Source organism: Cupressus sempervirens, chromosome 6, assembly GCF_028749045.1.
Source record: "Cupressus sempervirens isolate cs-2001-9-10 chromosome 6, ASM2874904v1, whole genome shotgun sequence".
Lineage (NCBI taxonomy): Eukaryota > Viridiplantae > Streptophyta > Pinopsida > Cupressales > Cupressaceae > Cupressus > Cupressus sempervirens.
Genome location: NC_143123.1, coordinates 461,500,769 through 461,644,947, shown reverse-complemented (window position 1 = coordinate 461,644,947; position 144,179 = coordinate 461,500,769). Strand labels below are relative to the sequence as shown.

General features: G+C 32.4%; 1 protein-coding gene across 3 annotated transcripts; it reads left to right on the top strand.

Annotated features, from left to right (window-relative positions):
* The first annotated feature begins 30,761 nt into the window (after positions 1–30,761).
* Positions 30,762–138,702, top strand: LOC149553059 (wax ester synthase/diacylglycerol acyltransferase 11-like). 3 transcript variants are annotated; one of them, XM_089788558.1, is made up of 7 exons: positions 30,762–31,003; positions 133,542–134,138; positions 134,305–134,377; positions 137,631–137,755; positions 137,861–138,070; positions 138,178–138,315; positions 138,433–138,702. In XM_089788558.1, the coding sequence occupies exons 1-7, from the start codon at positions 30,827–30,829 to the stop codon at positions 138,577–138,579; spliced, it is 1,467 nt and encodes a 488-aa protein (XP_089644684.1). In that variant the 5' UTR covers positions 30,762–30,826; the 3' UTR covers positions 138,580–138,702. The 3 variants fall into 3 exon arrangements, with proteins under 3 accessions (XP_089644684.1, XP_089644686.1, XP_089644685.1); XM_089788560.1 differs by having other exon boundaries at positions 30,782–31,003; positions 134,106–134,138; positions 138,433–138,679; XM_089788559.1 differs by having other exon boundaries at positions 30,782–31,003; positions 138,416–138,548.
* Positions 138,703–144,179: the final 5,477 nt, after the last annotated feature.

Here is a 144,179-nt window from a genome sequence, read left to right as displayed (position 1 = left end):
AAGTTCTGCCCATTAAACCTATCAATCCTTAGCTTACCCTCATCTACCATTGCTCCCACTCAATCGTGAGACTCTCACTCAACCATGAGACTTTCCTACATAGGATAACTAAAAAACAACTAGGCTCTGATACCACTTGTTAGGATTAAACAATGGACATAAATAACAATTACATGCAAATATAACCAATAACAAAAAATAATAGATCACACAGAAAAGAACACAAGACACCAAGATTTAATGTGGTTTACCCAATCCCTAAGCTACGTCCACCAAACAACAAGTTTGATATAATTACGATCTAGTAATTACAACCTGATTACAATCTATAATCTCTTATAGCTCAATACTATCGCAAGAACCAACACTATAAAACAATAATAAAGGAACTCCCTCTACGGGTGGGGTTGAGAAATCTGCCTCAAGAATATTGGCAAGAAGACTATTACAAAGCTATTGGAAATAAGCTAGGAACATTTATTAAGGCTGTTGAAATAGTGGATAAAGAAACTCTTCAAATGTTTCCAAGAATTTGCATAATGCAAAATGATTGCCACCCAATTCTTGAAATGGTAGAGATTTTCACTGAAGGGGTAGTTTGGAGACAACCAATGTCTTTGGAAGAAGGTTTGATGGTGTGTGAGTTCTGTCTATGTGAGGAACATGATTCACAAATTTGTAAGCAAGAAGGACATCATAAAGGTAAAGAAGATGAAAGGTTACTCTATAAGGTGATAGAGATGGCCTGAATAAGGGAATAGGAGAAAGAAGTGGCTGAAAACTTCTTAAAAAGGGATAATGCAGAGGTAGAAAATGCAATGATGTTAAAAACTAAAGCAAATAAATGTTGAGAAAAAGGGAAAGGGTTATTTGATAGTTGAAAATGGCATAGGAGAAGGACCTTGATGATGATAAGGGTAGTGTCTCACAAAAGGCACTACAACAAGAAAAGGCTAGGGGCGAGGCTCAGCAGGGGAGGGTTATACATGAAAGTGATGGAATGGGGGAAGAACAATGGCAAGGGCTAGTGTGGGATGGTGATATTGTTAGTAGGTCTTTAGGAGAGGGAGAACATAGGGGATGTAAGGACCAAGAAGAACATCAAATGCCCCAAGAAGATGGGGTAAGGGAAGTAGAAGTGTTTAAAAGGATAGAGGCAATACATAAGGGCTAGGAGGAAGATGAAGGGTATACAAAAGGTTTGGAAGGAGAAGAAGAAAGAGGGATGGGAGAGATTTTTAAGGACATTGAATTCTCTCCAATTCAAAACTTGAAAGGAGGCTCAAGGGAGTCAAGCTTAGAGGAAATCTTGAATGAGGAAGATTTAGATAAGGAGGCTAAAGGGGGAGAAGATTTTTTGGGTCTGGAGGAGACTATGGCCCTCAAAGAAAAAAGAACCATTGAAAAAACAAAAAGCAAAAAGCAAAAAGCCCAAATTGGGGAGAGCCAAAAAAGGGGGAGAAGAACACTAAATGTATTGATCCAAATTTCAAGAAGTGCAAGGGCTAGAGTAAATAGAAATGGGAAGGGAGAAGAACCCCTCTTGGAAAGGATGAAGATCCTTTCATGGAATGTCAAGGGATGTAATGCCCCTAACAAAATGCACTTGATTAGGAGAGGTCTTGATCAAGCAAAACCATATGTGGTTCTAGTGCAAGAAACAAAGATAAAGTTTGGAGGTTTGGATGGTGTGATGCAAAAGTTTGGAAGATGGCAGAGTGAGTGGGTGGTAGCAGAAGAAGCTTCAGGAGGGATTTTTGACTTATGGAATCATGATACATTGGCTAGAATAGAAATGCAAATGGGTAAGAATTGGAAATGGATGAAGGTTTCCTCAAAACAATTAGGATATGAATTTAATGTTCTTAATATATATGGCCTAGCTCAAAGTAGAGAGAAAAGAGAATTACAAAAAACTTTAACAGATGTTTTAGAAATTCTACAAGATTAAATTATGATTTTATGGGGTATTTCAATGCTATCCTCAACCCAGAGGAGAAAAACAGAAGAAAGGGATGGAGGATGACCAAACAAGAGGATTTCTCAACCTTTTTAATAGAAATGGTCTCATTAATATTCCCTTTAAACATGGTGATTTTACTTGAAATAATAAGAGGCCAGGGTTTGTTAATATAGCTGAAAAACTTGACAAGTTCCTTTTAGGGGGGAGGACTGGACAAGGATGGACTAGATGGTTGAAGCTGAAATTTTATCCATCTAAGGTTTGGACCACTTTCCTATAAGCCTGAGAATTTAGGAAGAATGTGCTCTTGATTGTTGCCCTTTCAAATTTGAGACAATGTGGCTAAGGGTGGATGCGTTTAAGGAGATGGTGGAACAATGGTGGAAAGAAGCCCTTGACTGGGAAGGTAATAAGACTTTCAAAATTTTCAAGAAGATACAACATATATAAGGTAAGCTAAAGGTCTAGAATAAAGAGTCTTTCCAAAATATTTTTCAAAGAAAAGGTAAATTGGAAGAAGCTCTTAAAACTTTGAATGAAGGAATAATTAAAAAAGGGATGAATGAGGAGGTTTTCCAAGAAGAAAAAAGGTTGAAAAAGGAATATGATGAAATCCTTCTGAGAGAAGAAGTGTTCTGGAGATAGAAATCTAGAGAAACTTGGTTAAAGGAGGGGCATAGGAACTTATAAAGTTTTTCCATAACTTAGTTAGAATCAAAAGAACTCATAATAAGATTTTCTCTATTAATAATGTAGAAGGGGTTGTGATAAGCGATCCAAAGTTGATTAAGAAAGAAGCGATAGACTTTTTCAAAGGAAGAGGGAGGGTGGAGCATGAGGGGTGGGGAAGACTTTAGCAGAGGAGGTTTTGGAGTGCATTCTAGTGTGTGTTACAGATAGGTAGAATTTAATGCTAAGTGTTGAAGTCTCAAGAGAGGAGGTTGAAAAGGCTTTATGGGGTTTAGGAAAGGACAAGAGTCCAAGGTTGGATGAATTTACATGTAGTTTTTCAAACTACAATGGGATTGCATAGAGGAGGAAATTTGGGGGATAGTTGAAGAGTCCAAAAGAAGGGGGTTTGTTCTAAAAGTTTTGAATAATACTTTTATTTCTTTAGTTCCAAAAAAAGAAGAGTGCAAAAATTTTGAAGATTTTAGACCTATTTCTTTGTGCAATATCTTGTACAAAATCATTTTGAAGGTAATTGCCAATAGGCTAAAGTTGGTCCTTAATGATGTCATATCAGAGGAACAAAGTGGATTTGTTCTAGGGAGATCTATTTTTGATGGGTAGATAATTGCTCATGAAATGATCCATTCAATAAGAACAAACAAAATAAGTAAAATGATGGTGAAAATGGATATAAGGCCAGCCTATGATGAGGTAAATAGAGAGTTTTTGTTCAAAGTTTTAAAATTTTTGGTTTCAATGAGGAATGCATAAGGTGGGTGAAGGGTTGCCTAAGCTCTAATAGAATCTCTATTTTGGTAAATGGAAGCCCCCGAGGTTTCTTTGAATTAGAAAAAAGGATTAGGCAAGGGGACCCTTTATCTCCTTTCCTCTTTATAATTATGGTAGAAGTTTTAGGGAGACTAATTAGAGTAAAAAGAGTGAGGTTTATGGAAAGGGGTTAAAGTGGCTAGGGGAGTGGACCCAATTTCACATCTATAGTTTGTCGATGACACTTTTTTGACTGGTGAAGTTTTAGAGAAGGAATCAAGATTGATGAGAAAGACTTTATAAATCTATGGAAAAGTTTTAGGACAAAAGATAAATTGGGCAAAGTCTCAAATTTTTTTCTTTAACACTCTTTTTAATAATAGAATAGAAATTGGTAGGGTTTAGAATATTAAACAGGGATGTTTTCCAAGTAGGTATTTGGGGATCCCTTTATTTCAAGGGAGAAATAGAAGTGAAGTGTGGGTGAACCCACAATAATGGGTTCCACTTTAATGGGACGAACAAAAATAAAAAAAATTGCAAAATGGTAAATTGAGTTTACCATATGTTCGCGCAAACATACTTATTACGTTCGTACGAATTTTTTTTTTAATAATGTTTGTGCGAACATATGTGATAAATATGTTCTCACAAACATGATAAGTTACATTTTTTTGGGCTCTTTTTTCTTTTAATTTTTTTTTTTTCTCTTTCGACACCCATAATTGTAGATAAATTATCTCCTACTATAAAATTAAAAATGCCAAAATTTGTTGCTCGAAGCAAGCTTTCTAACGACTATAATTGTAATACATATTTTAATCATTAAGGCTTTCAAATATGAGTTTAACTCATCATAGGTTCATTACCAATTGAACATCAAACGACTTTGACACCTCGGGCAAATTAGTAAATTAGGTCAAATTTTTTTTTAAAAAAATGTAGGAACTAGCTTATTGAGATACCTTTCTATTCAAAAAAAAAAAAAGGTTTTTGTTAAATTGACTTCAAATTATCTGTGTCAAACGAAACGTATGTCTGAATTACGATTCGTGTCACTTCAAAACTTCATAAACTATACAATGTTCAACCAAAATGAATCAAACCAAATGCATCCTCTGGATATTGATGTTATGAATCTAACACTGAAAGAATTACTTCATTATCATTTTTAGAAAAAAAGTTGTGTGTCAAACGGACTGTCATGCTTTTAAAATATTGAATTTTATTATGTACCACTTTTCGAAGGAGATGAAAAAATTGACATAAATAATTTTTTTTTTAGATTAAAAAATATGATTAAAAAGTAGGAACAGAGTACTCAAAATCATTAGTTCATGTCATCTTGAAATTATTTATAGTTTTTGAGATATAATGACTTAAACGTGACGTTTGTTGCAAAAATATTGATTTCAATGTCAAAATTGGTCAAAAAGTGGAACCCATTATTGTGGGATCACCTATGTGGAAGGGTCTGGCCAAAAAATGCTTTAGGAAAAATGGATGGATGGAAGGGTAAATGGTTGTCTTCTGCAAGAAGAATTTTGATGCTAAAATTGGTAGTCTTAGTAGTGCCTATTTTTGCAATGCTGTGTTTAAAAATCCCAAAGAAGGTGATTACTATAGTGGAAATGTAGATGAGGAAATTATTTTGGAGTGGTGCAGAAGAGGAGAAAAAATGGCGACTACTTAAGTGGGAGAAAATTTGCAGATCAAAAAAGTTTGGAAGAGTTAGAATTAGAGATTGGAACACTATGAACATTTCTCTAGGTGCTAAGTTGGTTTGGAAAATGTCAAATGATGGAGAAAAAATGCGGATTAGGATCCTAAAGGCCAAATATTTAGACTCAAATGAGAATATAAGAATTCTAAAAATTTAAAACCTGATTAGAGGTTCATCAATCTAGAACTTAATTTTATCTTGTAGGCATGTAAAATAGAGCATATTTCATGGGTCATAGGGGATGGTAACCGTGCAAAGTTTTGGGAGGACTCTTGGAATGGTAATAAATCTTTAGATGAAGAGTGAGTGGATAGAGAGCAAAAACAAAAACTCTGAGATTTATGTGGAAAGAATGTTAAAAACTATGTTGTGGAAAAAGAAGGAATCCTAGATAAAAGGTGGGAGTGGAAAGAATGGAGAGTTGATAGTCTCTCTAAAGGACATCAACAATCTTTGAGGGAGATTTTGACTAGAAGAAAAGTGTGTATCATTAATCAATAAGATAGGTTAATTTGGTGTGTGGCAACATCTGGTAAGTTTTCAGTTAAACTTGGTTATGAAATAATTGAAAATAATGAGGAAGTGTGCTTTGAAGCTAGGGATTTATGTTGGAGTAAAGAAACACTCCCAAAAGTGGGAACTTTCTTATGGCTAGCAATACAAGGCAGAATCCTAACAGGGGATAGAAGAAGGAAAATTGACTTCTAGGGTCCTACAAAATGTGTTATGTCTGGAAAGGAGGAGGAAAGTTCTAATCATTTGCTTCTAAATTGTGACTTTGCAACTAAAGTTTGGAGTCATCTTTAGGGAAAATTAGGGTGGTTTGGACCATGGAGCCCTCCTCTTAATGCTTTCTTTATCTCATGGCCAAGAATGAGGAGGATAAACTTGTTTGAATGTATATGGTGGGTGAGCCCCTCAATTGTAATTTGGGAAGTGTGGAAGGAAAGGAATAGGAGGATTTTTCAGGAAGTGATAGAGAAAATTGACCAACTATTGAATTGGATCAATCATTCAATTGAAGAAGTTGTTAATGTTGTAGTGTTTAGGAAAAATATATAAAAATGTGTGTTTATGAGTTATTATAGAGCTATTCAGAAAGAGTGGCATGGGATACAAATTGGGGTAGTAGGAGAGAAGGGGAAGTCTTCTTCTAAGGCAAATAAGAGGGAATGTGCAAAGTGGGAAGCTCCAGCATAAGGTTGGATCAAAGTTAATTTTGATGGGGCATTGAAGGGAAACCCTAGAAAATCAAGTGCAAGATGCATTATTAGGGATCATTTAGGGGAGACTTTGGCTATTGGACAATTAAGATTACCTAGTGGAACAAAAATGAAGTAGAGTTTCAGGCTGCACTTTTGGAAATAAAATTTGAAAAAAAGGTATGAGGAGATAAAATGATTTTAGAGGGTGACTCAATGGTTATAGTGCAAGTTGTAAGAAACAAATCTATTTCAAAATGATAGTTAGGAAATTTGTTTTAGATTACGATAAAAGCAGGTTTTGAAGGGACCTCAAAACCCTTTAACAAAAAGCAGAAAGATAAAGCATTATAGCCCAACAGGAAAAAGAAACCTGGAACAAACTATAGAATAGTTTTAAAATTAGGTTTTACAGGGACCTAAAACCACTAGAAAAGTCTAAAAACAAACTAAACCAGGTTTTACAGGGACCTGGAACCACTAATAGTCTAAACGAGAAAAACCAAAAACTAGGACTAGAGACCCCAACAAGAAACCAACACCAGACAGGAACAAAACCAGAGAACCCGACCCAGAGCCACTATTGCAGTTCTAAGATCATTTTAGCAGATTCCTTACCAATTGTTGCAGTCTCTTGAATGATATCAGCAGCGGAAGCAACAATGACTTTCATTGCAGTCTTCCTCGAGCTCTGCCTTGTTCTTTTGCTCGGACCCTTAGCCAAAGTGATTTCTTCATTAGCCCTTTTTCCCAGGCTTGTAGAAGCCACACATATACTCAAGGTGATCTGCTCCATCTTGGTGCCACTCTCCTTGATTAACATTCTAAGGTTCTGCTCATAATTGTTTAGTTTGTTAGGGATGTCTCCCATCTACCCTTCCAGTTGACTAAGTTTGGCATAAATAGTGTCCTGGTTTTGTTGCAAAATTTCCATGTTTTTCTTCAAACCCATCATTTCATTATAGATCCAAGAATCAACTTTGAGCATGTTGTCAACTTTAACCTTTGCAGAATGTAGGAAGGTGAGCATGGTATCCCTCTGCGTTGAATCACTATCATCTTCAGCAGTCTTGTGTGGGGGGAGCAGACATTGTCATTTTTATCCTCCATTTCCATTTGATCCTTTTTTTGAGCCTCGACAGAGTCATCTATGCGAGCAGAGTCCTTCCTTTTTTCTTCCTCTATCCCCTTGATAGGAGAAGCAGTTTTAGCCATATGGTCCTCCTTACTCTTCTAAATAGGGTTCCCGACAGTGTTATCTTTCGCTTTATCCCCCCACTAGATATAGCCTAGTTACCCTCATTAAAAAATTTACTCTGTTCAGAATTATCTTCACTATTGGCTTCCTCTTTCCTTTTTTCATTATTACCTTCAGTCTCTGAGTACTCATCCAAATTAGAGCTTAAATCCCTGGCATCAGTATCATCCTCATCCTCAGGGTTAATATTCTCACAGCTTTTTTAATTCTCTATCTCAGACTCCTCATCCTCATGTTTTTGAGAATATGAGGGTTTCAAATTCAAGGCTTTATCTTTACCTTTAACAGAGTCATAGGGTTTCAAAGTTAGGAAATTTGTTGGTGTGTATATATGAAGAGTTAAATGCTATGGAGGATTTTCAAAATTTTCATGTCTATAGAGAAGCGGACACCCTTTCAAAATAGGTGATAGGTTTTGTGGAGGAAGGAATGTCAAGTTTCAAATAGTGTAGCCATTGGGATGGATTAGATGAAAACAAATAATGCTTTTATAAGTTATTGTGGTTTTTGAAGATGTATGAATGTAAGTTGACTGATGTTATAGAGGACTATTAGTAAAAGCAATATGAATAGATTTGGGAGATCTATAATGAATGAATTCATAATGAAAGGACATGAAAATAGAAAAAAGCATGATTAATTTGAGTGGCAATGGGATGTTTTACAAGAAAGGAAACCATTGTCAGACTTTTAAAAGAAGAGTTAAAAAGGCCTTTTCAACATTTTGAATAGTAAATCAAAATAGAGTTGAAAGTGATTGAAAAGATAGGAAGCATAGAAGCTACCTTTACCTTTAAAATGAATAGGCAACAGAAAGCTCTATTTGGTCTGGTTCAAAATATGAGGTTGAAACTATTGCTAAAATGCTCAACGCAAGGAGTTGAAGGAGATGGTGGAGGAGTTGTTTCAAAACTCTTCCCACCATTGGAAAATCAATGTTGATATAGCGGTAATGGTGATGGCTTGGGGCCTAGAGTTGGCTTTCCTTGTGGAGGAGGTTGAGTGGGTAATAAATATGTTATTCCCAATGGACTTGATTGTAGGAATTGACTCCTTGTTGGAGAGGACACGACCAGGGAAGGGTTTTGACTATAGTGAATGCTTTGAAAATATAGAGGAGGATAGGAAATGTGGGAAATATGGGTTTGTATGGTGGCCAATAGGGGTTGAAAAAGACACCTATAAAGCTAAGATTAAAGTGCCTTGGGCCAAGCTGGTGGAGGAAATTTGAAAATTTAATGAAAGGAAGGGACGAAAGGTGTTGTGTTTCCTTATTGCTCATCTGAAGTAGCAGAGAAGTGGGGGAATAGGAAGAGACAAAGGGTGGTGTGCATCAAATTTTTTGGAAGGGTGGAGCATTGAAGGGATGGGGTGATAGTTAGCAGTGATGAAATTTTTCTAGGTCTATTTTTGGTTTTCACTAGCTCGTAAATGACAATAAGGAAATCAATAAAGGGAAAGGGATAAAAAAAAATTCCTACATGGTGGAAATTTTTGTTTCTCAGAGGTTGAAGGTATGAAGAAATGATGAAAATGTAGACCAGCCTCATGGAAGACAAGGAGATTCATTCGAGTTGCAGGTGGCAGAAACGGGGAATGAATATTTGGACAGTAGACATAAAGGTTTAAAGACTGGTGTTTTTGTAAAATCTAAGATGAAATAGTGAACTATGTAATTGAAGTTGTGGATAAAGTGGTAGTTGTTGTATAAAGCTTTCGAAGGCTTAGATAGGAGATGTTTTAGTTATGTGTATAAGAGAATGAAAGACTAACCATGGGAGCCTATTTTGAAATGATGTAAAAACTCTTATATTAATAAAATAAAAAAACTATTATTGACCCAAAAAAAATTGTATTCACCTACTAAAAATATAAATCCATCTATCTTAATAAATTAACCATTAACCTAACATTAATCTTTATTAAATCATACTTAGAAATTGAATCCTTTCCCTAAAAAAAAAGAGTTTTCAATACTTTCCAAAGTCTTCTTAAATAAATTAAACTTTGAACCTAACTCTAATACTTACACATAACCAAATTGAATAATAATTTATTTGAAACATAAACAAGTTAACCCTAATCCTCTACTATGTAATTAATTTAAAGAAATGTTTGTGTACCATAGCCTTAATCCTAAGTGATATTAAACATGTAAGATATATTTGAATCATAACCCTAAATCTAATCTTGTCCAACTTGAAACATAACCTCAAACTTAACTCTAACCCTAATTAAATATTATGTTAAATTGAAAACCTAATCTAATTATAATTCTAAACTTAACCATAATAGTTCTTTGTTTCCTTTCATTCAATTACACAAATAATTCCTATTGACTAATTGTTGCACGTACATAAATGAGCAACTACTAGTTTTAAATTCTTTGAAATTCAAAAAATTAAAATCTTAACTTTTCAAAGGATAAAGAAATATTAGTATCTTAACTAAAGAAGGGTAAGATCTTAACTAAATTAGATTTTAATGGTTAAGGGCATTGGTCGTTAAAAAGTTAAAAAGTTAAAAAGTCAACATTCCAACAAATTCTCAAACCATTAACTTTTGAAAAAAGGTTAATGGTTAAATGTTAGAATTTTATATTTTTCTCTAATCCTAACCAAATTTCAAGATTACCAAACCAAACCCAAACCCCTAACTCCAACTTGGAGTAACTATCCTATCAACTTTCAAAATCATTTACGGAATACATATTTATGGAAAGGGATCTACAAATGTTTGAATAAAAGAAAATTGCTACAACATAATATGGTTGGGATGATGAACACATTTCGAAGATGGATTCTTTAAAGGGCAATCCTGTCGATTTTTGTTACTCAAAATATGGAAACATAGATGATGTGTATGCTCCAAGGATTACATTTTTTTTCTTTACCTCAATAGGGAATGACATGATTCAAGTCATATACATGCATGAAGAGATCTAGTTAAAAAGCTTTAGAGATTACATAAATGAGTGCTGAAAAATGTCTAAACAAGATGCAAAAATGCAAGTAAAATGTGGAATCCCAACCAAAGCCCTTACAATATTGACAGAAAAATTTAGAGAAATGTTAGTGTATGGATTTCCAAGAAGGAATATTTGAGCCTTAAGAAAGGTAGTGAAATTGGAAACATGGTACAAATTGTGGTGACACGGATAAAATAGAACAATCAAGTTGTGTATGTTTTGGGTAAGAATGATCACCCAAAAGGACACATGTGAAAGGGTAGACAAAGCTTGTAGATGATGTTCAATAGAATGATCCAAAGAAACATCATTGGGGAGAACATGGTAGTCACATTAGCTTGAAACAATTAGATTTGGAATAGAGACATATCTTATTAAGTATAATTATTGTATGAATCATCCTGGGCTCCACTAATGAATGTGGGGTCTATTCTAGTTGCTGCTTAAATCAGATTGAGTGAATTATATCATTAGAAGATTAAAATTTTGTCTTCTTTTAGTATGTTAAATTTTTTACTACTTGTCAAGCATTGAATCTAGTTAGAAAAGAAAGAACAAAAATGTACCAAGGGAGATAAATTAGAACAAGAATAAGTACAATAAACTCTTTCTTATTGATTTCTATGTGAATGCAATCACAATATATAGACTTCATCACAGCAAAAAGTGAAGGAAAATTGAAATAAATCTGAAAATAAAATAAATCCTTAGCTTAAAAATTTAACAATTATAAGTTTATCCATAAATCAAGGATAAAACAAGTTGTAAAAAATAACTTTCTTCAAAGAAGGGATAAGAAATCAAAGATGTTGATTTTATTGTGCTAACACCCTCCCTTAAGCGTAACTAGGGAAACAAAATCATAAATAAGGAATATACAGAAGAGGGAAAACCTAGTAGGAACAAAACTTCCCCTCAAAATATGCATTAGAAAAGCATTTTCAGAGACACAAGAAAAGTGTGAACGATCATCAAATGATAAATTCTATAGTGTTGAATAAAGAACCTCATTCAAAACCAGGATGAAAATCAAGATCAATTTGCATGAGTGCCTCCAATGGTACTACTCAAAAAATGAGCAAATGAAAAACAAGGAAAAAACATTTGTCAATCAAAGATACAAACATTAATAATTTTCATGGGAGCCCCTAAAAAAATGAATTACTAACAAGGGAAAACATCTACCGATAAAGGATTACTAATAAAGGTAAAACATCTACCATAAAGGATATACATGACACATAAATCTGTACGAGTGACTCTAACAACACTACTCAACCATGCAAGAACAAATTTCTAGTTAAAAGTACACATGTTAATTTTTTATGAATGTGATCAACTATGGAACTAAGGAAGCATAAACACAAATAGTGGAAAACCTCTCTAGAAAGGAAAGACATGACATGTCCGTTGAAATGATGTGTCACTAAGAACAAGATGAAGGAAAGACCCATACGAAAAGAGCATGATCTTGGCTTGCCTATGATGGACCAATATAATTTGGATCAATATTTTTGGCTATTACTATTCAATGTAAGTCTCTACTTTTGAGGTGAAGTAAAACCTTTTGTCTCCATTTGAAATCGTAATATAGCATCAAACTTGTAAATGTTAGAAATTTCATTCTTTAGAAGCTCTAAGTTTCTCTAGTGCCTATAAAAGAAATCAATTATTTTTTTTAGAATCTTAAGTTTTGATATCATGTAAAATTTTGTGCTCTTTTAGCACATTTAAGTTTTAGCTAACTATCAAACATTGAATCTAGGTAGAAAAGAAAGAACAAATATGTAGTAAAAGAGTTCAACAAATAGAAAAAGAATAAGAGTTCAATAAACTCTTTCTCACTGATTTACATATGAGTACAATTAGATATATAAACATCTTCAAAGTAAAAAGTGGAAGAACATGGAATAAAACTAAAAAATGTAGAAATGTTCTTTAGTTAGCTAAAAATTAAGCAATTTCAAATTTGTCCATCTATCAACAATAAAAAGAGTTGCAAAAAAAAACTTTATTAAAAGTAGAGATGTGATATCTATTGCTGATCATTATGATCTTTATGACACTATCACAGTGAATATTATGTGTCATAATATTCATGGATATATCATGATGTATTATGGTAGACATCATGAGATTTGATGTTAGTGCACATACCATAGCCGAGATATAAAAATGTCATGTGACTTGATATTTTGTATACTCCTTGAAATCATGAATTAGACGATATCTAAATTGGTTCATACTTCTACTATCTTCCCTAGCTAAGAGGGAGTATTGAGATATGATAGCGTTGACTATATATCAAGATTATGGCAACTATGCATGTGCATTTATCTTTCCATTAATGTCACAAGTGATCATTTTTCTAATTATCTTAAACTATTATATCAAATTGTGTATGCAAATCTGTAATTGAGATTGTAAATCTCTTGGAGATCATCACCAAAGAAGAGAATTCTTAGTTGTCACCCCATTACAATACCTCATTGCAAAATATTGATCATGTACTAGATTGGGTTTATGATCCATAATCCTACGTAAATTAGAGGTCACAATATGACTCGTTTATTCAGTAAACATGCCCAATTAGGAATGGGTCTATTGAAATGTTAATTATGTGATTTCATGCCTCTTCACCAAGAGACACATGATGAACAATCACATGTCCACTTTTTATATAGCTCTTCATAGGAATAATTATATAGATTGGATCCAAGAGAGAAAGCATAAAATAATAAATTATCTACCTTATTAGGAATTCTCAAATTATACTTTGATATTCAATATTTATTAATATTGAATCCACTTTACATACATTTAGACAATCAAATTTTAACAAACATTCCTTACTATTCTTGTTTCCTTTAAGTTGTGCATTTAAATTGGAAGTCATTTTATTTTCTCATTTTATCTCTTTGTTGACCTCATTTTTATTTGAATTTCTTGATCTCTTCTCATAGTTCTCTGATGAACTCATTTTCTTATTTGATATTTTTTTGAAAATATTTATTTTCAATTTTAACATTTTCTAGATCTTCAAGAGTGGTATCCATTTCTTTAGCATATATATTAAGAAGATGACCTCTTTTTGGATGCCATTAGCTCAAACTACAAGATCACCCATAAAAGGTTAAGCTAAAGTAAGGGACCAAGCTCTGATACCATTATTGAAAGACAATATATGTAACTAAGTGGGGGTTAGATAAGTAATCCTTGAAAACCACAACTTCATTTATTAATATAGATCCACATTAAGTTTTCTTGTATGTATCAGAAGGAGAGATGCCATCCATAGAAAATAAAAAATATTTACAACAATATACATAATGAAACATTAGTTTTTTGCATGGGAACCTGTGAGGGAAAAAATAAGGAGTATGTTAAAACTAAGCATATTATAAGTAGTTATATAGTATATTACAAAATATTTTCATTATTAAAGGGCTCATTAGCTGATAAAGCTCAACACTGCAGGGTTCACTACCTAGTAGAAATAAGTATGCATAAGTTTGAATTGTTACATTTTCATTTCAAATATACATAAATTTAATTCTATTGAATATTAGTAGGTATAATTCACACACTTTAATAATTTCAAATTAATTACATTTCACTTCACATCTAATGTCACTAACAATATATAGCTCCATATCTCTATTGATCTCTATCTATTTTGCCATAATTTACCTAAAAATTGTAACACACACACACACACACACACCCCAATGTAAAGATGCTTTAAGTCCAATCCACACACTTCTCTCAAAATCATGTTATCTCCTAATTCCTTCTCATGTTTGATTTCTAGATAGGTCAAAATATGTATAGTGAAGATAGACTCTAACTGGAAAAGACTTTCTATAATCAATCCTTAGCCTTACACTATATTTTTTAGACATAATATAGTCCTCTAAAAAATTGTGTAGATCTTGAAGAAATTTATTTGTGATGAAGGAAATAAAGAAACTAAATTTTTTTTCCAACCTTATAAATTTTATTTCACAAAATCTTATCACATGAAAATTTCTAGTACAATACTTCTATTCATTTGTAAACACTATGTCCAAACTACAAGGCCATATCTATAACAATGGAGGAATGCATACCAAAAATTGTTGGATATAATTGTTCAATTGTGTGTTGTCTTTGATGTTACAAAAATTTCATATTAATTATCAGATAGAGTCTACTGGGCTCAGTTGGTCAGCAAAGTAAATTCTAGAGTCTACCAAGCATTCCTAAAAGATACTCTACAAAAATAGTTTCTATCGAGCTCACTCAAGTGTTGAAGGATTTTGTGGTAGAAGTCAATGGTAATTGAGCTCACAAGGTTAAAAAAAGAAAGTTAGTGTTTACTGAGTTCACTTGATCTCTAAAGGATTTTATAGAGCTCGCAGTGTTCAACAAGCTTCAGTTGGTTAACACTGGAAATCATTTATGGAGTAGTGTTTATCGAGCAAGGTTGGCCAATGAAGGATTTCATTGTTTTGGAAAATAAAGTTTAATTGTTTCATGTACTAATTGTATCCGACTAATGTAATGATTATTGATAATTGTAACTTGTAAATGAGTCGACTTGACAATTTGTAAGGTATAAATAAGAGGTCAAGTTGTGAATTCTTAAGTATGGATGAGTGTATTGAGCAAGCATGCAAGTATACTGATTGTGTGAAGAAGAAAGTGTGAGCAAATTTTGAAGAAGGATCAAATATCCTTGAGGAGCAACAAAGATTTTTTTGATCAGTGAGGATCTAGTGAAGTAGAACTGAGATCTATATCAGCAATTTAGTTGCATCTCATTCAAGTCAGTTCATTGTTACTTTCTCACCATTGTAGCAGTGATTTCTAAATCTCTTAATAGAGTTGGTTTAACAACCATTTTGTAAATCCTCTAACAAGGTGACAGTTCTATTGAATTGTTCCAAAGTCCTCTAGCAAGGCCACTCCTAGCAGGGTGATTAAATCCTTTAACAAGGTCACACCTAATAGCGTGTCTTGTAACTTTTAACAGGGTTGGCTCCTAACAGGGCTCATTTCAGAATAGTGAAAAGTGGTAGCTAGTTACTTGGTGCTTTTTCCCATGTTGGGTTTCCACATTAAATTTGGTGTCTCATGTGTTCATGTTATTTCTTTTATGCATGCATGTTAATCATTGTGAATGTTTAAGATCCGTTAAAGATAACATACACTACATTTATCGAGTTGCAGCATTTTTCTATATAGCTACTGAGCGACAATAGTAACTAGTTTTATAAGACATCTAAGGGATATGTGGATTTGTTTTTGTGGTAACTAATTCACCCCCCCTCTTAGTTACTCCATCTATATTTTCAACAATTGGTATCAGAGCTTTTGGTGCTTGCAGGAAGGATTTCAAGGATCTAAGCTAAAGATCAAGATGTCTTACAATCTAGGGAAATTCCAAGGCTTAATAGGGATAACTTTTTAGCATGGAAAGGTCTCATGAGAATCCATCTGGCCTCCATTGGAGATACAGGATTGAAATACCTTGATCAAGAATATGTAACTCCTTCTGGTACATTATCTATCAATGACATTGCTGAGAAAAAGACTCATACCACCATGATGATAGACATTGCATCTGCCTTAAGCTATGAAGAATTTTATGATATCAAGGACTGTAAAACTACCTTTGAAATGTGGAACAAACTGAAATATATCTATGGAGGTGATGACAATGTGAGGAGAGACAAAGCAGAAAGTCTAAGAGGACAATTTGATTAGATGAGGATGAGAGAGGATGAGAACATTGTTAAATATCTTGAAAGATTCAAAGCAAGTATCAGTGCAATCAAAGCTTTTTGGGGAGATATCAAAGAGGAAACAATCGTAAGTAAATTTTTTAGAACATTGCTTCCCATTTATGCAATTAGAGTTTCTGCAATTCAAGAAAGAAGATGTGAACCAAATCATAAGATAAATTTAGAGGCCATAATAGGAAGATTGACTACATTTGAGCTAGATAACTATGAAAACTATGTTCTAGCTTCCAAAAACATTGAGTCAACATTTGAAGCCAAGCTTGCACTCAAAGAAAAAGGCGAAAAGATAAAGGATTCTCAGTCAGAAAGTGAAGAAGAATTAGAACAGATTTCTGACAGTGATCTTGAGGTGGTTGAAGCTCTACTAGCAAGGAAATATTCTAGAGGAAAAGGGAAATACAAAGGTAAGGTTCCTCTAATCTATTTTTCATGTGAAGAAATTGGTCATATTGCTGCTAGGTGCCCAAATGAGCAAAACAAGGATGAGAAGAAAGGTCACAAGTGCAATGGCAAGAAAGACTTCAAATCATTCAGGGACGAAGGTAAGAAAACATATTTCATGGCTAAAGATTCTAAAGATTTTGATAATAGTGAAGATGAAATTGTTCACATTGCTGTGAAAGATGAATCTAATAATGATGAAGAAGATAAGATGGCACTTATCTCTCATATAAGAAAAAATGATACATGGATCATAGACAATGGTTCTTCACATCATATGACTGGTGAAAAAAAAAAGTTTGAACAATTTGAAGACTATGATGGTGGCAGTGTGAGGTTTGGTAATAATGAACCTTGTTGCATAAAAGGAAGAAGAAGAATCTCACTAACCAAAGAGCTTGTATGTGATAATGCCTATTAGGTTGAAGGACTAAAACACAATCTGTTGAGTGTGGCACAACTAATCAATATTGGATTCAAGGTGGAATTCGTACAAGGAAAAGCAAGACTGTTGGATGACAAAGGAAAGTTGATTGGATCAGGCATACAAATAGAAGGTAACTTGTTCTATCTTGAACTTGGTGAATGTTCATGTTTTATTGCTCAAGTTAAAGAAAGTTGGTTATGGAACAAAAGGTTATGTCATGTGAATTTTGATAACTTGGTGAAAATAAGCAAATTCAAGAAAGTAAGAGGCATTCCTAGTATAAAAAAAACTGAGGTTGGTCTATGCAAGAATTTTCAGATTGGAAAGATGGGAAATACTAGTTTTAAAAGTAAAAACTATCAATTTGAAGAAATTTTGAAAATTGTGCATATTGATTTGTGTGGACCTATTGGAATTGAGAGCTATACTAGAGAAAAGTTCTTCATTCTTTTTATTGATGACTACCCAAGAATGATGACTGTCATGTATTTGAGAGAGAAATTAGAAGCATTTGAGAAGTTTAAATGGTATTTGGCCAGAGTAGAAAAGGAAATAGGGAAAAGACTGAAATGCTTGATATCAGACAAAGGTGGTGAATTCATCTCCCATGAATTCAATAACTTTTGCATTGAAAGAGGAATATCAAAAGATAGGTATCAACTCCTAGAACTCCCGAGCAGAATGGAATAGCTGAAAGGAGGAATAGATCTATCATAGATTGTGCAAGGACTCTAATGATTGAAAAGAACATTGCTATCAAATATTGGAAGGAAGCTATCAGCACTGCAGTTCATACCTTGAACGAAGTATAGTTGAAAGACTCATTCAAGACTCCCTATGAGTTATTGTATAGCTATAAACCCAATGTAAGTTACCTAAAAGTATTTGGAAGTAAATGTTATATTTTGAAAGAATGTAGAAAAGTTAAATTTGATGTGAAGGGTGATGAAGTAATATTTTTGGGATATTCTTGCAAGAGTGAGACATATAAATGTTTGAATTTATCTACTCACAAAATCATAGAAAGTGCACATGTGAAAGTTGATGAGTTTGTAGAAAAGACTGAAGAAGAAAGCAAAAATGAACTAGAAGATTATAGGAGATTTATTTTCATTGAACCTGATATAGTGCCAAATACATCTGTTAATTAGGAAACTTCTACTCCTGAATCTTTAGTCACTGAATTGCAAGAAGTTCAAACCGAGTTGAAGAAACCCAAGTCATATTTAGATGCTACTGAGCCAATGCCTACCGAGTCTAAAGGACCCGAGTAGCAGTCAGATCAACCAAAGCTAGAAATTCAAAATGAAGACAGTGGAACTCAGTCAAAGGGCAAGGACCCTATGCTGGCAAAGTATGTCAGGAGACATCATGCACCAGATAAAATTATTGGAGACAAATCTGAAAGTACTATGACAAGAAGTAAGTTAAAAGTACTTGTTTAGTTGCTAATTTTGAACCTAGATATGTCAAAGATGCATTAGAAAATGAAAGTTGGATTGAGGCTATGAATGAAGAGATAGAGCAAATAGAAAAGAACAAGACATGGACTCTTGTACCTAGGCCTAAAGACAAAAATGTGATTGGAACTAAGTGGGTATTCAGAAATAAGTTGAATGATGATGGTAAGGTATCAAGAAACAAAGGTAGATTGGTGTATAAAGGATAATCTCAAGAAGAAGGAACTGATTATGGAGAGACTTTTGCTCCTGTTGCAAGACTGGAAGGTGTCAGGACCTTGTATATGTTGCATACAAAGGATATAAGGTATATCAAATGGATGTCAAATCTGCATTTCTCAATGGTATTCTTGATGAAGAAGTCCACATTGAGTAGCCTGAAGGTTTTGTTGATCCATACAAGAAGGATATGGTTTGAAAATTACACAAAGCATTGTATGGTCTGAAACAAGCCCCTAGAGCATGGTATGAAAGATTGCATAACTATCTTATTTAGACTGGTTTTCAAAGAACTAATGACAACAGTAGCTTGTATATCAAGGAAGGACCAAATAAAACGATTGTTTTGGTAGAAATATTTGTGGATGATACTTTTTTTTACAGTAAATGATGATCAATGCAAAGAATTTTCAGAGCAAATGAACAAGGAATTTGAAATGTCAATGTTTGGAGAGATCAAATTCTTTGTTGGTCTTCAAATTCAGTAGAGCAAGAATGGTATCTACATTACTCAGTCAAAATACATCAAGGAGATACTCAAGAAGTTTGGTATGGAAGATTCTAAACCAGTTGGGACTCCCATGTGTACTGTGTTGGCATTTGAAAATTCTGGAGGGTTTTCAATTATCCCATTGAGAAACTGACATATCTAGGGGCAACTAACTCCCATTTTCAACATGCCATTTTTGACAACATGCCAACTATAAGGCATGACCCTTCTTCTACTTTAGACTCTGCTAAACCTAGGCGGGTTGACCTCAGATTCAAATGATATCGTACCAATGCAAAAACATATCCCTGAATCTATTAAGCAGATTTTACCCTTATTTCTCCTAGTGACTCATGAAATGACACAGATCTATAGTAGCTAAATGCAAAGCTATGAATCTCATAAGTTCAGTGAGGGTTAAACTATTCTAGCTCTTCAACATAAAATTGTAAAGATGATTTAAATTTGATTTGATTTTATGTGGGTGGGGAAAGTGGATGAAAACCATGTATAGACAACAACTTAATGACCCTGTAGCTGATCAGTGCTTGATCCATTGGGCAAATTCATGAATCTCCCTCATGTATTTTGTATATCTGATACTTATTTATATATTCAGATATATGATCTATCCATTCACCTTGTAAATAGACATCAACATTCGATCTAAATCTTATTCTTACCTGATATCCCCCTCAATAAAACTACAACCTTATTAAATCTCTGAAGCATTTACATAATTCCTTGAATTACAAGCAACAATGAAGCAACATATAGCCTTAAGGGATTGCACTTATGATCTAGGCTCTTTGTTCAAAGACCATAAAACATCACATCTCAATTGAGAGAGGAGACAAGATTTAGACTAAAACTAAACACCTGCTGCTCACTGTATTAATTTCCTTGAAATAACACATGAAAATACATGAAACAACTCACAAATCACCCAATAAACTAGACTGTACAATAACATATGTTGTCATACAAGAGAGAAAATGGTAAGGATGAGAAACTAATCGGATGGGAAGGGGGTATCACAGCCAAAGCAAAGCTTCATGGTCTGGAACCAACACATCCCAAGTCTTCCATTCAGAATACATCAATTCCAGGGCTAGTCCTGCTAACTATCTTCATACCAGAGAAACTTTCCAAATTTTCCAACCACCACAATAGATGAAAGAAAGAAAGATATAGAAGATAGATGAATTCCCAGATCTATTATGCAACTGACACCTGTCCACTTGAAATTCAATCTTCTACAACTGAATCACCTCTCTCTTCTCTCTACTATTGATCTAATTTTGTTTCATTATTACACTGTAATTGATTTGCAAAAATCTCTTTCTGAATGATGAAATCCCTTTTGTTTGCCAAAATATCTGATATGCCTTATGAAAATGCTATGAAAACCCCATTTAATTGACTTAGAAATGACCCCAACTTCATTTTAACTGTCGGTTACTAATCTTATAACTGCATTGTTAGTTTTTAACTCATTCCACTAAGAAAGCCCCAAATTTCACATTTTTGGTTATAACTTGAACCCATGAATTCGTATGCAGAATTCAAAAACATTTCCGGTGATATATAATACTGCTATGTTTGCCTTTCAAAAACCCCTTGAAAACCAGTTTGAAAACATCCCCCCTGATTAGAAAACTCAGATTTACATATTTAATATTTTCAAAGAATTTAAATATTCTAAAGTATATACTTGAGAATAGAAACTTCTCAGATTTAAAATCCTGAGCGTGCACCCACTCTGGAGAAAATTTATTAAAAACAATTTTAAAACATTTTTGAAATTTTTGCCTACCCTTTGACTTCAGGTCAACCCTCTGTTGACTAATTGCCATGTGGCAATGTTTGATTGGCCGACCTCTCGAATGCAATGCCACATCATCACTAGATGGGCCCATGCCACATGGCGCATCCCCACTTCTCCGCATTCTTTAAATTCTGAGCATTTTGGTTTTGCGGGTTTGCTTTGACTGTTAGATCATGACACGTGTTGCAATCTGATGCCTTCATCTGAAACTACATGTCTCCACCATGTCACCATGTGCTAGGACCCGATGACACGTGGTAAATTTCATCATCACTGGATGGGCCAATGCCACATGGCGCATCCCCACTTCTCCGCATTCTTTAAATTCTGAGCATTTTGATTTTGCAGGTTTGCTTTGACCGTTAAATCACGACATGTGTTGCAATCTGATGCCTTCATCTGAAACTAGATGTCTCCACCATGTCACCATGTGCGTCACCATGTGCTAGGACCCAATGACACATGGTAAATTTTTGCATGCTTGCATTGTTTAAATCTCAAACATTTTGTTCTTGCGGATGTCTGCCCTCCGTTTGATCGAGCCACGTGTCAATATCTGGGTGGTGCATCTCATTATTTGATGCGCCCTCCGTTTGATCGAGCCACGTGTCAATATCTGGGTGGTGCATCTCATTATTTGATGCCATGTCATGACTACCTGCATTCTTTGCTAAAATTCTTTGCCACTGGTCGTCGAGGCGAGTCCCTCCACATGTTGAACGCCTTACAAAAAAACCACTATCTTTGGACACCTTAATCGTTGAGTGTAATTGTATCTAAATGCCTAAAAAGACTTTCCCACAAACAATGTGGGATTAATGCATTTTCAAAGTTTTCCCTCTTTGACTACGTATGGTGTTATCTCGCACAGGCTCTTTTCAACGTTGGTCTGCCCTGAAACATGGCAGCTTCCTCTGGATTTTTTCCTTTTCTGGGCATGAGGTTCTCCTTTGTTTGGCATGGCGTCTTCTTCTTTTTTAATGGACGACTTTCTTTGTTTCATTGGCGGCTCCCTTTTCAAACACATAAGCTCCTTTGCTCACGGTTTGATCTCCTAGCCGGCTCTATGAATCTGCTCACACCTTACTCTTTTAATGTTAAGTAGCCATTCCCTAAGGAGCCAATGGGAGGGATTTTCTTCTTCTCAAATGAGTGAAGGAAAGAGAGAATGGGAAAGTCTGAAGGGTTTATAACTGATCCCGTATCAGGCATTGCTCTTGTACGTATTAGCATTTCCACTCCTCCTCCTGCTGGCAACTTGTGTTTCTCTATCTTTGGAATGCAAGGCTCAAGGAATTGCATCTGCCCCGAACTCTCTATGGCCTACATTCCTAGACATGTATTTTCTATCTTCAGCCACCGCAATCCTGAGCAGTACCATAAACATTCTAACTTCACCACTTTCTTGCAGTTTTTCACACTAAATTCATCGAGAGAATCTAAGTTTTCAAAACATGAAAGTTCACTCAACTGTTTGCAGTCCTTTAATGATATATAATCCAATGATATGCACTGTTGGAGACCATCTATGCTCTCAATTTTGTGAAGACCTTCTAGCGCAATTTTTTTATAGAGAAACTAACCTTCCAAGATTTGGAAGTGCATTCAGCTGTGGATAGTCCTTTATTGTCATCTGCGCCAATGGTGTGCAGACTTGTAAATTGTCTATCTTCTTAATTTTTAAAAGATTGTGCAGATAAATTATTTTCAGAGAAGCTTGATTTGAAGAAATTAAAAATGCAATCAATTCTGGGCATGTCTCCATATCTATTTTCTCCACTATTTTTTGGAAGAATCTCAACCTCCCTTAAGCAACCACACCAATGAACTTCGACAATTTTAAGGCATGGACAACAATCTCCAGAGATTGAAATCTTGTACACTTCTGTTCTACTGGAGGTTGGAATGAAGAAGTATATTCTCCCCTCACAAAATCGAATTCCCTGATTCAGGATCCTCCTATTTGCTAGGGTCTGAAGATTAATTAGCTACTTAAATGACTGTGGCAATGACTCCACTTTCAAACATGTTAAGTCCAGATGCTCTAAATGCTTGAGACCCCCGAGAGCCTCTGCTAATGCTTGCAAAGCAACCTTGATCACTTTCAAGTTGCTGAGTTTACCAATGTCCATTGGCAGTCTCCTTAAACAGATGTACTCTGCATATAGCTCTATCAAGCCAATCTGATTTATGATGTGAGTAGGCAGATCTTTCAATTCGTGGCAACCATTCAAATTCAAATACTCCAACCTTGATATGTTCTCCATGAAATCTGGCTGCAAGCCAAGCCTAAAGCACCCAGCTAAATTAAGATGTTACAGTGACTTCAGCTGCTTAAATGAATTAGGCAATCATCAAATATATCAAGCAGCTCAGATCCTGATGACGAAGTTTTATCAATTCACCAAAACTGCTAGGCAGTGATTTTAGATTATAACACTCGTTTAACTGCAGATGCTCCAATGACAGAAGACAGCCAAATTCCTCTGGAAGACCCTTCAACTCTCTACTGTATCTCATGGAAATCTATTTTAAATTCTTGAGAAGCCCTATGGATTTTTAAATTCTTTATAATTTAGGGCATCCATCAATAGTCAACATCCTTAGTTGCTCCGGAGCTCCCGGACCATCCCTCCACAAACGTACTAACTTCTTGCAATGATTTAAATCTAATACTCTTAGATTTTCCATTGTTAGTGTCATATTTCTATCAGCAATTTCTATACAGCTAAGCCACGCCAGCTCTGTTGAAGACACAACAATGGGTAATTGGTGCTTATGGTTCCCTTTAAACACAAAAACTTGTGGTGCAAACGAGAAAAATCTTCTTGCACTCGAGGAAAACCATAGCTAAAGGCTGCTAAACCTACTGTTGCCACAATTAGTGCAACAACTACTAGATTTATTGGCTTGTGTAGAAGTGACATCAATTCAATATTGCCCAAGATCATCTGAAAGTAGAAACCATAATTATAGCTCCCTATAATTCCTTCATTATGACATTTCGATCTCATTAACATTTTCAATCCTTTTCATCCCACACATCAATCCAATGAAACATTTATTGTTGATATATAATCTAATGAATATAAACTTTGGACCCCATCCTGACCATTTTCCCCATCAATCTATCAGGATTAGTCAGACCCCAAAGTGGGTCCGGCTAAAAAAATTTCATTTTCGAACACTTGAACCGTCGAATTGATCCACTGATCTTCTCAGAATGATTATAATGAAACTCGACCACTGGAAACAACTCTTAAAACTCATTTTGTCACTAATATGCAAACTGTCAATTTTGTGTCAGGAAGTCCGTTGACTGGCCTTAAAAACTGACCCAAACACCTGATTGGGCTCTGAAATTTGATCTATTGATTTTCTATTTTGCACACTTGTACCATGTTGAATGTCTTCTCATGAAAAATTAGGAGTCAAAAGATATTGACCGTCAAATTTACCCTTTCAGAACTGCTTGCAAGAAAACATCAGAAAATAATAAATTGGGTTCAGATTTGGCTTTGAAAACTGGGTAAACGGACACTTGGAAAGATGAAAATTGGGGCGTTGGTTCTCTGTCATGAGGAGAGTATGAATCTACAATTTGGGCTCATGACGAATAACAGGACACAAATGGCAGGTGGTCAAAGTAGGCTACTTGGAATTAGCAGATTAAAAGCACTGACAAAACAGTTTTTGCAAATTGAATTGACCTAGAAAAATGTGCAGATGGATTCGTCAAGACTTAAAAATTGACACACTTGAAATATTTTCAGAGGAAAACATAGTGGTACAATCCATTCGATCTCACCAATCACGAATCTTAAGTTATAACATCTCAAACAGGGGTATCAAATAATCTGCAAATGCTGACACCAGTAAAAAATAGAAATTGCATTTGGAATCACGCTTGAAAACTAATCAAACAGATTTGTCATAAGTTGAAACTTGAAACATAACAAGTCTCTAACGTCTACAATGCAACACAAAAGGAATTTTAGCATTTCGATCAACTGGTCAAAAGTTATAACTTGTCAAACAGGGCTTCGCAAAAATGTGTGCAATTTGCAAATGTGTGAGAACAATAAACTACCAACTTTGAGGGATTCAAAACCTAGTCAAATGAACTTGAAACGACTTGAAATATGAAACATAGGTTCTTAGGTATGGATAATAGACACTCTAAAAGTGGTGAGTCCTAAAACATTTCTGGGTGCAAGTTATTCGATTGCAAACATAGCCTCATGTCACTATTTGACACTTAGTGAAAATGGAAAATTGACATTTGCTCAAAACGGGACTTTACAAAATGGTTTAAAATGATAATTTAACTTCATGGAATAGTTAGATGGGCTAAATGGAAGGTGCTAGAAGCATTGAACACCTCTTAGGCCTCAACTTGATAGCCGGGTACATAGGCATCAAAAGCATTTATAGGGCTCAAATTTTCTCAACAATGCTCAAAATTAGGGCTACAATTTTGAGCACCAACATATTGGACTAAAGCTTACTAAGGATGATGAATCAAAAGAGGTAGATTAGACCTTATATAGATCAATGATTGGAAAGTTGCAGTATGTAGTTCATACGAGGCCTGATATTGCTCTTGTAGTTGGTATAGTAGCAAGATTTTCAGTAAAGCCCAGAGAGAATCACATGATGGCAATCAAAAGGATCTTGAGATACTTGAAAAGAATTGAAGATTATGGATTATCGTATAAACTTGGAGAAAATCTGGAGTTGAAAGTATTTATTGATGTTAATTGGGCAGGAAACATTGATGACAGAAAGAGTATAAGTGATGGAGCATTCTTTCTTGGAAAGAGATTGGTGTCTTGGACAAGTAAAAAGAAAAACTCTAAATCCCAATCTATAGCAGAAGCAGAATATGTTGTAGCACCAGTGAACTGTTCTAATATTGTTTGGTTCAAACAGTTGTTGGAAGGCATGAAAGTTGAAATCAAAGAACTAGTTGTTATGCTTTGTGATAATACAAGTGCAATCAACATATCCAAGAACCTAGTGATGCACTCCAAAACCAAGCACATTGCAATAAAGTATCGCTTTGTCAAAGAATTGGTGCAGGATAAGGAGATCAGGTTGGAATATGTCCATACAAAGGAGCAAATTGCTAACATATTCACTAAGCCATTACCCAAGGATGCATTCTTGTATCTAAGAAGTAGGTTAGGGGTCATTCCCCTATCTAAAGCTCACTAAAATGAAGTTTTAGTAATGCATCATCAAGAACCAAGTTGAAGATCTATCAGTTGATGTAGCATAGCCATAGAAACATTACATATGAATTAGTACTTAAGGTACATTCTTACTCATTTGGTATGTGTTTTCTTTGGCATGTCTTGTCAAAGAGGGAGAGTATACTGTCATATCTTTCTGAAATTTGAATTTTTTTGTGGAGAGTTTGTTGTTTAGAAAAGAAGCTATGTAATTTCTTCACAGAGGGAGATTACTGCATTAGAGAAGTTTGTGGCATAAAATCTAAGAAGTAGAAATCTTCTGTCAAAAAAAGACTTGTTTTCAAATTTTATCTACTATGACATGTTGTGTTTCCATCAATGCCAAAGAGGGAGATTTTTGGATATAATTGTTCAATTGTGTGTTGCCTTTGATGTTACAAAAATGTCATATCAATTATCAAATAGAGTCTACTAAGCTCAGTTGGTCAACAAAGCAAATTCCAGAGTCTATCGAGCATTCTTGACAAATATTCTATGGAAATAGTTTCTACTGAGCTCACTTGGGCATCAAAGGATTTTGTGGCAAAAGTCAGTGGTAATCGAGCTCACAAGGTTAACAAAGGAAAGTTAGTATTTACCGAGTTCACTCAATCTCCAAAAGATTTTGCAAAGTTCGCAGTGTTCACTGAGCTTCAATTGGTTAACACTGGAAATCATTTCTGGAGTAATGATTACCATGTAGGGTCGACCAATGAAGGATTTCATTGTTTTGGGAAATAAAGTTTAATTGTTTCATGTACTGATTGTAGTAAACTCATGTAATGATTATTGATAATTGTAACTTGTAAATGAGCCGACTTGACAATTTGTAAGGTATAAATAAGAGGTCAAGTTGTGAATTCTAAAGTATGGATGAGTGTATTGAGTGAACATGCAAGTATACTGATTGTATGAAAAAGAAAATGTGAGCAAATTTTGAAGAAGGATCAGATATCCTTGAGGAGCAGCAAAGATTTATTCGATCAATGAGGATCTAGTGAAGCAGAATTGAGATTTGTATCAACAATTCAGTTGCATCTCATTTAGGTCAATTCATTGTTACTTTCTCACCATTGTAGCAGTGATTTCTAAATCTCTTAATAGAGTTGGTTTAACAGCCATTTTGTAAATCATCTAACAAGCTGACAGTTCTATTGAATTGTTTTAAAGTCCTCTAGCAAGGCAACTCCTAGCAAGGTGATAAAATACTTTAACAAGGTCACACCTAACAGTGTGTTTTGTAACCTTTAACAGGGTTGGCTCCTAACAGGGCTCACTTCAGAAGAGTGAAAATTGGTAGCTAGTTACGTGGTGGTTTTTCCCATATTGGGTTTCCACGTTAAATCTAGTGTCTCATGTGTTCTTGTTATTTCTTTTATGTATGCATGTTAGTCACTGTGAATGTTTAAGATAAACATACACTACATTTATCAAGTTGGAGCATTTTTTGTATAGCTATCGAGCGACAGTAACAACTAGTTTTATAAGACATCTAAGGGATCTGTGGATTTTTTTTTTGTGGTAACTGATTCAAACCCCCCCCCCACCCCACTTAGTTACTCCATCCATATTTCCAACAAAAAATATGAAGTACTAGAAACAACATATAAGTAAAATCCTATTATACTAAAGTTCAAACTTAATTCAACAAATACCATTTCATTAAGGAGAACATCAACATTGATGATAACCTTGTACATAAACTATGAAAAACAATCCCCTTCTGATCTCACCAACAAATCATCAATGGAAAACTCCAACGCCCTCTATTAAATTTCTTCCCTATGAAAATAAATAACTATGGGTATAGATTTGTATAGATTTAATACCATACAATACAAAATGTGCATATTTTTTAATGAAATGTAAAAGATATAATTTTTTGTCACTAAAAGTTGGTTTTTATTCCTTTAAAACTCAGTGGAAATATATGTTTTACTTCATTGTATTTTGATGACAAGGTTAATTATTAAATTCATCTTTAATTTTCGAAATAAATTTGTAATTCATGGCTTTGTTATCATATTGAAGTAGTCAATATTAAAATGTAAGGTTAAATGATTATTTTCAAAAATAAATTATGATGCATGAGCAAAAAAATCATGTCTGCCATTTAAATGAGAACATTTATCTTAAAATTTACAAGGCTCTTGGTTTGAAAATTTCATAAGAAATAACAAAGATAGTAGTGAAGTACTAAATGACCCATGAAATATGTAGCAAGTGTTGATCTACTTAGAATAATTGTGAGAATACATATATGTCTCTATGAAGTGAGACAAAAATGAAATAGCCTTGAACTAAACTTAATTGAAATGGGAAAGATCAACCTAAAAAAGGCTATAAACTGATTAAATGAACAATGATTAATTAGATAAATAGATGGATAGGATGTGTCAATAATAATATTTTAGGATTCATACATTTCAATCAATCATCATGATTCTATACTTCTTAATAAGAGATACAAAATATTTATTTATTTATTTATAGAAAATGGTAATTTAAGATCTATATATTTGAAGCTCACAAAAATGTAATTCTTTACTTATTTAATAAAAATATATGTTATAAACACAACAAAATTAAAAAGAATCAAAAAAATTATTAATTATTATATACTTGAAGATATATATTTTAAAGTCAATTGATATTATTATTAATCATTTATAGACTTAAAAAATTATACATTCAAAGAAATCATCAAAATATTTTATACTTAAAAAAGAAAAGAAAAATGTAGTACAAGTTATTCACTTAGATTAGGACATAGAAGCTATAAAATTAAAATAAGAAATGATGTTATTAATTGTTATACACTTTAGTAGTTATATATTTAGAGAAATTAACAACATTATGATACATTTAATGGAAATGTAATTATATTCTACAATTTTTTAATAAAGAAAAATGAAATCTATTTTATGCATAGAGACAACATGTACATGATCATATAAAAACAAAATTGACAACATCATTAGTTGTTTAAATTGACTTGAAGAATTACACATTTAAAACAATCAACAACATTATTAATTATTTATCAACTTAAAAGAACTAGATAATGATATAATTATAAATTAGGTCCAAACTATATTGATGTGAATGTTTAAACAACAAACATATTCACACAAAAATATCTAGACATAAGATCTTAAAATTACAGAATTTAAATAATCAACATCAATATATTGAATCAGATTGGCCAATATAAATATCTAACATTATTAATAAATTAAAATTATTATTCATAATTTTAATAACCAACAATATTCTATACTTAAAAAAGAAAATAAAAATGCAATACAAGTTATTCACTTTGACTAGAATATAGAATCTATAAAATTAAAACAAGAAACAACATTATTATTTGTTATACAATTTAGTATTTATGTATTTAGAGAAATCAATAATATTAAATGATACATTTAATGAAAATTTAACTATATTCTACATTTTTTTAATAAAGAACAATGAAATATATGTTATGCATAGATAGTGAGACTTTAAGAACTACAAAATCAAAACAATCAACAACAACATGTACATGATCATATAAAAACAAAACCAACAACATCATTAGTTGTTTAAATTGACTTTAAGAACTACACATTTAAAACAATCAACAAAATTATTAATTATTTATCAACTTGAAAGAACTAGACAGTGATACAATTATACATCAGGTCCAAATTAAATTATATTGATGTGAATGTTTAAACAACAAACATATTCACACAAAAATATCTAGACATAAGATTTTGAAACTATAGAATTTAAATAATCAACATCAATATATTGAATCACATTGACCAATATAAATATCTAATATTATTAATAAATTAAAATTATTATTCATAATTTTAATAACCTTACTTTATTTTCTAACAATTCAAATGATCCATGATAATAGATCATATTATTTAATTAAAACATGGAGTACCTATTATCATACGTCATATATTTGATTCTAAACATGGAGAAAACAAACTCACACAACGATAATCATATATCATATATCTAAACTCAAAAGTTTACAGACGTTCAATATCACCAAATAACAACAACTTGACCGTTCTTAATGAAAGAAAACGAGATGTGTGGACAGAAAAACTTTGGGAGGAGCTATCCATTTAAAATCATTCAACAGCATTCTTTAATTGTTTGAAGAAGAAAAAGAAAATCCGTGAGAGCATACACGAAGCCCATATGCACGTACTTATTACCCACCAACTGATTTTGGCACTTGACCTAAAACTTAAAACTTATCCAACCCACCATTAATGTTCTGTTATATAATAGAGGAAGGAAAGAGATGATAAGTAGAAGAGTGTGAAGAGAAGTGAAGGATTAAATCTCGCAGTTGCTGTAAGAGAAGTGAATAGCGATGGAGTTTGATGGAGAAGCAGTGAGCCCCAGCAGTCAATCTCTGAGTACTTCTGTAATGTGTCTGGGTATTAATATTATTCTCGAGTTTGAACAAACCATTGTGGACATCGATCGTACCAAGACAAGGATTGCAGATGCTCTCTTACCAAAGAATCCACTCTTCTCCTGCATTCTGGTACTTTTCTATATCAACCTCTCTTCTTTCAAGGCATTAAAGATAGAATAATCCATGGTTTGATATTGCACGTAGAATATGTTGTTTGATATTACAGATAGAATATATGGTTTGATATTGCAGATAGAATATATGGTTATATTTTGGAAAGAATTTGAACTATTTTTGAAAATGATATTCTCTCTCTGCTGTGGAGATGCGTTCCTTTACTTGCAAGAGCTTTTGATAGTTATTATAATCCTCGGTCAAGATTCATTGATGTTGGTAGGAAGTAGGGTTACGTAAAAGATTATATGCTGAATCAAATTATTGTTTCAGTTTCCCACAGAAATATTAAGTACAACGAGCATAATTGTTAATAGGCCTATTTCTCCAGAGGGAACATTTGATCGAATCATTTATAGTTATCTTCAAACCAGTAGTGATTTTGGAAATGCACTGGCTAAGTCGTTGAAGATCATATGGAACCTAGAAGTAAATAATAATACAGTATCATAGGTATAATACAATATCATAGGTTTGTAGGGATAAGTGTGCTAAGATATTAAATATATAAGAAAATATATACATAAATATATATTTTGATTTCTTTTTATGATATAACTTAAATCTATGCATTCAAATTCTATAGGCAATAGATATGTAACAATCTTACATACAAATGATGTGGGATGTGGGTGATTCTAAGTGATACAATTTTTCATTGACAACCTATATTTTTATGGAACCTAAAAGTAAATAATAAGATCTATCATGGTTTATAATACAATCTAATAGGTTTGTGGGGATATATATATATATATATATATATATATATATATATATATATATATATATATATATATATATAGAGAGAGAGAGAGAGAGAGAGAGAGAGAGAGAGAGAGAGAGAGAGAACCATGGGTCAAACAAAAAGATAGACAAAGGGGTTAGAATTAAAAATAAATAAATTAAATCAATTATTTGAAAAGACCTTGACAAGCAAAATATCTAAACTTCTCATTCTTAGAAATATTGTGAGGTTGTAAGCAGACCTATGGAAAGAGAAAGAGAAAACACAAATTGATGAGAAAGAAATACATGATATCATGAAATATAAATACTTATTATTTTATGGCCTTATTAAAAACCATGAATGATATTTCCAAACAAAATGTGTTTGGTTGGGTGATCCATAGTAGAAAGTATGGATTCCACTCATTAGAATGTTGTGTTATGTTAATTGTTCCTCATAAGAGAGGTAGAAGCACAATTTTCAACAAAGAAAAATATTTCTTTATTTTGTGTGATTTTTTGCAACTAAAATCAAATAATCCTAACAAGGTTTATTTATGCTAATTGAATTTGGATATTAAAAAGAAGAACCTCTTATTTTCTAAAAAACACTAGAAAAACTTACCCTCTTTTTGAAAGATAATCCAAAATATCAACTACAAAAAGGAGTGTTGTAGTGACACCAACTCAAATATCACCAAAAAAATCTCTTTATTTGAAATAAAATCTTAAAATAAAACTTGATCAAGAAACAAAGACAAGAAGGCATGGGAATATTCCCACTTCCCCACCCCATCTTTCCTTAAAGTGTCAGCATATATTTATGTTGTTATTTTAAGGAAAATCTACAAATCCATGTCAAGGATAAGCACATTCATCACCAAGAAGATATTTGTAACACAAGCTAGATGAAAAAGACAAAACTCTTTTTAAGAAAGGAAGGGATAGTTATACAGAGTGATACAATTTTAACAAGTGTAAAGGTATATATTTTAAGGATGCATAAAAATTTCAAAAGAGAGGGAGGAATAAATCTTTGCATAATAATATCAATCTCCAAAACAATAAAGGATATCTAGTTCAAAGACAACATATTCAATAGAGAAGAGAAATCATAAATTTGTTTTCCTAATTATTAGATAGGAGTTCTTGATAAATATAATGTTTTTTCAATACCAAGGATATATCATTTCTTATTAAAAAAAACAATTTAAACCAAGGAATGTGTCCTAAGTAATGTTAGTTATGAGGAGAATAACAAAGGGCCAATTGTATGTTGTAGAAAAATATAGGAAAAGAGGTATATACACTAGGAATGAGGATTAGAGATAATCAATTAGGAGATATGCATCTAAATTAAGAAACATTGTAAGAAGAGAAACTATATCAAGATGCTGAAATAAAATCTAAAAATTGGTGAAATACCTATAGTCAAAATTTTGAATTATTCTCATAAGTTTAGTTCAACATAATTAATTGAAGTTAAAAAGACATGCTACTATTTGGTAGAGATAAGTTTATATAGATAAAATTAAATATAAAAAATGAAGTTGGATAGGCACATACTCTTCACTAAAGGGGAAATACAATACAATTGTGTTCATATTGGGGGTTTAAAATGGAAAAAAAAATGGGAAAATATATTGCCTTAATAGGGGAGGGGGTTTTATGTGAGGGGAGGTGGGGGTCCATAGAGGAAAAGGGGTACAAGGGTTACTAGGTGAGTATTAGAGAATGATGAAAATATAACAAGTTTGAGGGAATATTTTTGAAAATGGGTTGATTAATTTAAGTATTTCACTTTTAGGTTCCCTAAGTGGAGCCATCATAGGAATAGTATGGTGATATTTTTTAAAGATTTAAATCAAATTCTCTAACCATGACTCAAAATGTTTAAGATATTATATACCCTAAGGAAAATGGAGTTAATATATTCATGGATTATACCAAAGATTTCTATGAGATTATAATTAGAATTGAACATAGTGAAGCACACAATGAGATAGGAGAGTGTTTCATATGTGGCCTTGGAATATACATTCAAGAAGAATTGAGATTAGAAAAGATTACAATTGTTGAATAATGTTATTCAAAGAATTAAACCAAAGTTGAATAAGATATTTAAATAGAGGTAGAAGAGTAATGGAGGTAGGGTTTAGAGAGGTGGACTAGAATACGATGAAATTAGACAATATAAAAGAAAAAATAAATATGGAATCCATATTATATCTAGATGAGAAAAAAAAATTATGATGAAGAAAAATAACTAAATTCATACCATAATCATAGAGGAAGTAGTAGTACTTATCACAAAGGTATACATCATAAGAATTTCATGAGGATAAACAACAATCAGTTTGAAGGAAGATATTACAAATTTTTGGAAGGGAAGAACGTCATGCATTTAAATATCTCCAAGGGAGTGTTAGTATAAGTGGGATGATATTACAAGATTAGTATATGCAGACGAAGTACTTGTTGGATTTCTAACATATAAATGAAAACCTAAGGGTAAATTAATAGCTATGAGAGATCTATCTATTGAAGATTGGGACACACAAATAATTAATAAAGAGGAAACACTTATTTAAACTAAAATTCAAACTTAGATGTAAGTGTTGTAAATTCATTGATTATAGTAGTAGTATATATAATTTCTACTTTGAGAAGCCTATAAGGAAGTTGAATACTTGTCATGTCCCTTGCTTAAAACCCTAATTATATTGTCTCCTTTTGAAAGAAAGTTTTATTTCTATTTGGAGAGGATGGTAAGGACATTGAATTTAAAGAAGAAAAATCATAAACACCCCATAGAGGATTAAATGAGTTCAAGATGATTACACGATATTTGTAAGTAAGAAACATTCAGTTGCATTACAAGCCAATATTGAATCTTATTTAATGCAAGATTAGAGAACACATTTAATATTTTCCATCCTTAATTGATATCTTCCAACTAGAAAGGGTTTGTCAAAGAAAGACAAATTATAGATTTTTTTCTTACATCTCATTAAAATATTCATTCTTTACACACACACACACACACACACACACACACACACACACACACGCACACACTTTTAAAGTTGGACATTTAATAGACTTCGGGTTTTCTAGATTGATCTTTATAGATTGTATTAATTTATAATTTTAGGCTCAAAGTAAAATATTGAATTTGGTTGAAGCTTGTCATTTCTTCTAAGTGGTCTATTCTTATCAATGATTTTCTAAGTGCCTACTTGTATTTTGGTAGATGGCTAAGAAAAGAAGATCTTTTTCTCTTTATCTTTTATTAGTTTTGTTGAATTTCTTGGAACAAATCTCTAAAAAATTCTTGATTCTAGAGTTTTAAGGGGAGTGAAAGTTGCTTGTTCTTTGTCTCCTCACCAACAATTTGTGGATGGCGTAATTAGTTTTGGAGATGCTCCAATTGTTGAAGTGAATTATTGGACATCCATCTTGGAGAAATATGCTAAGGACTTTAAGAAGTATAAATCTTTAAAAAATATATTTCAATTTTATTTTTCCAACTACTTTAATAATTTTGAAATATTATATCTAAGAGAGAACCCAAAAAGAGCTTATTGGTTAGAAAGGAAAGGTTTAAATCAAATTGAAAAACTTCATCTTTCTAAATGTTTTATACAAAATAACCTTATTAGCCACCTATAATATTAAACTCCATCTTATGTTAAAATAAAATTGAACAAATTCAAATAAGACTTTTTTTTTTGTCTTGGAAAGAAGAATCATGATGTAAACGATAGTAATTTTAGCCATATCCATTTGTTCATTGTCTTATCTTTATTTTTTAGCAAGGGTCAATCAATAGTTAAAATAAAAAATTGAGATTTTTTTACAAAGTGATACGAATAATGAAGGAATAAAGATGATCTCATGTGATAAAATAATTAAATCAAAAGGAGAGGGAGGAGTTGGGATTAGGAAGAAAAACTTTGCAAAACAAGGCATTGAGTGTTAAACTAGTTGGAAAATATTGAATGACCAACAACACAAATAGTCCAAAAAATATCTTGAAGAAAATGACTTTATTCAAACCTTGTTAAATATTGGCCATCATAATCATACTAGTTTGAGAAGTGCAGATTGCACCTTAATCTTCACCCATTATATCATAGAAAGCATATATATACACTAGACACTGCATTAGAATGGGCAATGATCCTTTGTAGAAATTATGTTTTGTATTAACTATAACAAATGGTTATGTTAGTTAAGAATTGTATTATTTCCTTTTAGGCACTAATTTATAGAAGTGGTGTTTGGCCCGACCTAGAGAGGGTCATGTCCCTTTGAGGGACATGCACTTTGATATTGATATAAAGGGTAGGTTTTATTGTAGTTTGAGGACACACAATAAAAACAAGTCTGCTCCCTCAAGCAATAATACCTATACAGGGTATGTGCAGGATCATGGTGTGCCAAAAAGTGGTGATTTGAAAAATATGTAGTTCTAAAATGCCTCAAACCATTTCAAAATCTATTCCAACTTTTTTCCACCCACCCTAATACTAAATGAAAACAGTAACTATCTTTATAAGGTCTACTATATCTTTTGATACCAATCCTATATGGTCAACTTTAGAAACATCCTAAAAATGTGTTTTTGGCCTGTTTTTATGTGATTTTTACTTCAAACATGTAGCTGACAACTTTTTTTCACCAAAATTTGATGAAATAAAAAGAGTTTCTTAAGAATGTTCTTATCTTTCCATAAATGTAACATTTGTTAGATTATGAGTTTAGTAAGTAATTATTACTTATTTTCTAATGGAGTTACATATAAAGTGTTGACTGACACACTACTTAAAAAACAACTATAGTTCTTTCAAATGGTACAACATTTTTTAAATCCAAAAGATGCATCATATTCTATGTTTCTTCCACTATAAGGGAAAAAAATGAAAAATTAAATTTTGTTGAGTTTTGAATTAGTTAAGGTGGTCAAACACAATAGTTTTTTTATTCCAAAAATATTAAAGTAAAAAATGAATAATAAATTATTTATTTAGGATAAAAATACTCAAAAATATGTGTCACATCCAGGCATGAGTCTACTACTTATATCTAGAATATTATTAAAAAATATTATCATTTGATTTTGATTAAGGTGGTCAGAAATTTGTATACATCTTATTTTTGTTCTAAAATTTTGGTAATATTGCATTAAAATTCAAAATTTTGATCAATCAATTTTATTTTTTTTGAGATAAGTCCTAGTTGTTTAGACACTAGATTTAATTTCCTAGAAATTTTTTTCTCTCAACTTTTTGATATATAGTTAATAAAAAGGAGAAAAATGCACGTCAAGTTGACATAACCCTGATTTTTTAAATTTTTATTGCCACTTAAGAGCATAGTTTGGTTGACTATGATCCTACACATACCCTACATATATAAAACAAATTTAGATCAGAGTTAAAGGTGATAACTCATCCTATCTTCAAAACATTAAGAAGATCATCTTCAACAATATAAAGGATATTAAAGAAGTTTGAGTCTTTTGTAACATAATTTGCAAAAACTTTGCAAGGTATCAGAGCTCTAGTAGTCAAACCTAGGCTCTGCAAATTAAGTAATCAAACCTTATATATATCAAGCATCATTCTCCTATCTTCAATGGCATACACAATCAGACCTAAGGACAAGTTTGATGGGAAAGAATATTTTGATGCCTGAAAGTTTAGAATCATGATTATTCTTGAAGAAAATGATGTAAAACAATTTGTTGAATCAGCATCCAGACAACCAACAGTTGAACCTCATAAATCCTTTTGGATTAAAGGAAATAGGAAAGCCATTCATATCATATTAGATGGAGTGAAAAATTATATCATACCCATGCTAACAAAACATCAAACAACATTTTATATGATGAATGTACTACTAAATGCATATGGGGTTAACAATGCAAGTAGAGTTCTCACACTAAAAAGGAAACTAAATCACATTCGAATAAAGAAGGGAGAATTAATGAATTCTTACTTCCTAAGGGTTACCAACCTAAGAGATGAACTTTCAAGTATAGGAACCATAATTAGTGACATGGAACTAATACTGATGGCTATAGATGAATTACCAGATTCATGGGAAACTTTCACATAAGGAGTAAGTGCCAAAGATAAACTTCCTAACTTGAATAGACTTAAGGGATATTGTCTTTAGGAAGAATCCATGAAACTAAAGAAATGAGGGAAATTGAAAAAGGAAGATGAAGAACTTCATGTTCTTAATACAAACTCCTATAAAGGAAAGAAGAATCATTTCAAGAAGAAAAGGGGAAATCAAATGAATGAAAAATCTAAGAAATATCTATCCAAAATAAAGTGCTTTAGATGTGAAAGGTTTGGACACTATAGATCTAATTGTCTTAAAAATTCTAAACAACAAGTGAACTGTACAAATGTTATTAGGGAAGAAGATAACTATGATCCTGAGAATCATGTACTGTATTCATCACTATCAAATGAAGTCTCAAATAAAGCATGGGTGATTGATAGTGGATCATCTAGACATATTACAGGATACAAAGAAGCACTAGACTCTATATCAAAAAATCTTAATGAAAAGGTCACTATTGGTGATAATTTAGCACATTTCATCAAAGGAATTGGAAATTGCACCTTGAAACTAAAATAAAAAAATTCTCTTCTTCTCAAAGGAGTACTATATGTACCAGGAATAAAAAGAAAGCTAATCTCAGTTACAACACTTAAAGATGATGGACATAATGTTGCATTCATGGATGGTAAAGTAATAACTTGGGCAAAGAACTCCTCAATTAAGAAAGCAAAATTGATTGGTCAGAGAAAAGGGTATTTGTATGAATTAAACTCAAAACCTAGTCGACCTATTCAAGCCTTAATTCATGAAGTTGTAAACATAAATGAAATATGGCACAAAAGGTTAGGACATCTAAATTTCAAAACCTTATCAACTATGGAGAAGATAGTTACCGGTTTACCTAAACTAAGTAAAGACCACTGAAGCATATGCAAGGGGTGCACTCTGGGTAAGAACACCAAAACTCCATTTCATGATAGCATTAGAAAAAAAATACAATGTTTTGGAATTAATCAATTCAGATTTATGTGGACCTATGTCTATTCCTTCTCTTGGAGGATTCTGGTACTATATTTTGTTCATAGATGACTTCTCTAGAAAAACTTGGATTTACTTCTTAAAATGCAAAGAATCAGAAGAAATCCTAAAGAGATTTTAAAAATTTAAAACATTAACTAAGAATTTATTAGGACATAAAATTAAAACTCTTAAAACTGATAATGAAGGGAAATACACCTCGTATTTTTTTAAAAGGTTTTGTAAAGAAACAAGAATTAAGAGGGAGTATATTGTTCCTTATAACCTAGAACAAAATGGGGTTGCAAAAAGAAAGAATAGAACAATTATAGAAGCTGCTAGAGATATGATATTTGATCAAAATCTAGAATATTTCTTTGAGTAGAAGCCTCTTGTATTGCTATCTATATTCAAAATAGAATCCCTCACTCCTACCTTAGAGATAAAACTCCTAAAGAAGTCTTTACTAAGGTTAAACCCAATATAAGTCATCTTAGTATTTTAATCCATGTTCCAAAAGGAAAGATAACTAAGTTAGAACCCTCTAGGAGGAAAGGTATTTTTGTAGGGTATAGTGAAACATCTAAAGCATATAGGATTTTCATACCTGGATAGAAAAAATATTGAACTTAGTCTAGGGATCTAATTTTTGAAGAAGATCTAGCATTCAATAGAGCCTTAGGTTCTGAAGAACCCTCTCCTTTACCTAGTTTTGAAAGAAATATTGAGTCTGAGTCTTAGAGGGAGAACATGGAAGATATTGAAAATGAAATTCAAAACCTAAATCTTGGAGAAACTCAAAATTTAAAGAAAAGACCACTTTGGGCCATTAAAATAGTCAAAGAAGCACAAGACTTTGTTGCACCTTCTGGAACAATCAAAGAAAGCAAAAGACCTAAAAGATTTTCTAGTTATACAACACACATGAATGATTTGTCTAAATTAGAACCAACCAATATTTTAGATGCTATTAAACATACAACTTAGAAAGAAGCTATGATAGAAGAATACCAATCTATTATGAAGAATGATGTTTGAAAAATTGTTCCTAGACCCAAAGAAAAATCTGTTGTTTCTTCCAAGTGGATATTTAAAAGAAAGCATGATGTTGATGATAGAATTGTAAAATATAAAGCTAGATTTTTAGCCAGAGGATTCTCTCAGAAAGAAGGGATTGATTATGAAGAAACGTTTGCTCGTGTTGCCAGATGTGTGTGCTAAAATGTGAGCACACTTCTATGAGTCATTATATCCAAGATTTCTCAAGAATGAGGTCTCGAATGGAGGCTCATAGCTCTCTATTCATGGAGTGGAAGGGTTTGTAATGGAGGCCCTCAGTTTTTCCTAGTTTGTGCCCATGAAAGTACACCATAAAATGAGAGATTCAAAGACCAAAATATGCATGCAAATGAAGATGCAAGCTAATCTAAATGATAAAAATGCAAAGCAATGCAAGAAAGGAAATTTAATCTATGAAAGGAAATAACAATGCAAGATTAATCTATGAAAGAAAATATAGATCTAAGCTAATATGAAAATGCAAGGATGGATCATGATGATGGAAGTCATGGATGCATGAGAGAAGAAGACAAGAAGATAGAAGTTCTCCAAAAATATATTTAATACTCAAACTCCTCCAAAAATCACTCTCCAAACCTACAACATAACAATAGCATAATCGTGGATATCAAAAATGAGGAGAGGGCTCTCCCTTATAAAGAAGAATGGACGATTAAGATAAAGAGACAATAAGATTTAATCAAGGGTGGAGAAAGAATGATCCGTGTGAAACAAAATTCCACCAATGAGAAAAGAGGAAAAAAATTAAATGGAATCCCACTTAGAAATATGTGCATTTAAGTGTAGAGGAAAACAAGAATTTATTTAATTTATATTTATTTAATTTCCTTTTTCAAGTGGAATTTTATTTAATTAAAAGGGAACAAGTTCTTTTAATTAAATAGGAAATATTTAATTAAATTAAAAGAGGGGTTTTTCTCTTAATTAATTAAATGTAGATTAATTATTTAATTAAAAGAGAGGTTTTCTTTTAATTAAATAAGACTTAGGATAAAATGATTAAACCTTAGGAAATGTTAAAATAATTAAATTAATTACAATTTGATCAAAGAAATTGATATGAATTGATTTAATAAAATATTACAAATCATTGATTCAGGAAATTTGATAAATTGAATAATGGGGGCCGATAGTCTAGGTGACCATTTTAGGGTGCATACATTTACCCCTCTTTGACTAATGTGTGATTGATTTGGGAACACATGTAGTCAAAGAAAGAAATTGAAGTGTGAAATCGATTTGGGATCAGAAAACAACCCAGATTTGTGGTCGATTCAGGATCATAGGGTAAAAGCACAAACCTGTGTCACCTTTTATAAAGAAATGTGATATCAGAATGTGATAGTTCAACATTAATGACAAAAAAAGGGTATTTGTGTTTAAAATATGAAGATGATGTAAACTGATGAAATGTGTAGAATTGTATGAATTTTATGCCTATAATTTTTATAAATTTTTTGCCTAGATTTTATTCATTTTATTTTATTTTGAATTCCCTTTTATAACTATAAAAAATATAGGATGTAGTTCCCATCAAACAAGTATGTCCAAATCATCTTTTTTTGTTTTGATTTGAAAATATTTTATAGATGACATGTATAGCTAGTGAACAAAAAAAGAACTAATTATTTTTTATGTATATTTTCTTTGTTATAAGTACTCAAGTTCGACCTTGTCAGAATCCAACAGTTTTTTCCTCCCGTCAAAACTTCCCTATCAAATCTATACCTTCTTGAAAAAAAATTACATATTCATGAAGAGGATTCTCTCCTCTAGTGATAAATATAATTTTTTTATTTTTTTGATATGATTTACTATTTTTTTTCATTTTTTGAGAGAGCATCTTCTGAAACGTTGAAATATTGACTTATAATATTTTGAGATTATAACATATTATAACTAATCAAAACACTCAAAAATTTATATAATGATGATATAGAATCTGAGATCTATAAAAGGGTATTTTTAGTTTCTAAAAAAAATTGAGTTTTGATAGAGAAATGAGATTTGACCAAAACAGGTTTTTGTATCACAAACGGTGACACGGATCTGTGCTTTTACCCCATATCAAGACAAAGAATAAAAATAAATTTTGATTTAAAAAAGTTGAGGATAAAATTGATAAAACTGAATCAAGGATTGAAGTTGATAGGTATTGCCCCCTCATGATTGAAATTGAAATGAGATAGAGGAGAAACAACAAATTGATAAATTTGATCAAATCAAATAAAATATAAAGTTCTTGATGAAAGATGAAAGATATAAGAATCATAGAACCAAGGTAGATCATCAAGAATGAAATATTATGCCCCAAAGGTGAATTAGAAGAAAAGAAGTGGGGTGAAAGTGAATGGAAGGTAGAAATTTGGAAGATATGGAAAGAAACAGAAAGAAGAAAAGAAAGCCCCAAAATCAATCAACTATTTAAGATAGAAATTTTGATTGAGAGCATGAAAGAAGATAAGGAAATGAAGAGCAAAACATGACCACAGTTGATTAAAAGTCCACAAGAAAGATGAAGGGAAAAACCTCTCAAAGTCATAATGCAGCCTAAAAATTCAAACTAACATGAAGTCTAATAATGCAAGCTACATGAAAATGCAAAGGTGTTCTTATAAAAGAGAAACTGTAACATATGATTTTGTGTTCATCGTTCATTAGAGAATGTAAAAGAACTTATTTTCATCATTGGGCCATTATTAATGGGCATCAAAAAATCACACAATCATTACTGATTAGAAGCACAACTATGAAATATGAATGTGATTTGTATCAGATTGGAATGTGGAAAAATTATAAGATAAGTAGCAAAGACATAAAGCTCAAGATGACCTCGATGTTAGCTTACCCAATTTAATGTGGCAAAACCAAGCTTGCATTAAGGCATATATGCCATGATGATCATAAGAATGGTTGTGCAAAAGCAGTCAAGGATGATGCCTCAAATCTCCTAAGTGTTTCAAGGGGAAAACAAGAGACACTCTAGAGATTCAAGACCACACCCACAAGTAGAAAACAAATAAAAACATGCCCCATGCCCCAAGTCCTCTAGCTATGCATCCCAGAGATACTTATCAGACAAGGACACTCAACAAAAATCAATAATAGTTAGCACACAAAGAAAATATCATGACATAGGTCAAGCATTAAGTGTTTGTGTTTAAAAATGTAAGTATGTTAATTGATACTGGGTTCCAAGGATAAGGATCAAATGCTTGCAAGTAGGTAAGATCGCATGACAAAACTAGGTAAGGCCAAACCAATAAGTGTTGAAAAATACTTGATGTCAGGGGTTGTATTGAAAAATATAGTTGGAGTGGTGTTGAAATACACCATTTGTGATGTGTCCTAAAGACTAATGTAGCCAAGAGACCAAAGCTAACATAGTGATGCCCCTTAGACAAAGACAAAGAACAATTCCATACTAAAGAAACAAGGACAAGGAAGGATGGAGAAAGGCTAAGTTTTGAAGATATGTGCTAAGAAATAGGGTGCAAAGGCCTCAAGTAGCATCCCTTTCCAAGTTTTCACCACTTAGATTTTTTTTGAAATATATAATTTTTTTGGAGATACATCAAAGCACTTATTACTAAGATGATCATTTTTTCAGGACATTTTCCAATTTTTAGAATTTTGACAATATATCATTTTTTAAATTTATTTTTAGGATCAATAAATATGTACAAAGATGCCCCCAGATAGAATGAGCATCATGGATAAAACTTCTTCAGGTGCAAGACATTGATAGGATCAAGGAGCTGCTCTCCCTCTATTGTAGATAGTAAATAAGCACTAGACCCAAAAGTTGATGTGATAATGTAAGGTCCAAGCCAATTAGGTTCAAATTTACCCTTTTGATCTCTATTCTATTGATTCTTATAATTTTCATGTAGGACAAGATCTCCCACCTAGAATTCTCTAGGGTAAACCTTTTTGTTGAATGCTTTTGACATGCACTTTTGATAGACCCTCATATGGTCAAATGATGCTTGGAATTTCTCATCTAGAAGTTATAACTCTTGAAGTCTCATGGCATAGTAGTCTTCATTTGTAACTATACCTTTGAGGGAAACTCTGAGTGAAGGAATATCAACCTCTAAAGGTAACACTGCTTCAACACCATATGTAAGGGAAAAAGAAGTAGCCCTTGTAGGAGTATGAATAATCATTCTATAGGCCCACAAAGCTAGATTTATCTATAAATTTCAATCTCTACCATTCTTATGAACTGTTCTATGTAAGATTTTGAAAATGGTTTTATTTGATGCTTCTACTTGACCATTTCCTTGCGGGAAGTAAATGGAGGACTAATGTTGTTTTATCTTAAATTTCTTATAGAGTTGTTTAAGGTCCTTATTTTTAAAATGGCCTCTATTGTCAGTGGTAATCTAAAAAGGAACTCCATATCTACAAATAATATGATTCAGAATAAATAGAAAAATTGTCTTACCTGAGGCAACAGAAAGTGGGACAACTTATACCCATTTAGTGAAGTAACCAGTAGTAGTGATAATAAAATTGTGTCCACATGATGAGTTGGGATGAATCTGCCCAACAAGATCAAAGGCCCACTGCTGAAACGACCAATGAGAGATATAAGGAATGAGTTCCCTGCCTAGAGCATGTATCAGGTTACCATGTTTTTGACACTTTTCACATGACTTTGCAAAAGCTACTACATCAATATGCATCGTAGGCCAATAGTACCCCACCCTAAGTAACCTTCAAGCCATGGAAAGACCATTGGAATGTCCCCCATAGATGCCCTAATGGATGTCAACTAATGGTTGATCAGATTCTTCCTTTTCTAAGCATCTAAAAAGTGTTCCATCTAGACCCCTCCTATACAAATCACTATAGATAAGGGAATGGTGAGAGGTGTTTTAACTAAGGTTTTTGCATTCAAATTAGTTAAAGGTTTCAAGTATAATGCCATCATGAAGACCTATGAATAAATAGCACCATAACAAGATGACTCATGACCAAGAAGGGTACAAATAACATGACTTTCTTGGGAATCATAGATACCAAGAATTCAAATCTTAATTCATGTTGTTCTAATTAAAGAAGTGAAGAAAGTGTAGCCATAGCATCAAGTGTTTTGTTTTCTGCTCTAGGGATTTGGTGAAATGAGACAAATGTGAAGTAATGTCTCAAGGAATCAACCATTTGCTTGTAAGGTACCAATTTCTCATTTTTTGTTAAATAATCATCATTGACTTGGATGATTATCAGCTATGAATCCCCATAGATGTGTAACTCTGCAATTCTCCATTCTATAGCCATCTTAAGTCCATTTTTTAAAGCTTCATACTCAACAATGTTATTTGTACATGGAAATAATAACTTGTAAGATTTAGGAATCACGTAGCCATGAGGAGAAATAAACAATGTGCACTAGCTCCAAAACCATGTTTCATAAAGTATCCATTAAGGAACATCTTCCATGTTCTTTTAGTCATACATATGAGGTGCTCGTCTGGAAATCAACTTGAATTGGTGCATCATCTTGTAGTGGGAAATCAGCCAATTGATTTGCTATGAATTGCTCTTTGATTTCTTTATGCTCAATGTAATCTATGTCAAACTTTGAAAGGATCATCATTCATTTAGAAAGTCTACCCATGAGGGCAGTCTTAACTAGTAAATACTTGAGTGGATCAATTTTTGCTATCAGGTGTATAGTGTGTGCAAGCATATAATGTCACAACTTTTGGGCAGCAAACACAACTACGAGGCAAGCTTTCTCAATATTTGTGTAATTAACCTCATATGAAACAAGAGTACAACTAATGTAGTATATTGCTCTTTCTTTCCCATGTTCATCCAATTGAGCTAATAATGCCCCTAAGGAAGACTCTGTCACTGAAATGTATAGAATAAGTGGTTTCCCTGGGATAGGAGGCATTAAAATAGGAGGATTTGCCAAGTATTTCTTGATTTGATCTATGCTCTTTTGACACTCTTCATTCCATACACATTTGACTCCTTTATATAAGTTCTTGTTGAAAGGTTGAGCTCTATCTACCAACTATGAAATAAACCTCTTTATAGATTGAAGAAGCCCTTGAAGACTCCTCATTTGACTAATGTTTTTAGGAGGTGGCATATCCATAATTGCTTAAAGTTTTTTAGGGTCCACCTCTATTCCTTTTGCTGAAATAATGAATCCTAGTAATTTTTTGGAGGTGACTCCAAATGCACACCTTTTAGGATTTAACCTTAGTTGAAATTTTTCCGTGCGATCTAGAATGACTTCTAAATCATCTAGTTGTGTATCTCTTTTCTTAAACTTAGCCAAGGTGTCATCCACGTAATCTTCCATGTTTTTATGCATCATACCATGAAAAATAGTTGTCATAACTCATTGATAGGTGGCTCCTACATTTTTTAGTCCAAAAAGCATAATGTTCCAACAATAAGTACCCCATGCACAAGTGAATGTAGTCTTTTCTTGATCTTCAGGAGCTATCTTAATCTGATTATATCTAGAAAAAACATCCATTAAGGAATAAATCTCATAACCTGCAGTCATATCCACTATCATGTCTATATTAGGAAGTGGAAAATCATCCTTTGGGCATGCTCTATTAACATCTCTAAAAATTTTGAAAACTCGAATGGTTTTGCCATATTTTTAAACTAATATAATGTTTGATATCCATTCAGCATAGTCGATAGCTCTTATGAACTTTGCACCAAGGAGTTTCTCTAATTTTTCCTTGACTAGGAGAGCTATGTGAGGATGCATCTTTGTCAATTTTTTCTTAACTGGTTTAACACATGGAGCTATGGATAAGTGATGCATAATAAGATTAGTGTCCACCCTGGCATATTTGAATAAGTCCGTGCAAAATTGATCTTCTTTTCTCATAAGAACTTAGTGTAGGCTTATTTTTCTTGTGATGAAAAATACTGAGCCAAGTGTACCATTTGTAGAGCTTCATCCATACCCAAATTGACTACTTGTGTTGGTTCAATAAGCACTAAAGATCTATCTTGAAAATAACTAGGGAGACAATCAAGTACCTCATCCTCAAGTGCCTTAGAGAGGTTTTCACCCTCGAATACATCCTTTCTTTTTACTTTTTTTAGTTATGACACTGCCACATAGTGGTTTTCACCATCAAAACTCCTATTCTTTTTATTTTGTGACTAAGGTACTTGATGTTTGGCTTTATCATGTTGGTATCTGGTTCACTAGTGGAAGAGACTATGGGTTCAATGGCATTCAAGTAGCAGACTATCTCATAATTTTTTTGAAACATTTAAAGCTTAGGTTTGTGATTGCATTGGGACCAATCAATCAAATTAGGATGAAAAAAGGGTAAATCAATGACTAGTTCAAGGTTATGAATATGAATGATATCTCTAGTGACTGAAGAGTTAGAGTCTATCAAGTAACTTCCTAAACTACCCAAATCAGAATTTGTCCTAACAAGCGAAGAATCCTCCACTAAGGTAACATGTGAGTTCAAATCATCTAATCCTACATGCAAATCATCGACTAACTCAAGTTGAGAACTATATGTATGAACAACATCAATATCCATATCAACTATAGAAGGCTCTAAGAGGGAGTCCCATTCATACTCATTGGAATCTATTTTTGAATCTCGACTAGGAATCTTACACCATGAAGGCTTGGGATGCCTAGATGTGGAAACCTCAATATCATCAAGGGTCACACTCTCTTGTTCTAAATTTGCAACTATCTCATGAGATACTAGACTATCTAAATCTCCCCAAAGGAGATTAGTAGAAGGGACCCAATCTTCCCACATATCTTGTCAATTTTCCAAATTAGGTATGTACTCTTGTTCTTCTTCACTATCTAACTTATCAAGGATAGGAGCAACATTCTTATTATGATTTGCATATCCTAGGGCAATTGACTTCTTAGACTTGCATTTGAAAAGACCATGATCAAGGGGTTCGGCTCTAGCATCCAATCTATTACTAAGAGGGCCATGTCCAGGATAGCCCATCTTCTGACAAAATTATACCCTCTTCCATAAGCTTTAGGAGGGAGAGTGAAGTTCTCATTGAGCATATACTTCTCTTCTCTATAAATCCAATCTCTAATATACACATCTTCTTTCTCATCTTGAATAGGCACTGATGACTGCACAAATGTGTCAAATAATGTCATAGCTAAAGAGGAAGGTTTCATCTCTTGTGAAGGTTTACAATAAGACCTAGGTGAAACTTGAAATGCTGCGAGGAAGTTGATATCCCCCCTTGCCAAGGTCTATGGATTTGAACTTGTCTTTACATTTAGCTAAAGTTGCATCAAAATCACTTGCTTCTCTATTGAGGGGAACATGAGTACTTGCTGAAATCAAGTTAATAGGCAAAGTATTATCCCTAGGTATACAAATATTTGTACCATTGTAAGGGAACTTAACACATTGATGATAGGTAGATGAAACTACTTGCATATCATGAATCCATGGTCTACCAAGTAAAATATTTTATGCAAGGTGTCCAACATCAATTATTTGGAATAAAATATCTTTTTCAATAGGACCAATCCTAATGGGAAGGATGACCAACCCATTTGAAATTCTCTCTGCCTCATCATAGGATTTGATAGTAATCTTCCTTCTGGTATCAATAACTTGTTTAGAATAACCTAATGTCTTTAAAAGACTCAAAGAATAAATATTAAGCCCAACACCCCCATCTATCAACATGCGCCTAACATGAGTTCTATGGATCATGACCTCAATATGAAGGGAAAGATTCTGTGGATGACTCAAATATTTATCATCTTCTTCTGAAAAGGAAATGTAATGAGGGCTAGCAATATGATTAACCATGTTCTCAAATTGATTGACATCTAAATTATTGGGGACATTCACCATGTGCAAGGCATCATCAAGGACTTTTTTGTGTCTCAGAGACAACTCTAAAAGCTCAAAGATCAAAATTTGAGTGGGGGTTCATTGCAATTGATCAATAAGATTATAATTCAACCTAGGATTAACCACTAGTTTTGAAGGAACATACTTGGATTGCACTTGTTTTGGCTTACTTGGTTGGTTTGAACTAGGTCCTTTGACAACAAGGGGAACTTGACTCCATGTAACAACATTGGGACTTTGGGAAGACACTTGCTTAGGTTTACTTGATTGGCTTGAATTGGGTCCTCTAATGACAAGGGGACCTTGAGATTACTCTCTAGAGTGAGCACCCCTTAGCACCAAAAGAGGTTTTTCACCAAGGATAGGAGAGCTCAAATTTAAATCATAACCACTGGGATCTTCATCTTCCATCATGTTGACACACTATTCTACAACCTCAAGCATATTGACAACATTTTTTGCATTTGCATAAGTGTAATTGATTGCATCCTTGCCATTCTTAGGTTGGGAAGCTTCCCCTTTCTCATACTTGGGCAAAGGCACTTTGAATGTTGTGTGATCAACATTGGTATTTAATCCATCTATTTCAAGTTTTCCATTCTCAATAAGATCTTGAACAATATTCTTAAATCTCCTACAATTTTCAATATCATGTCCAATGCCATTGTGAAGTTTTCAATAGGCCTTCTTATCACACCACCATGGCTTAACTTTAGGTATGTGGAACTTTGCAGCATCATGAGGGTGCACAAGGTTATGAGTAAGGAGCTTCATGAATATCTATTCATATGACTCACCCAATTGTGTAAAGTTACATCTCTCCTTTAGGCCTTTCTTGATATCTCGGCTTGTTACTTTGTTGATTGGCACTAGCCAAATGGAGAACAACTTGGTCTTTAGGCTTAGAGGAATCCAAAAATCCATCATTAACCACTTGCTTGTTCTAATTCCAATATGTGTTCTTTCCTTTATCCTTGTTATTGTTGTTGTTATTCTGACCATTGTTGTTGTTGTTCCAATTTTTTGTCAAATTACCTTGCTCTCTCAAAAAATCCTCAATTCTAAATGTGGCTTCAACCATAGTATCAAAGGACTCAAAAACCATTTTCTTAACTTCATACTTCATCTTAGGAACCATGTTACTAAGGAGAATTTTAATCTTTTTGTTCTCATGAATAGTCCTAGAATAGCGAGAGTGTTGTCGTCTCCATCTTTGCAAGAAAGTAATAATGGATTCTCCTTGATTTTTCTTTGTGTGGAAAAAGTCCAATAGTGAGATAGATCATGAAATATTGTATGCAAAGTGTTGAGAAAATATCTAAATTAACTTAGGGAATGTCTTAATAGGAGGAGTTATATTGGTAAACCATTCCATTGCTTGACCCTTAAGACTCCTTGGAAATAATCTCATATGGTATGAGTCCTCATGATGAAACTCAAAACTCATAGTATAGAAATGACACACATGATCATTCGGATCTCCATTTCCATCATATTTGTCATATTGGGGGATCTCAAATTTTCTAGGAAAGTCTTTCATGTCAACACTCTTATCAAAAGGATTAGGACAAATTGAATCAAGTGAAAAAGAACTCTTGGGTGCCAATATTTGCTTTAGCTATTTCTTCAATTGGTCAATTTCTTCTTTCATAGAGGGATCATTATTTTGAATTTTTTTGTCTATATTAAAGTTGAAAGGGACCTTAGCACCCTTAGTTGTCTTGAAACTCTAGGAGATGTTGGTCTCCTATAATCACCATGTCTTGAAGCTCTCCTTCCTCTAGGACTAGGAGATGGTGAAGGTGTTCTCCAATGTTTTCCACTTCGTGGAGTCTTGGGAGGAATGAGTGGAGGAGAGTTGTTTCCACCACCAATGTGCACATTTTTGAAATTATCAATTGTCAAGTTGTGAAGCCACAAGAAGGTCTTGTGCTTCTTGATGGGCTTTCCTTTCTATCTCAATCATAACTTTCCTTTCTTCCTCTAGGCATCTAAATTGTTCTTCCTTCTTAGCTTGTTCCTCTATAAGGGCTTTTCTCTCATGCTCAAGTACTTTAAGTCTATTACTCACATAACCTAAAGGTATCATGAGTGGTGTACATAGTCTTGACTTTCTAAACTGGTTACTAGTAAATGTTGCATTCACACAAGCACTAGAACACTCATTAATTTGATCATCATATTGGGATTTCTCTTCTTGATAGGTATAATTCTTACCTTTCTTAGCACTTTGGTGTGCATCCAAATATATATCCCCAATATGGGATGAGTTTGGTCTATTTTCATGAGTAGGACCACCACTCAAAAGGTCAACATAGTATTCACCACTTTGATTCTTCTTTGTGGAGCCATTGTAAAAGTCATATCCATATCTAAGTGAGGTGATGCTAAGGGTGTACTCAACTCAATAAGGTCACTACTAGGGTCAAACAAAGCTTCTAGAATATTCTTAGGCAATTGAAAAAACAAAGGTTCTTTTCCCTTGCATCTTCAATGAGTTTGAGCTAAAGGTAATTGTTTAAAGATGACTTGAGGTCACTTTCCTTGATCTACTTGATATCTTTTTGTAATCAACATGAAAGAAATGGTACTAGGTGATAGGATAACCCTAAGAAATGTTGGTACCAAACTAAGATAGTTAAAGCACTCACTTGTCCAAAAGAGATATGATAAGATAGAATTTTGTAATAGGCATAAACCAACACTGCCACAAAGGTGCACACAACTTTGGGTGAATAACCTAACACATATGGACCAAGAGGATGATTTACCCAAATTATAATTAATTAAAATTGATTTTTTATGGAAGTGGATGGAAAAGAGATTACTAAGACTCTCTAAGAATAATATCAAAGAATCCAAAGGTATATCTTTCTCAACAAGGATGGTCTCTAACCTACTGACTTCAAACAAGGTCACTTGTGAAATCAAAGATCACTAATTCAAGGGATCAAAGCACAATAACCCAAGGTGCAAACAAGCTTCGAAAAATGGGGTAAGGAGCCTAATCTAAACCAAATCAACCTAGGGAGACTGGAAATAATACGATAGAAAAGTAGCTTGATCATAATGTCTTGACTCAGGAACTCAAATTTTATTTTTTTTAAATATCCAACTAGGTGTGATAAATTTTGAATCATGAACCAAGCACACAAGACAACCATCAGGAATTTTAAGAAAACATCTTCAAACAATGAGCAAGGGATAAAGAAATCTTGCTCATGAACAAGAATATCATAGTATCAGTCTAATCCCTAGAACCACCACTATTTATGTTCTCAAAATGTTTTCCAATCATGCACATAGTCCTAGAAAAGAAAATTTGGTAGCACTATGGTTCTTAGTAATGTTCAACTCTATAGCTTTTGCAATCTAGAGTGGGTGAAATCCAATCCTGCCATACCAAGATTTTGAGATATTCTAAGAATTTAATCAATCAGAGATACTAAGGAGATCTAAAAACCCAACAAAGGAATACACTCGTGAGGATTTCCTACACAAGGATATTTATATAGCAGTTGCTACTACCACATCAAAAATGGCTATTATCTCTTGAGGTTTATTCCACATAGTTAACCCAATAAAGAGAATGTCCACTACGGTTAACCCTCTCTAATCAAGAAAGATTCACAAATTTGTACCACATGGGGACTTGGTTTGGATTCAAGGGTTCCAAGTTTTTGATGTGCCCAAAAGGAAACAGAGCATACTCCTCTAGCTTCTTCACCTTAAACAAACATAGCAAACAAGATTCTTTGACATGATAATTCAAAATCACCTCACCAAATTTGTTAAAAAGCCAACAACAAACACCACCAATCTTAAAAGAGAAAGTACTAATGGATGCTAAGGAAAAACCCAAGTGGAATAGTGAGTTAATAATAGATATCCTTCCCTACCTATAAGGGGATCTATCGTCGAGAAGAGCTTCGCATGTAAGGCAAGAAAATGAAGCACATTTCCTCAAGAACTCCACAAATAGTGTTCATAGGGCCTAATTACTATGTGAAACACATATGCATGAAAGTAAATCTAGATCCAATTTTAGAGCACCAAATGAAGTGTGAATCTATGAAAGCATGTAAAAGCACTCAAGCCAAACACATGAGAGGGTTCATTTCATTTCCAAATCTAAATGTTATAGAGATTCAAAAAAATACCTGGTATTACTTGCAATGTGTCTTTTCTTTGTTGTACCTTTCATTTACGCTTGAATGCTCGCTCGCAACGAAAAAAGCAACAAGCAAAACAAGCAAACACAGGATATGCAATATATATCCAACTTATGAAAAACTAAGGTTAGATCTAAAAATCTAAATTTTAAGAGTAATAATAACTAGCAAATAACCCAAATGAAATCTCACATCATGTCTTGATCCATGTGAAAATTAAATGCAAGCTATTCATTAAATGCCCCCTTTTTATATTTATTTTTGACCTAGTCAACAAGATTAGACCTATATGATATGAATTTGGATCCAAAACCCTAAATACAAAATAAGACCCCTATCAAAAATTCGAGGGCTTTCAAAAAATGTTGGAATTTTGAAAAGATCTTTTTATTTGTGCCCTGGGAGCCATTTTGTCAAAACAGACAAGTTTTTGAAAATTGAATTATTGAGTCTTAATATGATCTCTAAAATCAAAACACAAAGAATAAACTCTATTTAAAACTTAGGGATCTTTCCAAAAATATAGACATTTCCAAAAAAAAAAAAAAAAATCATCATAAAATGATTTTCTATGAAAACTAAATTATAAATTATAAAAAATATTAAATACCTTAGAAAAATTTGCAAATTTCACTAAAGCTTCTCTAATATGTCACAAACCTACAAAAACAAATTTAGACCAAAACACCAAGCCGTTTGGGAGATATGATCAAATCTTGAAGAGCTAGGGTTTCTTGTCTCCAAACAAATCCACATAAGGGGGTTAGCTCCAAAAATATATAAAACCAACAAGTAAAGGTGGGTTGCCCCATGGTAGGTGCCAAATAATGTGTGTGCTAAAATGTGAGCACACTTCTATGAGTCATTATATCCAAGATTGCTCAAGAATGAGGTCTTGAGTGGCAGCTCATAGCTCTCTATTCAAGGAGTGCAAGGGTTTGTAATGGAGGCCCTTAGTTTGACCTAGTTTGTTCCCATGCAAGTACACTATAAAATGAGAGATTCAAAGATCAAAATATGCATGCAAATGAAGATGCAAGAAAGGAAATCTAATCTATAAAAGGAAATAACAATGCAAGATTAATCTATGAAAGAAAATATAGATCTAAGCTAATGTGAAAATGAAAGGATGGATCATGATGATGGAAGCCATGGATGCATGAGAGAAGAAGACAAGAAGATAGAAGTTCTCCACAAAAAGCTTTAATGTTCAAACTACTCCAAAAATCGCTCTCCAAACCTACAAAATAACAATAGCATAATTGTGGATGTCAAAAATGAGGAGAGGGCTCTCCCTTATAAAGAAGAATGGACAATTAAGATTAAGAGACAATACGATTTAATCAAGGGTGGAGAAAGAATGATCTGTATGAGACAAAATTCCACCAATGAGAAAAAAGGAGGAAAATTAAATGAAGTCCCACTTAGAAATATGTACATTTAAGTGTAGAGGGAAAAAAAAAATTATTTAATTTTTATTTAATTTATTTCCTTTTTCAAGTGGGATTTTATTCAATTAAAAGGGGGCAAGTTCTTTCAAGTTCTTTTAATTAAATAGGAAATATTCAATTTAATTAAAAGAGGAATTTTTCTCTTAATTAATTAAATGTGGATTAATTATTTAATGAAAAGAGATATTTTCTTTTAATTAAATAATACTTAGGCTAAAATGATGAAATCTTAGGAAATGTCAAAATAATTGAATTAATTACAATTTAATCAAAGAAATTGATTTAATAAAATATTGCAAATCATTGATTCAAGAAATTTGATAAATTGAATAATGGGGGCCCATAGTCTAGGTGACCATTTTAGGGTGCATACACCAGATACACCTCTGTAAGAGTAGTCGTAGCCATTGTTGCATCAAAGGGATGGAAAGTACATTAGATGCATGTAAAAACAACATTCCTAATTGGAAAGATTACAAAAGAATTATATTTGGAGCAACCTGAAGGATTTGAAACTCATGATCCTAACATTTTTGTTTGTAGGTTCAAGAAATCTCACTATGGGCTTAGGTAGGCTCCAAGGGCTTGGTATGAAAGAATTGATAAGTATCTCATTGGCTTAAGATTCTCCAAAAATGAAGCCAATCCACGTTTATATTTAAAAGAGATAAATATGATATGGTAATAGTGATACTGTATGTTGATGATTTACTAATAACAGGTGATGATCATCTCATAGATCAATGCAAGAAAGATCTAATTAGAGAATTCAAGATGAAAGACTTGGGACTCCTTCATTACTTCCTAGGACTAGAATTATGATAGAATTTAGATAGCATTATACTTAATCAAGGAAAGTATACATCAAATATTTTGAGGAGATTTAGAATGTAGAATTGCAAGTCTATGTCTTCTCTAATGGAGACTAATCTACATAAACTTAAAGAAGTAGCAACAGAATCACCTTCCATAGATTCTACTCTCTACAGATAGATGATTGGGTCCCTTATGTACTTGGTAAATACAAGACATTATATTTTCTATGCTATTAATGCCTTAAGTGAGTTTTTGTGTGAGCCAAAGGAGATTCACCTAGTTGTAGTAAACCACATTATGAGATACTTACAAGGAACTCTTAATCTTGGGCTCAAATATGAGAAAGTTGACTTAGATTTACATGGATTCACTGACTCAAATTGGGGTGGAAGTGTTAAAGATACAAAAAGTACTTTAGGATGTTGTTTCAATTTAGGATCAGTAATGATCTTGGATATGTAGAAAATAATCTTCAATAGCACAAAGCTCCATAGAAGCCGAATACATTGAAGCAATGATGGCCTCCCAATAAATAGTTTGGCTAAGGAAGTTACTTGTGGGATTATTTGGTCAATCCATGAATCCTATGACTATTCATTATGATAATTAGAGTTCCATGAAGCTTTCGATAAATCTATTTTTTCATGATAGGTCCAAGCATATTGAAATTCCTTACCATTATGTAAGAGATATGGTAGATAGGAATACTATAAAATTAGAATACATTTGTACTATAGATTAGACAGTAGACATTCTCACAAAACCTCTCTCTAGAGTGAAGATAGATCACTTCAGGAAAAGACTTGGTATGGTTGAATTGTAATTCATTTGTATTCTTTAAATTATTAATAAAATAATTTTATTTGTTAGGCTATAGACTATTATGGGCTCCACCATCTGTATTCATTATTTAAGAGGTGATGATCTATGAGGTAATGAATACTTGTATTAAAGACATTATGAGAGATGATGATCTCTCAGATAATGTATTGAACAGTATAGAACTACTGTTAGATCTAGGTGACATAAACATTTCCATGTGTATGAATCACAACTTGGATAAAGGAAGAATTTATTCTTTAGACTTTATCTTGTGTTTTGGTAGATCTTAACTCAAGATCAAGTTGTGAAGTTGAGATAGTTAATGTTAAGGAATTCCATGATAAAAGATGAAGTATTGATGTGAGAGACTATTTGGAGATGACCATAAAATATGGAGCACAAAGTTGGTCATAGAAGGTTTTGGACTCAATTAGTATTCTTAGGGAGGATATGGTTCAACTGAATAATGCTATGCCAAAACATGAATAATTATTCTTAAGGAAGGTTAGGGAATTATTCTTACAAAGTGACTCTAAGTTAAGGTAGTAAAACTTGAGGAAGGTATACAAATTGATAGAGGGAGAGTTAGGTTCAGAGGAGACATCAATTCTAACCAATTTATGTTGACATAAAAACTTCTTTTTTAAAGTGTCTATTTTTTAAAGGGTTTCCCTCTAAAATAAAATATTAATAATACATAATTTCAAAAAAAATGAGATCTTCCAAAAGAAATAGACATGCTCTTCTCAAAAGTTTGAAAAAGTATTTGAACTATGTTTCATTAGTATCCTTGTTTTCACAAGTTGACTAGAAATGTTTTATGTGAAACTTGGGTAGTTGATTGCATTTACAAATGAATTTCTTATCTTGGTTTGATATTTTTCATTAGTGAACATGATACTGGTTTTTTAAGCCTATGGATAATCAACCTCTCCATCTCAATATAGGATATTTTGAAGGGAAAGGGTAGAGGAATATTTATGAGAATGGAAATGACTATAATTTCCTTCCTTAGAAACAAGTTAGAGACTTTGGTGGTATAGCCAGTTAAAAAAAAGAGGGAGCATAATAATAGGAGCTCTTCCTTTGCGATGTATATGCTTGGACTAAGAAACAGAGACATGGGTTGAGGAACCCATTATTTAATAAGAAAATGGGGAGGTGAATTTCAAATGATAAGGGAATATGAAAAGTAGGAGAAACTTTAATTTGGATATTATAAGTTGAAATTTGGTGGTTCCTCTAGTGGAAACCCTAGAATATTGAGTGTTGGTTGTATTTCAAGAGATTAAATAGGTATAAACTTATGCAATATGTCAAAACACTTTAAAGAGGTATGGGAAATCTAACATAATTCAAATATTTTATCAAGAATCAAGAAGGTGTATAGAGATAGGTTTGAGATATCTAAGAGAGGTTCTTTTTCATTTATCAATGCAATGAGAAACAAAATCATGATGAGTAGGAAGGTCAAAGATAATCTAGAACAAGCTTTTTGTATAACTAAATATTTTGGCTTCTAAGAGAATAACGTGTATAATAAGGTGTTAGAATATACATAATTTATAAGATCTGCCTTTTTTGGATTTGAAAGCCATGTGACATACCTAGTAGAGAAATATGAATTATAAGACAATGTGTGAAACAATGTCTTCAATATTACCAATAAAAACTTGATCAATATAATAATAAAAAGCATATAAAAAGCATAGTTAACATTACTTTCATATTATCAATACCAAAACCAAAATTAGTTTGCAATAAAATTTTAACTTGATGGAGATGGGTATCAAGAATCATCATAATAGTGAAAAGGGAAATTTGCACATAGCATTGAAATCCGCAAAAGATGATTCCACACATCACATCATTCACTGTCTATATACAAATTCAAAACAAAAAGTAAGAACTATGTTTAAAGATCTGATAACTCAAAATATAAAGAAATCAATTTTCTCTTCAAAATTGTGTAGATGGAAACTTTGGATACTTTCTTGAAGGATTTTTTAAAAGAAAATATTGAAAGCCATACCCCTCCAATTCTATCCCTTATTTTCTTCAAATCCTGCAAGGAGAAATCAATGTAAGAAATCAAAATGGGTAAGAATTCCACTCTAGGGGGTCCTCTCATTGGTAGCTTACTATCTTCCATCCATCCCATCAATCTCAACAAGAAATGTAAAACATCAAATATTGTGTACCACAATACCAACACCATAAATCATAGCCTTTGAAAATGTTTGAATATGAACCAATTATGGTTTCCTTGAAATTGCTTTTCCTTATTAAAGGCATTAAGCTTCTAGGTTGAGGAAATGTTGGGGGGTAAAGAAGGGTTGTTAGCTCTAGTCACAAAGGAAAATAATGTAGACATCAAAGAAATTCCATCTCCAATTTCGTGGTGAACTCTAATTATATAGGTGGCTTCTGATTGGCTTTTTTCAAAATTAAGCATATGGAATTCCCAAAGAGGAATGGAGTAATTGAAGGGTCTTAGATGTAAGTTGCAAATATAATCATTCACTAATGAACCATAAAACTCCAATCCAAGGAGAAACTCTGGAAAAATATATGATCATCCACGCTCAATTTTTTTTTTCCATGTCACTCTTTCCTTCCCATTCTCTTTGTACAAACAAAAAAAATCATTTATCAATGTATTTAGAATAAGATAAACACATTATCTATTAGTTAAGAAAGAGATAAAGATCCTAATATTTTACAAAATTATCAAAAGATAAGACAACTAATCTAAATTGACCAAAAATGAAAAAAAAAGAAAACACATTTTTCAAAGGATCCTCAACTTCAAAAAAACTAGTTGGACAAATAATAGATCAAACAGACATTGTATGTATGTATGCATGCATGCAAGCACACATGCATGTATGTATGTACTATGTAGCTATGGATACATGCATAGAATACACACACACACACACACACACTCACACACACACACACACACACACACACACACACATGTAATTTGATAATTTTTAACTTATGTTACTACTGCATCTAGATTTCATTGTGTATGCGATTTTTGCATCAATTTTTTGGATCACACTCTCTAATCAACCATCATAATGAAACAAAGCACAATGATTATGGAGTGTGTCCTAAAGCATTCATGAAAAGGTTCATGCACAATTAAATCCAAAGTACTAGCAACAAATTTCATGGATTGTAAAAATCTACTATCATTAATCTCTAAAAATATTTTTCTATGTATGTATGTATGTGTGTATGTATGTATGGATCTATGAATGTATGTATGTATGTTTATAGACATATGTAATATGTCAATACACACATAATTTGATAAGCTCTAAAATTATTTTTAAAAATTAATTAAAAAATAAAACTTTAAAAAGATGTTGAAATCATAAATTTTGTTTCAAACTCTCAAATTATATTAAATAAAACATTAAAAATAAATTGTTTAAGAAACTAAATTTATGATTGTAATTATCTTATGTAATTGTAAATTCACAACAAATAAATATTTCTTTTTCTTTTTTAAGAAAAATTGGCAAGCCACTAGTTAAATCAATATTAATGCTTTTATTCTACATAATAAATTAGAAAATATGGTAATAAATAATTACTCTCATCTATTAGGCAAGAGCCTACAACACAAAGGTAAATTGTGAGCCTCTCATCAAGGAGGTCTTGGGTTTTGCTCTAGGCAAACTTTATTGTACTTGTTGTAAGGCAATACTATTGCATTCACTTGCAATAGTTAGATAATTACTTTTCACCAACCATATAGCTTTATTTATATTTTGTCTTCAAAATAGTCTTAAGTTTTGTAAAGTTCTTATATCTATTTTTAATTTTTTAAATAATAAATAAACTATTTATTTGAAATCTGATAGGTTGAAACCAAATTATCTTATAGGACCCCTTTTTCGAAGGTTCCTCCATATTCCATTTTTCGAGGCTATTTTCATGGTGGAATACGAAATCAAATCACATATTGAAATTTTAATTTATAAACTTTAATAGATTTAGCATTATAATACAAATCTTGAATCTAAATTTTAAACATCATCTCAAAATTCTAAATATTTTTATCATAGTAAATAAAAAATTATATTATTACGATGTAAATGAGTGATTAAATAAATAACTCTATCAATGATTAATAACATAACTATCAATTACAATTCAAATTTAATATGAATACTTTATTTATAATTATAACTTATTGATTATCACTTTTGAAATAATCAATTGTAAATATATAATAAATTTAATTAATTTCATTATTAACATTGATATTTAAATCTACTTTTTGAGGTCAATATTGTTTCCATCTCAAAATGCCCAAAGTAAAATTGTCTTTATACAACAATTTTCTCATTATAAATTTAATTAAAAACTATTAGAATTAGATTGAATTTAATTTATTAAAAAACATTTTCAAATAATTTATATTCAATAAATTAATACAAATACAATTAACTAATAACTACAAAGGCAAGTGCAAGCTACTACGTGGCACTTGCTTCATTTTGAAGAAAAGAAAACCAAATAATTCATAATAGCATGTTGCATGCCTCTTACCTAATCATTCCTCATATGCCTCAAAAAATTTGAATGAAAGGATACTTTGATAAAGACTCACATAATTTTTAATTTCAAGCATGGTGATTGTAGAACATAATTATGTATCTAAATATATAGAATGTTTAAATTTTGGTCATAGTACTTAAAGTAATAGTAAAATTTTGTGCGCAATCGGTACTTTGAAGAGGCACATGTTCAATTAAGAATTAATTTTTCCTATATATTCACATGTATTAGGTGGAATGATTAAAGAAAAAAATAATGTTCAATTTTAGAAATTTAATTTGTCTATATATTTATATACATTATGTTAATTGAACTAGGAAACTTAGTTAATGATATTATTTTTTAATAGGGGTCTCCATATGTGTCTGGTAGATTATTTATCCATCTATTAATAATGATTTCTTTAAAAAGTTTAATAAAGTATAAAATGATCTCTAAGCTACAAGTAAATCAAATTTTAAAAACAAAATGAAATCTATAAAAAAAGGTACTTTATGGTTAAGTGTGGATGGGTTGGAGTAATATTCAGGTGACCTTCAATAAAGTAAGGGTGAGCATCATCTAGTTACAATAACATTTAAGTTTTTCATTCAGTTTCATTAAAGCCACTATATGACTAATAACAATAAAAAATAATTTATACTTTATTCTTATTTAATTAAACTAATGCACAATAGTTACTATTAATATTATTATTAAATTTTCTTATTTAATTTAAAATATGGTCAAAATTATTTTCATTGAAAGTAATTGGGTAATACATTTGGGGTCTTATTAGAGAATTTTAAGGAAACACTACCCATGTTGTTATGCAATGTTTTAGATTATATTATGATATTCGTAAACTTGTAATTTTCTATTCAAATTTTTTTCACTTATTTTATATAAAATTCATTAGTAACTATTCAACTTTACACCCACAAAGTAAGAACAAACCCGAGGTTAGAGAAGATAGCTCGATAAAGGAAAAGGGCATGATGAAAGCAAAGAATGAGAATGAAGAAGAAGGAAAAACATAGAGTGGAAATTTTAGCTCGAATAATGATGGGTACTCAGGTAGTTAGGATGATTATGTGGCTAAGTCTAGTGGGACGAGGAGTAATGTGGGTTCTCTAAACCTTGAAATTAAGAATCTAGATAGTTCTTTGATTTCAAAGGACAAAGATATTAAGGTGACAAATATTACTCACACACAAATGTTGTGGAGGAAGAGGGGGGCAGATGGAAAGTAAGAAGGATGATAATACGATGCTTAATACCCACGAGCCAAACACTATTGACTCAACCCAGATGATGAACAAGGAGGAAAAGTTTGTTGGGGACACAGATTCCAAGCTAGAAGAGGCTACACCAAAAGAGACCCACTTTGATTCTAGTCACCATGAGCTAAAGAGTGTGAATGAGGAGATTGGGGCACATAATTTTAGTAGAAGGCTTTTGTTTCTTAACAAAGCTAAAATGAAGGCATATGTGACTTTGTAGGTCGATACATGGCTCTACAATGAAATCATTTCATTAAAGAAAAATATTAAAAAGTTGCTGAAGAATCTGGATATTGGAAGAAATAAAAGAATTGAGCTTGATGGGAAAATTAGGAATATTCTTGAGAAACTGATGGCCTATTAAGTTGGTCTTAGGTAACTAGTCAAGGATAGTGGATAGTAGATGGACATGATAAATAACAGTTTACATGTGGCAGTAGTTAGTTTGGGCAGGAGGAGCAATGAGGAAATTATCTGTCCTATGCATACCAAAATGACTAGTGGATCTAGTAGAAGGACAAGGTAGAGTACTAAAAGGGCCATTGAAGCTACCCCTATTTCTATTATTGAGGATCTCCTTCAAGGGATTGTTGATACCTCCAAATATTTGAGTAAGGTTGCAGAGGAGCTCCAATGACAGGGTTTTCCTATTTTTCTTTTGCTGGTCATAATTGTTGGTCTAAGTTTCTAGTTCTAATTCTATACTATTGTAAAGGTTTTCTTTTACTGTGTTTTTAGTTTCTAGCTTATTTTTTGGTAGAATGCTACTTGTAGGTTTTAGGTCCTTATAAAATCTAGATTTTTTTTATGACAATATTGTAGGTTTCTGGTGCTTGTAAATCCAGGTGGATTTTTTATCATTGATCTTTTGTATTTTGTATGGGGTTTATGGTCCCCTCAAAACCTATTTTTGCCTTAATCCAAAACTATTCAACTTTACAAATAAAACAAGAATCTACTTTGATTTTTACCACTATAGTAGTATAGATATTATTATTTAGAAATTAAAAATGAAAGAACTCAAAAAAAATACAATAAACATCATAAGATTTCCACAATCCATTTATAAAAATAAAATTTTTTGGTAGTATGATCCGAAATGTTGATGGTAAAAAAGCATACATAATCGAATCCAGAAATTTTTTTTTATAAAAATACAATAGTTATGTGAAAAAAAAAACACGTGACTACATACATTTCCTTGGATCTTCTTCTCTATTCATTCTAAATTATGCCTTCAATTTTATGAGTAAAATATAAATTGATATTTATTGAAAGTAGAGCATAATGCTATTATTGAAAATTAATATTAAGGTGTGCCTAAACTATCTTGCCCAAAAAATAATATGAAGGAAGTTTCCTAAAAGCTTTCTTATAATATAATTATTTTTAATCAGTGAATTTACAAATACATGGTTTTTTTGTTTTTGTTTTTATTTTGAAATACACAAAAATTTTAATTTTAATTTTATAAGTTTATGATTATTGTGAAAAAAAATCAAATTTTATTTAAAAATAACAATCATGTCTTGCCCATTTACAAAATAAAATTTTAAAATTTGTAAAAAAAATTCTTTAAAAGATCATATCATTTATTATCATTATTCTAATTCCTAGAGTATAAATGATTGTCTAGAATATGTTTCTAAATCATTAGATGGCTTTAATTTTCAATAAGAACATTTATAAACATTAGAAATGTTAATATAGGCTTCTTTGATATGGAGCAAAAGAAGCTATATCAAGTGTATTGATGATCTTTTTAAAGGATAGGGTGTATGGTTTTATTCTAGTTCTCTCTATGCTATATCTATTTACTAAAAACATTGGGCCCTCATTAAATCATTGAGAATATTCTCAAGGAAAGTTTAGAATGCTTGATTGAATTTGTTTGTAAATTGTTGGTTAACAATGAAATTGGAATTGAAAGTATTATTGGCAAGAATAATGTGTTAGGTAAAAATAAAGATAACCATTATTATAATAGTATGATATTGGTTGGATGCACGTTGTCAAGCTCATACAGTAATTGACCAGCATGAGAAAATCCTTCTCCTTGTTGACATATCAGTCAAGTTTTTTATTAGTGACAAACACTTATTCAGATTGTAAGTAGCTACTGAGCTCATTGTATAGTTAAGAGTGTTTACCAAGCATTTTAGCTGCTACCAAGTTTCTTGAACAAATCTTAGTGTATACCAAGTTTATTAGTGGTTACCGAGCAGTGCAGTGCTTACCAAGTTTGTAGTTCATGTGATGCAAATCTAGTGTTAAGCTAGCTACTCTATGTTAACCAAATGATTCAATTTATATTGAGCTCAAGGTGATGTGTTTACTGAGTATTACCATGGTAAACAAGCGATTCAGTTTATATGCCAAGTTGCACAATATCTATCAAGTCACCAGTGCAAACCAAGTTCAAGATTACTTGGAAGTTATCAGTAAGGACTAAGCCTCTACGTCTATTAAGTTTATGATGATGCCAAGCATTGATAGTGGATACCGAATATCAGAACTTCACTGAGTCAATCTTCAAAACCTAAGTGTCTTCATGTGGTCCGACTTTATAATATTCGTGTTAACTTGTATTGTGGCTGACTTTGTAATTATGTAATTGGATTTGTATATATGTAATGTATTGTATCATATCCAAAGTGTGGAAGTTATGCAATGTAATCAAATATAAGAAGAAGAAGACCAGAAAGAGTTAATTACAAAGGCTACAATCGTATAAGGAGCAACAAAAATATATCTATCACAGAAAGGTGATTAGTACTTAAAGGAATCTCATTTAGCAAACCAAGTTGCAGATTAGAGATCTACTTCTGTTTCATCCTAACATGTGGACCAATCAAATCCTTTAACAAAGTAGACCTAATAGTCTTTTGCAAATATCTTTATTGAGTGCATACTTCATTGTATGTTTTTAAATCCTTTCACAAGGTGGATCTAGTAGTCCTTATTGCTCCTAATAGGGAAAATCATCAGAAGTGATCAATGTAAGCTTTAATAGGCTAACTTTATACTACAGTACTAAAGTTTGTGGGTATCATCCCCACCTTAGTTTTACTTTCTATTTAGAAGGTTTCCAGGTCACCAAATCTTTGTGTCAAAGTGTTATATGCTTTCATGTTTTTAGTTTCTTATGCATGCAATTATATCAAATCATATGTGAAGAACTGAATGCTAATTGGACTGTTGAATTAGGAGTTAAATTGTTGAAGTTTTAGAAGTTATTGATTCACCCCTCCCCTCTCAGTAACTTAGCATATTCTTGAATATTTCCAACAATTGGTATCAAAGCATTGTGGTTCTCAGGAGAAAGTTTAACAACTTGAGCAATGATCAAGGCCATGGAGATATTTAGACTTGACAAAGCTATTGACAATGAGAAGTTGGATTTGGAAATGACTATTTTCCAACTCAAGAAAGAAAAGGAACAACTCTCCCAATCCCTAAAAAGAAGAAAGGATCTTGCAATTCAAGTGAATGATCATCTATACATTGAAGAAATGATTGAAGACTTTCATCCTTCAAGAAACTTAGATGAAGAAAATGATGCAATCAAATAACTTTTGGAGAAGAATGGTTCATTGCAAGATGAATTGAGAAAACTAAGAAGAGAAAAAGAAATTCAGTCAATAAGACTATGTGAATTCATGGAAGAGAAAAAAAAAAAAAAAAGTAGAGTTGGAAGGAAAAGATAATGAGATTCAACATCTATCCCTCTAGCAAACTAACTTCATCAATCAACTCACCAATGCAAACGGAGAAATCATGAACTTGAGATTTGAGAATGAAAAATTGTAGAATGATTTAAAATCTAAAAGGAAAATCAATGAAAGAATGATGAAATCCCAAGCTGACATGAATTAGTTGAATGAGCAAAATCTCTATAGACAAAAAGGAAAAGTAGGAATTAGATACAATGAAGAAGGTGAATCTTCCAAGCAAGGAGCTCAAAAGAACCAAAGACCTACTTGCAATCACTATGATAAGATAGGTCATACATCAAACAAATATTGGAGCAATGGAAAGGCAAAATTCAATGAAAAATGCTACAGTTGCAATTAACATAGTCATAGGGCTAATGAATGCAAAGAGAAAATAAGATTTGAAGGAAAATGTCAAAAATGTAAGAAACATGGACACAAGGCATCAAAATGTAAAACCAAGACATTAAATCTAGTAGAGAAAATTGTGAAAGCAATATTTGGTTAGGACTACAACACCTAGTGTAGATGTCATTACTATGGAGAATTTGGACACATTGGTATGAATTGTGTTAAATGTCATATGAGGAAAAGAGATACTACTAAAAGATATTTCATTTGTACAGAACTTGGTCATCTTGCCAAGAATTGCATGAATACTAGTAGAATTGAAGATGAGAAAAAGGAAAAAGCTGATAATATCTGAAAGTAGATGAGACAACAACGGGTTCCTAAGTCTATCAAGGATACCAGTACAAACAATGTTGGAGAAGTCACTCAAGAATTGGGTGACTACCATTTCTAATTAAGTTCTCAAGGGAGAACTAGAACTAGGCTATCAAAGAAGACATCTAAATCAGTTCCAGTTAAAAGGACACACAGATCCACATCTATATTCAAGATACAAAGGGATCACTAAGTAAGAATGGTATTAGTTATTATCTAGTTACCTTCTCTACTGAGCAAAGTTGAGTCATAGACTCTACTGAGCAAGGTCAAGAGTAATGAAGATACATATGGTTACTGAGTCATGCAGATTTTACTGAGTGATCAATGTAAAGTAGTGAATGACAGTCTATCAACATGGTGTCAATCGATCTACCTTTGTACTAAGCATTTATGGAATTTTTTTGACAAAAGGCATGAAATTGAAGTAATTTCTTATCACAAAATTTTGAGTGCTATTGTGAAGTGTAATCTTCAGTGTGACCAAAGCGATTTGAGCAAATTTATAGTGAAAGTTTTTGAATTCTCTCAACCTACTGAGTAAAGATGGAATCCAAAAATAGCAAGGTTAAACAAGGATCTAACATGTTGGTTCATGGAGTGGAGTGGAAGGCACTAGATTTCAAGCTCACTCCTACAATCATTGAAACCCTAGATCCAAGTGGACCTCAGTCTCAAATCCCACCAAAGGTACTTCTGATCAATGATATTCACACTTATTTCAAATGTGTTATTCAAGAGATTGGTACAATGGAAATGGATGATGCCATAGACAAGCTCTATGTGAATGGAGTTTTGAAACCTGAGCACCAACACCTAGAAACTAAAGGGTTAACTCACATCCCTCACATGCCCCATGAATTTCAAGTTAAATAGATTAGTTTTATCCTTAGTTGGGTACATAATGGACAATTATGGTTGGAACAACTAGTGTTGATAACAAAGAAGATGATTCGTCACATCACTAGTCTCCCAATGCTAGCCAAAGCCAAAACAACAAAAACACTAGGCCGAGAAGAACTTGAAAAGAAAACCCTAGCATAATGGGATGACAGAGGAATGAAAATTAGCAGTGTTTCTTATATGGAATTGAAGTTTGGTATTCACATCACTGCACACAAAATATATAGCTCTAGTAGGTTGAACAGTGTATCATCTGAAGCTGTGGACTTGGCATACAAGGTGGTAAAGAACAATTTATCCTTTGACCTTGCCAAGTTATTGTTGAAGCAGTTCAACAAGAATATGGAAAGTATAAAGAAATCAAAGAATAACCCATGTAAGCTTGGTTCCTTGATGACTTGTCTATTTTTTTATGTTCAAAAATTCTTCCCTTCTAAAGGCACTAAATTTTGGAGAAAAGATGTGCCTGTGCTTTATCAGATCAATGAGTATATTGCTAAAATGGGTGAGAATTATAATAGTATTTGAACCGCCTCACAATAGGTGTTCCATAGTCATGCACTAGACCTAGCTTAGGAATAATCTATTCAAGCTAAGGACTAATTTTCCCCTACCATGAGGTGCATTTAGATTGTCAACCTAGGAACATATACTTGAAATGGTTGGCACAGTATATGCACTAGGTATCTTGATGAATCATTATGCTTGTCCTGCAGGAAAGTAAAAATGCAAAGGAAACTACACTATTGTTGTGGAAAGGAAACTACTGAATCTATGAATGTTGAAAACACAATGACAAGATAACAAAGATTCCATCTTGACTCATCCAGTAGATTGTTCTCGTAGATGCTACAGGAAGGAATTAACTAGCTACGTCTTAAAACACTGCTAATGCTTAGTAAAATGAATCTATTCTATCCTAATCTAATCCACCTTCCAAGTAGGCCCCCCTTGGTTGGCTTCTCTAATCTACCAACATAGGATAGAAACTAAAGAGAACTAATTCATTTCATTAATCAGTCATTACATAATTCAGAATTATAAAACACAATTGTAACAAACTGTGAATCAGTGTTCTCTCGATAAAACTTATCAAAACCAAAAACTAAAAAAACTAAGAACTAAGAACTTTTTTACATAGGAGTTGATCCTGACATATATAGGGAATCTACTCTTTATTAAATAAAATAAAAGTAACTATCCTAGGTTAAGTCCATAGGAGAGAATATAAGAGAACAACTGCAAGCGGAAAGGAAGGATAATGGAATTGAGGAGGGAGCAATGAAGTCGCAGCATCTGCTTGTTACAACATAAATGCAGAGAAGGTAATGGCTCGTAAAAACTCCTCCTTATTCACTGCCATGTTTCCTGGAGTGGTTATAACTTCCTTTTCGTGGTTGTTCCTTGATGCTCGTTTCTCCTTGAATGCTGTCGGCAACCAACTTCTAAATTCTTCGGCTCATTCTTTAATCCTTATCATCAGGTTAGTTATGAAATAAGACATATTTGCAAATAAACATCCATCAAACTAAATTCAAGCATAAGAACACACATTTGGATATTTATATGAAATACTGTAGATTAGATATAATTTAGGCAAAGGATGACATAGTTTTTCTACACCATAAATCATCAAAGGTTTATCAAACATAGGCTTATAAGTGTTAAAACAAGGATGAACAGAGTATCATAAAGTATCTTAAACATAACAAAATAAAGGCATTTTTTAGACTCATCATCTACCCCCTGCTAAACTAATGCTTGTCCTCAAGCATTACACTTCTTTGTCAAAGATCTGAGCTCCCCAACTTCTATCTTTCCCTTTCTGCTGCTCTTGAAGGTGTAATAGAATCCTCTGGTCTTAGTTGCTTTCCCAGTTCTAAATATTTTGGAACTCTATATAATGCTGCTTCCAAATTAATAGGACTGTGTGGCTCTAATTTCTTGAGGGAATCAGGTAACCGTGCCCATCTACCTCTTACTTTGATCATAACTCTTTGGAACACAAAGTACGAAAAGTTTTCATAGTCCGCATATACTTTGGCTCTAGCAGCAAATACCTTCTTTCTAATGTCTGGATTACTCTTCCCATAGGTTAATGTAAACTAGTCTCGAAGTATTTCTTTTGGTTGTTTACTTTTTGCCCTCAAGGGTAAAGGTTTTGTTCTCTCCTTATCTCTGTAATTAACTAGTTGTTTGTCATAATTCACCTCATTAGACATCCATGACATTAAAGCTTTCAAATGCACATCTCCTATATAGAGCAAAGGATTCCACTCAGTTTTTGCAGGAATGAAAAAATTATGAATATACAACTCACACAATAGATTTTGCTGCCGTGGTGGTAAGGTTTGATACAACCCATAAAACTCTTGTGCGTTTTTGAATTCTGCATTTACATTTTTGAGGGTTAACATCAACTAAAAAAAAAGATATTGTTCTTCCAAACAAAAAGCATATACTCGAGGAGGTGGTCTACAAGCAAGAGCTTGATCAGCTAATTTAAGTGCATGTTCCATGCGTTGTTTCTGTCTTTCTAGCTATTCTTTCAATTCTTCGATCTCCTCATTTTGTGATGTTATGATCTTGCTCATTCTTTTCTTCTCCTCTTTCCATAGTGCTTCAGCAAATAAATGCTGTCCATATAATTGGAAAAGGAGTTTTTGAAAGGTGATGGCACTGTTATCCTTTTTATAATCCTTTTTCTTTTTTCGTTCCCGCCATAGATGTTCCACCAAACTATTGATCCATGTTGACTTATAGGGGACTAAGGCAGTATTCGAATCATGACTTTCAGGAACTACTTCATTATCATGACTTGAAACACCTGGTAAATCCATTAAGGTTTCATTAATTTCTTGCTCACACACTGCAGGAGGACTACCAGAAGCTTCTGTCATCTCAGTGTGAAGGGGAGAATGGTCAGAAATTATCTACACAGGAGACTCTGGAGCAGGTGCTTTAGGCAATATAGGATTTTTAAAAATCTGCCCACTCATTCTAGGGCTTCTCCGCAAAGGAGTCTCTTCTTGTACTATTGTCTTTTGCCTACTTTTTTGTTTCGGTATCACTGCTGCAGGATTAGTTGTTGTAGGAGCCTTCTTTGTTTTCTTCTGTTGCTGAATTGCAGGACTAGGTTTTTGTTGAGTAACAGTTTCTTTTGGTGACTTCCGTTTCCTTTTAGCTTGACTAGTTGTGGGTTTACGAATGTCCTGTTTAGGTGGAGGCACATTCACTTGAGTGGAAGCAAATTCTGGTTCAATCCCTTGTGCATTTTCTGTTTCAGCTCCCTCAATATTTTGTTCTACAGGCTCACTACTAGGAACTACGTTTTCCTCACCCTGCTGTTCACTAGGGTCAACTTGGGGTTGTAGAGTTTTAAATTTCACAAAGTCATCCCATGTCAAAGGGGATATGTCCCTAAGAGACCTTTCTATTAACAACTTAATCAAAGCATGGTGAGTGATAGAATTATATTTCCCTTTTTGAGTCTCTTCCACACTAATACAGAGCATATTATACAAAAAATTTGGGAGATTCGCAGCAATGTTGTGCCTTATACAACTAAGCAACTTAAAATGGTGTGCATGTAAATGAGAAAATCTGCCTTCACAAGTAAAATACCTAATGACATACATTGTTAGGTCAGGGTATGGAGGTGGCAAAGACAATCTCTTGCACCCCTGATTTGTAACATCCAATGGAGGGTCATGTGGGGTAGTGAACTGAGCCCTTGCTGACCTAGCATCATGCGAGCTTGGATAATGCTCTCCAATAGGAGGTAACCCTGTTACTTCTACAATTTTTTCTTCTATTGCAATTACTGTCAAACCCCACACAGAAGCTTCACCTTCATCAAATGTCTTGGTGAATTCTACAGCTGCTTCTTCATCATATGCTGTTAAATTCAAACAATAACCTAACCACCCGCATGCATTGAATCTTCTTACCACTTCTACATCAGAGAGCAACAAAATGTGCTCGACCGACTCTTTTCTCTATAAACCTCCTCCCATTTCTTGATACTTCTGCTACTCTGTTTCCCTCTCCCTTTCTGAATGCAAACTTCAAAACTCTGCATTATTTCTCAGATGCTTCACCGCTTTTTTTTGGAAACATTAATTGCCATAACCAATTGTTATGTGCCATAATTAAACTTTAGGTAAAATTAAATCATGAATTTGCATGGAAATCATCCATAAACATGGTTCAAATTCCAAAAATTTTTTAAAATAGGTTACATCATGGCTTAGCACGAAAAATTTGGCATGAACAAAGAAAAATTCATTCGAAAAGTGGGAGTACAACACTTGACATGGCATACTTATGGCAAAAAGTTCTCATTAATAAAGGGTAATGCCAAGATTTTTGAAAATCATCACAGTTAATTAGGCATGCCATTGGATAGTACGACACTCCCCTGCCCCCTGCTAAGTTTACGACAAGTGTCCTCACGTGTTAGACTAGGATGGGTTAGGGACTGGAATACACCGTAATTATAAAGACTATGCAGTATTAGATATAATTAACAAAATTTGCAAAATTATAAATGAATAAGAGTTTGAAAATTTTTATACCTGCCAAGTGGATTGTCACATGCTCCAAAAAAAAGGGTGGCAGAAATAATGTAACTGGCAGCATCCATTATCATGTGCAGATTTGATTGAAAATAGAAAAACATAAGTATGTAGAAAGTGAGTGGATGGAAGATTAAGAAATGGAGTGAGGTGGGTGGATGGAAGATTAAGATATGAATGGAAAGAAATAACATGAAAAGAAAATGGACTTTATGCGAACATAAAGTTATTATTATGGACATGCAAATTAGAATTAATGTTGAAGAAGAGCAGGCAGAAGGTTTTCACCTTTGGCTACAGGAAAAGATAATTGAGTTGTTGTTGGATCCGGTTGTTCGAACTATTGCATGAACTTGGTTTTTGTTTGAGGTTGTTTGTAAAGTTTAAGTCGATGATCGTTGATCAAAATTTTGAAAGGCATATCATCAATTTTGGTTAGTTGAACTATTCCATTGTCAAAGACATGGATGATTTGAAATGGTTCCAACCATCGCGTCTGCAGCTTCCCTGGAATATCCTTGAAGTGGGAATCATATAATAATGCCCAGTCACCAGCTTTGAACTGTTTGTTGAGGATATGAGAATCATGCCAATGTTTTCTCTATTTTTGCACTAGTTTAGTATGTTCTAAAGTGGTCTTGCGCATTTCATCCAAAGAATTAAGATGTAGGAGATGTTCTTTTTGTGTTGTAGGAAGATCAATATCTAGGGTCAAGGCTGTTCTTAAAGTCTTGTGTTCAAATTCAGTTGGAAGCATTGCCACTTTCCCATACAAAAGCTCAAATGGTGTGAATCTGGTAGTGGTTTTCCAAGTTATTCTATAGGCCCAAACAGCTTCTTGTAACTGGCTGGTCCAATCCCGATGATGCAAATGGACTATTTTAGTTAGAATATTTTCTAGATCATAGTTGGTAACTTTTGCTTGTCCATTGGCTTGTGGATGATAAGGACTGGATCTGCGATGCCTGATGAAATATTGCTTCATCAATTCTGAAATCAGGTTAGAAGTAAATTGTGTGCCTTGATCAGTAACCAATTCTTTCGGAACTCCATAACGTGTAAAAATATCTTCATACAGGAATTTGGAAACTTTTTCATCACGGGCATGTTTCATAGCCTTAACCCCAACCCATTTGGTTAGGGAGTCAGTACAAACCAGAATATAAGACTTCCCATTGGATGGAGGATCAATAGGACTGATGAAGTCCTATCCCCATTTGTCAAATGGCGTTAACACCATTTAAGGATTCAGAGGCATTTCATCTATTTTGGTTGGGTGACCCATTCTTTGGCATTGGTCACACTTCCTTGTATAATGGATTGCATCTTTATGAAGGGTAGGCCAATAGTAACCAGTGGCTAAGATTTTGAAAGCTGTTCTTTTGGTTGCAAAATGTCCTCCGTAGGGCTCATTGTGACATGCATGCAAAATATCATATGTCTCATCTTCTCTTACACATCTGCGCATAACTTGATCAGGTCCAATATAGAACAAAAAATTGTCTATCCATGAGAAATGGAAGCTTTTCTGTATGAGTAGCTTTCTCTCTTTATAAGAAAAATGCACTGGTATCTTATTAGCTGCAATATAGTTAGCAATATCTGCATACCATGGAACTTTAACAGCAATATGAAACAAATGTTCATTTGGAAATGCATCATCTACCAGAGTAGTATCAGTATCATGATGATTGATTCTTGACAAATAATCAGCTATGACATTTTTTTTTCCAGGCTTATCTACTATGGTTATGTCAAATTCTTGTAACAATAGTAACCATCTTGCTAACCTACCAGTTATAGCAGGTTTATTCATGAGATACTTGATTGCTGCATGATTAGTATGAACATAGATAGGATAACTTGTGATGTAATGCTGAAATTTATTTAGAGCATAGACTACTGCTAACAATTCTTTTTCAGTCACTGTGTAATTTAGTTCTAGACCATGAAGACTTTTACTGATATAATAAATGGCATTCTCAAGATTTGAGTGTATTTGTGCTAAAACTGCTCCTATGGCATAATCAGAAGCATCTGTATATATGTGAAAAGGTAGGTTCCAATCAGGGCCTTGTAAAATTGGGGCTGTGGTCAAAAGTTGCTTAAGCTGTAGGAAAGCTTTATCACACTCAGGTGTCCATTTGAATTCAGCTTCTTTTGTAAGAAACTTATACAAGGGACTGGCTATTTTACTGAAATCTTTTATAAAAACACCTGTAATATCCAGCATGTCCCAGAAAAGATCTGATATCTTTTAATTTAGTGGGTATGGTTAATGTTTGAATTACCTCAATTTTAGCTGGGTCTACTTGTATACCTACAGTAGATATGAAATGACCGAGTACCACACCCTCTTGCATGAGCATGAAACACTTTTCACTATTTTGTGCCAAATTATGTTCTTGACATCTTACCAAAACTTTTTCAAGATTTATCATTGCTTTTTCAAAAGTAACTCCAAATGTTGTAAACTCATCCATATAGATTTCCATACAATCATGTGATATATCAACAAAAATACTAATTACAGCCCGTTGAAATGTTGCAGGAGCGTTACAAAGACCAAATGGTAAAATAGAGTATGCAAAAGTACCCCATGGATAGGTAAATGTAGTTTTATCTTGGTCTTTAGGAGCAATACTGATTTGATTATAGCCATTGTATCCATCTAAAAAGGAGAAGTACTTCTTTCCAGCTAGTGTATCCAAAACTTGATCTATGAAGGGTAAAGGAAAATGATCCTTTTTAGTAGCCTTATTCAACTCCCTATAATCTACACAAATTCTCCATTTTCCTCCTTTCTTAGGTACTATAACCAGCGGTGATACCCATTTACTATCAGATATAGGATAGATAAAGCCAGCATCAAGCAGTTTCTGCAATTATGTTTTGACTATTTCTCTAAGGCTTGGATTTATCCTCCTCTAAGGTTGACGAAGTGGTAGACAACCTTCATTAATGTATATCCTATGGGTACATAGTGTAGGGATTAATCCTTTCATATCATCATAATCCCAAGAAAAAGTCTTCTCATGCTTTTGAAGTAATTCTTTTAATTGTTCCATCTGTACTGATGTCAATTTGGGGTTAACATGCAGTTTATGGCCTTTACTCAGTTCAATAGGAATAGTGGATTCTATGATAGCAATTTTAGAGATTGGGCTTCCTTCTACTTTATAGGGAAGTAGTGAACAAAGATTTTTTGGTTCCTTAAGTAAAGTACAACTTGTATCACACTCCTCATATGTAATCAATTTCAATACAGAGCTTTCAGACACATCTTTTCCTACCACACAGGTGTTGGTAAGGACTCTCTGGATTACTAAATCTTCTTCTTGCAACTTTAGAAAAGATTGCCTATGTAACATCATAAGTTGTACTATGGAATTTATCTCTTCTTCTTCATCTCCTAAATCAGGCCAAAAAGATGTACTCAAATCTGGTAATGGTTGTGCAGGAGGATATAGATCAAATTGCTTGGTTGCTTGGCCATTTGATATGGTCATATTCCCTGATCTGCAATTTATATTTGCATCGGCTATGGCCAACCATGGTCTACCTAGAATGACAGGATAGCCATATAGGTTTACTTTAGGGGACAAAATCATGAAGTCCACAGGATATTCTAGGGAATCTAAGGTCACAACAATATTTTCTATCATTCCATCAGGAGTGACAGTGGAACTATCTGCAAGCTGCAGAATAGTTGGTGTGGGCCTTAATCCTTCTATTTGTAACTTCTTCATGGTTTCTTTAGTCATCACATTTATAGCAGCTCCCAAATCTATTAAGGCATTTTTAACAAATTGACCATTGATGCTGACACTTACTACTGGACTCCCTAGGTTAGAATATTTTGGCAAAATCACTCTTCCTAACATGATATCAGCTAAATGTCCAACAACATGAACTGTGGTAGGATCCTTCTTCTTCCTTCCAAGTTTCTTTAGAAAAGCTTCCCTTATAGCTTTTCCATAAGTAGAAATGTCCTTAATAGCTTGAAACAAAGGTATTCAGACATGCATGTTCTTCAACTGGTTAACAATGTCAAAGGGTTGTTCCTTGCTTTGTTCCTTTTGTATTAGTTGGTCTAGAAAAGGAGGCTTTACTGCTGGTTGATCTGGTATTGGTATGGTAACATTAGTTGGGTCAACAGGTTCATCAACCAAAGGTTCTAATGCTGCAGGAGAGTCTGATACTTTAGTTATAAGAGGTGGCCTTGGTGCTAGTAAGGTCGTTCTAGATCTCAAATGTATATCTGCGACATCTAGGGCATAAGTAGGGTACTGCTAGGTATTAGTACTATATATGGGCTACTATGGTTTGCTATTTGGATTTGGCTAGGGCTGTGCAGGTAGCTGTGTTTGCTTTTGAGGTCCACTAGTTGCAGGTGGTGGCATTAAAGCAGGTTGTTGAGCTCGAGGGGGTAATTGTGGAACACCAGTATTTTGGTTAGGCCATTTTTGAAATCCCTTCCATTGGTTTGGAGATTGCCAATTCCCTTGGGGTGGTTGCCATTGGTTTTTCTAGTTTTGGGGCCATTGGTTATTCTGATGGTTAGGCCAAGGTTGTTGGAAATTTTGAGACCATTGAGACTGTTGTGGGTTATTTTGCCCGACATTATTCCAATTGGGTTGGTTTTGTGGAGGAACTTGGGTATTGCGGTTCTTCCATTGATTACCATATGAATTTGAATTTTACAAGGGGTCTTGAGGCATACCTTGACATTGAGCCCATGGTCGGCGTTGAGAAACAAAGAATACTTGCTCATCATCCCCATCTATCTTTACATATTTAGTTGGAAGATGTTGGTTCTCCATGCTTGCAACCAATTTACAGTGGCAATCCTTCTTTTGCTTTCGGCAATGAGGACAATACTCAGCTAGTTGTAACTCAGCCTCTGCTTGCTTCTTCTTTGTAGTCATTGTATCCAATTGTGTAGCGACATTATTACTGATGTCTTGTTTGAAATCTGACAACAAATTGGATATTTCAAGTTTTGAAATGCCTTGACTAATTCCTTTTGTAACCGTAGAATGGGGTCCTCGACCTTTCTTCATGTTTGACCTTGAGCAGTTCTGACATATCTTTTTGAGGTCATCCCATTGAGCTTGATATACATCTCCACCGACCATCAGGTCCAATGCTTCCAAATAGTCTTCATTCACTCCTCTTAGAAAGACTAGTTTTTGGGAATCTTCAAACAATGTGTGCTGAGGATTCTTTTGTAGTGTATATAAAAATTGAGAAACATAGTCTTCTAATGTCTCTTCCTCCTTCTGTGATATCCTAAAGATATCATCTCCTCTTGTGCCAGATGCTTTGCAATATTCTTTATATTTGTCCAAAAACAAGGCTTGCATTTCATCCCAATTTGCAGCTACATTGGCTCCTAAGCCCATGAACCATCGTAAAGCTAATTCTTTCAATGTGGCTGGGAATAATTTAAGCTTATGGGCATCAGTGTTGTAGTCAAAACTATGACAAAGGATGTTGAACTCAAACAAGAAGGTATCGGGGTCTTCAGTTGCAAGGCCATAGAACTTCGGAAGAGCAGTGGGAGGTATATTCTTGAGATTGGCATTGGTTATGAGACTTGGAAGTGGAAATGGAAAATTGGTTTGTGCCATGACTGGTGGGACTGGATTATGAGGTTGTTGTTGAAAAGGAAGGTTAGGCACTGGGTGATTAACAACTGGTGGATTCAAGGTAGTGTTATCAAGAAAACTGGTCAATATTTCAGTGAAGGGCTGGAGACCAGATATATCTAGGGATTCAGCTCTTGATGATGATATTGTGGGGAAAATAGGACTTGTGTCTTCAAAGGGAAACTTAGCTTCTTCTTCAACTTCTTCATTCAAATTAACAGATCCCTGTGGAAGAAATCTTCCATATTCATCTCATCATCTTCCTCTTCGATGCATGCAACTAAAATTTTCACACTGGTAAAAAGAACTTAATCTAAAAACTATGACTCAAAAATGCTCCTAGCTTGACACCATCCCCGACAATGGCGCCAAAAATGAACCGCCTCACAATAGGTGTTCCATAGTCATGCGCTAGGCTTGGCTTAGGAATAATCTATTCAAGTTAAGGACTACTTTTCCCCTACCATGAGGTGCATTTAGATTGTCAACCCAGGGACATATACTTGAAATGGTCGGCATAGTATATGCACTAGGTATCTTGATGAATCATTATGCTTGTGTTGCAGGAAAGTAAAAATGCAAAGGAAACTACACTACTATTGTGGAAAGGAAACTACTGAATCTATGAATGTTGAAAACACAATGACAATATAACAAAGATTCCATCTTGACTCATCCAGTAGACTGTTCTCGCAAATGCTGCAGGAACGTTCATGAAGTGTGATGCTACAGGAAGGAATTAACTATCTATGTCTTACTTAAAATACTGCTAATGCTTAGTAAAATGAATCTATTCTATCCTAATCTAATCCACCTTCCAAGTGGGCCCCCTTGGTTGGCTTCTCTAATCTACCAACACAGGATAGAAACTAAAGAGAACTAATTCATTTCATTAATTAGTCATTACATAATTCAGAATTGTAAAACACAACTGCAACAAACTGTGAATCAATGTTCTCTTGATAAAACTTATCAAAACCAAAAACTAAAAAAAACTAAGAACTAAGAACTTTTTTACACAGGAGTCGATCCTGACATATATAGGGAATCTACTCTTTATTACATAATAGAAAAGTAACTATCCTAAGTTAAGTCCGTAGGAGAGAATATAGGAGAACAACTGAAAGCGAAAAGGAAGGATAATGGAATTGAGGAGGGAGCAATGAAGTCGCAGCATCCGCTTGTTACAACGTAAATGCAGAGAAGGTAATGGCTCATAAAAACTCCTCCTTATTCGCTGCCATGTTTCCTGGAGTGGTTATAACTTCCTTTTCGTGGTTGTTCCTTGATGCTCGTTTCTCCTTGAATGCTGTCGGCAACCAACTTCTAGATTCTTTCGCTCATCCTTTAATCCTTATCATCAGGTTAGTTATGACATAAGACATATTTGCAAATAAACATCCATCAAACTAAATTCAAGGATAAGAACGCACATTTGGATATTTATATGAAATACTGTAGATTAGATATAATTTAGGCAAAGGATGACATAGTTTTTCTACCCCATAAATCATCAAAGGTTTATCAAACATAGGCTTATAAGTGTTAAAACAAGGATGAACAAAGTATCATAAAGTATCTTAAACATAACAAAATAAAGGCATTTTTTAGACTCATTAGTATTATGGACAACTACTTCAATGTATTTAAGGAGAAAATGAACAATAGGTTCAGGATTCCCAAGAAGTTAGTTGAAGATTACAAAGATGATGTATGTTTCATGGTGGATAGTGACAAAGTGTACATTTAGGTAGTTAGGCCTAGAACTGCATGGGTAAAACCTCTTGGTTATGAGGTTGATATTGATGAAACCAAACATATCATTGAAGGTCTTGTGAATTAGCTAGTTGATCCTAAGGCATCATATTTTTGCACATATGATGAAGCAAAGGCTAGGATTGAACTTGAAATAAAGCTCCCTCAGGTGGTCAATAAAGGAAAGAGAAGAATTGCCAAGTTAAAGACTAGTTCTACCCTCTTGTTGACCGAAGGAAAAGGTGAAGACAAGGAAGTAGAGCATGAGGAATAATTTGAGGAAGAAGAACCATTAAAGAAGAAGGGCAAGATAGTTATTACCAAGCCAACAAAGCCATCCACTACTATGTTTACAAGGAGATCAAGGAAGAAAGGAAGAGACATTATATTTAATAGACCTCCACCCACCTTGCAAAATAGATTGAAAGAACTAGAAGCTAGAGTAGACATAATAAATTTCAAGACATTAAAATATGAAACTAGGACTGAGGCAGAGAAAAAGTAAATTGAATATTTGGTCATGGATAAAATGGGTAAGTGGAAGTACTCACTTGACCAACCTATATCTCAGATTCCTAATGTCTTAATGAAAAAATCAAGCCAATATGGGAATTTTCTATGCAAACTACAAGAGACATCTATGGGTAAACCTTGAGGCAGCCACTATCAAGCATATCAGATGCAGAGGTAAAAGAGGCACTAAAGAAAAATGAAGAAAAATTGACTCTGAAGTTTAATACCTATCTAATTTTTATGAAGGATATTAAACACGTTGTAAAGAATGCTACAAAAACTTGGAAAAATATCTATCTGTTACATAAACCAAATGAGTTTCTTATTGATGTTAAAGATGATGATGATGATGAAGAGGATAAGGAGAAATATGAAGAAGAAATTTTTGAAGAAGTAACTCAGTTTGACTATGAAGAAGATGAAGAGGATCAAGGACAAGATGCTACCGAGGAAGAAAAGCAAGATAATGAGGAGACTGATCTAGTTAAGATAGTTGTAGTAGTCATTGCCTCACTTCCTCACTCTCCAAGAAAACTAGTGACAACATCAAGCATGGAGATAGCCCAAGCAAGTTTGATTGTGACCACCAATGACAACTCATTCTTTGGTCCTATTAAGCTTAGCACACCATTAACAGAAGTGACCTCCACTTCATCTACTGAGTTGCAGACTCCTCCTTCATCAACCGAGTTAGCTACTTCAGTTTTGAGCACACCAATTTTGAGAACTTTAGTTTTGGATACATTAATTTTGAATTCTTTGGGTATTTATGTAAATATTCCTTCAACAAGTATAGTATTAGTCTTTATTGCTAGCTCCAGTATGTCTACTATTATTTCTATTTTGGACAGAGGCAATAAGTGCAATGATAGTTGACACCAAGCCTCAATCGAGCACAAATTTTTGGGAAAAGGAAAGGAGATAGAGGAAGAAATTGATTTAGATGAGGAAATAGTAATCCCTAATTGGGATATTTACAAGCTCACTCTAGACCAAATGAAATCATTTGGTGAACTCCTCCAAAAGAAGGCTAAACAACAAAGAGTAAGAGAGGAGAGAGATAAGGAATTCAAGATAATTGAAGATGCAAAGAACATTTTGGCAGAGGTCATAGGTATTGTGGTTGATTCTTCTCAACCAATCTTGTATAAGCTAGTAGAGGTAGTCCACCGCTTTAATGAAGATACTAATGGACAAGGTAAGCTAGTGTAGAAGGTAGAAAAGAAGTTTGATAATAAAGTGCTGGAGCACATTGCTCAGCAGATATCTATATACCAAGTAGAACTTTCTACAATTTTGGGCAATTTAGAAGCATCTTGTTCAAATGTGTCATCACTTTTTGGAAAGCTATGTGATGTTTTTGAGTTTACTAAAGAAATAAAGGACAAATTATCCAAAATAGATGAAGATTTGAAGGCTAGTGCTTAGTAGCTACAACTTGACCCTAGTTCAAGCCCTACACATTTCAAGAAAATAAGATTTTTGTCTAATATGTAAGCATAATTTCTCAGAGAAGAAGCAAGGATTAGATCCACATTGATAGATATACAAAATATGATTCTTCCTAACATGGATGTACTTTAGAAACATATTGTACATTCAAAAACTCTCATCCATGACAATAACTTCTCCATTGTGGACCATATGATATAATAGCTAGTAGAAGTCCAAATTGCACTTCACACATGTAAGGTCCTGCAAGACAATTGGGATAAAACCTTGGCAATCATTCTCCAGGTACATTCAATTTTTTTTATCTCATTTTAGTGTTACTATGTAAATAAATAGAGTAAATCTTTGGCATTAATGTCAAAAAATGGGAGAAAGATCTATAGAAAAGATATATCGGGAGTATATATTGTGAAAGACATATGGTATGGGGGAGAATGTGCAATAAGTTGTAAAAATAATGGGGGAGTAAGGAATGTACAGTAAGATATGTTGTATATAGCAAGAAGATGTATAGTATATTGTATGAAAGAACCTTACCATGTACAAATATATACCTTAAAAAATCAATTTTGAAAAATCTCAAAAACAATATACTCTATTGAGCCAGTATCAAAAGGTGGTGAATAAGATGTATTCAAGAAACCTTTTTAATTTAGTTTTGGTTGATAAGTGTTTTTGTAACTAATGCCAAAGGGGGAGATTGTTGACATATTAGTCAAGTTTTTTATTAGTGACAAACACTTATTCAGATTGTAAGTAGCTATTGAGCGCATTGAATAATTAACAATGTTTACAAAGCATTTCAGTTGCTACCAAGTCTTACAATTGCTACTGAATTCCTTGAACAAATCCTAGTGGTTACTGAGTAGATTTAGTTAGTGTGAAGATCAATAGTGTAAACCAAGCATCTCAGTGTATACCAAGTTTATCAGTGGTTATCAAGTAGTGCAGTGCTTATCGAGTTCATAGTTCATGTGATGTGAATCCAGTGTTAACTGAGCTGCTCTATGTTAACCAAATGATTTAGTTTATATTGAGCTCAAGGTGATAGTGGTTATCGAGTATTGCCATGGTAAACAAGTGATTCAATTTATATACCAAGTTGCACAGTATCTATCAAGTCACCAGTGCAGACCGAGTTCAAGACTACTTGGAAGTGATCAGTATGGACTAAGCCTCTATGTCTACCGAGTGCATGATGATGCCAAGCATTGATAGTGGATGTCAAGTATCATAACTTCACCAAGTCAATCTTTAGAACCTAAGTGTCTTCATGTGGGCCGACTTTGTAATATTCATGTTAACTTGTATTGTGGCCAACTTTGTAATTATGTAATTGGATTGGTATATATGTAATGTATTGTATCATATCCAAAGTGTGGAAGTTATGCAATATAATCAAATATAAGAAGAAGAAGAGAAAAAAGAGTGAATTACAAAGGCTACAACAGTATAAGGAGCAACAAAGACATATCTAACACAGCAAGGTGATTAGTACTTAAAGGAATCTCATTCAACAAACCAAGTTACAAATTAGAGATATACTACTATTTCATCCTAACAGGTAGACCAGTCAAGTCCTTTAACAAGGTAAACCTAATAGTCTTTTGCAAATCTCTTTACCAAGTGCATACTTCATTGTATGTTTGTAAATCCTTTCACAAGGTGGATCTACCAGTCCTTATTGCTCGTAACAAGGAAAATCATGAGAAGTGATCAATGTAAGCTTTAACAAGCTAACTTTATACTACAATACTAAAGTTTGTGGGTATTATCCCCACCCCAATTTTACTTTCCATTTGGAAGGTTTTTGGGTCACCAAATCTTTGTGTCAAAGTGTTATATGCTTTCATGTTTTTAGTTTCTTATGCATGCAATTAGATCAGATCATATGTGAAGAATTGAATGCTGATTGGACTTTCAATTAATATTTAAATTGTTGAAGTTTTAGAAGTTATTGATTCACCCCTCCCCTCTCAGTAACTTAGCATAGTCTTGAATATTTCCAACACTCCTTATGCTATAAAATCCTTCTCCTTATGCTATAATCTAGGGGACTTTCATGTCCCATCCACACGTCACTAGAGTTGCAACCTTCTTAAAATATTTCCATCTCAATCAGATCTATACTTATGATTACAAGTACTAATAAAATTTAAACATGCATTCTAAGCTTTGATTTATTTTCATCAATCATATACATTATATTTTTAGTTTGATTTAGGTCTAGCTGATTTATTTGAAATCGTTAGGAGATAAGACATAATAAACAAGAGAGTTACCAAGTAAGCTATTGCTGATTTGAAGTTTCCATATAAGAGTTTGAATAATGCTAACTAAAATGTTTCTGTAATCCTTCCTCTAGATTTTCATAGAAAACATATTAGACTAATTTGATGATTGTAGACTATCTCACCAACTAACAACATCTCAATAACATTTTCAAAACCTAGTTCTTCTTGTCTTAGTTCATACTTATTGGGTATGCAACACTTTTTTCCTAAATAATAAACCCTATGTGCAAGGGGAAGAAAATGATATTTACATTTTATAGGTTATTTCCTTAGTCAAGCCTTGGGAGGATTCAACCTTCTATAATATTATGGTGATTAGGAATAACTTAATCACAAGTAAATGATTAAATATCACAATATTATACCTTAAGCTTGATAATGTTTCAATGAATTATATTCTCTTGGAATATGATCCTCATTTGTTGGTGGAAAAACATGATACATAAAAAAATGTCAATTGTGAAATCCCCTTGACATGAAGGTCATTGTAACTTGTTGGTCCTTAAAGCTGAGGTTTGAATAATTTAATCCATGATATTTTCTATAGGAATTTATTAGAATAATTGAAAATGTAAATGGATGAGGAAATAATGATCTTATAAAGGGTTCCCAAGGTATTGAACATAAATTAGTCCAAATTCTAGTGATCATGTGCAAATATTTAAAAATAACAACTAACAAGAACCAATGCATTATCATATTCAATTTTTGTCCCAATCTAATGAGAATATAGTTCCTAACACCATATTTCACAGTGCCTGTGGAACCTAGTAGCATATTATCCACCCAAAATGCTAGAATGGTGGAAAATGAAATATGAATATATTAAGCCACATGATTTGATTTTCATTCTAGTATATGCCAAATTTTATATATTGAAGGAGTTATAAATAGGTTTGGAAAAAGAGATCTGTGGAGATGCATTAGGACATGAACATGAAAAGAGAGTGTGCAATTAAGTAAGGGGTTACAATTTAAGAAAATCTATTGAGTACTTAATTTATTGGGAGTATGAACTCAAGTCCTCTATGTGTGTGTGTGTGTGTGTGTGTGTGTGTGTGTGTGTGTGTGTGAGAGAGAGAGAGAGAGAGAGAGAGAGAGAGAGAGAGAGAGAGAGAGGGGGGGGGGGGTATTGACTCATAGAACCACATTTATGGAAAGACAAAAAATGTTAATAAAAATAAAGTGAGCTAGAAAGGGAAATAAGGGGAAAAAAAGGTGAAAACCATTTTAAAAATAAAATGTCATACAAAGGGGAGTCAAATATTTGAAAAGAACTTGACAATCAAAATGCCTCAATTGCCCATTCTTATAATTTTAATATAAATTCATAAGTAGTCCTCTAAAATGAGAGAGATAACACACCAATTGATAAGAAAGAAGTACATGATTCCATGAAATATAAATATGTATAAAATGCCATGACTTCGTGAAAAACAATGAATCACATTTCCAAAAAAGTATAGATTCCACTTGTTAGAAAGTGTTTTCATACTAAGTGTTTGTTGGAAGAGAGGTAGAAGCATAATTTTCAAAAACAAAAATAATTTCTTTATGTTGATTTATTTGTTTCAAGTAGAATCAAATAATCCTAGAAAGGTTGTTTATGCTAGTTGACTTTGGATATTACAAAGAAAATTATCTTGTTTTCTAAACAATCTACACTAGAAAAAGTACCCTCTTTTTGCAAGATAATTTAAAACACCAACTACAAAAAGGAGTGTTGTAGTGACACCAACACAAATATTATAAAAAAAAAATCTTTTCTTGTAAGAAAATCTTAAAATAAAACTTGATTGAGAAACAAAAGAAAGTAGACACCATGTTCCCACTGCACCACCTCATCTACCCTTGAAGTGCCAACATAACTTTATGTTGTTATTTAAAGTAGATCTAGAGATAATTTTCAAGGATACACAACTTCATCACTAAGGAGATATAATTAACATAAATAAATGCATTTCAAAGCTAGGAAAACAATATAACTCTATAAGAAAGGAAGAGATAGTCATACAAAGTGATACATTTTAATAAGTGTAAATGTATAAGTTTCAAGGATACATATAACAACTATAAAAGAGAGGAAGGAATACATCTTTGTGTAATGATATCACTCTCCAAAAAAATCTTTGGATATCTTGTTCAAAGACAATATATTTTATAAAAAAGAAGAAAAATAGTAAATTTCTTTTCCTAATTATAATGTAAAGAGATTCTTGATAAATATAATGTACTTTCAACACCAAGGATATACCATTTATTATTAAAAAAATCACTTTCAACCAAGAAAGGTATCACTTATAAACATATTTACATTTTATGTTGTAGAAAAATGTAGGAAAAGAGGTATAAAAAATAGGAGTAATGAGTTTGAGGAATTTTCTTTTCAAAATAGGGTGATTCTTTAGTATTTCACAATTACATGTGCTATGATCTAGGTTCACTAAGTAAGCCATCGTGGTGATAGGATGGTGGTTTTTTTAAAAGAATTAAATCATATTCTTTAAAAATCAACTCAAAATATTGAAAATATTATATACCTTAAGGAAAATAGAGTTAAGATAGTCATGGATTACACCAAATAATTCCATGAGATTATCATTAGAATTGAACATAGTGAAGTTAGCAAGGAGATAGAGGAGTGTTTCATCTATGGCCTTTGAATAAAATCTGAAGAATAATTGAGATTAATAAAGATGGAAATGGTTGAATAATCTTGATCTAAGAGTTAAACCAAAGTTGAATAAGACATTTAATTAGAGGTAAAAGAGTAAAGGAGGTAAGGTTTTGAGAAGTAGACTAGAACATGATGAAATTAGATGGTACGAAAAGAAAAGAAATGATCAAATCCATACTATATCTCAATGATAAAAAATATATAAGGGATACAAATAAATACTTACCTATGACAATCATAGAGGAAGAAATAAAACCTATCACAAAAATAAATATCATAAGAATGCCCTGAGATTCAACAAGAATCAATTTGAAGGAAGTTATTTAAAATATGGAATGGAAGGACATCATGCATTTAAATATGTCTGAGTGTTAGTATAAGAGGGATAATATTATAAGAGTATTATATGAAAAGGAATAACTTGTCAAATATCTTAGATATAAACTAAAACTTAGGGGTTAATAACTAGTTGTGAGAGACATCTATTGAAGATTGGGACACATATAGAACTAATAAGAGGACACATTTATTTAAACTAAAATGAAATGCAAACTAGGATGTAAGTGTTATAATGGCATTGATTATAGTGGTATTATATATTATAATATATACTTTAAGAATATGGTAAGAAGGTTTAATTCGAAGAAGCCAAAGCTTATCTATTATAAACTAAGATTCTTGGATAGTATATATAATTTCTACTTTGAGAAGACAATAAGTAAGTTGAATTTGAAGAATCCAAAGCATAAACACCATATAGAGGATTAATGAGTTAAAGATGATCACATGATATTGGTAAGTGAGAAACATTAAGTTGAATTAACAAATAATAATGAAACTAAATAAATGCATGATTAGACAATAGGCTTAAGATTTTTCATCCTTAATTGATGTCTTTTAATTACAAAGGATTTGATTGCAAAAGTGTTTCCACAATCCATAATATTAATTTTTTCTTCTAGATTCAAAGTGTGTATATCTTTTTTGAGTCAACATTTTAGGTTACACTCTATGAATCATCATTACGGAAAGAGAGAAGTAAGGAGATGAAAAATTATATAGGTTGTAGAGAATGAGCATACTTAAGAAGAAATAGAGGATGAGAGAGAGTCATTTAATCCTCTCTCTCTCTCTCTCTCTCTCTCTCTCTCTCTCTCTCTCTCTCTCTCTCTCTCTCTCTCTCTCTCTCTCTCTCTCTCTCTCTCACACACACACACACACACACACACACACACACATTCTATTTCTTCTTAAGTATACCCATTCTTTGCAACCTATATAATTTTTCATCTCCTTATGTCTCTCTTGCCTTGATGATGGTTTATAGAATGTCACTAAAAATATTGGCTCAATAAAGATATACACAATCTAAATCCATAAGAAAAAATTAATAGAAAGGATTTGTCAAAGGAAGACAAATTATGTAATTTTTTCTTACAACTCATGAATACATTCATTCTTTAAAAAAAAAAAATCATAAATGTTTTTAAAGTTGAACTTTTAATAGGATCATGATGGTCTATATTGGCTTTTATAAATTGTTTTAATTTAGAAATTTTGATTTAAAGGAAAAGCATTCAGTTTTTTTTTTTTGGGCAAAAATGACAAAGCCATTATATTTTATTAATAATATTTTTATATACACTACTTTAGAGGCTCTTGAGGGAAAGAAGCAGGAAGAAAACCCTCAATCATAGTCATGATAGAACATATACAAAGACAACAATACATTGTATGTGTACCAAAAGGAAGAACAACATTACCCAATTCCTACACCCTATGTCCAAAGTTGACCTAATTCCAAAGCCACTTAGCAAACATGATTGCAGAGCTTCCTTATTAATTATGAAAGATGTCTTCATCCTTGAGGAATTCTAGAGTCATTTCTTGAGAAATTACAGAGAAATTGGAGTCCATACAAAAGTTCCCCAATGATTCAGTTTTATTAAAGCTTATTTATTTTCTTTTAAGTGGTCTACTCTTAACAATGATTTTCTAAGTGTTATTGTTATAGAGTCTGATCAGTCTTCAAGTGGAAGATTATTGTTATGTGGAGCCTAATTAGACTCAAAGGTTATTTTTTCCCTACTTAATTCGATGCAGTTCCCACTAGATTTGTGTATGGGAGTTTGGGGCAGTGCCCCCAGGATAGGGTGAAGGGGAAATAGTCATTGTGGGTCCTGGGGGAGAGCCCTAGGCACACTTCCTATTGTGATATAGGGTAGGTTGGGGGCAACACCTACATGGGGGTTTTTGAGGGAAACACTCTCAAAAGCTCAAATGACTTTTTTTATTGTAAAAGGTGTCAAGAGTTAATATTCATTGGTCAGAATATTCTAGCCCTAATATTGTAAGCTATAAAAAGCTTGTATAAAATCACTAAGGGTTAGGGATTTCATGATGTATGATGATTTAGCAGCTTCTTGTAGTGGTATTGAGGTGTAAGGAATTATTGATTATAATCAGATTTAAATCACTATATAATAATAAAATATTGGACTCATTGTAGGTGGAACCATGTTAAGTCTTTATGTCTTGTGTTATCTTCAATGCGCATTATTTATTTATGATATTGGTTATATTTTACATGTAATTTTTATTTCTGCCTCTCTAATCCTAACACTAAGAGATGACTTTTATTTTGGTAGATGGATAAGATAGGAGATCCCTTTTATCTCTATCTTTTTATTATCATTATTGAAGTTCTTAGAATAAATCTCTTAACAAATCTTGATTCTAGGGTTCTAAGGGGAGTGAAAGATGCTTCATGTTCGTCTCATCACCAATAATTTATGGATGAGATAAATATTTTTGAAGATGCTTCAATGTTAAAGTCCATTATTGGAAGTCCATCTTGAGTAAATAAGCTAAGGTGTTTAAGAAATATAATAACTATAAAAAATGTTACACTTCCAACTTTGTTCTTCTAGCTACTTAAAAAGGCTTCCTTTGACCATGAAAATAATTTGAAACAAATTTTGGAATACAATAGAGGAGAGAAATTTGAATGAATTTATTAATTGGAAAGGAAAGGTTTAAATCAAGTTGGAAAACTTCAACTTCCTAAATATTTTCTACAAAATACCCTTGTTAAACATCTTTTATAATTTAAAACTCTAGCTTGTGTTGCTAGAAAAATTGAAAAAATTTAAATATGATTCCTTCAAAAATGAACTAAATATGATTTAATAATAAATTGTATATATCATGTAATAATAATAATACATTGCAAGGTTAGCTAGGTTAAAGATTAGTAGGACAAATAAGCTTGATGATCTAAGAATTAGGAGAATTCAAATATTTATAAGGCTCTTCTATGTTTATCATCTAATGATGTACCTCATGGATTGATAATGTGGAATAATTAGACTAACACATGGAATTCCCCAAAACAAGGACCCTAATAGAGAAAGGAAATTAGGAAATGATGAGTTTTTGTGATTATTACTGTTATTGGATGAAGGTACCTCTATCTTCCTTTTAAAAGAGCCTTTTGTGGGAGTACATGGGAAGCTCTTGCATGGTTATAACAAATAGAATGTTGGCAAACCCAAGTGGAAGTGTTGTTGGAATCTACTTATTGGAGGAAGCTACGTATGAGGATAATGAGAAGGATGGTATAATAATATATAACTCCTAATGAAACATATTGGATCTAGTGCCTATTTGTCTCTTCTAAAAGAAAAGATGAATATTTTGAGGGATATTAAATATTAAATATTCTCATCCCATTGTGGATCTTCCAATTGAGAAATCTTCTTTGGATCATAGACTTGTTTGGATTATTCATCTTATTCCTAAATAACCAATTATATTAGGTTAGTTTTATTATAGGATTATTACTATTGATAATTTGATCAAAAGAGGATTCCAATTTATAAATATATTTAATCAATTTTATGAGGTGTATGATCATAGTTATTTGATCATGCTTATTCTAGAGCGATGTGGGGTAAAAAGTCATTAAAAATTGCCTTCCTTTTGTTTGGATATTTTAATTCTTTGAAGGATTCTTTAATTAATTGAAATGTAAATGTTCCTTGAGTAGACTTAATAATTTTGTATTTAAAAAATTGATTAGGGGTTTGTTGAAAAAATAAAAAGAATAACAAGAATTTCCAACAGTACAAAAGAAACAAGAAGGAGCTTTTAATGACTATTAAACATAATGTTTAGGAAAATGTGAATACATAGAATTATGGTTGCTCTAAGGTTATGTCATCGTATTTGGAGACAATAACTAAAAGAAAATTAAGGGATGGATAGGGATATGAAGAAAGATAAAAAGAATTGTGTACAAAAAGAGATAAAGAATAGTGAGTAGGAGATATATAGAAATACAGAGGTAGAGATATCATATAGGAAAAATGGAGTAGATGGGGAGAGGGAGGGAGAAAGGAGAAATAAGGAAAGATTGAGTGTTGACAATAGAAAGAGGTAGAGAGGGGGATAAAAATGAGACCGAATAGATAGAAATAATAAAAATATGAATAAACAAGAAGTGATATGTAGAAAGAGGTAGAGAGTGATAGAGAAAGTAAGATAAGTATGCATATGTATATGTTTATATATACACACATACATACATATATACATAAACACACACACACACACACACACATACATACATACATACACATATATATACATGCATATATATACTAGTTTTCTTAATATAAATATATATATTATGAAACTAGTCTATAATATGTGTGTGTGTGTGTGTGTTTCATATTTTTTTCACTAAGTAAATTCAATTTATAACATTTACTCTTTGAAAAGGAGGAGTTGCATTTGAGAATCAACTATTCAAATTTGACAAGAACCCACCATTGTCTAAAAAATATTTTTATACTTGGCTTTAAGACTTAGCTAAAGATAACAAGATAAAAATTGAAATAGGAAAACTACTAATTGAAAATCACTAGATGAGGGATGGGACAAATTAAATTTTTATGGATTTTCAAATAGAATCCCTAGGGTGACTTCTATTGAAAGGGCCATAATAGAAAAAAACAAACATTTAATGAAAGGATCCTCTAAAATTATATGAAGGTTGTCTGACATTACTATAGAATCTAGTGTTTCTTGGTGAGGAATTAACAGAGTGAAAGGTTTGGGCTTGAATCAAATTATTGTCGAAGGAGATTCAATTATTTGATGCATAAGAATCTAGGAAAACTCAAGATCAATCTTAATAAAAAAATTATATTCTCATTTTCTATTTTCTATTTTTTCATGTGTGTGTGTGTGGGTGTGTACTTGTGTGTGCATATGTGCATCTATGTGTTTGTGTGTGCCTTAGGAATCTGTTAGAATAACAAACATTTTTTTTTTTATATAAATAAGATGAATAGAGATATAGAGGGTGATAGAGAGGGAACAAAAGATTATAAGATATAGAGAAATAGAGAGAAGAGTGGTGTAAGGGGACGTAGGGTTTGAATAGAACCCTTGAGTTTTTGGATTGTAATGACCTTAGCCAGATCATGGATGTAATGAAGACCATAGGAGGGTCTACTAGGTGTGTTTGAGTCAATGTGAGATTGTGTAAAATGTTTTCAATAGGTGGAACAAGTTGCCAAGTTGGCCAAATATGGCATAATAAGAAAAATAGATCTAAAAGGTATCAAATGAGAAGGAAAGCAACACAAAATATTTAGGACATGACTTGAAGTCATTTTGCACCTATCAATGTCATGGTGATCAAAGGAAATAAAAAATTGTTAGTGTTGCCAAAAAGTTATCATCACATCTTTTGTAATTTTGTAAAGTTGCTTGACACCTTTTGCACAAAAGTTGCATTTTATATGAGTTAGTTAAAGAAACCAACTATGGGAAATTATGAGGAAGGAATATATAAGCCCTAAAAAATTATCATATGCAGTCTAGTTGAAGTTTGAGTGTTGAAGTAATGAAGAACAATACTCAGTTTTTGGCAAATTCATCATAGTCACCTGTGCAAGTGATGTAATTGTTGATCATTGGATTGAAACTTCAATATATTTATTTTAGATAGTTATATATATATCATTTTAATGTATTTTGAGTTTTGGTAGAAGTAGAAGTTTAGTTGTGTATAGATAAATAAAATTCTTTGATATCCAATCTATTGGTTTGAATAGAGTAGGAAACAATAAAATGGCCCTAACTTAAAACCTTACTATGGGATTCTCTTGGGCCTTTGGGATCCTTGAGTAGGGTCTATGTGCATATTAAATCCTTTTGTGGGATGTAAAATAATGAGTTCTTATATTTTACTAGATGTTTCCCTAGGCAAGTTTTGTTGTAACCCAACTAGAGGCAAAGGTGGTTAGTTGAATGCAAATGACACACATGGATTGAGAAGTCAATGTAAAGATTGGGAAGAGTTAAGGGAGATTTGAGGAAGTTGTGGGTAATAATTTAGAGGGAATAGAATCCATCTTAGGGTTTTACTCATAGAAAAGATAAATTTATTGCTTATTATTTTGTAAATCAACACCATTAGGCTTTGCCACTATAAAGATGAGACTGACACATGAAGCTCTAAGAATATCTTTGTTCACCAAAAAGGGTATCTGAAATAATAATTGGTTCAATAACTTTTTGGGGGAGTTTGTGGAGTTGTTGGATAAAAACCTCAATAGAAGACCTAATTGGGGGCTAGTAGGGATACAAGGCCTAATATTGAAAATTATTGAAATTGGCAAGGAAAATATCATAAGATTTGTCAAAATGAGTTTTTTTTTTATGGAAATGGTTAGCATGAAGGCTCATGACCCCTTCAAGAATATGGTGAGTACACTAGGTATTTGCTAGACTAGTGGGGACTTGAAATTTCCAATAAGTTTGGATTAATTGAATGGATAGTGAGATCCTAAGGAGTAGGGAAAGTAGATTGGTTTTACCTAAGGTTGTAGGGTTGAGAAGAGAAGAACCCTAGAAGGTCCTAAGAGTGGCCTTAGTAGAGAGTTGAACCAACTCAGTTGTGGGGATCTCTGTATATGAGAGGTAGGTAAAGATAGGAGGATGAGAAATCTAGAGATATAGGTAGTGTGAGATGAGGGGAAAGAGGTGTAAAAATATATTTAATGGAGGAGACAAAAATAGGGAGATGGGTGATATAAATAGAGAAAATATCAATATATTGAGAGGGATATTAGAGAGATAAATAAATTTATGTATAGAAAGAGATGCATAATAGTGAGTAGGAGATAGATAGGAATACAAAGGTAGATATATTATAAAGAAAAAGGGAGTGGATGAGGTGGGGGGAGAGAAGATATGGAGGGAGAAGGGAGAAATAAGGAAAGATGGAGTGATGGAAATAGCAAGAGGTAGAGGGGGATAAAAATGAGATATGATGTAGATAAAATAATAAAAATATGAAGATATAAGAAGTGATATATAGAGAGAGGTAGAGAGGGATAGATAAAATAGGATACACACATACACCCATACATATACATATACATATATACATACATGCCTATACATAACTTTTATATTTTGATTTGTAAATAAATTAAATGCATAGTATTTACTATCTGAAAAGGAGTTGTATTTGAAAATCAACTATTAAAATTTGACAAGACAATTAAAACAGTTTTCATTCTTTAGTAAAGGTCACGTTTTTCTCCATGTGTCATTTTCCATTGACGATGTTTTATACTACTAATTTTATATATGGAGATGTGTTACTTCTCTAAAATTAAAAAACAAAAAATAAAATCCTTCCTCAATCCCAACTATTGTTCAATAATAAAAATAAAATCCATGTGTAATTATACTATATTTACTTTTGAAATATATGAAATGAATGAACTATATTTAAAAATCAAATGCACAGACCATTTTAAAAATTTATTAATTAATTTATAAGTTACAAAATTGCTATTATATGATTTTTAAGTTAATTAATAAATTTAGAAAATAGTCATATCAAGTATTGTATATACTCTATAAATATATGCTTTCGTAATGATCTCTTACATTTTTTCCTTGAATAAAATGTACTATCTTTACTTTTAAATATTATGTTTATGTAACTAATAAACATAATTTTCAAAAAATATATTTTTAAACATATTTATTCTTTATGATTATTTATATATACTATTATATTGTATCTATAATTATTATATATTTTATGTATTATAAATAACAAAATATAATTTAAAAAGAAATGAAGTAGATATTTAACTTGTAAAATTATGGTATAATTTTATTTATTATTTTACAAAGATAAAACATTCTTAAAGTTTTAGGACATTCCAATTTTATCTATTTTAATATTTAGTTTGTTATATTATATATAATTTTAATATATGAAAAGTTGAATTTTATTATTATTTAGCTTGTTAAAATTAATACATATATATGGAGTATCTCTAGTATAGAGTTATCTGGTTGCATAATTAACAAGTGTCATATAGTAGCTAGTAATTAAAAAATTATTTATTATAGTTATAAGATTTATAATAATTATATTGTTTATTACAAAAGTATGCAATAGTATAGTACATATGAATTATTAAAATAATTTTTTAATTTATTATTGACTTATGTATAAATAATAAAATAAAAAATAGTTTTATATTAATATGATAAAAATATATTTTTTTAAAATTGCTTATTCTAAATTATAATAATACTTTGTAGAAATTCATTTTTTGATAAATTAATATTATATCATTTATCTAAAATAACAAATTAATTTAAAATAAAGATAAATTAAATAATAAATTGGTTTTTATCAATAAAAGGAAAGTGCCCATTTTCAACTAATTCAAAATATTTACAATGAACCCCATTCAAATGTAGGCACTGAGGGAAAAAGAATGGGGTTAAGAAAACCCTAGATGTAGCCTAGGACCAAAGTCTTGTACAAGAAAATTCAAATGCCCAATAAAGGGAATTGAATATGGAAAACCCCCATTTATGTAAAATAAAGAAATGCATAATTTAAAGTTAGATTTAGATGCCTTCTGAAGAAATGTTACATGAGTCTCTTTGGAGAGAGATTACAAAAATGACAAGTTCGTTGAAGATGTTGATCCTTGCCTAATGTTTTATACAATCTTCTAAGATCTTTGAAGTCATTGTTATAATGATTTAGAATAACTAGCAGTGGCAGAGGGGGGTGAATAGGTTATTCTTAGGTCCATATGTACCAATTCAACTTCTAACAACTTCACACAACTTAATCAATCTCACAAAACAATTTTGTCTATATAACATATCGTCAGTAAATCAACTTTTCATGAAATTACTTAACTCATTATTTCTTATATTTTCCAATTTTCATTCAAATAAGAAACTTTAAAAATAGCATGCATAAAGAAACATCAACATATGTAAATAATACTTTTACACTAGGATTTAATGTGGAAACCCAATTTGGGAAAAACCACCAAGTAACATGCTACCAAATTTTCACTCTTCTAAAGTGAGCTTGGTTAAGAGCCAACCTTGTTGAAGGTTATAAAAACACTATTACATGTGACCCTATTAAAATATTTAATCACCCTATTAGGAGTGGCCTTGTTAGATTACTTTGGATCATTCCATTAGAATGACACCTTGATTAAAGGATTTTGACTGCCACAATGGTTAGAATGTAATAGTAGGTTTTATATGTAGAATACAACTCACTTTACAAATTTAGATCTCCATTTGCCAATCTATTAGTTGATTGGCTGGCCTCCAATCACATCTACATCACTGATCTACTTGGCTTTCCTTCAAGCAATCACACTTCACCAAACTCTTCACACTTCTTCTTTGTTTCTCTTCTCTTCACAAATTATCCTTAAGATCTCCAATCAACAACAAACCAACCCTAGAAATCATCTCTTATGCCTCCTTAAATAGGTAATTTTGTTCTTTTTCTACTTAAACATCATTGTTGATCTTAGGGTTATGTTAGATTCATCGAATACTTCGATCATTTTATTTTCCTTCTCCTTCTTGAAACTTCTGATCAAATACTTACCTTTGATCACATAACAAACTCTCCTTATGAATTAAATATGCCAACTCATTAGTCCTTATTATTCATGCACTTTGAATAATCCAAAATTTTAATTGGGTCAACCTTAATCTTGATTCTTTTACAAACTATGAATTTTATTGTCACTCTGTAATTACTATGTTCTTCAGCTCGGTCATCACTATGTATCTCAACATGTACATTATACTTTCTTGCTGGACATCAACATGATCACTTGCCCATTACTACTCTTGGTCACTACTGAATCTTCTTCACCAACTTTCTTGGCAATAACTATCGCTTGACTTCTACTTAGGTTCCTTAATATTCTACTTCACTTGCTTCATTTACCAATCAATATTGATACTTAGTCAATCTTAGAGTTTTAACTCAATTCTTGTCATTTATTTCATACATGAATTCTTTTGTCTTCTTCACTTCATGTAATACTTAAACTACACATTATCTCATCAAAGACTAAATTATCAAGTGCTCATTATAATTCCATGATACTTAACTTCTCATTCTCAACAACATCACTAGCTCACCTTGCTATCTCTTCTTTTTAAATCCCTTCATCAATCAAATGATATGGAACTCTACACTATTAGTAAATTTCTCTCCAGTAGGTTTGACAATATCTCACCAATAGGTTTGACATCAATGATAGCATAACAATTGTTCTAATTGTATTTTCCAACAATCTTCCTCTTTGGCATTGCTGGGAACTTCTCTAGTTACCATGCAATCCAAAATCTTCAATACTTGTATTATTAGCTCCCTCTATGTTTGTATCTTTTTTTCTTAGTTTCATTTCAATTCTCGCCCAATGCAATCTCAGATGATCCCTCTATCATTTCAGCACATACTCTACTTGATCTTTTTCATATCTCCCTCTTAATAATAACTTTAATACCTTTAGCATCATATCTCTCTCTCTCTCTTTGTATCTATATGTGTATGGTAACTGAATATATCTCTCTCTTTGACAACAGTGCCAAAGACACCAACCATTCATATACATCATCATGTCACTAATTTGACTAATATAGAAATGTCACTTCAACATTAACTCCTTCCATATTCATCTGCTTGTAGTTCAATGTCTTTCTTTTCACACCTTTAGGAAGCTCCTAAAGTGTGACCTCCTACATCATTCTATAAGATATTCTGATTACAACATTTGATGCAATACAACATCTATTCTCAGTTTTCTTAAGGTAGGGGAATGACCCCTAACTTACCTCTTAGTTACTCAAAAGCATCCTTGGGTAGTGCCTTAGTGAATACATCAGCTACCTATTCCTTTGTGTTTACATACTCCAATCTCACTTCTTTGTCTTGTACCATCCCGCTCAAGTAATGATACTTGATCTCAATATGCTTATTATTTTTATGCATCACATGGATCTTTGATATGTTTATATCACTTGTGTTATCACAATAGTTTTAGTGATCTCTTCCTTCATACCTTTTAAAAATTTCTTGATCCACACAATATTAGAACAATTTACTATTGCAGCAACATATTTATCCCCTATTGTAGATTGTGAAATATAGTTTTGCTTCTTGCTTGTCCATGAATTCAGTCTTCTTCCTAAAAATAAATCTCCTCCACTTGTACTTTTTTTTCATCAACATCTATATAAACCTTCAATTCAAACTTATCACTTTTCTTGTACCATAATCCATAATATTTTGTTCCTTTCAGATATCTCTAGATCATTTTTATTGCCATCATGTGATTTTATTTAGGATTAGCAAAAAGTCTACCTACAATTCCAACTAATAATGTAATGTTAGGTCTATTATGTACAACATATTGTATTTTTCCAATCATTGGCATGTATAATGTTTGATTCACCTCAGCTGAATCATCATTCTTTGACAATTTGTGTCCAGTCACCATAGGTGTTCCAACTGGTCTTGAATCTTCCATACCAAAAGTATTTAAAATTTCCTTGATATACTTAGGTTGTGTAATGTAAATTCCTTTATTTGTCTAATAAACTTGCAATCCAACTAATAATTTATCTCTCCAAACATTGGCATCTCAAATTCCTTCTACATTTCATTAGCAAAATATTTTCTCAATAAATATTTTCATCAAAATATGACATCATCAACACAAATTTCAGCTAGAAATATCTTATTTTCAAATTCACTTTTTAGATATAGATTTCTATTATCATTAGTTCTTGCAAAACCAATTTTCATCAAATAATTGTGTAACCTTTTATACCATGCTCTAGGGGCTTTCTTTAAACCATATAAAGCTTTGTGTAACTTACATACCATTTCTTTTTGTTTGGATCAAAAAATCCTTCATATTGTTCAATGTAGACTTTTTCCTCCAAAATTCCATTTAGAAATGCAGGTTTGACATCCATTTGATACACTTTGAATCATTTGAAAGCATCATAAGAAAATAAAGTTCTCACTCCTTCTAGTCTTGCAACTGGAGCAAACATTTCACCATAGTCAACCCCTTCCTCTTGTGCATATCCCTTATAAACTAGTCTTGCCTTATTTCTTGTAACTTCACCTTTCTCATTTAGTTTGTTTCTGAAAACCCACTTAGTTCCAATCACATTCTTATCTTTTTCTCTGGGTACCAATGTCCAAGTTTTGTTCTTCCCAATTTGCTCAATTTCTTCACTTATTGCTCCTTTCCAATATTCATTCTCCAAAGCATCTTTGACAAATTTAGGCTCAAACTCACATAATAAGCATGTATCATTCTTTAATTTTCTTCTTGTCATGACTCCTAAATCTTTGTCTCTAATGAACCACTTTGATTCAAATTTAAATGAATTTTTGACAAGGGTGTTACCTGAGACAAAAGTTAAAAGAGTCAGGTAATGATTTGAACTAGAGAAAGGGATAGTTTTAGATTCCAAATGAGAAGTATTAAGGGGAATATTTCTTGAAATGAAAAACCTTATCTAATTTCTCTACTATTTGACTAAAGCCCTATCTTCTATTATTTAATGTAAATGAGTTATCCTTAAATTTTATTTCCAATAGGGCATATTGGTTTATCTAGTTATTAAAATCCATTAATGCTTGTGATAGTTTTATTAAGCCTCCTCTTTTTTCTTACAAAGAATATATTTTATTCAAGTCTCCTCCTTGTATATAGAGGTTTTGTAGGGTTTGTATGTAATTACTTAACTCTAACCATAGCTTCATTTTTTCACTATGGGAGTAGGTTCATAAATATTAAATTAAAGTGTATTGAAGGTTGGAATTAAAAGAATTAATTTGAGCAGATATCCAATTTCTCTCACAAATTAGGGAGTAATCCTATCCATGATAGGATTTGAAACAATTTCTAAACCCAGAGGGCCCTATGGATGGGCTTCCAAAGATGTTTCTAAAGCCTAGCCTTTTTTGAAAAGCATTTTATCTTATCCTGGTTCTTTTTTCTTTCATGAATTATCATAATACCTAGTTTATATTGACTTAGTCAACACTTTATCAAGTGCTATTTGTTAGGAGTGTTGAGGTCTTTAAGATTCCATGTAATGACCTTCATTTCTCCTTGTGAAGGATCTTCCCCTTCTCTACATCAAATAGATTAGTTAATTTAGTTTGGCCTTCAGCTTCTACATCTTGAGTTCTTAATTCATTCAAAGATTTTCTACCCCTCTTTTTAGGATCCTTACCAAGTTAGGAGAGGATAGAGATTCCTAAGATTGTTGTATTCCTCTTAGATTATCTAAATCTTCCATCCTTATCAAATCATTTATGAGGTCTTCATGAGTATATTGTGTTGGAAACAAAAGAGGAGTAACTAAGAGGGGAGGGGTGAATTAGTTACCACTAAAATAAATCTTAGATCCCTTAGATTTCAATACATAACATAAACTTCACTAAACTACTAATGCTCGGTTAATACACAGGCACTCAGTTTACACTGGCAAATTTTGTAACTTGAAAACACTGAAATAGTAACAAATCTTAAGATTTTATCTGTGATTAGCCTTACTTAACTTAGTTTCATACACATAAAATAAATAGCATGAACACAAGTGACACCAAGATTTAACGTGGAAACCCAATTTGGAAAAAACCACCAATTGCAACTAGTTGCTGATTTTCACTCTTCTAAAGTGAGCCTTGTTAGGAGCCAACCTTGTTAAAGGTTACAAAATACACTATTAGGTGTGACCCTATTAGAGGATTTAATCACCCTATTAGGAGTGGCCTTTTTAGAGGTCTTTAGACACTTCAATCTATAAATGCCACATTGTTAGAGGATTTACAAATAGTTGTTAAGACAACTCAGTTAAGAGATTTGGTTCACTACTATAATGGTTAGAGAGTAACAATTATATGAACTAATTTCTAATGTAACTGTATTGTTATTACTTGCACACATTCAATCCTCAACTTGACCTTATATTTATATCTTACACATTGTCAAGTTGGCTTGAATACACCTTAGAATACTTAATATTTATCTCCTTAGTCAGCTAGAATCAATAAACAAATCAATTGAGCTCAATATGCCATAACAAGAAAATCCTTCGTTTGTAAACCCTACTTAGTAGATGCTAACTCAGAAACAATTTTCTTATGTTAACCAAGTGAACTTAGTTAACATTGCATATTCACAAAGTTCTTTTGGTAACTGAGTGAGCTTAGTTAACATTTCTTTTGTCTAAATTTTTCTTTATTAACTAAGTGAACTTAGTTAACACTCAACTTCTGTGATCTTCCCTTTGTTGCCTAAGTGAACTTGGTAGACACTATCTTTTGAACTTGAAAAACTCTGGAATGCTTGGCAAAAATAGGAAACTATCTTCAATGCTCGAGTGAGCTTGACATACACTGACTGGCAATGATATGACATTTTGTGTAAAATCAAAGACAATACACAATTAACCAATTTTATTCAACAACCTCCCTCTTTGGAATTGATGGTAGCACAACATGTCATAATACAATGAAATTTTAGAGCAAGAATAAAGTAAGGAACATATCCTTAGTTTCATTCTAATTCTCATTCATGAGAACTCCCTCTATCAGTGTGAGCTCCCTCTTCCTTTAGTTTATCCCCCTATTAGCAAAACTCTATTCTCAACATATTCTTCTGATAGAAAACTCTCCCTTTTTTATATCAGACCAAGCTCATCTTCTTTCTTACACATCTTTAAATAATTTTTTTGTGAAATGTATACCCTCCCTCTTTAGAAAATTTATGTGATATGATAGCAAACTCTCCCTCTTTGAGATCTCATGCAAAAGACAATATTCAGAGAATATTAGTGTATCCTATGTACTGATTCATATGCAATGTTCTCTTTTCAATATTGCATCAACTAACTAATCTTCAATATTCTTTGGTTGATGCATCACTAAACTTCTTTTAGTTAGCTTTAGATAGGGGAATGACCCCTAACTTACCCCTTAGATTCGAAAATGTATCCTTAGGTAATGGCTTAGCGAATATGTCTATAATTTGTTCTTTAATATTCACATATTGTAATCTTACCTCTTTATCTTGTACCAATTCTCTCAAAAAGTGATATTTTATAGCAATGTGCTTGGTTTTGGTATGCATCATAGGATTATTTGATAGATGAATTGCACTAGTGTTATGAAAAATTATAACAACTGGATCCTTGATTTCTATCTTCATACCTACCAATAGTTGCTTGAACCAAACAACATTGGAACAATTAACTACTACTGCCACATATTCTACCTCTGCTATGGACTGAGAAATATAGTTTTTCTTCTTGGTTGTCCAAGATACTAGTCTTTTACCAAGAAAGAATACTCCACCACTAGTACTCTTCCTATCATCAACACTTCTTGCCCAATCAATATCCATGAAGGCTTTCAAATCTAGATTGCCTCTTGTCTTGTACCATAATCTATAGTCTTTAGTACCCTTTAGATACCTCATGATTCTCTTTATTTCCATCATGTGATTTTCTTTGGGATTTTCTAAGAATCTTGCCACCATACCAACTACTAATGCAATATCAGGCCTTGTGTGCACTACATATTGCAATTTTTCAATCATTGATTTGTATGTGGTTTGATCTACCTCTTTTGAATCATCATTTTTTGAAAGCTTATGTCTAGTAGACATAGGTGTTACAACTGGTCTTGAATCTTCCATTCCAAACTTCTTTAGTATCTCCTTGATATATTTGGATTGAGTAATATAGATATCATCTTTCTTTTGCTGGATGTGGAATCCAACAAAGAATTTTATCTCTCCAAACATAGACATCTCAAATTATTTACTCATTTCTTTTGAAAATTCCTTGAACAAGTCATCATTTCCTATAAATAAAGTTTCATCCACAAATATTTTAGCCAACACAAACTTCATGTCTGGTCCTTCTTTGATATACAGGCTAATGTTATCATTTGTTCTTTGAAAACTAATATTTATCAAGTAGTTATGAAGTCTTTCATACCAAGCTATGGGAGCTTACTTCAGACCATACAATGCTTTGTGTAATTTATAGATCATATCTTTTTGCTAGGATCCAGAAAAAAATTAGTTCATTCTATTTAAACTTCCTCTTCAAGAATGCAAATTTTACATCCATTTGATAAACTTTAAATCCTTTCTATGTAGCATAAGCAAGTAAAGTTTCAATGTCTTCCAATCTAGGAACATAAGAAAAAGTTTCACCATAGTCAATACCTTCTTCTTGAGAATAAGCTTTGCATACTACCCTTGCTTTGTTTCTGAAAAGTTCTCCATCTTCATTCAACTTATTCATAAAAACCCACTTTGTGCCAATTACATTCTTATCCTTGGGTTTAGGAACTAGAGTCCAAGTCTTATTCCTCTCTATCTATTATATTTCTTCATTCATAGCTTCAATCAAACTTCCATTATGTAGGGCATCTTTTACTAATTTAAATTCAAATTTAGCAAGTAAACATGTACCTTTCAATTTGTTTCTTTTCATTGTTCCAATTGACTTGTCTCCAATGATCTGATCACGTGAATGGTTCCTTTTGACATATCTTACTAACATAGGTACTTTGGATTTAAAATTTGTTCCACTAACCTCACCATGATATTTTGTATCAAGCTCAAGTCCCATTGTATGTGATTCGATTCCATCACACTTAGTTTTCTCTAGCAATAGCTCAATAGCTTTTGATTGTGACTTGGGTCCTTCAAGCTATGACTCAGGTTACACTAGTTGCAACTCAGTACCTTTTGGAGATTCTGGGGACTCAAGAGGTGAAGTTTGTGTTGAGAATAGATTGAAGAGGACTATCAAAGAGGGAGATTGTTGAGAATAGATTGATACAAGTATGATCAATGTGCTTCAATTATTGTTTTGTCACTATTGTCAAACCTGCTATTTGTTGGTAAGAAAACTACTTATATGATTTGAGTGCTAGCACTTATTTGATTGATGAAGAGGATTTGATCAAAAGATGTAACAATAGCACATAGAGGAAAGGTTGAGTTATGATTATGTAAAGGAGTACAAGAATCAATTAAGATAGTGATAACATGATGCATTGATAATCTACTTAAGGTTACAAAGGCTGGTTACACTAAGAAAGTTTAGAAGAAAAAGTTACACAAAGTTTGTCTACCAAGCTTGACCAAGTGGATAGTAGGTGCTGAGAAAAGCTAGTACAAGCTGAGCAGAAAATTAGTTGGAGCCAAGTAGAAGTTTATTCTAGTGTGTGCTGAGAAAAATAGTGGATATCAAGTAAATTTTAGTTGATGTCGAGCAATAGTAAACTTTAGTTTGTGTCGAGTGATTTTATAGATGATGTCGAGCAATATAGTATGTGCTGAGCATTAGAAGCAAGCTAATGCTAAGTGGCTGCATTATTTAAAAGATCATGAATTTGATGGATCTGAGCTAACAAGTTTATTTTCTTGGAATGTGTGAACCAGGTGGAAGATAAGGTTGATAAGTTGGTGACACAGAATTCAAAGTAAACCACTTTTAGGAAAATTCAAAGAGGATTCAAGGAGAAGTTTCTAGAAGAGATATGAAATGAGGGGTAGATTCATTTTATCCTACCTAATCTGTGCTAACCCTAAATTGGATGATGGAGAGTGAACAACAAAAGATCTTAATTTCCTATTTATAGGAATGGCTAGTCAGAAGAAAATGTTGTTATGTGTGAGAACTTAAGGAAGACAAGGAGTCAAGGGTTTTTCTTCATCAAGTGACCTAAGACAAGAGTCTACATTGGCATGTTAAGAAAGAAGCCTTAAGGTTATAAATGCTTGAAGGGTGAACAAGCTATAAGAGCTTAAATGTGTGAAGGCTAAGCATAATGGAGGACTGAAATAGAGATCTGTAATCTAGAAATGGAGTTGTAAGTTGTTATCATATCAAGCCTTATTGTTACTCTCTAATAATTGTATCAGTCTAGGGTAAATCCTTTGTATTAAGGTTAACCTAACAATCATTTGTAAATCCTTTAACTAGGTGACATTCCAAGTGAATGGTCTAAAGTCCTCTAACAAGGCTCACTCCTAACAAGGTGAATGCAATCCTTTAATAGGGTCACATTTAACAATGTGTATTGTAACTTTTAATAGGGTTGGCCTTTCACAGGGCATCACTTTAGAAGAGTGAAAAAGAGTAGCGTGTTACTGGTGGTTTTACCCAAATTGGGTTTCCACGTAAATCATTGTGTCAAGTGTGTTGATGAATCTATTATGTTTCATGTAATGCTACACTAAACAAAACCAAAAGATTAGAAAATAAAGACCAAGAATAATGAATGTAACTTTTTTTTTATCAACTCATCTTAATACAAATACAAGTACAATGGTTGAGCCACGCTCAAACTGAAAACCTCAAAATACAAGTACATATCATGAAAATATATATCAATTATGATGCGAATACATATTGAGTTCACTACAATAATGAAGTACAACATCATTCTTAATCACTAATGTCCCACATATGGACCCTACAAGTAATTAAATACTGATTCAAAAAATAACTTCAGCAGTCATCCTTAGCTACTTGTTAATCAACTTGAAGCAACTATAAAACATACAAAAATGCAACACAACACAAAAGGGGGCTCAGTACACACTGAGTTGAAAAGTGTAATCCACCTGCATATATGTTAGAATAAACACATACATAACCATAATGCAAATATTTGATCCAATTAACATAGTGCACTTCCAAAATTAATATGTAAGAAGTAAACATTTACTTAACAATGCAAAATTAAACTCGCACTAAGAATAACCCATAAATGAATCATATATATACTGAGGTATCATCGTTATGGCACTAAGATTCTGCATCCATGTTTGGTATGCCCATAGTCAACACATAACGAGATTCTTTATTATACTTGTTAATGACAGAATATAGATATGCCTTGTTCTTCGTACTTAACCATATAGGTTTAAGTCATAGGTAAGGCCAATTATCTTTTATATGAATTAACCCACCCAATTTATTTTAAAGTTATCACTGAATTAATTAATTGAATAGGATAAACCAAATTCAACCAACTTAATATACGTTCATCACAGCTATTCTTAAAATACACATCAAACAAATATACTAAGAATGTACATGCAATAGATATAAAATCAATATACAACATGATACTACATCCTTTGATCTATTTGTAACTTATCTTATTCTACCAATTTCAAAGGTAAATATAGATAATTATAACAATAGAAACAGAAACCTATAAAATCAAGATCACACAAATACGATTAAACTGTTATCTCAGCTTAATGGTACGTACTTAACCTTAATACTATACAGTTAACTTCTTGCTGACATAATCATCTACATCTAACTTCAAAATGACCAAGATAACAAATCAGAATGCATAATATATTCTTGCTTTAATGACGTATCATCAAACATATTTTATAGAATATGTCTCATTACTTGTAACAACTTACATTTTAATTATGAACTGAATACATCTTTGTAATAAAAGATATTTAATTTACAAATTTTAATTTCATAACATCATATGAATATCCATCGGAATGCTTCATAATATAATCAAACTAATTTAATCATGACTAGCAGACTTCTCCAAGTAATGTTTTATATATTAAAAAAAAACATCAATAATGATACCATGTATTCCACATAAATTCCAATATCCAAATGCAAATTCTACTTATGGTCAATTCATAAGCTAATACCAATTTTTGGATTTGCACCAACTATTTATCTATATGCTACTGCCCATAACTAGAATCTTAGTAACATATGAAACTGTGAAACTGAATCAAATTATTATGCTATTTACATAGGTACTGAAAAACTTCTAGCATATCAACCACCGAAACTAACTAGAATGGAAGTTCAACACGTTTTAAGATGTACACTTACTGTTCAACATAATTTTCATTCTGGACATTAAGTAACAATAGCTACGTAGATTTTTTTAACTATCACAAATACCTTATACAACTGTGAATGAAACCAAATCAAATGCACAATTCAGTAAGCAATAGTTATTATAACCTGATACCTTTCTACATTCTTTCTTAACTTAATCAAAAATTATGTTGTCGTACTGATATATATATATATATATATATATCAACTTGTTCTCCAATTTCCTTTTTACTATTTCGACAAGATATCATGACTGGTGTTGATAACAACAATATTACCAAGTTTCCAATTATCATAAGACACCTATTGCCGATGATAAGTAATTCTACACAATAATTCTCCACGGCATCGACTGCCAACAACACACAATACAGTATGCTGACAAATGTTGTTATAGCATTTTTATAAATTTTGAGCTAACCATTTGACCAAATGCCCTCCCACAGTTTAATGTAGATGCTCGAAGGTTTATCTATCTTTTAGTTTCTTACAACTCGCATAACACTTAAAACTTAAAAATACTGATGTTTAAATACAGTCACAATTGTTCGGACTGAGTCTCATACCCATATATATCTATATAATTCATAAGACATGCTCAGTTTTAAAACCCCAATTCTTACTGCGAAATAGAGAAATATCCACTCTATCTCTCATAAAGTTGACAAAGAATGGTGAATGCAAAAACATTCCAAATAAAACTTATACCTTAACTTCTTGCAAACTATATGACAAAATGCCTCGGCTATAACTATACAGTTCTACATTATTCAGTTTCAAACTAACAGTCGAGAGCATGTATATCAAACACAATATGACTCGATGGAAAACATAAGTAGGTTAATATCTATACAACTGTTTTACCCAGTACCCATGCCAACTAAAACCCCAAACAAAAACACTTGCTTAGAATTCTATAATTAATTTTGCCTCGAGCATATGTAAAGTGTTTACAAAATACCAAATAACGATATGCATCAAAACTCAAAACACATAGAGCTCACTTCAATGGAACCCGAAACATCACATTATTACTCATATCCATAACATATAACAATAATGCTACAACATGCTATGTTACCATGGCAATTTTCGCCATACCCACATCCAAATCTGGAAATACATAGAGTTCAACAAGATTATTGCTGACCCTGCATACTCCCACCCTTGGGTGTTGATATGCGAAATCATAAATAAATCATCTTTTAACAATCTTGTTTACAATTTCAAATGAAACACACACGAAAAAAAGAGTATAGGGTTTAAGAAAGGCCCCCCTACCTCAAATCACAGTAGGTCCCCAAAAAAAAACTCGATACAAAACTTTGCAAATAATCTTGCTGCCAAAGCCCCAAATACCAAATCAAAGCCACACCTCCAAACTGGAAATAGCAATTTACAGCTGTAAGACAATGCTTGATAGGGAGAATTCCAACATTGCACGGCTTCATAAGCATGAATGCCCTTACAACCCATTCCTCCATGATGCTAAATCCTAGCAATAAGCATCATAGATGCATAACATACAGAGAAATGCGGCCAAGTTTTCGGCCCCTAAAACAACAATAAAACCTTACTCACAACAGAAATGGCCGACAAACCATTGATGTTGTTAAAGCCATAATAAAAGTGAAATGAATGAATTTGCAAATCACACAATGACGTGCATATGGCTACCTCATAGCCACCACCACATTTTGGCCAAGTTTAAAAATAATAAAAAATTCCCTTAAACATAATGTATGCGAAACCCTTTAGGGTTTTAGGTTAATAAAACTTTTTTTCAAATATGATATGTTGAGCACATATACATTAACCACCATGGGCTTTAAACCCCATTTATTAATAGTAATTGATTTAAAAACATAAACTTAGAGTATATATAGACCCTTTTAAAATAACAACACACACACACACACACACACACACACACAAAGATATATATATATATATATATATGACATGCCGATGAAGGATTAGGAAAATACCTAAAACAAGAACTCATACTTAAGCATCATTATAAAATTAATCTCAACACAGGCCAATGGATAAATTGAAATTAAATCATACCTAAGCTCCATCATTGTCCATTATACAGCGTATTATCATTAATGCTGTTTCATAGAATAAAATCATGATAATCATAAACAATATGTTGATATTCAATAAAATATGAAAGCGATAACCCTAAAAAACTGAGCTTGATTTAAATTTTTTTACAGTTTTATCAGTCATATTTACCTGAAGTCTAAACACAGCAATATCGTTTAAACTAGAACATCAAACATAAATTCTAAATACATCAGAAAGTTTGTCAGATTCAAAAGTGCCTCTACCAAAGCTCAAAATAGAGTATTTATGAAACAAAAATGTTTTGTCCATCAATAGTCACATGTCCCAAAGACATTACTAAAACCAAGTTCTATAAAAATAGAAACACAACATCTAAAAAGAACTTATAATCATTAAATCCTAATATGCAGTAAAACCATAGTAGTGGTCAGGCATGACATTTCATGTTTGTAACGCCCAGCCAAGGGATCCAAAAGAATTAACCTAAAGTTTCACTAAGTTTGCTAAACATTTTTTTTTTTTTTTTTAAAGTAAGAAAGTATGACATACACATCAAACAAATAGTAGCAGAAGCAATAACATGTAATCATCGACAAACATACATTGCAAGTTACATTTCTTAAAGATCCCAAGACGTTGAGTCACGTTTAAATTTAATTAATTCTAAGTCTAACAACTAACACATACATATAAAAGAATAATCAGAAACTCCAATGTCCATAATATACATTTGTTCTGAATGCTCCTTGGCAAATTAATTCGGAATGCTCATTCATCCACTGTACATGTCACAGGGTATGAAAGGCTTAAAAGAATATACATATGTAAAGATCAAGATACAACATCCTCAAATCCATGATACAAAGTACAGTAAAAATATATGAAACTATTCACCATACATGATACATCCATACATCCATAATGATAAAACATCTATCATAAAATCTAACCATCCATCATAATAATCCAAGAACACAGTGAAGGTAAATGCCAATCACAAAATCTCCAGCCACGGTGACCACGGAACGGATCTCAATGGTAAGAGTAAAAGCACTACCACCCGATCGCGTGGAACCTAAATGGTCCACTCCCACCGCGCTGAGGAGATAGTCTCAAGTCCCAAATAGGATAACAAAACCTATAATCATAAATACTCTCTAAGTCCAGGAAATCCTATAAGTATGCTAACTCAAGGGTTCCTAAAAAAGATCGACATCTAAATCCCAGAGGTACCACAAGACACGTAGGAAACCTAATATGCAAGCGGGAAAGTGTCATCACAAAAGTCATGTAGAAGTTACCCGAGCAATCCCTTAGGAATCCCGGGTCCCTACTGATCCTGCGGCCACTAGTATCCTCTCGTACTGACGAGGCATACTATGGAATGCAAGGTCGTAACCAAGCGTCCTCTCTACCCCATCCTAGTCTGTACTAGCACTCATGGCATGGGAGAGAACATACAATTATCTTGTTAGGTTCATTTTCTCTCATTTAGTGTAAATGTTTTCACTTATTAAAAAAAATGACTTACAATGGGTTTCTCAAGGCAGCCTCTTAGGGCTCCGACCCCCATTGCAAGCCACTTCCCGACTCTACACATAGATAACCTACCCTAGCTCATGAACTCATAAATCAAAGAATCATAATAAAACCATCTCAGTCCTATACGAGCAACTGAAAATATCATAAAAAGATAATCCACAAAATATATCAGTTCTTCATGAGCAACAGATAACATCAAATAGTAATAAAGTAATCACGACAGTTCTCTATCAGCAACTGAAGGCATCAATGATAAGTCACAAAATCCAATGGTTCTCTAATGAGCAACCAGAAAGTAATACAAGTATAACTGATCGAGACTCAGAAATGGTTATCAAATATAACTAATCGAGACCCAAAAATGGTTAAGTTAGGTATTCTCAAATACATACATCTCAGCTTCACACAAGGAACTGGAAAGCAATCACAAACAGTAAACACAATCATGTCATAGAGCACTTCATCACATTACCATGGTCAGGTTAAGAAAGATCGAGACCAAATCATCAAGACATCACATTCACAAACCCCGAGCCTCTGGTAACAACCTGAACTGGTCAACGTTAAACCAACCCCAAAACATTCAAAGTACAAAGACAACATCAAAGTCTCAGAGATTGGATCTAAAAGTATATTATTTAAGTTAAGGTAAGGTTTGTGATTTAGTTTAATGTCGAATTCAAGTAACGAAGTTTTCACAACTACCCTTTTTCGAATAACCCATTTCTATAATAACTTTCATTAAATCAATATCCAAATTTATAATTTAGTCAAATAACATTCATTAATAATTAACTTAATTAAACTAATTTTAATTAAATTAATCAATATTTATTAGATCTAATTACTTATTTTAATCCCACTACTAATTGTTAATTTATTAATATTTAAGCAAAACTATTAATAAATTAAAATCTACAACTATCTATACAATTAATATTTATTTATTAAATATTTAAAAAGTTTAATATATTATAAAAATTGAATATATTATAATTTTTATTATTTAAATTTTTTAATTAAATAAAATTCATTTTTTTTTAATAATTAAAAAAAATTATTAAAAAAAAAAAATTAAAAAAAATGAAATCTCACAAACATTTATAGCCCGTCGGCTTTGGCCACAGGCCTGCGGCGGCAGGTACTCTGTACCTGCCATCGCAGTACCTGCGACGCAGGTACTGTCGGCCTGCGCCGACAATGGGGGCGGGTACGGGGTAATTCCCTCCCCCCCACTATATTATTATATATATACTTTTTTTTATATATATATATATATATATATATATTTTTATATATGATTTTATTTTATTCAAATACAAATAAAATAAGTTTTTATTTTAAAAATTAATTTTGTTTAATCTTTTTTTTTTTATAAAAACAATTTCTTCCAAAGGGTAAATATGTAAAATATAAATATATATATTTATATATATATATTTATTTTATTTTTTTATTTATTTATCTAGAACTTTTCAATTTCATTAAAACAAAACCCTTATCAAATTAGATCTTAATTTCTAAATCAAGAAAACAATGGTTCTAATTAATTCATCCAGTCTCCATGGATACAAAAATTATTGACGAATAGTTAATAACTTCACAAGATTTGAAAGCTTAAAACTTTTATCACAGAGAATTCAGATCTACAAACCCCAGACACGAAGAAGGCAGGAAGGGATAATTGCAAATTTAATGGATAAAAAACACAAGACCCTACCTGATCCTGATGCTATTATGCAACCTCCAGAAAACTGTATGTGAATTCGCTCCTCTCAATAACCTTCCCCTTCAAGACTTTCTTCGTATCAGCCTTCTGAAATTTGCTTCCAAAAATTGTCTTCCTCCAAAAATTCTCGTCCAAATTCGTATCCCCCAAAAATGAACCCCCAAAGTTGTGATAAGCAAATTCTCCTCAATTCGGGGCACTAATTGTGCGTTTACCCGAGAAGACTCTTTGCATAACTCAGTTAACTCAAATTATCTTTTATTATCTTTTCTAATTCTTTTGCATTCCACTTTCATGCACATTAAGTTGAATGGTTAAATAACTTTATTTAAAATTTCACTTGACTTCAATTCTTAATTAATTTATTACTTTAAATCTTATGTGCACTTTTAAGAAATTAAAATAACATTATTAATTTTTATAATTTAATCTTTTAATTTAATTCTTATATTTAACTCATGATTAGATCATGCGATCTAGAATTCTTAATAAATTAATATCTTTCAACTTTTTAATTCATTTTAGAACTTAATTGATAACATATTTTAATTAATTTAAATAACAATAATATTTAGCATTTATTTAAAAATGAACTCCAAATATATTATTATTAAATTAAATAAATATTATCCTGTTCTAAATATATCTTAAACTTTAATTTCCAACTTTAATTCTTTTATTTAATTAATTAATTAATTAATTAAATATAAAGATATCATAATAATTCCTTATTAAATTAAATTATTAATTAGTCTTTTTTAATTAGACTTAATTAATAGAAAATACACCAAGGACTCATAAAGCAACATACGAAAACCCATCATAGAAAAATACATACCAAATCAAACACAAGGGTTATAATCACCAAATTACATCATTTGATGCATTCAGAGGGTACTTAACTCAGATACTTGTCCTAATTATCAATTAGGACAATTGGCTAAAAGGGTTTAGGATTTGGACTTAAGAGTTTATCTCCCCTCTCTTACCATTGAGACAGTGCGATAGGGTACGCTCATCCTGACAATTCAGAGAAGTCGATACCCGGTACCTACAACCTGCATAAAATCCACGCATGTACAAACATAATATTTTAAGCTAAACAGGCAATGGCAGGAAGTGGTGCATCGTGTAGATCCCGACTAGCAGGTGACTACGACTCCCTTCCTTAACCATATCAGAAACACCATACATAAATAAAATAGCACGCACACCATACACATGCAGTATGGGGTAAGTATCCATAAGAAACACATGGAATAATGAATCATCTAACTAATTATCATCGATAACTGAAACCATTGAATAATCATCATACATGCATGAAATATAGAGTACCAAGTAATCTCATCATATAATAAGCTGAGTGTAAACATCATCTGATAATCTCTAAAATAATAATACTACTCATCAAACATAAATTGGCCTAAAAGAGTTTGGCAATCATATCATAAATGTAGCTCGAAAAAAGTAAACTAGGGGCAGGCACTACATCCACCCCCCCTAGACTTAGGCTTACTCCTGGAAGCCTATAAACAAATAGGGATATAAATCTCGTAATCTAGATGCATCCTCCCATGTCGCTGAAGAGTCATCAGTAGGGTCCCATTGGACCCTTACCTGCTCTATGGTTCGACCCCTGAGGGTCAACTCCCGCTGCTCCAGAATACGTATTGGCTCCAAAGCCAGCTGCCTGTCCTCTACCTGTAAAGCATTCCAATCAAGAATATGTACAACATCAGGAATATACTATCTAAGTACTGAAACATGGAAAACATCGTGAATGCGAGCAAGGCTGGGCGGTAAAGCAAGATGATAGGCAACTGGACCAATCCTCTCAAGAATATCGAATGGTCCCACAAAGCGAGGTGCTAGCTTCTAGCCCTTTCCATAACGGATCAGACTCTTCCGCGGATGCACTCTCAAGAAAACCTTCTCTCCCATAGCAAACTGCTTATCTGACCTATGAGCATCAGCATACTTCTTCTGCCTATCCTGTGCCGTTGTCAAGTGCTCTCGGATACGCACCACCTGTTGCTCCATGTCACGAAGCATCTCTGGGCCCAACAGGATGCGATCCTCAAGGCTATCCCAACTCAAAGGTGTACGACAAGGCCGTCCATATAAGGCTTGGAAAGGTGCCATGCCAATAGAACTGTGATACCCGTTGTTGTAAGCAAACTCCACTAGGTAGAGATAGTCCTCCCAATGAGTCTGCCTATCCATCACGTACATCCTCAACATATCTTCGAGAACCTAATTCACTCTCTCTGTCTGCCCATCTGTCTCTGAGTGATATGCTGAACTGAAGTTCAACTGCGCTCCAAGATCATGCTGTAGTGATGTCCAAAATGCGGAAGTGAAAACATGATCCCTATCCGAAATGATCTTTTGGGGAATACCATGTAGTCTCACAATGTCACACATGAAGACATTAGCTACTGAAGCTGCAGTGTAGGAAGACCTGATTGGTGCAAAATGTGCCACCTTGGTCAACCGGTCAACGGTGACCATGATAGCATCATGACGTCGAAGAGTCATAGGTAATCCTACTATGAAATCCATAGAGATGATGTCCCACTTCCATGAAGGAACGAGATTTGGTTGCAAAAGTCTTGCCGGATGCTGGTGTTCTGCCTTGACTCTCTGACACTCAAGACATCTAGCCACAAAATCAGCAATGTCGCGCTTCATCCCGGACCAATAGAATAAACGTCGCAAATCTGCATGCATCTTCTTGACACCTGGATGTGCCGAGTAAGGTGCACGATGGGCCTCTGATAGGATCAATATGCGAAGCTCATCCAGTAGCGGCACATAGATCCTTGCCTGAAAGTCTCAAAAGGCCATCTGACTCTAGGACATAGCCTAAAAACTTTCCCTCCAAGGGTCTCCCTGAATTGATCTCACTGCACACCTCCAGATACCATGAATCGGTGGGGAGTGCCTGAAGTATCTGACATCTCAAATTGACACTAAGAGTCATAGATGATATCACATGTTTCCTATGACTCAAAGCATCAGCTACAACATTCTCCTTCCCCTGGATATACTTTACCTCAAAGTCATACTCGCACAAAAACTCCATCCAACGCCTTTGCCTAGCATTCAGATTAGGCTGCGTGAATATGTACTAAAGACTACGATGATCGCTATGTAGTTCAAATATGTGTCCCAACAAGAAATGTCTCCATCTCACTAAGGCATGAACTACTGCTGCTAACTCAAGGTCATGTGTAGGATAATTCAACTCATGATCCTTGAGTTTGCGTGACTCATATGCAATCACTCGACCATTCTGCATTAGAACTGCTCCAATACCCTCGAGGGAAGCATCTGTACACACCATGAACTCCCCTTCTGGATCAGGTACTGCTAAGATCGATGCACTGGTCAGAAGCTCTTTGAGTTTCTGAAATGCTTCTACACACTTTTCTGTCCAAAGAAACTTCTTTCCTTTCCTCTGAAGGGAGGTAATAGGGTGTGCTATTCTGGAGAAGTTTTGAACAAATCTGCGATAATACCCAGCTAGACCCATGAAACTATGAATCTCTGACACAGTAGTGGGTGCAGGCCAATCTACTATTGCCTGGATCTTCACAGGGTCTACAGAGATACCTTCGCCTGAAATAATGTGTCCCAAATACCGTATCTCTGATTGAAAGAAATCACACTTTGCCGCATTGGCATAAAGTTGATTATCTCTCAAGCACTGCAAAACTAAACTCAAATGTTCCTCATGTTCCTTTTGGGACTTAGAATATATCAAAATATCATCGAGGAACACAAGAACAAATCTATCAAGATAGGAACGAAACACCCCATTCATTAAGCACATGAAAACTGATGGAGCGTTCGTCAGCCCAAAGGGTACCACTATGAACTCATAATGCCCGTAGTGAGTTCGAAAGGCGGTCTTATGAATATCAGCCTCCTTGATGCGAAGTTGATGGTATCCTGACTTAAGATCAATCTTAGAGAACACTGTAGCTCCCTTGATCTGATCAAATAAATCATCAATTCTTGGTAAAGGATACCTGTTCTTTATTGTCACCTTATTCAGCTATCTGTAATCGATGCAAAGGCGCAAAGAACCATCCTTCTTCTTCACAAAGAGCACTGGAGCTCCCCATGGTGATACACTAGGTCGAATACTACCCTTGGCCAAAAGTTCCTCTAACTGCAAACGCAACTCACTTAGCTCCTGAGGCTAGTTCCACTTGCCAACCATGGTCTTGCTTAACCGGCTCCAGCTTACACTTATCAACTAGAGATGGAGAAATGAAAGAATCTGTAGCACCTGAATCAAATAATACAGAGAGAGGTGTACCTCGGATAGCTCCTGTAGTCTCAACTACTGTCCCCTGATGGTCTACCTGACGGTGATCCACCATTGCAAATACTCTATGAGATCCACCTGTATTTTCGACTGTAGGCTCAGATGCCGCTGGCCTGGGTCTTGAATACTGAGATGCTCGCTGTGGGCAGTATGCTGCAATATGACCAATCTGTCCACATGAATAACATCCCGTGCCTCTACCAGATCCTCTCCCTATAGGTGGTGCATTTGACCGCTGGTGGCTACCCCTACTAGCAAAAGTCTGGTTGCTCTGTGCAGGCCGAGATTGCTGATTCTGTCTATTACGTTGAGCATTGCGGTTGATCCTAGAGTTGGATCCACCGCCACCACTCTGTGCCTGAGGGTAAAATCCCTTATGCTGCTGAGAATGCTGCTGAGAATGCTGCTGAGAATGCTACTGAGAATACTGATTCCTCCTAGGGAAGGGAGGCTTCCTGATTCCACCAGAATTGCAGTTGCCCTTAGATCCTGCTATAGTAGGCGCTCCCACAAATCCTCCTTGCCCAAAGTTGACACTCTGCTCTACCAGGATAGCTCGATGTACCGCATCCTTGAGGGTCTTAGGCTCAAATACCTTAACACCCCCAATAAAATGGTTGTTCAAGCCTCGAATGAAATGTTGTGCCAACTATGCTGGGTTGTCACTGAATCCGAAAAAGGCATGAGCTCATAGAACTTTCGCTCATACTCTACAACGGTCATAGTGAACTGTCTCAGGTTATGGAACTCATCTGCTCTATGCTACTTCCATTCCTCTGGTAAGAATCGCTCATGAAAACTCTCCAAGAAAATCTCCCAAGTGACACTACCCATGTCAATGCCCAACTTCTTCTCCTCAATAGTCCACTAGGTGGCTCCAAATAACTCTAGATTGGTAATGGCGAACCTCGCTTTGACATTACTGTCAAAGTCCTGCATAGCAAAAATCCTGTCAAGGGCAATAAGCCACTGCTCAGCTACATACCCAGAACCTTGCCCATTAAAGGGCTTGATCTTGGACCTCTGAAGATCCTTCATCTGAGAAGATACTATGAATCTATGTTGATCCCTCTGAGGACTCCTAGATCTGCGTCTATGCTCATGTCCAACCTGGTGTGCTCTATCCTGCTCAAGAACAGGAGGTAAGCGATCAATAAGGGTTCGCATCATTTGCCTCAGATCAACCTCCTCAGAGTTGGCATGTCCCTCATCGTGGTTCTCTTCCTGATGCCCACTGACATGCTCTTCCCTATTCTCTTCCTGAATGGGGCTCTCATGGATAGATTCATGAACACTAACATCTCTGCCTCGTCCACGACCTCTGCCACGGCCAAGGCTACGGCCCCTAACGGAAGATCTCATCCCAGATACCATCCTACAATAATATCCAAGACACAAGATGCTAAAATAACCATGAAACATACTACTGAAATACATAGATAAAAGACACATGTTTTGCAAACAAGATATTTTCAGTTTTCAGTTTACCTATAATATCAGTTTAAGTATGATTTCAGTTTTGAAGTTTTGAGTGTTGAAGTATGAATAAAATAGGTAACTAATAGTTTATATACTATTTCAGTTCAACTAGCTTCAAGTTTTAGTTTAAGGTTTGCATTTTTATTCAACTAGTTAACACTAGTGGCGTTCCAATATTCCCAGAGCTCCCAATGTAGAAACTAGGCTCTGATACCAGATGTAACGCCCCGCCAAGGGATCCAAAAGAATTAACCTAAAGTTTCACTAAGTTTGCTAAACATTTTTTTTTTTTTTTTTAAAGTAAGAAAGTATGACATACACATCAAACAAATAGTAGCGGAAGCAATAACATGTAATCATCGACAAACATACATTGCAAGTTACATTTCTTAAAGATCCCAAGACGTTGAGTCACGTTTAAATTTAATTAATTCTAAGTCTAACAACTAACACATACATATAAAAGAATAATCAGAAACTCCAATGTCCATAATATACATTTGTTCCGAATGCTCCTTGGCAAATTAATTCGGAATGCTCATTCATCCACTGTACATGTCACAGGGTATGAAAGGCTTAAAAGAATATACATATGTAAAGATCAAGATACAACATCCTCAAATCCATGATACAAAGTACAGTAAAAATATATGAAACTATTCACCATACATGATACATCCATACATCCATAATGATAAAACATCTATCATAAAATCTAACCATCCATCATAATAATCCAAGAACACAGTGAAGGTAAATGCCAATCATGAAATCTCCAGCCACGGTGACCACGGAACGGATCTCAATGGTAAGAGTAAAAGCACTACCACCCGACCGCGTGGAACCTAAATGGTCCACTCCCACCACGCTGAGGAGATAGTCTCAAGTCCCAAATAGGATAACAAAACCTATAATCATAAATACTCTCTAAGTCCAGGAAATCCTATAAGTATGCTAACTCAAGGGTTCCTAAAAAAGATCAACATCTAAATCCCAGAGGTACCACAAGACACGTAGGAAACCTAATATGCAAGCGGGAAAGTGTCATCACAAAAGTCATGTAGAAGTTACCCGAGCAATCCCTTAGGAATCCCGGGTCCCTACTGATCCTGCGGCCACTAGTATCCTCTCGTACTGACGAGGCATACTATGGAATGCAAGGTCGTAACCAAGCGTCCTCTCTACCCCATCCTAGTCTGTACTAGCACTCATGGCATGGGAGAGAACATACAATTATCTTGTTAGGTTCATTTTCTCTCATTTAGTGTAAATGTTTTCACTTATTAAAAAAAATGACTTACAATGGGTTTCTCAAGGCAGCCTCTTAGGGCTCCGACCCCCATTGCAAGCCACTTCCCGACTCTACACATAGATAACCTACCCTAGCTCATGAACTCATAAATCAAAGAATCATAATAAAACCATCTCAGTCCTATACGAGAAACTGAAAATATCATAAAAAGATAATCCACAAAATATATCAGTTCTTCATGAGCAACAGATAACATCAAATAGTAACCAAGTAATCACGACAGTTCTCTATCAGCAACTGAAGGCATCAATGATAAGTCACAAAATCCAATGGTTCTCTAATGAGCAACCAGAAAGTAATACAAGTATAACTGATTGAGACTCAGAAATGGTTATCAAATATAACTGATCGAGACCCAAAAATGGTTAAGTTAGGTATTCTCAAATACATACATCTCAGCTTCACACAAGGAACTAGAAAGCAATCACAAATAGTAAACACAATCATGTCATAGAGCACTTCATCACATTACCATGGTCAGGTTAAGAAAGATCGAGACCAAATCATCAAGACATCACATTCACAAACCCTGAGCCTCTGGTAACAACCTGAACTGGTCAACGCTAAACCAACCCCAAAACATTTAAAGTACAAAGACAACATCAAAGTCTCAGAGATTGGATCTGAAAGTATATTATTTAAGTTAAGGTAAGGTTTTTGATTTAGTTTAATGTGTATGTCATACTTTCTTACTTAAAAAAAAAAAAATGTTTAGCAAACTTAGTGAAACTTTAGGTTAATTCTTTTGGATCCCTTGGCGGGGTGTTACAATGTTTACCTTTCTACAAGTTGATTTGACAGTAACCTACAAGTTTTAAGTGATTGCATAATCTTATGAATGCATGCATGAAGATAAATATTTTATGGGTTGACTAATCTATGAAAAGATTTATCTATACATCTAGACCTTGAATAAATGATTCCCCCCCCCCCCCCCCCCCCCAAATTATTCTAATAGTTTTCCAATAGTTTGATGACTTACAATTTGATTTGGAAAAGTATTAGGGTCATAGTAGACAAACTTTCTATAATCCTCTTGTTATTTGCTTCTTTCTTCTTCACTCTTTTCTGCAAACTCATCAATTCTTACATGTGCACTTTCTATGATCCTTTAATATGATAAATTTATACATTTATATGCTTTGCTTCTATACGAGTATCCTAGGAATATGCCTTCACCACCTTTGACATCCAATTTACCTTTCCTAGATTCCTTTAAGATATAGCATTTTCTACCAAATACTTTCAAGTAACTTACATTAGGTTTATAGCAATACCATATTTCATAAGGAGTTTGATTTGAGTCTTTTTTCAACTATACTCTATTCAAGGTATGCACTATAGTACTAATTAATTGCTTTTGGTATTTCATTATAACACTCTTTTCTATCATTAAAGTTCTTGCACAATCCATGATAGATCTGTTCCTTCTTTCAGCTATACTATTATGTTGTGGTGTACTAGGGGCTGATACTTGTCTCTTAATTCCTCTTTCAATGCAAAATTTATTGAACTCATTGGAAATGAATTCACCATCTCTGTCTAATCTCAAACACTTTAGCTTCTTTCTAGTTTCTTTCTATACTCTTGCTAGATACCACTTAAATTTTTGAAATGCTTTAGACTTTTCTTTTAGATACATTATAGATATCATTCTAGAATAATCATCAACAAAAAGAATAAAATACTTATCTCTATTGTAACCCTCTATTCCAGTAGGTCCACATAAGTCTGTAGAACTATTTCCAAAACTTCTTCAGAATGATATTCCTTACTTTCAAAATTTGTCTTTCTCATCTTACCAATTTGACAATTTTTGCATAGGCCCATATCAGGTTTTCTCAAACTAGGAGTACCTCTTACTCTTTTCTTCTAGCTTATCTTGATTAGATTATCAAAATTCACATGACATAACCTTTTATGCCACAACCAACTTTCTTCTACTTGAGCAATAAAACATGAACTTTCACTAAGATCTAGGTAGAATAGGTTACCTTTTGTTTACTTTCCAGACCCAACTGGATTTCCTTTTCCATCCAACATCTTGGCCTTCCCATTCATGAATTCTACCCTGAATCCAATGTTATTCAACTGTGCCACACTCAATAGATTATGTGTCAGCCCTCCAACCTAATAAGAATTATCACATCTAAGTTCATTGGTTAGTGAGATGCAACCTCTCCCTTTATGACTTCCACCATCATAATGTTCCATACGTTCAAAAAAAAATTTGTCAATAGTCATATGATGTGAGCAACCACTATTAATAATCCATGTATCATTTTTGCTAACATGAGAGATAAGTGCCATTTTATCTCCTTCATCATTAGATTCATCTTTTACAACAATGTAAACCATTTCATCATCTTCACTACTATCTGAATATTTAGCCGTAAAATAAGATTTCTTTCCTTTATCCTTGAAGTTCTTGAAATCTTTCTTTCCTTTGTACTTGTTGTGTGTCTTTTCACCTTTGTCTTCTCTATTGGGGCACCTTGCAACAATGTGTCCAACTTCTTCACAAGAGAAATATATTAAAGGAATTTTACCTTTATACTTTCCTTTTCCTTTGGGATACCTTCTTGCAAGTAATGCATCAATGGCTTCAAGATCACTATCAGAACTATCTTCCTCTTCACTTTTAGATTGTTTTCTTTTAGATATTTTAGCTTTCTTCTTGAGTGATACCTTGGCTTCAATGCAAACTTAAGATTTCTATAACTAGGAGTATAATTATCATAGTTATCTAGTTTAAATGCATTCAATCTTTCAACTAGAGCATCCAAAGTTATCTTGTTATTTGGATCACATCTCATGTCTTGAATAATAGACACTTTGATTGCATAGATAGGAAGAAGGGTTATAAGTACCTTGCTTAGCACTATTACATCTTCAACTGTTAGCACTAACACTAGCTTTGATTCTCTCAACATATTTTGTAATGTTTTCATCCTCTCTCATTTCCATCTAATCAAACTGGCCTCTCAAGCTTTCTTCCTTGGCTCTTTTTATGTTATCACCTCCATAGATATCCTTCAGTTTAGTCCATATGACATGAGTAGTAGCACATCCTTTGACCTCACCAAACTCAACATAGTTAAGATTTGAATCACTGATGGTTGCCAAGTGCAACTTCATAAGTTCCTACCATGCCTGCAAGTTATCTTTGTTCATCTTAGAAATCTCTCTCCTATAAGACACCTTGATCTTTAGCTTGGGTCCTTGAAACCTTTCTCTGCAAGCACCAAGAAGCTCTCATACCAATTGTTGTAAATATAAGAGGATTAACTAAGAGGGGAGGGGTGAATCAATTACCACTAAAATAAATCTTAGATCCCTTTTATGTCAATACATAATATACAATTTTCTAAAATTACTTATGCTTAGTTAATACACAGGCACTTAGTTTACACTAGTAAATGTTGTCACTTGGTAAACACTAAAATAAGAACAATAACTTGGCAAATGCAAATCTTAAGATATTGACTATGATTAGCCTTATTTAATTTAGTTGCATACACATAAAAGAAATAGAATGAACAAAAGTGACACCAAGATTTAACATGGAAACCCAATTTGGGAAAAACTACCAATTGTAACTAGTTATTGATTTTCACTCTTCTGAAGTGAGCCCTGTTAGGGGCCAACCATGTTAAAGGTTACAAAACACATTGTTAGGTGTGACCCTATTGGAGGATTTAATCACCCTATTAGGAGAGGCCTTGTTAGAGGTCTTTAGACACTTCGATCTAGAACTGCCACCTTGTTAGAGGATTTACAAATAGCTATTAAGCCAACTTTGTTAAGAGATTTAGATCATTGCTACAATGGTTAGAGAGTAACAAAGAGATGGCCTAATTTTTGATGTAATTGAATTTTTGATTATAGATCTCAATCTCAATTCTAGCTTGTATACTTGATCCTTTCTAATTGAATGTATCTTTGCAGCTCAACAAGGATATTATGTTTTTCCTTCTAGTTCTCTTCCTCTGAGCATCTTTAAATCTTTTATTACTTGCACAAATTCAATCCTTAAATTGACCTTATATTTATATCTTACACATTGTGAAGTCATCTTAAATACAACTTAGAATACTTAATATGCATCTCATCAGTCGGCTAGAACCAACAAACAAATCAATTGAGCTCAATATGCCAAAACAAGAAAATCCTTCGTTAGCCGACCATGCTCAGTAGACACTAACTTAGAAACAAATTTTGTGTTAACCAAGTGAACTCGGTTAATACTACATATTCAAAAAGTTTCTTTGGTAACCAAGTGATCTTGATTAACACTAGTTCCATCCAAATTTTCCTTCATTAATCGAATGAGCTCAATTAACACTCAACTTTTGGGATCTTCCCTTTGTCACCCGAGTGAACTCAGTAGACACTGTCTTCTAAACTTGGCAAACTTTGGAATGCTTGAAAGACACAAGAAAATTTCTTCAATGCTCAAGTGAGCTCAACATACACTGATTGGCAATGAAATGACATTTTGTGTAACATCAAAGATAATACACAATTAACCAATTGTATTCAACATATTGTTCACCTCCAAGAGCCACAAATTTTTCAATTAATTTTTCTTTTTCAATAGTAAGACCCTCCTTAATAGATTCTTCAATAAAATTGGTAATGAGCTCTTCTCTAAGTTTGTCACAAAAAGCCTATTTTTCTTCCTCACTCATCCCATGGCTAGAGGATCTATTACTATTTTGAGATAGAGAGGTCCCTTCAATAGAAGGTGATATAAAGGATTCTTTATAGGGAGGAAAATTATCCACTTTACTTTGGATTTGAGAGGAGGGAGGGATGCCTACCGTATCTGTATCAAAACCTTCCTCATTTCCCTAAGCATGATTAAGTTTTAGAGATAAATTATTTACTACCATTGGTGGTCCTAGGTCGACACAAGCCATAGATGGAGGATTCAAGGGAGCCACTTCCACTAACCCCTAAACCTCAATAATTTCCCCTAACTTATAAATAGGATCAATAAGGAGGTCATGAGCACCCTCGACAGGAAGGGATACTCTATTTGAAATAATAAACCCTCCACCCATAGGATTGAAGGAGATGTTAAGATTAGGGTTGGATTCTAGGATCCCCGATGAGTTTAGATATTTAAAATCTTTAGATTTTTTGCATTTCTTACATGGGGGTGGCTACCAAATGATTATATCCAATATGTTACCCTTAAAAATCTCTGCTTCTAAATAATACAAAGAATAATTTGTAATTAATCTAATTTGTTTAAAATTTATTGGTGAAGATTTTGTTACAATCAATAGTTTAACATTATTTGAGGAAGAAAAATCATTTTCCATGCTTTAAAACACCATAGTGAGTTTCCTATGTGACAAAGAATGTTTCTCTATAATAATTCTACCATGATATCTCTAAAAGAACCCACTTCAAAACTTTAACACTATTCAATGAATACAAATCAAAATTAGATTCCCATATTATGGACTTTAAATGATACCCTTTCAAAAAGATTGGATCTCAATGTAGCAATTTTTTTCTTGAATCTAAAGAGGAACAATCTAAGAAGAAAACTTTGTTTTTTAGGGAAGAGATTCTTACCTAGTCAACATATGAGGTTTTGAGCCAGCCCTGCACTAGGGTTGCAATTGCATCATTGCTGCTCCATTTGGAAAAAAAAGACATTTTTTTGAAAATATTCCCATAACTCATTAGTATAGATATTACTAATACTAAGGGTTTTTGGTTACTTGGCAAGCTGGATCTATAAGACCCTAGAGGAATTCAATCGATTCCCTGACAATGTCATTGGGGATTGAAAAAATCTTACTGGATTTTTATCCTTGCTAGGGTTTCTTGGAATAGGAAGAGCCAAGGGAGATCCCTTATTCTATTTTTCTAATGGAACAATATTTTCCCCCAAAGTGTTTCTATAAGAGCTAATGGGAAGAACCCATATTTGATCATTCCTAGACTTGGGATTAAGGTTTACAAAATCACCAATTTGAGCATGATCCCCCTCAATTCTTCTACTTTTATTACCAAGATCTATTGGAGCACAGTTTGAAGTGACATAGTGAGAATTTAGGGATTCTTTCCTCTTTGTTAAAGAGCAATGATCACCCAACAATGCAACAAATAAATTTCAAGTTGGAATTGGCTCTCATACTTTGGTATAAAAATATTAGATTGGGAAAATGAAAAATATTTGTTTGGAGAAACCAAAGGGGAAGTGACCACTCCAATAGCTAGTCACCAAAGACGCTAGTGAAGAGCAAAGCAAGCTCGCATGTGAGCCATTTCCTAGAATAAAATTATTTAAAATAAAGAAAAGATAAATAATAAAATCAATTTAAAAATATATATATTTTTAAAAGTATGTTAAGTGAAATATTAACAACTATGTAACAAAAAAAGTAGTTGATTACATTTGTCAAATGGAAAATGATCAATTTATTTTAAAGAAATTGAAGTATAAAAATAAAATTTAAGATTCAAATCAAAAAAAGTGTTGACTTGTTCAATAGTTTTTCTTAAATCACATTATCAAATAGATCTTACTTTAGATTTTGTTTAATGCACTAATATGAAGATTTTATTGGAAAAGTTAGTATAATAAGTGTATCTACTAAAGAAGTTAAGGGAGAGGTTGATCATTTTAGTTAACATTATTCAAACTCTTATATGGAAACTTCAAATCACCAATAGCTTACTTGGTAACTCTCATCTTTATTATGTCCTCTCTCCTAAAAATTTCAAATGAATCAACTAGACCTAAATCAAACTAAAGATATAATGTATACGATTGATGAAAATAAATCAAAGCTTAGAATGCATGTTTAAAGTTTATTAGTACCTATAATCATAAGTATAGATCTAATTGAGATGGAAATATTTTAAGAAGGTTGCAACTCTAGTGACATGTGGGTGGGACATGGAAGTCCATGAGAGTATAGCATAAGGAGAAGCATTTTCTCATGCTAGTGAATTAATGTATGAGCTTGACATCGTCCATCCAACCAATATCATACTATTCTAATAATGGTTATCTTTATTTTCACCTAACATAATATTCTTGCTAATAATACTTTCAATTCCAATTCCATTGTTAACTAAAAATTTACAAATAAATTCAATCAAGCATTCTAAACTTTCCTTGAGAATATTCTTAGTGATTTAATGAGGGCCCAATGTTTTTAGTAAATTGATATAGCATAGAGAGAACTAGAATAAAACCATACACCCTATCCTTCAAAAAGATCATTAATACACTCGATATAGCTTCTTTTGCTCCATATCAAAGAAGCCTATATTAACATTTCTAATGTTTATAAATGTTCTTATTGAAAATTAAACCCATCTAATGATTTAGTAACATACTTTAGACAACTATTTATACTCTAGGAATTAGAATAACAACAATTAACAATATGATTTTTTAAAGAATTGTTTTACAAATTTTAAAATTTTATTTTGTAAATGGGCAAGACATGATGGTTAGTTTTAAATAAAATTTGATTTTTTTCACAATAATCATAAATTTATAAAATTTAAATTTAATTTTTTGTGTATTTCAGAAAAAAAAAACCATGTATTTGTAAATTCATTGATTAAAAATAATTTTATTATAAGAATTCTTTTAGGAAACTTCCTTCATATTATTTTTTGGGCAAGATATTTTAGACACACATTATATATTAATTTTCAATAATAGCATTATGCTCTACTTTCAATAAATATGAATTTATATTTTTCTCATAAAATTGAAGGCATAATTTAGAATGAATAGAGAAGAAGATCCAAGGAAATGTATGTAGTCACATGTTATATTTTTTTCACATAACTATTGTATTTTTTTGAGGTCTTTCATTTTTTTTATTTCTAAAGAATAATATATATACTACTATAGGGGTAAAAATCAAAGTAGATTCTTGTTTTGTTTGTAAAGTTGAATAGTTTTGGATTAAGGTAAAAATAGGTTTTGAGGGGACCCAAAACTCCATACAAAATACAAAACATGAACAATTAAAAATTCACCTAGATTTACAAGGACTGAAAACCTACAATATTGTCATAAAAAAATCCAGGTTTTACAAGTACCTAAAACCTTCAAGTAGCATTCTACCAAAAAACTAGCTGGAAACTAAAAACACAGTAAAAGACAACTAGCACAAAGGTATAGAACCAGAACCAGAAACTCAGACCAAACAGTATGACCAGCAAAAGAAAATTAGGAAAACCCTATCACTAGAGGTCCTTTGCAACCTTAGTCAAATCTTTGGCGGTATCAACAATCCCTTGAAGGAGATCCTCAGCAATAGAAATAGGGGCAACTTAAATGGCCCTTTTAGTACTCTTCCTTGTCCTTCTGCTAGGTCCATCAATCATTTTGGTATGCATAGGAGAGATAATTTCCTCATTGCTCCTCTTGCCCAAACTATCCGCCATTGCACATAAACTATTAGTTATCATGTTCATCTTGTATCCACTATCCTTGACCAATTACATAAGGCCAACTTCATAGGCCATCAGTTTCTTAGGAATATTCCCAATTTTCTCATCAAGCTCAATTCTTTTATTTATTTCAATATCTGGATTCTTCTGCAACTCTTTAATATTTTTCTTTAATGAAATGATTTCATTATAGAGCCATGTATCAGCCTGCAGAGTCACATCCACCTTCATTTTAGCTTTTTCAAGAAACAAAAGCCTTCTACTGAAATTATGTGCCACAATCTCCTCATTTACACTCTTTAGCTCATGGTGACCATAATCAAAGTGGGTGTCTTCTAGTGTAGCCTCTTCCGACTTAGAATATGTGTCCCTAGCAAACTTTTCCTCCTCATCCATCATCTGGGTTGAGTCAATAGTATTTGGCTCGTGGGTAGTAAGCATCGTATTATCACCCTTCTTAGTTTCCATCCACCCCCCCTTCTTTCTCTACAACTTCATTTGTGTGTGTAATATTTTTCACCTCAATATCTTTGTCCTTTGAAACCAAAGAACTATCTAGATTCTTAATTTCAAGGTTCAAAGAACCCACATTACTCCTTGTCTTGCTAGACTTAGCCACATAATCATCCTGACTGTGTGAGTACCCACTACCCATCATTGTTCAAGCTAAAATTTCCACTCATTATTTCTCCTTCCTCTTCATTCTCATTCTTTGGTTTTTTTGTTCCCTTTTCATCTATCGAGCTATCTTCTCTAACCTCAAGTTTGTTCTTACTTTTTGGGTGTAAAGTTGAATAGTTACTAATGAATTTCATATAAAATAAGTGAGAAAATTTTGAGTAGAAAATTACAAGTTTACAAATATCATAACATAATCTAAAACATTGCATAACATGGGTAATGTTTCCTTAAAATTCGCTAATAAGACCCTAAAAGTATTACCCAATCACTTTCAATGAAAATAATTTTGATCATATTTTAAATTAAATATTTTACATTAAATAACAAAAGTTAATAACAATATTAATAGTAACTATTGTGCATTAGTTTGATTAAATAAGAATAAAGTATAAATTATTTATCATTGTTATTAGTCATATAGTGGCTGACTGAATGTAAAACTTAAATTTTATTGTATCTAGATGATGCTCACCCCTACTTGATCGAAGGTCACCTGAATATTACTCCAACCCATATACACTTAACCATAAAGTACCTTTTCTTTATAGGTTTCATTTTGTTTTTAAAAATTAATTTACTTGTAGCTTAGAGATTTATACTTTATTAAACTTTTAAAAGAAATCATTATTAATAGATGCATAAATAAGCTACCACACACCTATGGAGACCCCTATTAGAAAATAATATCATTAACTAAGTTTCCTAACAATTAACATAATGTATATAAATCTATAGATGAATTAAATTTCTAAAATTGAACATTATTTTCTCTCTAATCATTCCACCTAATACATGTGAATATATAGGCAAATTTAATTCTTAATTGAACATCTGCCTCTTCAAAGTACCCATTACGCACAAATTTTAACTATTACTTTAAATACTATAACCAAAATTTAAACATTCTATATATTTAGATAAATAATTATGTTCTACAATCACCATGCTTCAAATTACAAATTATATGACTCTTTATCAAATTATCCTTTCATTCATATTTTTTGAGCCATATGAGGAATGATTAGGTAAGAGGCATGCAACGTGCTATTAAGAATTATTTGGTTTTTTTTTCTTCAAAATGAAGCAAGTGTCATGTAGTGGCTTGCACTTGCCTTTGTAGTTATTAGTTAATTGTGTTTGTATTAATATATTGAATTATAAATTATTTGAAAATATATTTTAATAAATTTAATTATATCTAATTCTGGTACTTTTTTATTACATTTATAATGAGAAAATTGTTGTATAAAGACAATTTTACTTTGGGCATTTTGAGATGGAAACAATATTGGCCTCAAAAAGTAGATTTAAATATCAATGTTAATAATAAAATTAATTAAAATTTATCATATATTTACAATTTATTATTTCAAAAGTGATAATCAATTAATTATAATTATAATTAAACTATTTATATTAAATTTAAATTGTAATTGATAGTTATGTTATTAATCATTGATAGAATTATGTATTTAATCACTCATTTACATCATAATAATATAATTTTTTATTTAACATGATAAAAATATATAGAATTTTCATATGATGTTTAAAATTTAAATTCAAGATTTGTATTATAATGTTAAAGCCATTAAACTTTATAAATTAAAAATTCAATATGTGATTTGATTTAATATTCCACCATGAAAATAGCCCCAAAAATGGAATATGGAGGAGCCTCCGAAAAAGGTGGTCCAAAGGGGTCCTATAAGAAAATTTGGTTTCAACCAATCAAATTTCAAATAAATAGTTTATTTATTATAAAAAAATTAAAAATAGAAATACGAACTGTAGAAAACTTAAGACTATTTTGAAAACAAAATGTAAACAAGAGCTGCATGTTGTAGCTGGAGTCTCGCCTAATTTGTTGCAATTTGTATTCATAATAAGGAAAAATAACAACTTTGGAAAATATTTATTTTAAGTGGAGAGTGGTTCTCTTTTAGGGAACTCATAATGGGTTCATAAAACTTTTAGTTTGTGCCCTAAAACAAAAGTCTAAATGCATTTAGAATCATCAACTAAGTTGTAAAGGTGATTTATTTTTATAGATAGATATAGGCAATCATATATTTCCATGGCTTTTGAACTTATGATAGAATAAGATAACCCCCATTTTGTGAAAAAATATTCTACTTGGTATTTATGGCTAGTTTTCTAATGTAACAAAACATCTCTTTTTGGAAGCATATAAGAACTAAAAGAAAAGCTGAAAAGAAGCGTCAGTTGGAACATCCATTTGATTTTTTTTAAATGCAAAGTTTTCTTCTTTTCACTGTGGTAATAGAACATCTTGCAAGTGCATTTCTTATGCAATAATTTGATTTCATTCATGTTATGCCTGCAACAAGCATTCAACAAACATTCAAATTCTAACATTAATGATAAAAAACTTGTGTAGTGAAGCGTACTACCTGGGGATGGAATAATGCCATTCAATCGAGTGAAGCGTATTATAACTCCTCTCAACCTTCTCCACACTCCTTTCTATCTTAATTTCTTCTTCTAATAAAAAAGAATGGCAATTCCTACTACAGTAACATCTCTAAAATCAAAGTTAATGTCCCATCTGTAGAAGCCCACTTTGAAGATTCTAAATATTCATTCCAAATGCATCAATTAGAACAAGAAATTATATGGATTATTTAAACCTTGGTATTAGTAAGTGGTCTTGGTAAATTTCCTATGTGCATGAAAGATGAGAAAAATAATAGCCACATCATAGAGTAACTATCTCATAAGTTTCTAAATTCTTTATTATGCTTTTAGACTCTAGAAAATAAAAATAAAAATCCAAATTGTTTCAAAAGGATCCTTTTTTTTCTTCTTTTCTCATAGAAAAATTTCAAATTAGAAAAAGAGAAAATATTTGAAAGAACAAAATTTTAAAAAGAGAAAATATAGATTACATTTGATAGTGCAGTGGATGATATTTAGCCAACTATATTGGGAGAACAAGACCATCCAATTGGTTAAGTGGAAGATCAATATAGGACAAATAAAAAGGTCTTCTCAAAAGAAATGTATACCCAAATCATGGGATGTGCTCTCTTAACATGCTACTATAGAAATTTGAGAGATGCAAGATAGTTAATGAGGAAATGTTGGTAATATCCCACCATTGTGATAAAAGTACCAACCATGATATGTATATTGGCACACTTGTTTCTTTTTATTGAGTTGTTTCAGTATAATTAAAAGCAAGCATGCATGTAAATTTTTAGACAAACGAATTAATATATTGATGCCACCTATTAAATGATTCTCATTACGTGTTGTGTTCAGCAAATGTCCAAATGTTCTCAAATATTTTTTCTTGTTTTTTTGTAGCAAAAAAATAAAACTACCACTAGATAAATAGGAATTGACCAATAAAAGAATAGAAATTAAATTACAAAATTCACTTTAATAAAACATTCTCTACAAAACATAGGATAAATTAATTATACCCAGTTTCTAAGAAATGAACTAATAGATAAATCGATATGAAAACTATAGTCTTCGCCTATATAGGTGGGACTAATAAAGCGATATGGTTGGTGAAAAGCAATTATCTAACTATTGCAAGTGAATGCAATAGTATTGCCTTATGACAAGTACAATAAAGTTTGCCTAGACTGAAACCCAAGACCTCCTCATTAAGAGGCTCACAATTTACCATTGTGTTGTAGGCTCTTGCCTAATATATGAGAGTAATTGTTTATTACCATATTTTCTAATTTATTAAGTAGAATAATAGCATTAATATTGATTTAACTAGTGGCTTGACAATTTTTCTTTAAAAAGAAAAAGAAATATTTATTTTTTATAAATTTACAATTACATAAGATTATTACAATCATAAATTTAGTTTCTTAAAAAATTTCTTTTTAATGTTTTATTGAATATAATTGAGAGTTTTAAAACAAAATTTATGATTTCAACATGTTTTTAAAATTTTATTTTTTATTAATTATTAAAAATAATTTTAGAGCTGATCAAATTATGTGTGTATTGAAATATTACATTTGTTTGTAAACATACATACATAAATTCATAGATCCATACACACATACACACATACACACATACATAAATAGAAAATTATTTTTAGAGATTAATGATAGTAGATTTTTACAACCCATGAATTTGTTGCTAGTATTTTGGATTTAATTGTGCATGAACCTTTTCATGAATGTTTCAGGACACACTCCATAATCATTGTTCTTTCTTTCATTATGATGGTTGATTAGAGAGTATGATCCAAAAAATTGATGTACAAATCTCATACACAATCAAATCTAGAAGCAGTAGTAACATAATTTAGAAATAATCAAATCTCATGTGTATATATAATGGGTAAAAGCACAAACCTGTGTCACCTTAATAAAGAAATGTGATATCAGAATGTGACAGTTCAACATTAATGACAAAAAAAAAGGTATTTGTGTTTAAAATATGAAGATGATGTAAACTAATGAAATGTGTAGAATTGTATGAATTTTATGCCTATAATTTTTATAATTTTTTTGACTAAGAATTTATTCATTTTATTTTATTTTGAAGTCCCTTTTTTAACTATAAAAAATATAGGATGTAGTTCCCATCAAACAAGTATGTGCAAATCACCTTTTTTTGTTCTAATTTGAAAATATTTTATAGATGACATGTATAGCTAGTGCACAAAAAAAGAAATAATTATTTTTGATGTATATTTTCTTTGTTATAAGTACTCAAGTTTGACCTTGTCAGAATCCAACATTTTTTCCTTCCGTCAAAATTTCCCTATCAAATCTATACCTTCTTGAAAATAAATTACATATTCGTGAAGAGGACTCTCCTCTAGTGATAAATATATATTTTTTATTTTTTTGATATGATTTACTATTTTTTATCATTTTTTGAGAGAGCATCTTCTAAAATGTTGAAATATTGACTTATAATATTTTGAGATTATAACATATTATAACTAATCAAAACACTCAAAAATTTATATAATGGTGATATTGAATCTGAAATCTATAAAAGGGTACTTTTAGTTTTTTTTTTAAATTGAGTTTTGATAGAGAAATGAGATTTGACCAAAACAGGTTTTTGTATCACAAACAGTGACACAGATCTATGCTTTTACCCATATATGTATTCTATGCATGTATCCATAGATAGATATGTACATGCATACATGCATGCGTACATACATACATGCATGCGTACATACATACAATGTTTGTTTGATCTATTATTTGCCCAACTAATTTTTTTAGAGTTTAGGATCCTTTGAAAAATGTGTTTTCTTTGTTTTTCATTGTTGGTCAATTTAGATTAGTTGTCTTATCTTTTGATAATTTTGTAAAATATTAGGATCTTTATCTCTTTCTTATTTAATAGAAAATGTGCTTATCTTATTCTAAATACATTGATAAATGATATTTTTTTGTTTGTAGGAAGAGAATGAAAAGGGAAGAGTGACATGGAAGAAAAAAAAAGTGAATGTGGATGATCATATATTTTTTCCAGAGTTTCCCCTTGGACTGGAGTGTTATGATTCATTAGTGAATGATTATATTTGCAACTTACATCTAAGACCCTTCAATTACTCCATTCCTCTTTGGGAATTCCATATGCTTAATTTCAAAACAAGCCAATCAGAAGCTACTTGCATAATTAGAGTTCACCATGCAATTGGAGATGGAATTTCTTTGATGTCTACATTATTTTCCTTTGTGACCAGAGCTGACAACCCTTCTTTACCCCCCACATTTCCTCAACCTAGAAATCTTAATGCCTTTAAGGAAAAGCAATTTCAAGGAAACCATAACTGGTTCATATTCAAATATTTTCAAAGGCTATGGTTTATGGTGTTGGTATTGTGGTACACAATATTTGATGTTTTATATTGCTTGTTGAGATTGATGGGATGTATCGAAGATAGTAAGCTACCAATGAGAGGACCTCCTGGAGTGGAATTCTTACCCATTTCAATTTCTCACATTGATTTCTCCTTGCAGGATTTGAAGAAAATAAGGGATAGAATTGGAGGGGTATGTTTTCGATATTTTCTTTGAAAAAATTCTTAAAGAAAGTATCTTGAGTTTCCATCTAAAATTATTTTCTACACAATTTTGAAAAGAAAATTGATTTCTTTATATTTTGAGTTATCAGATCTTTAAACATAGTTCTTACTTTTTGTTTTAAATTTGTATATAGACAGTGAATGATGTGATGTGTGGAATCATCTTTTGCGGAGTTCAACGCTATGTGAAAATTTCCCTTTCCACTAGTATGATGATTCTTGATACCCATCTTCACCAAGTTAAAATTTGATTGCAAACTAATTTTGGTTTTGGTATTGATAATATAAAAGTAATGTTAACTATGCTTTTTATATGCATATTTTAATTATATTGATCAAGTTCTTTTTGGTAATATTGAAGACAATGTTTCACACTGTCTTATAATTCATATTTCTCTACTATGTCACATGGCTTTCAAATCCAAAAAAGAGAGATCTTATGAATTATATATAATCTAACACCTTATTATACACTTTATTCTCTTAGAAGCCAAAATATTTAGTTGTACAAAAAGCTTCTTCTAGATTACCTTTGAACTTCCTACTCATCATGATTTTGTTTCTCATTGCATTGATAAATGAAGAAGAACCTATCTTAGATATCTCAAACCTATCTCTATAAACCTTCTTGATTCTTGATAAAAGATTTGAATTATGTTAGATTTCCCATACCTCTTTAAAGTGTTTTGACATATCGCATAAGTTTATACCTATTTAATCTCTTGAAATACAACCAACACTCAATATTCTAGGGTTTCCACTAGTGGAACCACCAAATTTCACCTTGTAATATCCAAATTGAATTTTCTCCTACTTTCCATATTCGCTTATCTTTTGAAATTCATCTCCCTATTTTTTTTGTCAAATAATGGGTTCTACAACTCATGTTTTTGTTTCTTAATCCAAGCATATCCATTGCAAAGGAAGAGCTCCTATTATTATGCTCCCTTTTTTTGTTTTTTACTGACTATACTACCAAAGTCTCTAACTTATTTCTAAGGAAGGAAATTACAATCATTTCCCTTCTCATAAATATTCCTCTACCCTTCCCCTTCAAAATATCATGTATTGAGATGGAGGGGTTGATTATCCATAGACTTAAAAAAACTAGTGTCATGTTCACTAATGACAAATATCAAACAAGGATAAGAATTTCATTTGGAAATGCAATCAACTACCCAAGTTTCACATAAAACATTTCCAGTCAACTTGTGAAAATGAGGATACTAATGAAATGTAGTTCAAATAATTTTTCAAACTTTTGAGAAGAGCACATCTATTTCTTTTGGAAGATTTCATTTTTTTAAAATTATGTATGATTAATATTTTCTTTTAGAGGGAAACCCTTTAAAAAATAGACACTTTAAAAAAGAAGTTTTTATGTCAACATAAATTGGTTAGAATTGATGTCTTCTCTGAGCCCAGCTCTCCCTCTATCAATTTGTATACCTTCTTCAAGTTTTATTGCCTTAACTTAGAGTCATTTTGTAAGAATAATTCCCTAACCTTCCTTCAGAATCATTGTTCATGTTTTGACATAGCATTATTCAATTGAACCATATCCTCCCTAAGAATACTAATTGAGTCTAAAACCTTCTATGACCAACTTTGTGCTCCATATTCTAAAGTCATCTCCAAATAATCTCTCACATTAATACTTCATCTTTTATCATGAAATTCCTTAACAATAACCATTTTGACTTTAAGCTATCTAAACGTGAATACCTAGATCACAAATCTTCTCAAAATATAAATGATCTTCCATCATGGATGTCCCATGTGAGATATTCATAACCAAACTTCTAGATAGATTGATTACATTCTATATTCCTTATCATTATGGTGGATTTGAGATGAATATAAGGTTTGAATTAAGTCATTTTCTTCAAGATATTTTTTGGATTATTTGTGTTGTTGGTCATTCAATATAATCCAACTAGTTTAACACTCAATGCCTTATTTTGCAGAGTTTTTCTTCCTAATCCCAACTCCTCCCTCTCCTTTTGATTTGATTATTTTATCTCATGAGATCATCTTTATGCCTTCATTATTCAAATCATCTTGCAAAAAAATCCCAAATTTTTATTTTAACTATTGATTGACCCTTCCTAAAAAATAAAGATAAAACAATGAACAAATGTGTATGGCTAAAATTACTATCGTTTACATCATGATTCTTCTTTCCAAGAAAAAAAAAAATCATCTCTATGAAGCCATACATATATAAATCCTAAAGGCTTCATTTTATTCCTTTGATCAAACAACATCCCAAAGTATGTGTGAGATAACCCCTTCTTCAATTCTTAAGTCCTAATGAGTTATTTCTCATTCCTAAAGATACATTATGATTCTTCTTTCCAAGACAAAAAAAATCCTCTCTATGAAGCCATACAAATATAAATCCTAAAGGCTTCATTTTATTTATTTGATCAAACAACATCCCAGAGTATGTGTGAGATAACCCCTTCTTCAATTCTAAAGTCCTAATGAGCTATTGTTCATCCCTTTCCAAGATGAGGAAGTATAAAATTTATAATTTCTTTACTCTTGATTCTATTTTGATGCTAATAATAGTAAACCTTGAAACAACCCTTCAAGGAAAACATAGTCAAACTTAGTCCACAACTAACTTTAAGATATAAAATAAATAAAATCAAGAACTAACTTAATATTTTAAGATGAGAAAAATGATAGAAATACAATCAGATAAAAATGAAAGGTATTCTCTTTTCTTATTATATACACTTTATCATGAAAATTAACTCTTGAAAACAATTATCATCTTAAACTTAGACTTATCTTTTCACCAAAATTGAAATAAATATTTTCTTTTATAAAAAAAAAAAAAGGATTCTACAAATAAATTTTATGTTTTTCCTATGTGAAAGGTTTTTTTTTACATAATAAAATAAGTATTATTTTATTTTTTATTAATGCAAAAATAGGGTTTGAAGGGGGCCCAAAACCATGTGCAAAGATTAGAAACTAAGATATCTAGCATTCATAATACCCATTAAAACAACAAGAGAAAATAGCAACCACCTAGCAAACCCAAAAAATTTAGCAAAAATCAAACAAGTCAAAGCACAAAACCCAGAAGAAAAGGACACATAAGAAAAAAGAAACAACCTTAGACAATGTTGTTGAGTGTAGCAACCACCTCCTCCTTCGTCTAGCTCATCCTCTAAGCCTCCATAATTTTTGTTTTTTTGTTTGATAAGTGACAAGCTAATTTAACAAAAAGTAATAAATTTGGTTTTGAATATTGAAGTATGAAAACTTGATCTTTAATATGCCATGTTCTTTGTTTCGATCTTTACTTTTTATATTAAAAATCTTACAAATATTGCTATTTTAATAAACTACAATTATTGAACTGATCATAGTCTATATTATTTTTAATTGATATATTTCATAGTACTATATACATATATTAATCGTCAACATGGTATGCATGCAGGTGGAGAACACAGTTTAGAAAATGCATATGAAAAGAGATCAACTACAAATGATATTAAAATAATTAAAGATGAAAGAGCTACTGCACTTACGATGATCAATACAAGAATACTAACGGGTTTAGAGGTTTTACATATTAGACTTAATTTTATTCTTTTATGTTTAAATATTAATTTTTAGAAAAATATGCCTCAATTCATACAAGATCTAACTACAATATTTATTTTATAGAATTTAGAGGAGATGATGAAACCAAACACTCAAATTCGTTGGGGAAATCACTATGCAATGTTACAAGTACCAATACCTCTAAAAAATATGAAGAGTCCATTAGAGTTTGTTAAAGTGGCAAAAGGTTCAATTGATAGACAAAAAATGTCTTTGGGAGTATTTGCTATTAACAAAATTTTGGGATTTCTAGGGAGATTCAAAGGAGCCAAGGTAAGCATAAAATCAACATCAATATGTAAACATTTCAATGTACATATATATGAATTATTAAAAACTACTATGGAGAAAACTAATCATTCTTATTTCCTATTTGATAGGAACTTGCCAAATTTGCTTACAAGACTATTGCAAGCTCAACAATGATAATATCAAATATGATTGGTCCTAAGGAAAAGATAGCAATTGATGCAAATGTAGTAAAAAATATTTCCTTCTTTGTTTCAGGAGGACCAATAGTGAGTACAAAACTACATTTCTTTTTTTTTAGAGATCAAATAAGTAAATAATTTTATTTTTATTATGTTGTAAAGATTAACATGTTTTTCCTAATTGTAGAGAAATTGTGAATGCAGACACTTGCTGTGTTCATTATAAGCTACATAGACACTATCACAGTACAAGTGACAACACAAAAGGATTATATCAACAAAGAAATGTTATTGAATCTTTTTAGAGAAGCTTTTGAAGAAATAAAGGAGGCATCTGTCCATGTTGTATGAAATTATTATATGATAATTCTCAAATTATCATTATTGATGTAATTTAATTTCCTAATAAGACATTTTCTAATTACTATAATAATATTGTATCTTATTTAAGTAACAAGAATTATATTTTTGGACATATGCATGCAGTATTAACAAATGATATGATGTAAGGTTAACTACATGAATAAAGTGTTGATGATTAATGTAAAATCAATTAAGAATTAATTATAGATTGATTGATCATTTAATGTCTTAATGGCTATTTTGATATCTACACCATGACATCTCTATAGAATGTTATTAAAATCACATATTTTACTCTACAATTATAAAGTATTCATTATAAATTAATGATTACCTTATTTTCTTATTGTAACAACCCACTTGGTAACCCATGAGTATACAACCTAACTAATAATTAAGTTATTTTTTGAAAAACATAAATGATGCATACACATGAAATTAAATATTAATTTTAAGTTAATAATTATATTATTTTTGTAGCATAATATCTCACCTGAAAACCCATGAGAATGTAACTTAAATAGTCTTAAAATTGAGCAAAATTTTTTAACATAAAGGGCACATACACATGCAATTATATATTATACTAAACAAATATGAATAGTGGAAGTAAGTTTAATCTTAGTTTCAAATAATGAACACATTTTAATTCATTAATTCAAATTATTAAAAATCCAATTAATATTTTCTAGTGTCCCTTGAGACACTTGTTGCTAAACAACATTAATTACATTATATTAAATTTAACCAGGACATAATCAATGATTAGGATTACATTCACTTTAATTCAAATATACGTGTTCCTATTTCTTTCAAACCATGATAAAAAGTACAAATATCATGAAGTATAATAACCACACATTTCATTTATCTAATGTAATAATACCAAGCTTAAAAGATCCAATTATTACATCTATGTCATAGATAAGGTTATAATTCCTCTATACATATTTATAGGTAGTACGATTATAAATAAAATTACAAATTATAATTAAATATTCCTATAGGAATATCTATATAAAAATCATTATGAAATATATGATAACAACTCATGATAACATAAATAGTCTTGCTAAGCAATGAGTATTGCAACAACACAAATGGTCAACCAAGTAAAATAATATAAATATCAGGCCTCAATGGTAGAAGAATCGTGACCACATGACTATGTGGAAAATAGATGCCCACCCCATTATATTGAGGAGATAGACACAAGAAACTTCTTTAAAAAAATCTAAAATCAAGAAAGTCTAATGAAAGAATTCATTGGTTGTAATGGGTTCAAGGTTATCAAATAGGTCTAATCAAGACAAATTTCAAGAGCCTTTAAAAATAATCATAGAAAACCTAGAACATATATAGGGAATTGTCATCACATAAGTATACACCTTATATTACCTTGGGTGGTCAATTTTGGATCCTAACCCCAAGTAAGATCATATGCAAAATTGAATACGAGCCTTTCATGAAGAAAACAAATCTAATTATCCCAACTATCTACATTCCTTGGAAAGAAATGCATCTTATCCTACTCCCATCCTTAGCCAGTAAAACCACTCAATGCATGGGTGAGGAACTACTACAATCTTATTAATGCTAATCCATTTAAAGTTATTATATTAATACTTATCATATAACTTATATTGGTTTACCCAAGAGAACCACTTGAGGGCCTTGATCCCCATTGCAAGATAATTCCCCTCTATAATCCTTGTTGGTTAAAATACTATGCCCTTAATAAATTTTAAAAACCAATGAGTCTATTACCCCTTTGAAAAGAACTAAATTAGTACCAACAATTAGGTGAACTGCTCACAATAACCCTTTGAATTAAGGTATAAACATAACATAAATGTGAACAAGATATAATTTCTATACAAAGAACATAAAATTTATACTAATTTGAATCACTTCAAATAATATAAACTCATATACTAATCTAATACACCCACATACATGAATAAATATATAAGAAGAAAATAATCATTACATTTGAAAACTAAATCACAACAGAGATGTTATTGTTGAATTCCAAACACATAGATCTAAAATCACAATAACTAAATTTCCATTCATAGATGAAAATATCATATTTTAGTCCACATGTGAAAGAAAAATATTGGTTTATGAGTCTATAAAAAATTTAGACACATTAAATGTCTCTACAAAATATACTTAGAGCCCAGAGGGCTTAATTTTTTTAAAACCAAGGTAAGATAAGTCCATCTTGAAGTGAGAGAAGTAGTCTTTCTCTATAACTATACATACTTAAGAATAAAAATATCTAATAGCTTAAATAGGGGGAGCGATAACATCATAGCACAATTAGGGATTAGATGACACCAAGGAACCCATTGGTTGTTCTTTCCTAGTTCAAGTGTCATGTTGATTATTCCACTCAATGTGCATTGAATAAAATTAGAGGATTACTTGGTAATGCAAAAGCCCAATGTAAATTATTCACTACTTCGAAACTTCCTTATCCCTCTTGACTTGCATTACCTTTTTTTTTTGAGCTCCCAAATGATCTAGGAGAATAATTAGAATCAATTCCATCCTCACCACCTTGGAGAAATATTTAGTTATTAAGGACTTCATTTATTTGATACACTACATCTTCTCCTTAAAGGTTTTTATCATATCTTCAACGTCCTCTTCTATCTTCCCATTGTCTTTTACGAGTTGATATCGATAAATCTTTAAAAAAATCTTTATATATATTTATATGGTTAACTCATTTAATATCTTGACTAACTCTTTATGCCTCTATTTGATGATATAATTTATCCATTCAATACTCTTTTTGAAGACATAGAACATATTTTCATCAAACTTGTCACTAGATTTTAAGTCAATAATTTTATTATTCTATATTTTGTACACATTCATTTTTACAATTATCATTGTCCACTTGGTTTTCTCATTCTCTAAGGAATCTATTTCTACTTCCAATCATTTTGGCACTCTAATAACACACACACACACACACACACACACACACACACAAATATATATATATATATATATATATATATATATATATATATATATATATATATATATATATATATATATATATATATATATATATATATATAGTTGGATATAATCATTCAATTGTATGTTTTCTTTGATGTTACACAAATATCAAGTATATACCAAGCAATCAATGTATGCCAACCTCACTCAAGATTCAAAGGAAGTTTCATTTTATGTTGAGTGTTTCAATGTTAACTATATTTAGAGCAAGTTTTAATTGAGCTCACTCAGTTATCAAAGGAATTCTAAAGGAAAATCATTTATGAGTTAGTGTTGATCGAGTTGGGTTGGCTAATGAAGGATTTTCCCGTATCAATTTTGTTGGTTAGTTCTAGCTGACTCATAGGATGAATTTCATTTGTTTGAAATTGTATTCAAGCTAATGTGACAAGGTAAAACGTATAAGTATAAGGTCAAGTTGAGGATTGAATTGGAGAAGAAGAAGCATGAGATTGAAAAGTTAAATCAAGGAAGTGAATTAGGAGTTGGCTAAGTTGCAAAGAATATTCTAATTAAGGAGGATCAAGTATTCAAGCTAGAATAGAGACCTAAAATTAGAAAATATAGTTACATCAACAATCAAGTCATATCATTGTTACTCTCTAATAATTGTAGGAGTGAATCAAATCTCTTAACACAGTTAGCTTAACAACTATTTTCTAAATCCTCTAACAAGGTGACATTTCTAGATTTAAGTATCTAAAGACCTCTAACAAGACCACTCCTAATAGGGTCACACCTAACAGTGTGTTTTATAAGCTTTAACAGGGTTAGCTTCTAATAGGAATCACTTCAGAAGAGTGAAAATAGTAACTAGTTGCAATTGATGGTTTCTCCCAAATTAGGTTTCCACATTAAATCTTGGTGTCTCTTGTGTTCATTTTATTCACTTTATGATTCTACAACTAAGTTAATTAAGGTTAATCACATTTAATATCATAAGATCTCCTTATTTAGCGTTAACAAAGTAACAATGCATATATCTTGTATTAACTGAGTGACAATCATTCGTAGTGTAAACTGAGTTACTATGTTAACCAAGTGTTTCAGTGCTAACCGAGTTATAATAATATTTCAGTTTCAGTGTTTTTTTTTGTTTTGTACTAACATCTTAAGAGATTTGGGATTTTTTTTTGTGGCAATTGATTTACCCCTCCCCTCTCAATTACTCCTTTTACATTTCTAACTATATATATATATATATATATATATATATATATATATATATCCCAAACTAGTAATGTATTCAATGTCTTCATGCATGAAGGAATCCAACAATTCATCAAATATATCTACAATCATTTTTATCCTTAGAACTATCTCTACTTGTATTTTATAGTTTATATATGTGATTTAGGATTAGATAGGGGCATTAGAGATAATGGTTGTCATAAAAGATGATGTGTGAGGCCTCGCCCCAATCTATCGTAGCATAGTTGATACATTATTATTTTGATACTCATGACTCGATATGTCGATACACTATCGAATACACTAAACATTATTATGATATTTTTTGTTTTGTGATGTTTTACCTTCAGATGTTTAAATATGTTATTCAATGTTTTATGAACATGTATACTGATGAAGTAATGTAGAAGGTGAATGTAGAATTAACACTTTGATTATGCAAATTTAGCAGTTAAGTATATGAGAAGAATATAAATAAATAGTTAATTAATTGAAGAATTGTGTTTTGAGTTATGTGATTTATCCTGATAAGTGTGTGTGTGTGTGTGTGTGTGTGTGTGTGTGTGTGTGTGTGATTTTCTTGAGCTACTGATGTGTGCAATGAGTGTGCATGATATTTTAGCCAGAAAAGTCTAATAAAAAAATAGAACTGAACCCTATGTATTGATTGTGAAAACCAGGGTTGAGTCTAACAAAAGATGCAAACCCCGTTGTTTGTATTTTATTTGTATCATGAGTTTGAATGAATGTATCATCTTGTAATCATTAAGTGTTAATTTTTTGTAACAATGATTTTTTAGTGTTGTTTGACACTCGTGAATTGTATATGCATTCCAGCATGATAGTTAGGATTAATCGAGTACCCTAAAGATCTAAGTTGGACTAGGTTAGTTACTTTTTTGCTAATCAGTTAGTAATTGAAATTAATTACCCTAATCAGGATTAGTGAGTAATTTGCATTTTTGAAGGTTGTTAGAAAGTCCTAAAATTGCCTAGCTTTTGATAGTCCCTAATTAGTCGTAAAGACCAAAATCATGAAATCTAAGTACCTAAGGGGTATGGGTATGGGTTGGGGCATTTTCCACCCACCTAACCCCTTTTGTTGACTTTTATGGTCACCAAAATATCCTATTTTTTCTTTATTGCAAAAATTGAATGTTTGTATCATGAGTTGGATAACTTTAACTCCACCTTGAGGCTTGCCTAATGTCAAATTGAGTTAGAAGTCTCTAAAACTTTAGGCAAGTGAGGGAGTTAGTACATTTTGAAGGTTGTTGAGTTTAGAATCTTATTTAGAGGCAAATTTGAGAGGGTTTGAATGTTCATCCAACCTCTAGTTTTAGAGTGCAATTCAGGAT

Bases quoted from the DNA above. Each gene is read 5' to 3' on its own strand.
- LOC149553059 (XM_089788558.1), top strand. From the start codon at position 30,827: ATGGAGTTTGATGGAGAAGCAGTGAGCCCCAGCAGTCAATCTCTGAGT. The intron at 31,004-133,541 runs GTACTTTTCTAT...TTTTGTTTGTAG, and splicing joins CACTCTTCTCCTGCATTCTG to GAAGAGAATGAAAAGGGAAG. The intron at 138,316-138,432 runs GTGAGTACAAAA...TTGTGAATGCAG, and splicing joins TTGTTTCAGGAGGACCAATA to ACACTTGCTGTGTTCATTAT.